The sequence below is a fragment of the Mytilus trossulus genome, chromosome 13 (genome assembly GCF_036588685.1).
Source record: "Mytilus trossulus isolate FHL-02 chromosome 13, PNRI_Mtr1.1.1.hap1, whole genome shotgun sequence".
NCBI classification, from domain to species: domain Eukaryota; kingdom Metazoa; phylum Mollusca; class Bivalvia; order Mytilida; family Mytilidae; genus Mytilus; species Mytilus trossulus.
Genome location: NC_086385.1, coordinates 62,568,348 through 62,712,526, shown reverse-complemented (window position 1 = coordinate 62,712,526; position 144,179 = coordinate 62,568,348). Strand labels below are relative to the sequence as shown.

General features: G+C 33.5%; 9 protein-coding genes across 11 annotated transcripts; 3 read left to right on the top strand and 6 right to left on the bottom strand.

Annotated features, from left to right (window-relative positions):
• Positions 1–21,646: 21,646 nt before the first annotated feature.
• Positions 21,647–37,750, bottom strand: LOC134694744 (innexin unc-9-like). Its single transcript, XM_063555790.1, has 2 exons — positions 37,458–37,750; positions 21,647–26,490 (listed from the first exon to the last, which is right to left on the bottom strand). Exons 1-2 carry the CDS (start codon positions 37,463–37,465, stop codon positions 25,257–25,259), a joined length of 1,242 nt encoding a protein of 413 aa, XP_063411860.1. The 5' UTR covers positions 37,466–37,750; the 3' UTR covers positions 21,647–25,256.
• An 11,729-nt stretch (positions 37,751–49,479) lies between these two features.
• LOC134694563 (uncharacterized) lies at positions 49,480–50,388 on the top strand. Its single transcript, XM_063555578.1, has one exon. It carries the CDS (start codon positions 49,480–49,482, stop codon positions 50,386–50,388), a length of 909 nt encoding a protein of 302 aa, XP_063411648.1.
• A 648-nt stretch (positions 50,389–51,036) lies between these two features.
• Positions 51,037–51,606, top strand: LOC134694562 (uncharacterized). The gene has a single exon (XM_063555577.1). It carries the CDS (start codon positions 51,037–51,039, stop codon positions 51,604–51,606), a length of 570 nt encoding a protein of 189 aa, XP_063411647.1.
• A 4,437-nt stretch (positions 51,607–56,043) lies between these two features.
• Positions 56,044–57,735, bottom strand: LOC134694561 (uncharacterized). The gene has a single exon (XM_063555576.1). The coding sequence runs from the start codon at positions 57,733–57,735 to the stop codon at positions 56,044–56,046; it is 1,692 nt and encodes a 563-aa protein (XP_063411646.1).
• A 9,394-nt stretch (positions 57,736–67,129) lies between these two features.
• On the bottom strand, positions 67,130–68,359 carry LOC134694560 (tripartite motif-containing protein 5-like). Its single transcript, XM_063555575.1, has one exon. It carries the CDS (start codon positions 68,357–68,359, stop codon positions 67,130–67,132), a length of 1,230 nt encoding a protein of 409 aa, XP_063411645.1.
• Positions 68,360–81,162: 12,803 nt separating this feature from the next.
• Positions 81,163–82,818, bottom strand: LOC134694559 (uncharacterized). Its single transcript, XM_063555574.1, has one exon. It carries the CDS (start codon positions 82,816–82,818, stop codon positions 81,163–81,165), a length of 1,656 nt encoding a protein of 551 aa, XP_063411644.1.
• An 8,568-nt stretch (positions 82,819–91,386) lies between these two features.
• Positions 91,387–106,849, top strand: LOC134695505 (E3 ubiquitin-protein ligase TRIM71-like). Its single transcript, XM_063556779.1, has 2 exons — positions 91,387–91,412; positions 103,969–106,849. The coding sequence occupies exon 2, from the start codon at positions 103,975–103,977 to the stop codon at positions 105,643–105,645; it is 1,671 nt and encodes a 556-aa protein (XP_063412849.1). The 5' UTR covers positions 91,387–91,412; positions 103,969–103,974; the 3' UTR covers positions 105,646–106,849.
• Positions 106,850–107,341: 492 nt separating this feature from the next.
• LOC134695506 (innexin unc-9-like) lies at positions 107,342–122,892 on the bottom strand. 2 transcript variants are annotated; one of them, XM_063556781.1, is made up of 2 exons: positions 122,738–122,892; positions 107,342–109,496 (listed from the first exon to the last, which is right to left on the bottom strand). In XM_063556781.1, the coding sequence occupies exons 1-2, from the start codon at positions 122,752–122,754 to the stop codon at positions 108,200–108,202; spliced, it is 1,314 nt and encodes a 437-aa protein (XP_063412851.1). In that variant the 5' UTR covers positions 122,755–122,892; the 3' UTR covers positions 107,342–108,199. The 2 variants fall into 2 exon arrangements, with proteins under 2 accessions (XP_063412851.1, XP_063412852.1); XM_063556782.1 differs by lacking the exon at positions 122,738–122,892 and adding an exon at positions 111,350–111,480.
• A 3,170-nt stretch (positions 122,893–126,062) lies between these two features.
• LOC134694664 (innexin unc-9-like) lies at positions 126,063–142,042 on the bottom strand. 2 transcript variants are annotated; one of them, XM_063555707.1, is made up of 2 exons: positions 133,458–133,506; positions 126,063–129,316 (listed from the first exon to the last, which is right to left on the bottom strand). In XM_063555707.1, the coding sequence occupies exons 1-2, from the start codon at positions 133,472–133,474 to the stop codon at positions 127,726–127,728; spliced, it is 1,608 nt and encodes a 535-aa protein (XP_063411777.1). In that variant the 5' UTR covers positions 133,475–133,506; the 3' UTR covers positions 126,063–127,725. The 2 variants fall into 2 exon arrangements, with proteins under 2 accessions (XP_063411777.1, XP_063411779.1); XM_063555709.1 differs by lacking the exon at positions 133,458–133,506 and adding an exon at positions 141,953–142,042 and having other exon boundaries at positions 126,064–129,316.
• Positions 142,043–144,179: the final 2,137 nt, after the last annotated feature.

The following is a 144,179-nucleotide window of genomic DNA, read 5'->3' as shown; positions in this document are numbered from 1 at the left end:
GAATCTGGCAGATATATCAATAAATGATGCTGAATCATCAACGTGAGCATGTAAATATGGGGAAATTACAAAAGAGAGGAAAGTAACGAAGAAGATAGTAAATGTAAGTCAACTTTCGGAAACATCATGAAATAATTACGGACGAGTCAGTAAAATCAGCATTTAACTAACACACTTGCAATCAGCACTTAACTAACACACTTGTAATCAACACAACTAACACAATTGTAATCAGCACTTTACTTACACACTTGTCATCAGCACTTAACTAACAGACTTGTCATCAGCACTTACTCAATACACTTGTAATCATCACTGAACTAACACACTAACACACTGGTAATCGGCACATAACAAACATACACTTAACTAATAGATTTGTCATCAGCACTTAACTAACACACTTACAATCAGCACGTAACTAACACACTTGTAATCAACACTTAACTAACACAATTGTAATCAGCACTTTACTTACACCTTGTCATCAGCACTGAACTAACAGACTTGTCATCAGCATTTCATCAAAACACTTGTAATCAGCCCTGAACTAACACTAACACACTTGTAATCGGCACATAACAAACATGCACTAAACTAACAGACTTGTCATCAACACTTAATAAATACACTTGTAATCATCACTGAACTAACACACTAACACACTGGTAATCGGCACATAACTAACATACACTTAACTTATAGATTTGTCATCAGCACTTAACTAACACACTTGCAATCAGCACTTAACTAACACACTTGTAATCAACACTTAACTAACGCAATTGTAATCAGCACTTAACTAACACACTTGTAATCAGCACTTTACTTACACACTTGTCATCAGCACTTAACTAACACACTACCACACTTGTTATTGGCACATAACACACATACAATTAACTAACAAACTTGTCATCAGCACTTAATTAACAGACTTGTCATCAACACTGAACTAACACACTTGCAATCAGCCTCTTACTTACACACTAACACACTTGTAATCGGCACATAAAAAACATGCACTTAACTAACAAACTTGTCATCAACACTTAACTAACACAATTGTCATCAGCACCTTACTTACACACTTGTCATCAGCACCTAACTAACACACTAACACATTTGTAATCGGCATATAACAAACATGCACTAAACTAACAAATTTGTAATCAGCACTTAACTAACACACTTGTCATCAGCACTTTACTTACACACTTGTCATCAGCACTTACCTTACACACTTACACACTTACACACTTGTAATCTGCACATAACAAACATGCACTTAACTAAGAAACATGTCATCAGCACTTAAATAACAAACTTGTCATCAGCACTTAAATAACAAACTTGTCATCAGCACTTAACTTACATACTTGTAATCATCACTTAACTAGCACACTTGTAATCAGCACTTAACAAAAACACTTGTCATCAGCACTTAACTAACACACTTGTCATCAGCCGTTTATTTACACACTTGTCATCAGCACTTAACTTACACACTTGTCATCAGCACTTAACTAACACACTTGTAATCAGCACTGAAATAACACACTAACACACTTGTTATCGGCACATAACAAACATGCACTTAACTAACAAACTTGTCATCAGCACTTAAATAACAAACTTGTCATCAGCACTTAGCTTACCTACGTGTAATCATCACTCAACTAGCACACTTGTAATCAGCATTTAACAAAAACACTTGTCATCAGCACTTAACTAACACACTTGTCATCAGCCCTCTATTTACACACTTGTCATCAGCACTTGACTTACACACTTGTCTTCAGCACTTAACAAACACACTTGTAATCAGCACTGAAATAACACACTAACACACTTGTTATCGGCACATAACAAACATGCACTTAACTAACAAACTTGTCATCAGCACTTAACTAATACACTTGTCATCAGCACTTAACCAATACACTTGTAATCATCACTGAACTAACACACTAACACACTGGCAATTGACACATAACAAACATACCATTAACTAACAGATTTGTCATCAGCACTTAACTAACACACTTGTAATCAACACTTAATTAACACTTGTAATCAGCACTTAAGTTACACTCTTGTAATCATCACTTAACTTACACACTTGTCATCAGCACATAACTAACACACTAACACACTTGTAATTGGCACAAAACAAACATGTACTTAACTAACAAACTTGTCATCAGCACTTAACTAACAGACTTATCATCAGCACTGAACTAACACACTTGCAATCAGCACTTTCCTAACACACTTACACACTTGTAATCGGCACATAACAAACATACTTTTAATCAGCACGTAACTAACACCCTTGTAATCAGCACTTAACTAACACATTAAAACACTTGTAATCAGCACTTAACTAACACATTAAAACACTTGTAATCAGCACTTAACTAACACACTTGTCATCAGCACTTTACTTACACACTTGTCATCAGCACTTAACTAACACACTTACACATTTGTATATCGGCACACAACAAACATGTACTTAACTAACAAACTTGTAATCAGCAATTAACTATCAAACTTATCATCAGCACTTTACTAACAAACTTGTCATCAGCACTTAACTTACACACTTGTAATCATCACTGAACTAACACACTTGTAATCAGCACATAACAAACATACTTTTAATCAGCACGTAACTAACACCCTTGTAATCAGCACTTAACTAACACATTAAAACACTTGTAATCAACACTTAACTAACACATTAAAACACTTGTAATCAGCACTTAACTAACACACTTGTCATCAGCACTTTACTTACACACTTGTCATCAGCACTTAACTAACACACTTACACATTTGTATATCGGCACACAACAAACATGTACTTAACTAACAAACTTGTAATCAGCAATTAACTATCAAACTTATCATCAGCACTTTACTAACAAACTTGTCATCAGCACTTAACTTACACACTTGTAATCATCACTGAACTAACACACTTGTAATCAGCACTTAACTAACACACTTGTCATCAGCACTTCACTAACAAACTTGTCTTCAGCACTAAACCAACACACTTGTAATCAGCACTTGGCTAACAAACTTGTCATCATCCCTTTATTTACACACTTGTCATCAGCACTTAACTTACACACTAACACAATTGAAAACGGCACATAACAAACATACACTTAACTAACAGACTTGTCATCAGCACTTAACTAACACACTTGTAATCAGCACTTTACTTACACACTTGTCATCAGCACTTAACTAACACACTACCACACTTGTTATTGGCACATAACACACATACAATTAACTAACAAACTTGTCATCAGCACTTAATTAACAGACTTGTCATCAACACTGAACTAACACACTTGCAATCAGCCTCTTACTTACACACTAACACACTTGTAATCGGCACATAAAAAACATGCACTTAACTAACAAACTTGTCATCAACACTTAACTAACACAATTGTCATCAGCACCTTACTTACACACTTGTCATCAGCACCTAACTAACACACTAACACATTTGTAATCGGCATATAACAAACATGCACTAAACTAACAAATTTGTAATCAGCACTTAACTAACACACTTGTCATCAGCACTTTACTTACACACTTGTCATCAGCACTTACCTTACACACTTACACACTTACACACTTGTAATCTGCACATAACAAACATGCACTTAACTAAGAAACATTTCATCAGCACTTAAATAACAAACTTGTCATCAGCACTTAAATAACAAACTTGTCATCAGCACTTAACTTACATACTTGTAATCATCACTTAACTAGCACACTTGTAATCAGCACTTAACAAAAACACTTGTCATCAGCACTTAACTAACACACTTGTCATCAGCCGTTTATTTACACACTTGTCATCAGCACTTAACTTACACACTTGTCATCAGCACTTAACTAACACACTTGTAATCAGCACTGAAATAACACACTAACACACTTGTTATCGGCACATAACAAACATGCACTTAACTAACAAACTTGTCATCAGCACTTAAATAACAAACTTGTCATCAGCACTTAGCTTACCTACGTGTAATCATCACTCAACTAGCACACTTGTAATCAGCATTTAACAAAAACACTTGTCATCAGCACTTAACTAACACACTTGTCATCAGCCCTCTATTTACACACTTGTCATCAGCACTTGACTTACACACTTGTCTTCAGCACTTAACAAACACACTTGTAATCAGCACTGAAATAACACACTAACACACTTGTTATCGGCACATAACAAACATGCACTTAACTAACAAACTTGTCATCAGCACTTAACTAATACACTTGTCATCAGCACTTAACCAATACACTTGTAATCATCACTGAACTAACACACTAACACACTGGCAATTGACACATAACAAACATACCATTAACTAACAGATTTGTCATCAGCACTTAACTAACACACTTGTAATCAACACTTAATTAACACTTGTAATCAGCACTTAAGTTACACTCTTGTAATCATCACTTAACTTACACACTTGTCATCAGCACATAACTAACACACTAACACACTTGTAATTGGCACAAAACAAACATGTACTTAACTAACAAACTTGTCATCAGCACTTAACTAACAGACTTATCATCAGCACTGAACTAACACACTTGCAATCAGCACTTTCCTAACACACTTACACACTTGTAATCGGCACATAACAAACATACTTTTAATCAGCACGTAACTAACACCCTTGTAATCAGCACTTAACTAACACATTAAAACACTTGTAATCAGCACTTAACTAACACATTAAAACACTTGTAATCAGCACTTAACTAACACACTTGTCATCAGCACTTTACTTACACACTTGTCATCAGCACTTAACTAACACACTTACACATTTGTATATCGGCACACAACAAACATGTACTTAACTAACAAACTTGTAATCAGCAATTAACTATCAAACTTATCATCAGCACTTTACTAACAAACTTGTCATCAGCACTTAACTTACACACTTGTAATCATCACTGAACTAACACACTTGTAATCAGCACATAACAAACATACTTTTAATCAGCACGTAACTAACACCCTTGTAATCAGCACTTAACTAACACATTAAAACACTTGTAATCAACACTTAACTAACACATTAAAACACTTGTAATCAGCACTTAACTAACACACTTGTCATCAGCACTTTACTTACACACTTGTCATCAGCACTTAACTAACACACTTACACATTTGTATATCGGCACACAACAAACATGTACTTAACTAACAAACTTGTAATCAGCAATTAACTATCAAACTTATCATCAGCACTTTACTAACAAACTTGTCATCAGCACTTAACTTACACACTTGTAATCATCACTGAACTAACACACTTGTAATCAGCACTTAACTAACACACTTGTCATCAGCACTTCACTAACAAACTTGTCTTCAGCACTAAACCAACACACTTGTAATCAGCACTTGGCTAACAAACTTGTCATCATCCCTTTATTTACACACTTGTCATCAGCACTTAACTTACACACTAACACAATTGAAAACGGCACATAACAAACATACACTTAACTAACAGACTTGTCATCAGCACTGAACTAACAAACTTGTCATCAGCACTGAACTAACACACTTGCAATCAGCACTTTACTAACACACTAACATACTGGTAATCGGCACATAACAAACATGTACTTAACTAACAAACTTGTCATCAGCACTTAACTAACACACTTGTCATCAGCACTTTATTTACACACTTGTCATCAGCACTTAATTAACAGACTTGTCATCAGCACTTAACCAACACACTTGTTATCAGCTTTTGGCTAACAAACTTGTCATCAGCCCTTTATTTTCACACTTGTCATCAGCACTTAACTTACACACTAACACAATTGTAATCGGCACATAACAAACATGCACTTAACTAACAAACTTGTCATCAGCACTTTACTAACAGACTTGCAATCATCACTTAACTAACACACTTACACACTTGGAATCGGCACACAACAAACATGCTCATCACTAACAACATATACATTTTCATGGATCTACAATCTGTCGATACCTGTAACTTGGCATTGCAAAAGGTCATGTTTTTCTCTGGCTGTTTATGACGTCTTTACACTAAATCCGTTGTATGTTGGATGTGTACGGATTGATTGCTTAGTCTAATAGAGGCATGATTTTTTTATTAGTTGTTAATGACTTTGAACTAGCTGTCAGATAACTGCGTGTTCATTGTGATTTTTTGTGTCGGGATGTATAAGTACCCGGCCACGTCCACTTGTATTTTTTGTCTATCTGATGAGTTAAGCATTTTTCAACTGATTCTTATAGTTCGTTCTTATATTGTACTGTTATACCACTTTTCCAGGTTAGGAGCGGGTTGGGATCCCGCTAACATGTATAACCCCGCCACATTATTTATGTATGTGCCTGTCCCAAGTCAGGAGCCTGTAATTCAGTGGTTGTCGTATGTTTATGTGTTATATATTTGTTTTTCGTTCATTTTTTTACATAAATAAGGCCGTTTGTTTTCTCGTTTGAATTGTTTTACATTGTCTTATCAGGGTCTTTTATAGCTGACTATATGCGGTATGGGCTTTGCTCATTGTTGAAGGCCGTACGGTGACCTATAATTGTTAATGTTTGTGTCATTTTGATCTTTTGTGGATAGTTGTCTCATTGGAAATCATACCACATCTTCTTTTTTTTATTGTCATCAGCACTTAACTAACAAACGTGTCATCAGCACTTAACTAACACACTAACACACTTGTTGTCGGTACATAATAAACATGCGCTTAACTAACAAACTTGTCATCAGCACTTAACTAACAGACTTGTCATCAGCACTTAACTAACACACTTGTCATCAGCACTTAACTAACACACTAACACAGTTGTAATCGGCACATAACAAACATGCACTTTACTAACAAACTTGTCACCAGCACTTAACTAACACACTTGTCATCAACACTTAACTAACACACATGTGATCAGCACTTACCTTACACACTTGTAATCAGCACTTAACTTACACAGTAACACACTTTTTATCGGCATATAAAAAACAAGCACTTAACTAACAAATTTGTCATTAGCACTTACCTAACACACTTTCACACTTGTAATCGGCAATTAACTAACAAAATTGTCATCAGCACATAACATACACACTAACACTCTTGTAATCGGCACATAACTTACACGCACTTAACTAACACACTTGTCATCAGAACTTAACTAACACACTTGTAATCAGCACTTACCTAACACACTAACACACCTGTCATCGGCAGTAAACTAGCAAAATTGTCATCAGCAAATAGCATACACACTAACACTCTTGTAATCGGCACATAACTAACACGCACTCAACTAACACACTTGTCATCAGAACTTAACTAACACTTTTGTAATCAGCACTTAGCCTGTGCACTTGTTATAAGTACTCAACTAACACACTTGTTATCACATTTCAACTAACACACTTGTAATCACCACTCAACTAACACATTTTGATCAGCACTTATCTAACACACGTGTAATCGGTATTAAATAACACAATTGTAATCGGCACTTCAGTTACACACTTGTAATCAGTGCATAAAGAACACACTTGTTATCAGCACTTAACTACCACTCTTGTTATCGGGTCTTAACTAACACACTTGTAATCAGCACTTAACTTGCATACTTATATTCAGCACTTAAATAACACACTTCTTTTCAGCTCTTAACAAACACACTTGTTATCAACACTTAACATTTTTACTTGTAATCGGCACTCAACTATCACACTTGTTATCAGCACTTAACTAATACACTTGCAATCAGCACTTAACTAACACACTTGTAATAAGCACTTAACTAACATACTTGTTATCGGCACTCAACTGTCACACTTGTAATCAGCACTTAACTAACACAATTGTAGACGGCACTCAACTGTCACACTTGTTATCAGCACTTAACTAACACATTTGTAATCGGCACTCAACTATCACACTTGTAATCAGCACTTAACTAACACAATTGTAATCAGCACATTACTTACACCCTTGTAGTCAGCAGTCAACTAACACAATTGTCATTGAGTTCATGTTGAACGTCTGTGATATGAAGGTTAAGCTACAAGTATCAAAGAACCTATCATTATCAATGTTCTATGTAAATGAGGTTACAGTACTAAGATGAACCATGAAGACAGACATACACAACTAACAATCATTCCATACACAAAATATAGTGATCCTATCATTAATATTACTTGCGAAACAGAATAAACTTCAAATATAAATATTGACCAGTGAACTATAGAAATAAGATCAGGGTCAAAGATCCCTGTCAGATAAATCTAGAAATGTGCAACTTTGTACCATATCATGCCATACACCGATTATGTGTACGTCATACTAACAAAATTGTGAAAACTTATCATTTACCAATGAAACCTGAAAAAATGTAAAGCCACAAAAATACTGAACTCCGAGGAAAATTCAATCGGAAAGTCCCTAATAACATGGCAATATCAAAGGACAAAACACATCAAACGGAGGTTAGATCAAAGAATCCTGCTAGACAGACATGTTCATCTTACAACATTCAATACACCAAATATATTTGACCTGTTGCTTTAAAGTAACTAAAATATTAACAAAATTATGACAACTTATTGTTGACCAATTAACCATGAGACTGAGTGAAAGGTCAATATACCAATTAACCATGAGAATGAGTGAAAGGTCAATATACCAATTAACCATGAGACTGAGTGAAAGGTCAATATACCAATTAACCTTGAGAATGAGTGAAAGGTCAATATACCAATTAACCATGAGAATGAGTGAAAGGTCAATATACCAATTAACCATGAGACTGAGTGAAAGGTCAATATACCAATTAACCTTGAGACTGAGTGAAAGGTCAATATACCAATTAACCATGAGAATGAGTGAAAGGTCAATATACCAATTAACCATGAGAATGAGTGAAAGGTCAATATACCAATTAACCATGAGAATGAGTGAAAGGTCAATATACCAATTAACCATGAGAATGAGTGAAAGGTCAATATACCAATTAACCATGAGACTGAGTGAAAGGTCAATATACCAATTAACCATGAGACTGAGTGAAAGGTCAATATACCAATTAACCTTGAGAATGAGTGAAAGGTCAATATACCAATTAACCATGAGAATGAGTGAAAGGTCAATATACCAATTAACCATGAGACTGAGTGAAAGGTCAATATACCAATTAACCTTGAGACTGAGTGAAAGGTCAATATACCAATTAACCATGAGAATGAGTGAAAGGTCAATATACCAATTAACCATGAGAATGAGTGAAAGGTCAATATACCAATTAACCATGAGAATGAGTGAAAGGTCAATATACCAATTAACCATGAGAATGAGTGAAAGGTCAATATACCAATTAACCATGAGAATGAGTGAAAGGTCAATATACCAATTAACCTTGAGAATGAGTGAAAGGTCAATATACCAATTAACCATGAGAATGAGTGAAAGGTCAATATACCAATTAACCATGAGAATGAGTGAAAGGTCAATATACCAATTAACCATGAGAATGAGTGAAAGGTCAATATACCAATTAACCATGAGAATGAGTGAAAGGTCAATATACCAATTAACCATGAGAATGAGTGAAAGGTCAATATACCAATTAACCATGAGACTGAGTGAAAGGTCAATATACCAATTAACCTTGAGAATGAGTGAAAGGTCAATATACCAATTAACCATGAGAATGAGTGAAAGGTCAATATACCAATTAACCATGAGAATGAGTGAAAGGTCAATATACCAATTAACCATGAGAATGAGTGAAAGGTCAATATACCAATTAACCATGAGAATGAGTGAAAGGTCAATATACCAATTAACCATGAGACTGAGTGAAAGGTCAATATACCAATTAACCATGAGAATGAGTGAAAGGTCAATATACCAATTAACCATGAGACTGAGTGAAAGGTCAATATACCAATTAACCATGAGACTGAGTGAAAGGTCAATATACCAATTAACCATGAGACTGAGTGAAAGGTCAATATACCAATTAACCATGAGACTGAGTGAAAGGTCAATATACCAATTAACCATGAGACTGAGTGAAAGGTCAATATACCAATTAACCATGAGACTGAGTGAAAGGTCAATATACCAATTAACCATGAGACTGAGTGAAAGGTCAATATACCAATTAACCATGAGACTGAGTGAAAGGTCAATATACCAATTAACCATGAGAATGAGTGAAAGGTCAATATACCAATTAACCATTAGAATGACTGAAAGGTCAATATACCAATTAACCATTAGAATGAGTGAAAGGTCAATATACCAATTAACCATTAGAATGAGTGAAAGGTCAATATACCAATTAACCATGAGAATGAGTGAAAGGTCAATATACCAATTAACCATGAGAATGAGTGAAAGGTCAATATACCAATTAACCATGAGAATGAGTGAAAGGTCAATATACCAATTAACCATGAGAATGAGTGAAAGGTCAATATACCAATTAACCATGAGAATGAGTGAAAGGTCAATATACCAATTAACCAATAGAATGAGTGAAAGGTCAATATACCAATTAACCATGAGAATGAGTGAAAGGTCAATATACCAATTAACCATGAGAATGAGTGAAAGGTCAATATACCAATTAACCATTAGAATGAGTGAAAGGTCAATATACAAATTAACCATTAGAATGAGTGAAAGGTCAATATACCAATTAACCATTAGAATGAGTGAAAGGTCAATACACCAATTAACCATTAGAATGAGTGAAAGGTCAATATACCAATTAAACATGAGAATGACTGAAAGGTCAATATACCAATTAACCATTAGAATGAGTGAAAGGTCAATATATGTATGCACGTTGGGGTTTTAACGCCCTATGTCTCAGGTTAGAGTTGTCAATACATTTGTTCCAACATTTTTTTTTTATCATAGACCAATCTTATGGGTTCAGTTTATGTTCACTTATTTTTGTTTAAATGTCTTTTTGATCGAGTCAGCCATTCCAAATTATATTTTAGAGGTTTTCCTTGTGTTATAATGTTCACTTCTGTCTTAAGTTAGGGTGAAGGCTGACGCTTGTTAAAACGTTACCTGTCATAAGTCAGGAGTATGCTGTACAGTCAATTTCGTTTGTTAGTGTAGTTCAACAATATTAAATGTTTCTCGTTCTTATATATGGATTGGACCGTGTTTTTTTTTTTTTGGTTTATACTTGTCATTTTGGGTCGCTTTAAAGCTTGTTGTTCGGTGATAACCAACGCTCCGTGTTGAAGGCCACACTTGGACTAATAATTGTTAACTTTATATTCACTATAACTTGGATGGAGAGTTTCCTCATTGGTAAACATACTGCATCCTCTAGTTTATATGTACACCTTATATTCATTGCATACACCAAATATAGCTGACCTATTGCTTATAATATCGGAGAAATAGACCAATTCACATAATCTTAAATGTGTCCAAAGAACCACGACAATGAGGTCAAGGTCAGAAGAAAACGGACATACGGACATGTACGCCATATTCAAGGATTCCATTTAACTTATATAGTTGTCAGTATCTGCGATAGAGCTGTTTCGGGGCTTTAACACTCCCTTTTTGTTAACAGACAATGCATTTAAATGGGAACATATGGTTAAAATCCCCTCCTCCTTTTTTTGTTGCTGGATCCGCCCCTGGAAGTCCCTTCGCGAAACTAACAACACTGCAACCAGATATTCGCTTCATAAGGTCTCATAAATGTCTATTTGAAATAAGAAAATAAGTAAGTCAGAAACATCTAAAATATTCATTCCTTCTATAGTCGTTCTCAGAAACAATGGGGACCCCAAACGTGAAATGTAAAACTGTAACCAGATCTTCGTGTCACTTTGGTTTCATCTAAACAGATAATTTCAAAAAGAAATGAAACAAATCCTTATACTGTTAATAAATCAAACTTGAAAACATTAGGAACCTTACTACGCTTAAATATACATGAACACCTTCGTATCTCTCGGGTCTCATTATAAATGAATAAATAAAACAAGAATTCTGAAACAGTAAAAATATTTATTTCTCCAAAGGTTTTTAGCTTCACTATGTATCATTCTCTTCATCAGTTTCTGGTAGAAATTTAAATATATGAATGCCCTGCATTAAAATTATATTCAATAATAAGTATAATATAAATATATATATACGTAATGAATGCCCTGCACTAAACACTAGGATTAAATAAGTTACGGAATTCTCGCACTAAAAAAATGATAACATGTTTGAAGCGCTTTGCACTACAAAAAATGAACAGACGAAACAGGTCTGTTGCATATAGTTTAAAAACACTACAGTCTTCTCAGAAAAAAACAGAAAAATTCAGCATGTCATGTTATAACCAAAATACCAAAAAATGTAGCTTTTGGGTCCTTTTATGACTGTAAAATGCAGAATCATCGGGATTTTGCTCATTAATGAAGGTAGTACTGTGATCTATTATAGTAACTCAAAGCCATGTCATTTTGGTCATTTGGACTCTTATATTATTGTCTTAAACAATATTTATGCAATCATACAAAATCTCCTTTTATTGTAAAACTGAACAGCGTGAGCGCTTACATTGAGAACTGCACTAGTGAAATATCCGGAATAGGTTTTTGTTTTTGCTTTAGGATTACCTTAAATAATGGTTGGTGAAATTAACCAAATTGTATGTTGTTATTTCCTAAGTGATTGGCTGTATATATACTGACCACAAAAATGTATAGAGAAGGACTAACAAATAGACATGTAAATATTTGGTTTTCGTTCATTTTTTTTTATATAAATAAGGCTGTTAGTTTTCTTGTTTGAATTGTTTAACATTGTCATATCGCGGCCTTTATATAGCTGACTATGCGGTACTATATATAAATATACGGTATAGAGTTTGCTCATTGTTAAAGCCGTACGGTAACCTATAGTTGTTAATGTCTGTGTCATGTTGGTCTCTTGTGGACAGTTATCTCATGGGCAATCGTACCACATCTTCTTTTTTTTTATATGTAGATTGAATACTTTAGTTACATTAGCGTCTCACAAATCCTACTGATGAAAGATAACATTTTATGTTATAATAATGATCTGGGTAGACAATAATGGACTAAGTATTACAAAAAAATAGACTAAACAGATAAATAATGGAGACAAATATTTTAAAAATTAAACTATAAAGAAAAACAGACCAAAAAAAAGAATAAAGAAAAATGTGGTGCTAAAAAATGAAATAGAACAATGGGGTGCTAAAATGTAAAGAATAGAAAATAACAGGGTGCTGACAAAAAACTATAAAAGATAGAGAACTTTTTAAAAGGAAAAATGACAGATATGAAAAAGGACCCCCCTTTGTCGAAAATATGATCACACGAAATAAAGGATTTCAATTGTTATTCCAATGACAATGCATAACATGACTTTCTCTTTCAAAAAAGTAAAAACAAAATGAGGCTGGTCTTAAAAAACAAAGCAAAATATTATTAGCACCTTTTAATTTTTTTAAAGAAAATATGTCATCAAGGCCAATCTATATAAAACAATTTGCTAACTAACTAATTATAAGATATATTTTGATGTATAACAATACATGTACATACAAACAGTAAAAAATGTTCATTTAGACCTTTCGGTAAAGCAATTATCTGCACGGGATGATTTGGACGGTGTAAAAAAATATAATTAGACCAGATCAAATATAAAATGCCAATGAAAGTTTTAGCCTTATAATTTCCAAAATGTCTGTATTGCAACCAAAATCTATATGGATATTTCCCGACCTCAGTGGCGGATCCAAAAAATGTTAAAAGAGGGGGGCCGCTCCAGTCATGATTCAGTGATTCCCTATTTTTCCCTCAAAAGAGTAGCCCGAGTGAGTCCCCTGTCACCCCCTAAATCTGCCTCTTGACCTATATAAGTGTGTGTCAACCAATAAAAAAAACTTCTAACAATATATACTGGCAAGCAACTGTGTCTTTTAAAAGCACCATAGAGACAATAAGTAAAATGTCTACTTAGTATACATTATAGTGCAACGTTGTTTATAACGTTCATTTTAATTGGACAACGTCACTAATTCTCATGGCATCAATTCACAATTGATGCCGAGTAAATAAATGTCTATCATACATTATAGATTATAGTTGTCGTTTGTTTATGTAATATATACGTGTTTCTCGTTTCTCGTTTTGTTTATATAGATTAGACCGTTGGTTTTCCCATTTGAATGGTTTTACACTAGTAAGTTTGGGTCCCTTTATAGCTTGTTGTTCGGTGTGAGCCAAGGCTCCGTGTTGAAGGCCGTACTTTAACCTATAATGGTTTAATTTTTAAATTGTTATTTGGATGGAGAGTTGTCTCATTGGCACTCATACCACATCTTCCTATATCTACTTAACTTACAAACTAGTCATCAGCACTTAACAAACACACTTTTAATCAGCACTTAACTAACACACTTGTAATCAGCACTTAACTAACACACTTGTCATAAGCACTTTACTTCCACACTTGTCATCAGCACTTAACTAACACACTTACACATTTGTAATCGGCAAACAACAAACATGTACTTAACTAACAAACTTGTTATCAGCAGTTAACTAGCAAACTTGTCATCGCACTTAACTAACAAACTTGTCATCAGCACTTAACTTACACACTTTTAATCATCACTTAACTAACACACTTGTAATCAGCAGTAAACTAACACACATGTCATCAGCACTTAACTTACACACTAATACACTTGTAATCTGCACATAACAAACATGCTCTTAACTAACAAACTTGTCATCAGCACTTCACTAACAAACTTGTCATCAGCACTAAACCAACACACACTTGTAATCAGCACTTGGCTAACAAACTTGTCATCAGCCCTTTATTTACACACTTGTCATCAGTACTTAACTAACACACTAACACACTTGTAATCGGCACATAACAAACATGCTCTTAACTAACAAACTTGTCATCAGCACTTAACTAACAGACTTGCAATCATCACTTAACTAACACACTAACACACTTGTAATCGGCACACAACAAACATGCTCATCACTAACAACATATACATTTTCATGGATCTACAAACTGTCGATACCTGTAACTTGGCATTGCAAAAGGTCATGTTTTTCTCTGGCTGTTTATGACGTCTTTACACTAAATCCGTTTTATGTTGGATGTGTACGGATTGATTGCTTAGTCTTAGAGGCATGATTTTTTTATTAGTTGTTAATGGCTTTGAACTAGCTGTCAGATAACTGCGAGTGCTCTCAGATCTGTTCATTGTGATTTTTTGTGTCGGGATGTATAAGTACCCGGCCACGTCACTTGTATTTTGTCTATCTGATGAGTTAAGCATTTTTCAACTGATTCTTATAGTTCGCTCTTATATTGTACTGTTATACCACTTCGCCAGGTAAGGGGCGGGTTAGGATCCCGCTAACATGTTTAACCCCGCCACATTATTTATGTATGTGCCTGTCCCAAGTCAGGAGCTTTGCTCATTGTCGAAGGCCGTACGGTGACCTATAATTGTTAATGTTTGTGTCATTTTGGTCTTTTGTGGATAGTTGTCTCATTGGCAATCATACCACATCTTCTTTTTTTATTGTCATCAGCACTTAACTAACAAACTTGTCATCAGCACTAAACCAACACACTTGTAATCAGCACTTGGCTAACAAACGTGTCATCAGTCCTTTATTTACACACTTGTCATCAGCACTTAACTAACAGACTTGTCATCAGCACTTAACTAACACACTTGTAATCAGCACTTTACTTACACACTTGTCATCAGCACTTAACTAACACACTAACACACTTGTAATCGGCACATAACAAACATGCACCTAACTAACAAACTTGTCATCAGCAATTAACTTACACACTTACACATTTGTAATCGACACACAACAAACATGTACTTAACAAGCAAACTTGTCATCAGCAATTAACTATCAAACTTGTCATCAGCACTTCACTAACAAATTTGTCATCAGCACTAAACCAACACACTTGTAATCAGCACTTGGCTAACAAAACTTGTCATCAGTCCTTTATTTACACACTTGTCATCAGCACTTAACTTACACACTAACACACTTGTAATCAGCACTTTACTTACACACTTGTCATCAGCATTTAACTAACACACTAACACACTTGTAATCGGCACATAATGCTAATGCCGCTACAAGGCAGCACTCGCACCCGCAAAGTGGAAAGGGATTTATATAAGTTGCAAAACTTGCTTCCCAATCCACTAAAAATAAATATGTTTAAACTAAACTTAGCCTGTGCACTTGTTATAAGTACTCAACTAACACACTTGTAATCACATTTCAACTAACACACTTGTAATCACAACTCAACTAACACATTTTGATCAGCACTTAACTAACACACTTGTAATCGGTACTCAAATAACACAATTGTAATCGGCACTTCAGTTACACACTTGTAATCAGTGCATAACGAACACACTTGTTATCAGCACTTAACTACCACTCTTGTTATCTGGTCTTAACTAACACACTTGTAATCAGCACTTAACTTGCACACTTATATTCAGCACTTAAATAACACACTTTTTTCAGCTCTTAACAAACACACTTGTTATCAACACTTAACATTTCTACTTGTAATCGGCACTCAACTATCACACTGGTTATCAGCACTGAACTAACACACTTGCAATCAGCACTTAAATAACACACTTTTTTCAGCTCTTAACAAACACACTTTTTCAACACTTAACATTTCTACTTGTAATCGGCACTCAACTATCACACTGGTTATCAGCACTGAACTAACACACTTGCAATCAGCACTTAACTAACACACTTGTAATTAGCTCTTAACTAACACACTTGTAATCAGCACTTAACTAACACACTTGTCATAAGCACTTTACTTCCACACTTGTCATCAGCACTTAACTAACACACTTACACATTTGTAATCGGCAAACAACAAACATGTACTTAACTAACAAACTTGTCATCAGCAGTTAACTATCAAACTTGTCATCGCACTTAACTAACAAACTTGTCATCAGCACTTAACTTACACACTTTTAATCATCACTTAACTAACACACTTGTAATCAGCAGTAAACTAACACACATGTCATCAGCACTTAACTTACACACTAATACACTTGTAATCTGCACATAACAAACATGCTCTTAACTAACAAACTTGTCATCAGCACTTCACTAACAAACTTGTCATCAGCACTAAACCAACACACACTTGTAATCAGCACTTGGCTAACAAACTTGTCATCAGCCCTTTATTTACACACTTGTCATCAGTACTTAACTAACACACTAACACACTTGTAATCGGCACATAACAAACATGCTCTTAACTAACAAACTTGTCATCAGCACTTAACTAACAGACTTGCAATCATCACTTAACTAACACACTAACACACTTGTAATCGGCACACAACAAACATGCTCATCACTAACAACATATACATTTTCATGGATCTACAAACTGTCGATACCTGTAACTTGGCATTGCAAAAGGTCATGTTTTTCTCTGGCTGTTTATGACGTCTTTACACTAAATCCGTTGTATGTTGGATGTGTACGGATTGATTGCTTAGTCTTAGAGGCATGATTTTTTTATTAGTTGTTAATGGCTTTGAACTAGCTGTCAGATAACTGCGAGTGCTCTCAGATCTGTTCATTGTGATTTTTTGTGTCGGGATGTATAAGTACCCGGCCACGTCACTTGTATTTTGTCTATCTGATGAGTTAAGCATTTTTCAACTGATTCTTATAGTTCGCTCTTATATTGTACTGTTATACCACTTCGCCAGGTTAGGGGCGGGTTAGGATCCCGCTAACATGTTTAACCCCGCCACATTATTTATATATGTGCCTGTCCCAAGTCAGGAGCTTTGCTCATTGTCGAAGGCCGTACGGTGACCTATAATTGTTAATGTTTGTGTCATTTTGGTCTTTTGTGGATAGTTGTCTCATTGGCAATCATACCACATCTTCTTTTTTTATTGTCATCAGCACTTAACTAACAAACTTGTCATCAGCACTAAACCAACACACTTGTAATCAGCACTTGGCTAACAAACGTGTCATCAGTCCTTTATTTACACACTTGTCATCAGCACTTAACTAACAGACTTGTCATCAGCACTTAACTAACACACTTGTAATCAGCACTTTACTTACACACTTGTCATCAGCACTTAACTAACACACTAACACACTTGTAATCGGCACATAACAAACATGCACCTAACTAACAAACTTGTCATCAGCAATTAACTTACACACTTACACATTTGTAATCGACACACAACAAACATGTACTTAACAAGCAAACTTGTCATCAGCAATTAACTATCAAACTTGTCATCAGCACTTCACTAACAAATTTGTCATCAGCACTAAACCAACACACTTGTAATCAGCACTTGGCTAACAAAACTTGTCATCAGTCCTTTATTTACACACTTGTCATCAGCACTTAACTTACACACTAACACACTTGTAATCAGCACTTTACTTACACACTTGTCATCAGCATTTAACTAACACACTAACACACTTGTAATCGGCACATAATGCTAATGCCGCTACAAGGCAGCACTCGCACCCGCAAAGTGGAAAGGGATTTATATAAGTTGCAAAACTTGCTTCCCAATCCACTAAAAATAAATATGTTTAAACTAAACTTAGCCTGTGCACTTGTTATAAGTACTCAACTAACACACTTGTAATCACATTTCAACTAACACACTTGTAATCACAACTCAACTAACACATTTTGATCAGCACTTAACTAACACACTTGTAATCGGTACTCAAATAACACAATTGTAATCGGCACTTCAGTTACACACTTGTAATCAGTGCATAACGAACACACTTGTTATCAGCACTTAACTACCACTCTTGTTATCTGGTCTTAACTAACACACTTGTAATCAGCACTTAACTTGCACACTTATATTCAGCACTTAAATAACACACTTTTTTCAGCTCTTAACAAACACACTTGTTATCAACACTTAACATTTCTACTTGTAATCGGCACTCAACTATCACACTGGTTATCAGCACTGAACTAACACACTTGTAATCAGCACTTAACTAACACACTTGTAATTAGCTCTTAACTAACACACTTGTAATCAGCACTTAACTAACATACTTGTTATCGGCACTCAAATGTCACACTTGTAATCAGCACTTAACTAACACAATTGTAGTCGGCACTCAACTGTCACACTTGTTATCAGCACTTGACTAACACAATTGTAATCGGCACTCAACTATCACACTTGTAATCAGCACTTAACTAACACAATTATAATCAGCACATTACTTACACCCTTGTAGTCAGCACTCAACTAACACAATTGTCATTGAGATCATGTTGAAAGTCTGCTTTATGAAGGAGACAAGTATCAAAGAAACCTTACATTATCAATGTTCTATGTAAATGAGGTTACACTACAGTACTTAGATGGACCATGAAGACAGACATACACAACTTACAATCATTCCATACATAAAATATAGTGATCCTATCATTAATATTGTTTGCGAAACAGAATAAACTTCAAATATAAATATTGACCAGTGAACTATAGAAATAAGATCAGGGTCAAAGATCCCTGTCAGATAAATCTAGAAATGTGCAACTTACAACCTTATCATGCCATACACCGATAACGTATCCGTCATACTAACAAAATTGTGAAAACTTATCATTTACCAATGAAACCTGAAAAAAAGTAAAGCCACAAAAATACTGAACTCCGAGGAAAATTCAATCGGAAAGCCCCTAATCACATGGCAATATCAAAGGACAAAACACACCAAACGGAGGTTAGGTCAAAGAACTCTGCTAGACAGACATGTTCATCTTACAACATTCAATACACCAAATATATTTGACCTGTTGCTTAAAAGTAACTTAAATATTAACAAAATTATGAAAACTTATTGTTGACCAATTAACCATGAATAAGAATAAGAATAAGAATAAGAATAAGAATAAGAATAAGAATAAGAATAGAATAAGAATAAGAATAAGAATAAGAATAAGAATAAGAATTTTATTAGTTTGAAATCCAAACAATAGGATTGTTACTAAAATACACAACAAAAAAACAAACAAACAGGCATATTAAAATTACAAAACGATAGTCAATAAACAGTTACACTACAAACATGTAGCATTGAAAGAAAAACAAAAACATAGATCAATAGTATAAATTATAATACTATTTTTGACCATGAGAATGAGTGAAAGGTCAATATATGTATGCATGTTGGGTTTTTAACGACCTATGTCTCAGGTTGGAGTTGTCAATACATTTGTTCCAACATTTTTTTTTATCATAGACCAAACTTATGGGTTCAGTGTATGTTCACTTATTTTTGTTTAAATGTCTTTTTGATCGAGTCAGCCATTCCAAATTGTATTTTAGAGGTTTTCCTTGTGTTATAATGTTCACTTCTGTCTTAAGTTGGGGTGAAGGCTGGCGCTTGTTAAAACGTTTAAATCCGCTGCAAATCTAAATACCTGTCATAAGTCAGGAGTATGTTGTACAGTCATTTTCGTTTGTTAGTGTAGTTCAACAATATTTAATGTTTCTCGTTCTTACATGTGTATATATGGATTGGACCGTGTTTTTTTTGTGTTGGTTAATACTAGTCATTTTGGGTCGCTTTAAAGCTTGTTGTTCGGTGAGAACCAACGCTCCGTGTTGAAGGCCACATTTGGACTAATAATTGTTAACTTTTTATTCACTCTAACTTGGATGCAGAGTTTTCTCATTGGTAAACATACTGCATCCTCTAGTTTATATGTACACCTTATATTCATTGCATACACCAAATATAGCTGACCTATTGCTTATAATATCGGAGAAATAGACCAACTCACATAATCTTTAAATGTGTCCAAGGAACCACGACAATGAGGTCAAGGTCAGAAGAGAGCTGACATACGGACATGTACACCATATTCAAGGATACCATTTAACTTATATAGTTGTCAGTATCTGCGATAGAGCTGTTTCGGGGCTTTAAAACCCCCTTTTTATTAACAGACAATGCATTTAAATGGGGATATATGGTTGAAATCCCCTCCTCCTTTTTTTGCTGCTGGATCCGCCCCTGGAAGTCCCTTCGCGAAACTAACAACACTGCAACCAGATATTCGCTTCATAAGGTCTCATAAATGTCTATTTGAAATAAGAAAATAAGTAAGTCAGAAACATCTAAAATATTCATTCCTGCTAAAGTCGTTCTCAGAAACAATGGGGACCCGAATCGTGAAATGTAAAACTGTAACCAGATCTTCGTGTCACTTTGGTTTCATCTAAACAGATAATTTCAAAAAGAAATAAAACAAATCCTTATACTGTTAATAAATCAAACTTGAAAACATTAGGAACCTTACTACGCTTAAATATACATGTACACCTTCGTATCTCTCGGGTCTCATTATAAATAAATAAATAAAACAAGAAGTCAGAAACAGTAAAAATATTTATTTCTCCAAAGGTTTTTAGATTCACTATGTAACATTCTATTCATCAGTTACTGGTAGAAATCTAAATATATGAATGCCCTGCATTAAAATTATATTCAATAATAAGTATAATATATATATACGTAATGAATGCCCTGCTGACTAAACACTAGGATTAAATAAGTTACGGAATTCTCGCACTAAACAAAATGATGACATGTTTGAAGCGCTTTGCACTACAAAAAATGAACAGACGAAACAGGTCTGTTGCATATAGTTTAAAAACACTACAGTCTTCTCAGAAAAAATAGAAAAATTCAGCATGTCATGTTATAACCAAAATACCAAAAAATGTAGCTTTTGGGTCCTTTTATGACTGTAAAAGGCAGAATCATCGGGATTTTGCTAATTAATGAAGGAAGTACTGTGATCTATAGTAACTCAAAGCCATGTCATTTTGGTCATTTGGACTCTTATATTATTGTCTTAAACAATATTTATGCAATCATACAAAATCTCCTTTTATTGTAAAACTGAACAGCGTGAGCGCTAACATTGAGAACTGCACTAGTGAAATATCCGGAATATGTTTTTGTTTTTGCTTTAGGATTACCTTTAATAATGGTTGGTGAAATTAACCAAAGTGTATGTTGTTATTTCCTAAGTGATTGGCTGTATATATACTGACCACAAAAATGTATAGAGAAGGACTAACAAATAGACATGTAAATATTTGGTTTTCGTTCATTTTTTTTTTATATATAAATAAGGCCGTTAGTTTTCTCGTTTGAATTGTTTAACATTGTCATATCGCGGCCTTTTTATAGCTGACTATGCGGTACTATATATATTTACGGTATAGACTTTGCTCATTGTTAAAGCCGTACGGTAACCTATAGTTGTTAATGTCTGTGTCATGTTGGTCTCTTGTGGACAGTTATCTCATGGGCAATCGTACCACATCTTCTTTTTTTATATGTAGATTGAATACTTTAGTTACATTAGCGTCTCACAAATCCTACTGGTGAAAGATAACATTTTATGTTATAATGATCTTGGTAGACAATAATGGACTAAGTATTACAAAAAAATAGACCAAACAGATAAATAATGGAGACAAATATTTCAAAAATTAAACTATAAAGAAAAACAGACCAAAAAAAGGAAGAAAGAAAAATGTGGTGCTAAAAAATGAAATAGAACAATGGGGTGCTAAAATAAAAAGAATAGAAAATAACAGGGTGCTGACAAAAAACTATAAAAGATAGAGAATTTTTTAAAAGGGAAAAATGACAGATATGAAAATGGACCCCCCTTTGTCGAAAATATGATCACACGAAATAAAGGATTTCAATTGTTATTCAAATGACAATGCATAACATGACTTTCTCTTTCAAAAAAGTGAAAACAAAATGAGGCTGGTCTTAAAAAACAAAGCAAAATATTATTAGCACCTTTTAATTTTTTTAAAGAAAAATATGTCATCAAGGCCAATCTATATAAAACAATTTGCTAACTAACAATTATAAGATATATTTTGATGTATAACAATACATGTACATACAAACAGTAAAAAAATGTTCATTTAGACCTTTCGGTAAAGCAATTATCTGCACGGGATGATTTGGACGGTGTAAAAAAATAATTAGACCAGATCAAATATAAAATGCCAATGAAAGTTTTAGCCTTATAATTTCCAAAATGTCTGTATTCCCATAACAAGGCAACCAAAATCTATATGGATCTTTCCCGACCTCAGTGGCGGATCCAAAAAATGTTAAAAGAGGGGCTCCAGTCATGATTCAGTGATTCCCTATTTTTCCCTCAAAAGAGTAGCCCGAGTGAGTCCCCTGTCACCCCCTAAATCTGCCTCTTGACCTATATAAGTGTGTGTCAACCAATAAAAAAACCTTCTAACAATATATACTGGTAAGCAACTGTGTCTTTTAAAAGCACCATAGACACAATAAGTAAAATGTCTACTTAGTATACATTATAATGCAACATTGTTTATAACGTTCATTTTAATTGGACAACGTCACTATAATTCTCATGGCATCAATTCACAATTGATGCCGAGTAAATAAATGTTTTTTATACATTATAGTTACGGGAATGTTTTAAAACAATAATAAAATGATCACTTGTGAAAATGATATAAATTAAAGCAATAAAACAATACTTGATACATGTTAAATATGCAGTAAAAGCAAAACAGCATCAGAAGCATATACGGGATTTCGAAACCAGGGGCCCCCAAACTAGACCACGTTAGGAGAAGAAAAGGTAAATATGTAGCTCCCTAATAAGGGGTAATTCATGCCACCTTTCCCCTTAATCCACCTCAGAACCTCACGACGATCGTAAAATTAAGTTAAAAAAAAATAAGTTTGGTGTGCTATGAATTTATTTGGTCTAAAGAGCGAACACAGAAAACATGGTTTCTCGATCCTGATGAAATGAAAATATTTGAATTTGAAAATAGACTATGTTAAAAGAAATAACAACTTATCCATAAACCATCTGAAATTTCATAAAAACAAAATGCCTAAAAAAAAAATATTCCGCCTTTTTTTCGTCAAAACCAAACAATTATAACAAGCTCTATACAGAACTAAGTGATCAAGTAGAACCCACAAATATCTTTAGATCTAATACACAGTAAGAATGAAGCTGTACAGAACTTAAATTCAAACACCTCCACATTTTATATCTGTAGTGGTTTAGCTAATAAAAATAAAAGAGTTTCGTAAAATAAATCTATCGTTCATTGACGACCTGCCGTCTTCTTCTTTTTCTTAATAAAATATTTAATTAAATTACACATGTTCTAACTACTAGTATCTATATATACAAAATACGTTGACATGGTATATGCATAGAACTTAACTACAAAGCATATGAAATAATACTGCACAAACAATGTGCAATGCATAAAAGTTTAAATAAAACTTAACTTGATACAAGTATTGACACTCCTACATATCACCAAGACTACCTTACAAAGATACCAACCATTTATCTTGTGTAGGTGGCATAGGTTTTTCTCGAGGCAAAATTTGTTTTCTCGAATTTATTCAAAACCTAGATAACGCCAGCTAAATTCTATTCTAAAATACTACAATTTAATTCTAAATTCCATTTTTTTTTTAAAGTAAATCCTGAAAAAAAACGTTGATGATGACGTGTTAAACCCAAGGTTAAATTATTTAATAAACACACAGGAACAAATTCTGCTGGTTTTGTTCAACTCAATGTCGGTAAATTTTGTTTTACCAAATTATCAAAGGATACTAACTATTTTTGTATAATTCTAACTTTTAAACATTTTCAAAAAAGGAAATTTAAAGTCATTAAACTCGTTGAACAACACCAACCCCTTACAAAAGTAAAAGGGTGGGTGCTATGGATTTGAGGCTTTGGAGACAGTGCCCCCTACAAAAGTTAAATGGTTGTTGTCTATGGATTTGAAGCTTTGGAAACAGTGCCCCCTACAAAAGTTAAATGGTCGGTGTCTATGGATTTGAGGCTATGGAAGTAGCGCCCCCTACAAAAGTTGAATGGTTGGTGTCTATGGATTGGAAGCAGCACCCTCTACAATAGTTCTATGGATTTCATGCATTTGAAGCAGCAGTAGGACTCAGATATTCGTCATCATCGGCGTGAAGCTTGGCCTCAACAAGTCCTTCCTTTGTATAACGCTGCCAAAGTTTGCTGACAATTTCTGATGCTATAACTTGATTTGTCTTGTTGCTAAGAAACCAAATAAGAAACACACCATCATGGCGAAGATATTCCCGCACAAACTCTTTCTTAACTTCTCCATAGCGTGGTGATTGTTTCTCATTAATTCGACCAGCGCGGACGCCTTCCATTTCCATGAACTTAGTGACGTAATTATCAGTCCGGTAAGGTAAAAATATGGAAATTAGATTGTACAAAAAATTTACTGAATTTATAATGACCATGGAGACTAACATCAACCAGTTACAAAAGAAAAGTTTCTCGTTAAAGAGATTGATTGGTAGGGAGCATTGTACTGTCCACGTCTGGACATTGGTCATCTGTCGAACATCTAAATCACAGAAAGTAACACGTGGAAAACGGCCGTAGTCTTCAAATTTCTGTCCCTTGAAAATCATCGATAAAAATTCAAATCCAAGATTTTTAAAATCGTTTCCAAGAAATATATCCACCACTATAATCTGGACTGCGGCCGTCATTATGTATAAGAATGACGTCACCATAAACAAAAATACCAGGTAGTTACCATAGTGAAGTCCAAGTCGCGACATTTTTTCTTTTGCAATTTCCATTTTATGATGTGGCGATGAAATGGTATTTCTGATCTTTATATACTTGTGAAGATAGGCCACAATGTCGTCCAATGCTTTGTCTCTTTCTTCTCCTGTCAGATATCCAGCACTGGCGGCCATATTTAACATCTTCTTAATATTCAATAACGTATAACCTCCAAATCTCTTCCAAAACATTCTTGGCAGATAGAATAAAAGCGCTTGGAAGACTAGGATTAAGGGTACCCACTGATAGTACTCAATCTCTTTATTAACTCGGATTTCTTTTTCAAGCGGAAGACTACTCTCAAAGTCTACGTAATACGTGTTTGACACCCAGCAATAGTTATTGGTGTATTTGACATGCGCACCCGTAAACATGGCTGGACACCAACATTGTATAGGATTTCCGACGTATTGTTTACTACTGACCAGCATGGCTAGAATGATGAGGAATACTACACAGTATAACCTATTCAATAAATGTATACTGGAGTCATCTGTGATACCAACTTTAAATATCCTGGTCCCCTGTTTCTTGAAGTTTTCTATCCTTAAAAAAAGGTAAATAAGGGGTTATAAATAAGCGTCTAAAAATTTCGACGGAGAAAATACAAACGAACAGAAAAAGTCAAGTTAATCACAGTCGCTTGAATTTTAGTGAAAAAAGAAAAAAACAAATTTCATATATATATATATATATATATATCGCTAAAATTCAAGGGAACGTGGTTAAATTCACATTTCACGTATGCATTATTAACAATAACTTTTTATACATAATGTGTTCTGTTTTGCACAAAGATTAAAGGAGGAGCTCTGTATTTGATGCTCTCTTCTTCACTATAGGATCTGTCAAAAAAAAAAAAGTAAAAACACAAAAATACTGAACTCCGAGGTAAATTCAAAAAGGAAAATCAAAAATCAAAAGGCAAAATCAAAAGTCCAACCTAGCTTCTTTGATCTTGGTGTTAAATGTTTTATCTCACTTTAAAGTTCATTACAGTTGTCCGTCTTTCAATTTAACGCCATTGTTTGTGTAAAGTACAGTCATCAAAGCACAGTAAGGGGCTGCGACACTTTATTTAGATACTTCTACATTTTGTAAGATATCAAAAGTATATCAAGGAAGAGACAATCGTAATGAAACAATGTTGTTCAAATTTAAGCAAAACAAATTTTATCTGCTTAGAAATTTTTCAAAAAAAAATGATAACTTTTGTGAAATATTGACCAAGCTTATGAAAAGACTTAATATAAAAAAAAGAAGGAGGCAATCAACACAGGTCAGACGGCAAATTTAAAGGCGGTAGGGAAAATTTTTTTTTTAATTTTTATTCAACAACAAATTGCACTTTCTGCTGTTAACAATGTACCTCACCAGTCCAGCATACCAGTGAAGAGTCCCTGTTTGTTAATACCAGAAATCCAGGGTTGTTTTCTGGTAAGCATCAATATATTAAATCAACATTAGTATTATAATCTAACAGCTAAGTTATAAAATAATCAGCAATGAAATAATAAACAAGTAAATATCAGCGAGATTTATTTGTTTACCTATACATATAAATAGGAAAAAATACTATTTGGATATCATCTAGCAATATAAATGATTTTTGAGTATAGTTTCCGGAAACTTTCCATATTTTCTCCGTTAACGTGTGCATTGTTTTTCTATCGAATAACTTCCTGGTTTGAAACAAAATTGTCACACCGGTTTATGCGGCTTTAAAAATAGAACAAACAGATGTGATATAGCATTATAACAGGTATGTCTAAATCAAAATTTATCAATAGTGTAAAGAAGATCAAGAGTAAGACTGGTTTCTTTTTCAAATCTTCTTTTTGTAACGGTAAATTGATATAAATAGCCTCGATATTAATCTTAACATGTGGCGGTGAACAGTAAAATTTATATTACTTCATCAGTTCCTGATGCGTAATTTTAAAAATTTATATCTTTAATTAAGTTCTTTCATTTATTTTTGCTAGATCATATATTTCTCAAACAAACAAAAAATTATTTCAACAATTTGAAAGCTTTTTCTAGGAAACAATTACAATGTGTAGTCTTACATTTTGCCTGTAATTTGTAACTATACATAAATTCTGCTTTAAATACAGCATAAACATTTATAGCTTCTGTTTTCTGTTCAGACATGTAGTAAGCTTTATATATACAAAACATTATTAATGTAATCAAATAATTTATTTCATAATATTGTTCATCATTAATTTTATAACCAAATACTAGATTTTTCAATGTTAGAATATTATTATCAATATTCAGTTTTCCAAAAAGATTTTTAATTTTACTAAAGAAGTCATCAAGAAAATGACATTTCAGAAACATGTGATCATAATCTTCAGTGGTATTGCAAAAATTACAATTTGAAGTATTGCAGATATTCCACTGTTTTAATAAAGTTTTACAAGGTAGAATAAAGTGTAACAATTTCCAACGAAACACTTTATACTTATTTTCTTTCAAATAATGGTGAACAAATTTCAATATATTACAGACTGAACTCTTAATATACTCAATATTTAACACTGTTTTCCATCGGTTAAAACCAACAGGAATTTGAATCTCATTCTGAATGAATGTGTTATAAATTTTTTTTGTTTCTAACTTGTCTAATGTTTCTGTATAATTACAATTTCTCTTAATAAATAAAACATAATCTGTTTTTACTTGAGTTTTCTTTGAATTTTCTTGTCTTAAAATGTTTATCCATTCTTTTGGTAAAGCTTTCTTCAATTGAGAAAATTCTGACAACCAATTACATTTTATATTGAGTTTTTGTAAAATATATTTCTCTGATATGTTACCATTTTCATCTATAATGTCATTTACATATATGATTTTGCTATTTATCCAGTTTTGAAATATAAGGCTTTTTTTTTTAATCTTGATGAATTGATTTCCCCAGATTACTTGTTGTCGAATAGTTTTAAAGTTTTCTGGTTGCTCTATTTTTTTGTTTTTTACCCATGCTTTTAATATATTCAAATAAAATTCTGGCAGCTTATTTAAACCAGGAATTGAGTTAATACCATCAATGTTCATATGAAAAATAAGGAAATTCTTGCCAAATTTATTAAAATAAAATAATGGTATTACTTTCCAGTTGGCAAAATCTCCATATATTAATCTTTTAATCCACCCAATTTTTAGAGATTCTATGTATTTATCTATGTCAATCATTTTTAAACCACCATCTAGCAATTCATAGCTTAATACATTACGTTTAACTTTTTCTGTTTTGCTTTTCCATAAGAATTGAAATACAATTTTTTTAAATTTATCAATATATTCTTTTTCTATGTGAGAAACAGATGCTAAAAAAGTAATATTGGGTAGAATCAGTGATTTAATAACTGTTATTTTTCCCAATAAGGTTAGATTTCTTTTCTCCCAGTTTTTAATTATCTTCTCAGATTTTTCTAATTGTTTTTCAGCATTGAGCTTTTGACAATCATTTTTATTACAACCAAAAAAAACTCCTAAACATTTTACTGGTTTGTTTGTAAAGTTAATGTTTTCATATTTTTCTTTACAATGTTTGTGTTTTCCTAACCATATGCCTTCTGTTTTTGATCTGTTTAATTTAAGTCCTGATAATGTGCCAAAGATTTCAATCATATTTAAAACTTTTGAAATGTCTTTTTGTGATTTTAGAAAAAGTGTTGTATCGTCTGCAAGTTGGCTGACTTTTAATGAATGTGTTTTCCCATCTATCTTAATTTCAAAGCCTTTAATGTTATGGTCTTGCCTTATGTTACAGGCTAATATCTCTACTGCAATAACAAAAATTAATGCACTGCACGGACACCCTTGTCGTATACCGCGTTGAATGTTTATGGGTTCAGATATCCATCCATTATTTATTACTGAGCTTTTTATATCTGTATATAAAGTTTTAATCCATTTAAGCATAGAGTTTTGGAATCCAAATTTTTTTAAAGCTGAAAACATAAAATCCCATTCTAGAGAGTCAAATGCTTTAGAGAAATCTAAAAAAAGTAGTGCCCCCTCTATGTTAAATCTTTCTGCATAATCAATTATATCTTGGATTTGTCTAATATTATAACCTATATATCTATTTTTAACATAACCATTTTGATCCTTATGTATAATATTTGGAAGTATATTTTTAATGCGTTGAGCCAATGAATATGCAATTAATTTTGTATCAATATTTAATAAAGTTATGGGTCTATAATTATTTAAGCAAAGTGGATCATTCTTTTTATGTATTAGAGAAATAACTCCTAGTTTTTGAGAACTTGTTAACTCCCCTTTTTTATATGAATAATTAAATGTAGATACAGCAAATTCTTTTAAATCATTCCAAAAAGTCCTATAGAACTCAACACTAAGTCCATCAATTCCAGGTGATTTATTAAGTTTCATCTTGAATAACGAACTAGTACATTCTTCAATGGTTAACGTACCTTCCATTATCTCACTCTCTTGTTTATTTAATTTATGATCAATATTTATATCATTAATATATTTATCTATGGATTTTACATTTGGACATGTGCTATTATAAATATTTTGATAGAATTCTTTTTCTATTTGTAAAATTTTAGAAGACTCTGTATGTATATCTCCTTTTTCATCTTTTAAAGCAGTTATAGTCTTTCTGGTCTGTCTAGCTTTTTCTAGTCCCAAAAAAAATTTAGTATTTTTCTCTCCTTCTTCTACCCATTTAATCCTTGACCTTATTTGAGCTCCTTTACTTTTTATTTCATAAATTTTTCTTAGTTTACATTCATTATAAGTTAATTCTTCTTGATAATGTTTAATAACATCATCTTTACAGTTTCTGTTTATATTTTCATTTAATTTTTTTATCTTATTTTCCAATATATGTATTTCACTTTTATTTTTATTTGCATTTCTTTTACAGTATGCAACAGTATATTCTCGAACTTCAATTTTGAACAGATCCCATTGATGGCCTATTTTATCAGTAAGTTTTGTTTTATTTTTATATTTCATGATAAGACCTTTTATTATATTTTTATACTCTGTATTATCTAAGATACTGTTATTAATTTTAAAATAACCTTTCCCTTTTGATTGTGATCTCCCTTTTACCTTTAAAGATATAGCTTGGTGATCTGTATGTGAAATAAGTGCAGGTCTTATATCTGTTGAATAAATATGTGACCTTATTTCTGGACAAACAAGAAAGTAGTCTATGCGTGAAGCTTCGTTTATCTTATTTTTCCGTCTCCATGTAAATTGTATATTATTTCTATGTATGTCTCTCCAAATATCTATCAGTTTGTGTGTTTTGATTAACCCCTTTAAACTGTTGACTGGTTTTTGTTTTCTTTTATTATTTCTGTTGTTTTTTTTGTTGTCAATATTAGATAATGTATCATTCATATCTCCCCCTACTATGACCATACCTAAACTGTTTTTCTGTATCATGTCATTTACTTTTTTGAAGAAAACATTCCTATTTTTAGGTAGATTTGGTGCATAAATATTAACTAGAGTATATATACTTTCTGAAATTTCTATGTTAATCAAAATTATGCGCCCCTCCTCATCTTGAAATTTATCAATTAATTGATAATCAGTGTGATCACTTATAAAAATAGATACCCCTCTTGATTGAGAATTTCCATAACTGTGGTATGTATCACCTTTGAATTCATTTTTAAATTTTTCCTCTAAAGTAGAGGTAAAATGACTCTCTTGTACAAATAAAATATTACAATTCTGATACTTCATCCACATATGAAGCCTTTGTCTTTTATCTTTTGAACCAAGACCTTGGCAGTTTAATGAACATATATGTATTTTTTCACTCATTGTTTACCATAGATTTCTAGTTAAAAAAAGTAAAGTTTCTTATATATAATATAACCATAATTTGTTTACAACATGGTATATACAGCTAGTATTAATATTAATATACACATTGTACATAACATTGCCAATAGTGCTTACAATAATATTGCAAATAATCATTTTAACATTTCTAGTATGATAACTACATTGTTTACTTTTATTTCATTGTCTATTTTCAGACCGCATATGGCCTTGACATTACTCAGACACTGACCCAGATTCTGATTAGCAAATTGAAGTGGTATGTCTGAACACCAGATGTTATTAAAAGAAAAGTTAAACAATTTCAGTGATGGTTTTGTGATATACCATATTCCAAATATTAGCCAGAATAGAAATGTATCATTATTGGATTTACCTGTGAATGTTAAAAAAACGTGGATGGCTATACATTTAGTGTCATGTTCTAAAAATAGATTTGGATTTTCCTTTTCTATACATTGAAAACAAGTGTGAAGAATATTACCACTCTGGATTATAAACGTGGCATAAATGACTGATGGATTTTTTTTCACATGGAGAAAAAAAAGTTGGATATAGATATGTGTATTTCTTGCAATTTCAATATCAATGATGTGGTTTTTACCAAAGATACATTCAAATTCTAATGTTCTATTTATAGCGTACCATACTAACAGGTGATTGTTTGAAACATAAACGTTTTTTATGATAAACATATATTTGACATTCAAATAGTCATAATCTTTTGAAAGTATGCAATCTTGCATTGCATCACAATCATTTTTTTGTTTTTTTTTAATTAATAAAATAAAAATAATAAATTCTATGAACATATATTTATATTTGAGCATTGTAGTGTTTTAATTATTTAACAATTGCATTGTAATGGATTTACATATTGTACTTTATATATATATATATCTTTATTCTCACAAACCAAATTACAAAGGTATAGAGATAATTATACATATTTCAAAATTACATAAATAAATAATGTACGAAAGTAGATAGAGGCATTCACAATTGTTCACCCAGAAAAATTCAATTTGTTATTGATCTCCTTAATAAGTTTACATAGTTCGTTCAGTTCTGAACATTTTTTTGAATTCATTAAGTCATAAAACTTCAATGTATTTGGACTATTTCTATAGTAAAATGCAATACATTGTTTTCTACAGTTATCAAAAGCTGAACAATTAAAAATGTAATGGTATTCATCACCAATGGCATCTGAATTACATAATACACATTTTCTGTTTTCTCTTTCTATTTTTTGCCATCTTCCAGTTTCTATTGGAAATTTCATGTTCAAAGTTCGAAATTTAAAAAATAAGGATATTTGCCTATCATCCAAAATATTAAAATATTTTTCAAACTCCAAAGTATCTTTAAATAAGCGATAATTTAATGCTTTTGGTGATTCCTGTAGGCTTGCTAGCCATTTTTGTTTGAATTGATCTATTAAATTCTGTTTGATGGTTACATGTAGCCATGTTTTATTGGCCCTACGGTTTAAATGTCTTTTGTGCAGGACCTGTACGTTCTTGATACTCTTCTGTTGGGGTTGTTGCGTTTCTCTTATCGGTTTTATTTCTTGGAGTTTGGTTCGTTCCTTGGAAATATTGGCTTATATCTCCTAGTGTTTTCTTTTGATTATTAGTCAGTTTTTTTTTCTTCTTTTTTTTGTGCGAACCATCTATTGGAGTGTTGGTGTTTATAGCTTCCAATCCTGAGTCATGATTGTTCATGTATGTATTGTCGTTGTCTGCACTTTTGTTGGTAGAAGTGTCTGTTTGATCATTACTGAGTGGAGCTATAGCTGATACTGTTTGACTGTCATTGGGGATTGGTTGCAGTATTGATTGTGATGTCTGCACCAAGTCTTCTGTTTCTGACTTATCCTCATCTGAATTGTCGTCTTCTGTGTCGTCACTTTCACTTAGATGCGAATTACACTCTGCTTGTCTGTGTCCTTGTTTCTTACAATGAAGACAAACCCAGTCATTTGGACACTGCGAAAATTTGTGACCTTTCTTTAGGCATTTATTGCATGAGATTTCAGCTTGATTGTGATTTTCTTGTCCTTGGTGAATAACTGTTGCTCTGTATTTACCAATAAGGACAGATCTCGGTAGAGCTTTACTTAAAGGAGCTACCATTGCGATTCTGTCTCCAGTTTGGCAATTTGATAACAGGCCATCTACTCGCAATCGTTCTCTGTACATTTTAATAACCTCGCATCCGTGGTATTCTAAGCTTCGTTCAATCTGTCCGTCCTCAGCGGAACAGGGCACATTTTTTACACGTACTTTCAGGTAAGTTGGTCTTTCATTAACAATTATCCTTGGGTTTCTACTGTAAACCTGGATATATTTATTCCGAATTGTTATGCCAGACGTAATGAGGGATTCTCTATCGATATCAGAATCAAAATAGATTCTCCACAAACCTCGAACACGCTGCAACCCTTTGAGATGACTGGCTGGGCATATTGTAGCGTCAATGGTTTTGTACAGTTCTATGTGTGTTAGAAACTGGTCTCTGCTTGGTTTAGTGTTGCCAAACAAGTCAGTTTCTAATATGAAAACTGGTTTTACATCCTCAACATCATAATTGTTTTTTGTGTTTTGTTTTTGCAATATAGAAGAGTAAGTCTCGATGGTGTCCGCCATATTGTTTTTGTCATTGGTTTGGTTTACCTCTGAATTTTCAACTGTAGTATTTGTATTATTTGCTGAATTTGACATCTTACGACTGTAAAAGTTTCCAACTTCTATTACAACTTCGTCTGATCAAAAATTAGTTATCAAACCACATCTGATACACATTAAATCATACTTTTTGTGGGAGCCGTGACATAAAACCGCCTTAGCAATCAAGCCCCGGATGTCCCGGTAGGGAAAATTAACACAGTGGAGCTTAAGGAAAGGTAGACAAATTTAAAGAGGGTATGGCTAATTAACACAGAGCTTATAGAAAGGTCTTAACAAAAAACAAAGGTTGACTATATTAAAGGTGTTATATGACGAATTTACACAAAAATAATGGACAGGTCGACAAAACCAAAAGAGATTTGTATGACATTTACCTTTTAAACACAGAGATAATGGGAAGGTCGACAGAGAGGTTGGACGAATTTATAATAAAATGAACATTAGATATGTCGAAAAATACTAATATGACTGTACTAAATTGCACAAATATGTTTAATTTGTGGTTCGACCTATCAGGCGTTTATATAATTTGCTGATCTGTTAAGAAATAAGCCATACTATTGTTACAATATTGCACACACTTGGATATGATACTATGAATTTTGGTGATTGAATGGAACGCTTTTTAAAAATGCCTAATTTTTTTTTACATAAATAAGGCCGCTAGTTTTCTTGTTTGAATTGTTTTACAGTGCCTTTTACAGCTGACTATGCGGTATGGGCTTTGCTCATTGTTGAAGACCGTACGGTGACCTATAGTTGTTAATTTCAGTGTCATTTTTGTCTTGTGTGCATAGTTGTCTCATTGGCAATCATACCACATCTTCTTTTTTATATTAGATAGGAATTATTTCAGGGGAAATTGGCCTTACCTCTTGGAAGGTATAATTTGATTACTGATTGTTCTTATTGTACAGTTTTGTACATTTAACATGTTTAAGAGATACATACAGTGTACTGTGAATTTGGCAAAATATGTCAAAGTTGCAGTTAAGGGTACTAATTTGCTGGTGTGTTTAGAAATAAATCACAATATTATTAGAACCTTCAAGTCATTGGACTGTGATGCTTTGAATTTAAGTACCGATTGAAGGCTTTTTGAAATAGTATTAAAGAAAGGAATAGGCCAATAAAGACTCCTTTGAGGCCTAAATTGCATTTTTGATTAAATTTTGCATATATTTATTAATAAGCTTGAATTTGAGCGTTTTTAATGACTAAATCAATTCAAATGAAATCCTACACATACAATAATTGAATCGACTGATGTAGACACTTAAGTGTTTAAAAAGTGTCTAAAATCTTTCATCTGACAGATGAACCTGAAGTTGGAGGTCAAAATCGGCCATTACCGAACCTACTCCTTTACTTGTTTAATAGAAACAATAAAATGAGCCAGTATTTGCATAAAAACAATATAAGTTCTGACATGCATTATCCATTGAAATTCTCTGTGTAATCTCCTTTGTTGACAGGTACTCTGTTTTTGAATTATTTTATCTCTAAATATTTATCACGAATCAAGGGTCTGTTTTAAAGAGTTTTTACCTGGCCGGAGTCTTTATTTAATGGATTCAATATTTTTCATGACTTTTGATCTTGGGTGGGGGCTTTAATTCTCTTATAATAAATTTCTATATATTTAAAAACCCAGTCATTCTCAGGATTTCTTTAGTTTTAGCCCTTTCGTCAAATTTTTTTAGGGCCATTATTCTCTTTTCTTACAACCCTTCTCAGACCCCATTTAATATTCTAATAGGTTAAACTGAACGTGAACGCCCCTTCCCACACACATTTTACCAAAATTGTATAAATCCCATGGTTTGGTTACAAATATGTCATATATGATAAGGTTACGTAACAAATGACTGTCATATTGCTTTAGGTTAAATACATGTATAATGTTGTTTTAACATTCCATGATTTGTTATTTCGATTTATTTAGAGTTAAAATGAGAACATTCAACTCTACTGAAGTACAAATAGGTTATGTCACGTTAAATACATGTACGTGAGTGTTCAGTCTAGTCTGACATTTATTAAATTAAATACATTATAAATAATGTTAGATACTCTGTTATGGGTGTGTTTTACGTGCAACAAAACATTAATAAAATAAGAAATATTTTTCAGTTCTCTTTATTTCAAAGACTCAAGAATGTATAATATTATGTAAACTTAAAAATCAAATTAAACTAAAGGAGGTGTCACAAATGGAGGACACATATATCTTATCAGTTTCAAAATTCAAGTCCTCACCGTCACCAATCTGATTTTTTTCGTGTTTTTTTTTTTTAAAGTTTTCAATCTTAATATGTTATCTTATACTTTGAAAAAGTCTGCCAGTAACAATAAATTTAGCATTGAAAGTAAAAAAATCATCATTTGAGTGAACAATGATTAAGACAGTATTTGAACTCAGACCTATAATGGTTTACTTTTTTTTAAATTGTTTAATATTTGGATGGAGAGTTATCTCATTGGCAATCACACCACATCTTCCTATATCTAAATCTAAGTAATTCACAGTCTTATTTTGCAAGTTTTTTTTGTTGTGTTGTGTTGTGGTTTTTTTTTTGTGTTTGTGTTTTGTGTTTTGTTTGTTTGTTGGTTTTTTTTTTGGTTGTTTTTTTTTGGGGGGGGGGGGGGGTATTATGTGTGATCCATCGAGGATAAAGAAAACAAATGAGCATTGTACTGAAACATGCATTTACCGTCTATAATTTGTGTACCACCGTGCTAGATCCCCTAGATGTTTCCATGATAATATTTCATCAAACAAAAGACAGTCAGTCAGTCATGTAACACGTAATATGTAAACATAAACAGTAAATATTTATGGTCAACAAGCACATCAAGTATCAAATTCTCACCCATTTAAAAACAATTCCCTTGTAATATTATAAATTCATCATTTTGCCATTTTTTACTTTTTCATATAAAATTATTGATAAACAACTAAGTACTTACTCTCCCATGGCTATCGACTTTTCTTCTTCACTTTTTTATCCTTTTTTAATGAATTAAACTTTCTTTTCTAAAGTTTTACACTTTTCAAAGCTCCTCCATCTTTTTTTTCGAATGTTCATCAACAAGTGAGGTATGACAAATGTGTACAGGTAGAAAATATACGAACATAAAATCAATGACGGCCGTAGGTGGTTGCCTTTCCCTTTGACAACTTTATCATAAGGTGACAATGTTTTATCGAGGGTGACAGTATGTTATCGTGATGACGGTGTCGTAGATTAGTGAGATTGTCTTCATATTATCTAGGTATAACAGTTTTACTTATCTATAAAGTATAACAGTTTTACTTATCTATAAAGTATAACAGTTTTACTTACGGATCATTGGGGCATTGTTTAGACCATTGTCTAAAATACTTATCAATATACCCTAAATTAACAAAGATTATGTAATTACAATTTACTGGAGATTAACATTTATTCTAAATACGGATTACTGGTACATATTGTTTTAGGCCATTGTCTAAATAAATATTTATTCTATACACCTTAATTTTACGAAGATTGTGTAAAAACTATGAAATTACAAATCATAAGAACAATAGGTTGAGATCAAATATTTATTTTTCAGACGGATTATTGGTATATTTAATGTTTGAGTACATGAGTACCCATTGACTGACCCCTCTTTTTTAATGACATTCGATTTGAAACTGTATGCAGAATATTTTTATCCACTTTTTATGAAGACATCTCTTATGATTTTCATTTGAACTACAAAAATATAAATTAAAAGTGACGGGTTTTTTTGTAAAATCATGGAAATTAACGATTTTTTACACAAATTAATTGCATGTATTCCAAATCTTTTAAAATAATCCGCATGCGGTTATCTTTTGATACAAAAAAGATGAACGTCTTGTCAAAAACTAGAAATGTCCGTGTAACAATAAATGTTAAAAGTGTTTCGATCCCACAAAAATATGAAGCTTAATATTTTATTACACATTTGAATTAGCCAGTTGATAATTGCTAGCATGTACAATTTTATAAAATCAACCACCGTGGGATCAATACTGTAGCGTATGCCCCGACATTGATTAAGTGTTATTTACCTTTGTCCGTCCGTCTGTACGTATGTCTTAAAATTGGTTTCCTTTCTCTATAACTTTAGTTTCACTCAACCAAATGTTACTAAACGTACACATAATGCTTATTACCAAAAATCACAGACCAAAGTTAGAATGTTATTAAACGTACACATCATGCTGATTACCACAAATCACAGACCAAGTTAAAATATGTAGTCACTTTGGGCGCATTTCATTTGCGCCGATTTTTGAAAATTATAATCTTTCATTTGCGCCACAAGGTAATATTTTATTTGCGCCAAAAAATAAAAACTTCATTTGCACCATTTTACAGGTAATTCAGGTAAGCAATAGTGGATAAATATGCATTGCTCTAAAATGTTTGTCTCTACAGTATTTCTCTGGATAATGGGGTGAGTTCAATGCCACAATCATTTCTGAAGCCGAGAGTCACTAAGTTTATAATTGGGGTGAGTTCAATGCCACACTCATTTCAGAAGCTGAGAGTCACTAAGGTTTATAAATATATAAAGTGTTCACATGTTCGAGGTGTCAATATGGACATTTTCGATTTAGACATACAACAGGAGAATAATTTAAAAGTGTGTAATATTAAATATATATGTTTTATCCTATTTACCTGTAATATTGGCGCAAATAAAAGGTTTTATTTTGGCGCAAATGAAATATTGTTTGTGGCGCAAATGAAAGATTTTTTTGGCGCAAATGAAATACCAATTGGCGCAAAAGCAAAGCACCGGTCACTTTGACCGTTCTCGATTTATGCCTCTTGAGACACCATTTCTTTCCTAAAACAAAACTCTTTGTGAATTGAAATTGAAAACAAAAGCAACACATTTGATAAATAGTTTCTTTCGGTAAATAACATTAGTTGAAATATGCTTAACATGGTTTAATGATATATTAGATTAGTTTTTAAACATAAAAATATATATAAATATGAAGATTTGGTATGCATGTCATTGAGACAATTCTCAAATCAAGCAAAGTACAGCATTAAACACGAAGCCTTAGCTCCCAACGAATAGCAAGTTATAAAGGGCCCAAAAATTAATACTATTTGTGTAAAAGAATTTAAAAGGTTGAGTTCAATAATATATATGTAACAACTAGTCTATAGCTACACGTTCAATAGTCAAAATCTACGTAGCACTACGTAGCCGCTACGATATTGAACTCAACACAGGAAACCAAAATCTCTATTGAACGTGTATCTAGCCTAGCTTTTACATAGATATTGATAGCAGCAAGGCTAGCTACTCTTTCGATCGTCATAAATCTACGTAGTACTACATAGCCGCTACATCCCGATGTACACGGTAAAATACCAAGCCTCAAGTTAATCATCTGTACATTTTACAGAGTTACCCTCTTTGAATGGATAGGAATATATAACTTTAATTATCTTTTGGTAGAACCTGTCGCAATTTTTGGTCCTAAATGCTCTTCAAAATTATTCATATCTTATTCGTACTTTTTTTGGCCTGTTTATTATTTTTTGTACTTGAGCGTCATTGGTGAATCTCTCGAAAACGAACAGCTTTTCTGGCGTACCCACATTGTACAGAATCCTGGCCTATATGTAATGAGTTTATTTGATCAATTTTCTAATCCAATGTCTCCTGCCGTGATTTTATTTTGCGCATAGCAATATAATACATGTACAATACAAATAATTCCGTCGAAACAGTCTTCAAGATGATTTACGTCAAGATAAAGAAATTCAGATATATATATATTAATTTTAAATATCTTCTGTATTTGTTTCAAAGTTCAAGGTACGAGGTCGCCTCAATGGTTACGATCTCGCGTAAGCGGGTTCGGTTTGAGTGCGAGGGATTTTAATAAAATTAACTGTACCAATTTTCTGGCACCAGATGCGCATTTCGACAATACATGTCTCTTCAGTGATGCTCGTGGCCAAAATATTTGAAATCCAAAGCTTATATAAAAGATGAAGAGCTATAATCCAAAATGTTTCTAGTTCACGTGTCCCTATTGAAGGTAAATCTAGAAAAACGCTTCGACTTATACATTTTATATATAGTACTACTAAGAACAATTTGATAACAATTATTTTACAACAAAAGTACTCGAGAAATGGTGGAAATACAACACTATAAAATATTTGTATCTGAACTAACTTTTAATCCGGCACCAGGTGAATACACCAATGAAAATGTGGAGATTTAACACTATACAATATTTGTATCTGAACTAACTTGTAATCCTGCGCTATTTGAATACGCCAATGTAAATGTGGAGATACAACTCTAGAAAATATTTGTATCTGAACTAACTTGTAATCCGGCACCGGGTGAAAACACCAATGGAAATGTGGAGATACAACGCTATAAAACATTTGTATCTGAACTAACTTGTAATCCGGCACCGGTTGAATACGCCAATGGAAATGTGTAGATACACCACTATAAAATATTTGTATCTGAACTAACTTGTAATCCGGCACCGAGTGAATACACCGATGGAAATGTGTAGATACAACGCCATAAAATATTTGTATCCTAACTAACTTGTAATCCGGCACCGGTTGAATACACCAATGGAAATGTGGAGATACAACGCTATAAAATATTTGAATCTGAACTAACTTGTAATCCGGCACCGAGTGAATACACCAATGGAAATGTGTAGATACAACGCTATAGAATATTTGTATCTGAACTAACTTGTGATCCGGCACCGGGTGAATACACCAATGGAAATGTGCAGATACAACGATATAAAATATTTGTATATGAACTAACTTGTAATCCGGCACCGGGTGAATACTCCAATTTAAATGTGGAGATACGTATACACCACTATAAAATATGGGTATCTGAACTAACTTGTAATCCGGCACCAGTTGAATACGCCAAAGTAAATGTGTAGATTCAACACTATAAAATATTTGTATCTGAACTAACTTGTAATCCGGCACCAGTTGAATACGCCAATGTAAATGTGGAGATACACCACTATAAAATATGGGTATTTGAACTAACTTGTAATCCGGCACCAGTTGAATACGTCAATGGAAATGTGGAGATACACCACAATAACATATGGGTATCTGAACTAACTTGTAATCCGGCACTGGGTGAATACACCAATGGAAATGTGGGGATACAACACTATACAATATTTGTATCTGAACTAACTTGTAATCCGACACAAGTTGAATACGCCAATGGACATGTGGAGATACACCACTATAAAAAATGGGTATCTTAACTAACTTGTAATTCGGCACCAGATGAATACGCCAATGTAAATGTGGAGATACACCACTATGAAATATTTGTATCTGAACTAACTTGTAATCCGGCACCGAGTGAATAAACCAATGGAAATGTGAAGATACAACACTATAAAACATTGTAATCCGGCACCGAGTGGATACACCAATGGAATTGTGGAGATACAACACTATAAAACATTTGTAATTGAACGAACTTGTAATTCGGCACCAGATGAATACACCAATGGAAATGTGTAGATACAACGCTATAAAATATTTGTATCTGAACTAACTTGTAATCCGGCACCGAGTGAATACACCAATGGAAATGTGTAGATACACCACTATAAAATATTTGTATCTGAACTAACTTGTAATCCAGCACCAGTTGAATACGCCAATGTAAATGTGGAGATACACCACTATAAAATATTTGTATCTGAACTAACTTGTAATCCGGCACCGAGTGAATACGCCAATATAAATGTGGAGATACACCACTATTAAATATTTGTATCTGAACTAACTTGTAATCCAGCACCAGTTGAATACGCCAATGTAAAACCAGACAAAAGCTAGCGAACAATAGCTAGCGAACAATAAGCCAGCGAACAATAAGACGATATATCGAGAAACCAAAAAACAGAATAAGACAACAACGGCCGTTAAATAAAAAAATATTCCAAAAGGCAGAAAATCAGTTAAATTATAGCAATTTTAACTCAATTTTGAAATGGTTTTCATCCAATCTATTGATTTAACAAGTCGCATAACTTGTTAGGCTACTATTCAGTACCACAATAACTCTGCATCTATCAACGGATTATCTGTAGGTGTAGGGCCACCTATGCACCCTCTTCAATTTAGAACGTATGTAAAAGTAGTCCTACCCTGTAAAATATAGCACCTTTTATATCATTGTTTAATCTAGACCTCAAATTTTGAAAAAAATGTCAAAAAATTAGGGGGGTCGGCCTATTCCAGGGCTTCTAGAGAAAAATAATGAGGGGTGTCACGGGGTATGACTATATAGGTCCCTACCCCCATTTTTTGGACATTTTTTTTCAAATTTTGAGCTCTAGTTTCAGATTTTTGAACATAGCACCCTTCGATACCTAGCGCAAAAGAAGCGCCTGTTTCTCCTCTACAGGACCTATATAGTCATATCCCGTGACACCCCATATTATTTTTCTCTAGAACTCCTGGAATAGGCCGACCCTACCCCCATTTTTTAAACATTTTTTTCGAATTTTGAGCTCTAGTTTCAGATTCTCGAACATAGCGCCCTTCGATACCTAGCGCAAAAGAAGCGCCTGTTTCTTTTTTACAAGACCTTCATAGTCATACCCCGTGACACCCCTCATTATTTTTCCCTAGAACTCCTAGAATAGGCCGACCCTACCCCCATTTTTTGAACATTTTTTTCAAATTTTGAGCTCTAGTTTCAGATTTTTGAACATAGCGCCCTTCGATACCTAGTGCAAAAGAAGCGCCTGTTTCTCCTCTACAAGACCTATATAGTCATACCCCGTGACACCCCTCATTATTTTCCCCTAGAACTCCTGGAATAGGCCGACCCCCCTAATTTTTTGACATTTTTTTCAAATTTTGAGCTCTAGTTTCAGATTTTTGAACATAGCGCCCTTCGATACCTAGCGCAAAAGAAGCGCATGTTTCTCCTCTACAAGACCTTTATAGTCGTACCCCGTGACACCCCTCATTATTTTTCTCTAGAAGCCCTGGAATAGGCCGACCCCCCTAATTTTTGACATTTTTTTCAAATTTTGAGCTCTAGATTAAACAATGACATAAAAGGTGCTTTATTTTACAGGGTAAGACTACTTTTACATACGTTCTAAATTGAAGAGGGTGCATAGGAGGCCCTACACCTACAAATAATCCGTTGATAGATGCAGAGTTATTGTGGTACTGAATAGTAGCCTAACAAGTTATGCGACTTGTTAAATCAATAGATTGGATGAAAACCATTTCAAAATTGAGTTAAAATTGCTATATTTTAACTGATTTTCTGCCTTTTGGAATATTTTTTTATTTAACGGCCGTTGTTGTCTTATTCTGTTTTTTGGTTTCTCGATATATCGCCTTATTGTTCGCTGGCTTATTGTTCGCTAGCTATTGTTCGCTAGCTTTTGCCTGGTCAATGTAAATGTGGAGATACAACTCTATAAAATATTTGTATCTGAACTAACTTGTAATCCGGCACCAGTTGAATACACCAATGGAAATGTGTAGATACACCACTATAAAATATTTGTAATTGAACTAACTTGTAATCCAGCACCATTTGAATACGCCAATGGAAATGTGGAGATACAACACTATAAAATATTTCTAATTGAACTAACTTGTAATCCAGCACCATTTGAATACGCCAATGGAAATGTGGAGATACAACACTATAAAATATTTGTAATTGAAATAACTTGTAATCCGGCACCAGTTGAATACGCATATGTAATGAGTTTGACTGTCCCTTTGGTATCTTTCGTCCCTCTTCTCTTGAATTGATGAGGATATATTTTCAAACTGATTAAAATACAGACTCATTTACAGTTTAATTATAAAAAAGAAGATGTGGCATGATTACCAATGAGACAACTATTCACAAAAGATCCAAATGACAAACATTAACAACTAAAGGTCACCGTACGACCTTTAACAATGAGCAAAGCCTATACCGCATAGTCAGCTATAAAAGGCCCCGATAAGACAATGTAAAACAATTTTAACGAGAAAACTAACGGCCTTATTTATGAAAAAAAAATGAACGAAAAACAAATATGTAACACATAAACAAACGACAACCACTAAATTACAGGCTCCTGACTTGGGACAGGCTCATACATAAATAATGTGGCGCAAGCTTTGCTTACGAGGATCTGAAACACTGCGTTTTATTTTCTGTTCTGGTAATTATCACACCAGCCAATGCAATGTTAGCCTTCAAATTTTTACAGGTGTGTATTAATCCGACAAAACTAGAGGATACCGACAGGACTTTACAACAAACCGTAGAACGAAACGTATTTCACAGAGGATCTGTATTTAATCGGATTGATGTGTTTGACATCCGTATTGTCGATCTTTAGTTACAAAAAATGTAATAACAAAAACAATGCACAACTCAATTAATTATGTTTGCATATGTATACATGTACATATCAACTGCGGAAGATTTACAGGTTTCAAACTCATCATTCTGTCAAAATAATCGCAACTAGTTTACAAAATATATGTACTGTTACCAGTGTTGATTTTTTATTGTTTAACAGAAATTCTATCGACTTTTCATAAGTTTTCCCGGACTATTTTTTATTGCTAGATTTTTGTACTTTGAAGTTCGTTACTGTCCCCCTTACCTTTTTGTTTCCTAAATTGAAAGCATGAACGTGGTCACAGGCATTTAAAAGTATCGTAAACTACGCCAACTCACAATCTTTTTACCAACATCACAGCACACATATGTAGAACTTGTTATTTCATGGTTTTCGAAATAAATGATATACATTACTGTGGCTTATGGTTATACTAGTATGCACTGAGGCAGAATAGTAAAAAGATTGCAAAGACACAGTTCGATACAGAATAACATGCAGTAGTTCCTACAAACAATTTTATGAAATGGCTCAATCACAACCACTTCCGCCTGAAACAACAGTAACACATGAACATAAAATGACAGAGAAAGGTAAAGAACTTTATCATTCACATAAGATAAAATACCTTAAACAAATTTACGGTTCGTGGGAAACTAGAAAATTTACTCGAAGAATTCTCAGAGTGCTCGAAGGAGCTGAAACCTCTACGCAAACTAGAGAAAAACATTTTGAAGTCTTGTGAAAAATACTGTGAAAACTCAAATCAATATATTGAGTTTTTGACACGCAAGAATAATGAAGACAGTAATGAAGCATTACCCACCTTCAAGACTGAGTTTAAAAAGTGCACTGAAATCATTGACAATACATTACAACAAATTAAGACATTGAAATTAACCGCAGCTGAAACTATGTCAGTAGTTCCTGTAGAGTCTGTCCGTTCAAACAATAGTGGTAAAAGCGGCTCAATTTCGAGTTCAGCTATGGCTAGGAAGCGTGTAAATGCTGAAGTTCAACGAACAAAGTTACAATATGCGGAACAACAAACAAAATTAATGAAGCAAAAGGCAAGATTAAGTGAATTAGAAACACAGTCTAAAGCTTTAAAGGACCGTGAAAAAGCTGAAGTTGATGCAGATTTAGCACTGCTTAAACAACAGACAGAAGCCGCTGTCGCAGAGGTCGAGGTCAAAGTTTTAGAAGAAGCCGAGAGCGATAGAAGATCCTTGTCGTTACGAGAAGACAAAGAGTCTTTACAAAAAGTGAAAATGACACTAACATAAAAGTATGTAAATGAACAATTTAATGAAGTGGAACAACAAGACAAGAATAATAATGTTCCGCAAGATATTTCGAACAATCAAGACAAATTTAGTTCACATACTCCGGCACCTTGGAACCAGTTAAACATAATTCCTACGCCAAGGAATTTGCCAAAATTTCAAGTCGACGATTTGGATCGATCGACTGTTGAAGATATCAAACCAGAAATTCGGCAAAAACAAACATTAAATCCTTATGCAGCTGATTTTGAATTAACTCAACCACCACTGCCACCAAATCATGATCAGTCTGTAGTGTCTGACTTGACAAAGTTTTTGTTGAAGAAAGATTTATTACTTTCTAGATTTCAGAATTTCGATGACTGTCCCGAAACTTATGCTTCATGGAAAGCTACCTTTAAAAGTATTACTGAAGAACTCTCAGTTACGGCTTTCGAAGAAATGGACTTATTTGTTAAATGGCTCGGCCGTGAATCTTCAAAGTTTTCGCAAAATATTCGTGCGTCAAATGTGAACGATCCAAATGCTGGTCTTCGTCGTATATGGGAGCGTCTTGACGAACGCTATGGTAGACCTGAGATGGTAGAAGCTGCAATTAAAACAAAACTACAGAAGTTTCCAAAGTTAACAAACAAGGATCATAGTCGACTTTATGAGCTATTAGATATTCTCACACAAATAGAATCTTCGAAAGAGAATGAGACATTTTCAAATTTATTGTCATATTTCGACTCTTCTTCTGGTGTTTTACCAATTGTGGACAAGTTACCATATAATATACAAGAGAAGTGGACAACACGTGCATCGCAATACAAACTGAGGAACAACGTACCATTTCCACCTTTTTCGTACTTGGTGCAATTTATCAGAGAGGTTAGTGCTGTCAAAAATGATCCCGCGTTTATTTATAGTAATACTGAAACGTCGTATTCTAGGAAAAATGAAACACGGAAAGTTAACCATGGTGCAACGTCAGTGTTTAACCGAAAAACAGATGTTAATATTAAACAGAAGGAAGAGAAAGAGACAGTACGTTGTCCTATTCATAAAGCCAATCATCATTTGAATACTTGTCGAGCCTTTAAAGCAATGACTTATGAAGAACGCAGAAAGTATCTGAAGGACAATAATATTTGTTTCAAATGCTGCCATTCGACAACTCATATGTCACGAAATTGCACTGTAACTGTAAAATGCGATCATTGTGGAAGTAATTATCATATAACCGCTATGCATGTAACTGCAAAATCTAGTTGTCCTGACGGCGGAGAGAAATCATCTGATACAACGCAAAATGCTAATGATCAAACAGTGTCATCCAAGTGCACGTTTTTATGTGGATTTAGTGGTAAATCATGTGGAAAAACCGTTCAGGTCCGTGTGTACCCGAAGAACTTCCCAGATAAAGCCGTTAATGTGTACGCTATACTAGACGACCAAAGTAACAGAACTCTTGCTAAGACTGAGCTGTTTGATCAATTAGGTATAAATACATCGGCCATTCAGTATACTATGTCGTCTTGTGCTGGACGCACTATCATGAATGGTAGATGTGCAGAAAGTCTGATAGTTGAGTCATTGTCTGGTAATGGAGAACTTGAAATACATTCAGTAATAGAGTGCAGTGCAATCCCAGACAAAAAATCAGAAATTCCGACTCCGGATATTGCTAAATCCTATCCCCATTTACGGGAGATAGCTCATCAAATGTTAGATTTGAATCCAAATATAGACATTCAACTTTTGATTGGAAGAGATGTCCCAGAAGCGCACCACGTGTTTAGACAGTTGACAGGACCGAAGGGCACGCCATTTGCCCAGGAGCTCTTTTTCGGTTGGGTAATTATAGGCGTTGTTTGCTTAGGCAAAGTACACAAACCAAATTTTGTCAATGTCAATAACAATGACTAATGTAATGAACAATGGTAGAGGAACTATATTTGAACCTTGTACTAACACTTTGTATGTAAAGGAAAACACTGAATTGGCTCATATCAGAGATAATGTTAATTCACAAAGATGTAACAATGACCCATTGTTTATTAAAACCAAAGATGACGACAAGATTGGCACATCAGTCCAAGACCGCTTGTTCCTTAATCTCATGGATTCTAAATTTAAGAAAGATTCAAATGGGCACTGGACTGCACCCCTCCCTTTTAAACCAATAGACAACGATTGCCGAACAATAGGAGTCAAGCATGGAAAAGGGCTCAAATACTCGATAAATCTTTCCAACAAAATTTTACAAAAAAGACTCATGTTGTAGAATTTATGCAAAAAGTATTAGTTAGCGGAGCAGCGGAGGTAGCTCCCATAATCACAGATGAGGAGTGTTGGTATCTCCCCCTTTTTGTTGTTTACCACCAGAACAAGCCTAACCAGATAAGAGGCGTATTTGATTCCTCAGCATCTTTCGAAGGAGTATCTCTCAATAGCGTTATGATGTCAGGACCAGATCTCACTAACAACCTACTTGGTATTTTGTTGCGTTTTCGCAGTGACCAGTTTGCGGCCACTGCTGATATAGAACAAATGTTTTATCAATTCTACGTGAGAGAAGAAGATAGAAACTTTTTGAGGTTCTTTTGGTACAAGGACAATAACCCAGATAATCCGCTTATAGAACATCGGATGTGTGTCAATGTTTTTGGCAATAGCGCTTCTCCTGCAGTGGCAACGTACGGATTACGCAAGACAGTTGAAAACTCTAATGAAACGTTCGGCTCAGATGTTAAGACTTTCGTTAACAGGGATTTTTACGTAGACGATGGGCTCATTTCCTTGCCTGAATGTGAACAAGTAATTGATCTTATAACAAGAACACAGATGGCGCTAAAAACAGAAGGTAACATTAGGTTACACAAGATTACATCAAATAGTAGCGACGTAATGAAGGCTTTCCCTACCGATGATATTGGAAAGGATCTCAAGAATTTAAACTTGTGTGAAGACTATTTTCCGGTACAACACAGCCTTGGCCTCGCTTGGGACTTAAACACCGATAGCTTTATATTTACCCCATTACAAGATGATAAACCCTGCACCCGTAGAGGTATTCTTTCGTCATTGAATAGTATTTTTGATCCGATTGGATTCTTGTCACCACTCACAATTAGCGGAAAGAATTTGTTGCGAGATGCATCACCACCGGGTACTGATTGGGATGAATGTTTTATCACAAAGTTTTCAAGAGAAATGGAATGAATGGAGGATCTCTGTTTTGTCACTTCGAGAACTTAGTATACCGCGTATGTATATACCTATGTCAATCAGTGTTATGGACAACTTAGAAGTACATGTATTTTCAGACGCTTCAGAGAAGGCAGTTGCGGCTTCGGCATATTTAAGAGCTATCGACACATATGGGACCAGTACCGTCGGATTTATTATGGGAAAATCGAAACTAGCACCTCTTAGCGGAAACACGATACCAAGATTAGAGTTATGTGGGGCTGTCTTGGCAACCGAAATTGGAAAAACAATATCTGAAAATTTAGATGTTCCGTTGGACTCTATCAAGTATTATTCTGATAGCAAAATTGTGTTAGGATATATCACTAATCAGACCCGACGTTTTCACACCTACGTGTCAAACAGAATTGAACGCATTCTGAGTGTATCGTCGTCAAATCAGTGGCAGTTTGTCCCAACACATTTAAACCCATCAGATTGCGGTACACGTTACTCAATATCTGTTGATATGGAAAACAATCCATGGCTTCTTCGGCCGAAGTGGATGAAGAACTCTGACGAAGAAGCTCAATGTGATGTCAAAATATTATATCCGTTAGTTAGTCCAGATAATGATAAAGAGATTAGAAAAGAGATAAGTGCATCGAAAACGTCAATAGATGCGCTTGCGCCAATAGTGGGGCGTTTTGAAAAATTCTCTAGTTGGAGACGGCTTGTGAAAGCTATATCATTTTTGCAACATGTGGCTCAGTCATTCAGTTTAAAGGATAAGTCGTGCCAAGGTTGGCATTTTTGTCAAAATGTCATGTCAGTTGATAGTTACCAAAAAGCGGAATTATTTATCTTGAAGGAATGTCAGAAGGAAGTATATTCGCAAGAGATAGAATGTTTGGCTAGAGGCACAAACATTTCAAAACAATCATCTTTAATCTCTCTTTCGCCATTTTTGGATTCACAAGGTTTGATTCGTGTAGGATGACGTTTGGAAAAGGCAAAGTCTTGGCTTCCGACAGGAGAAATTAACCCAATTATCATTCCGAAAAATAGTTACATTAGTAAGCTTCTTATAGACCGCTATCACAATTCAGTGAAACATCAGGGTAGACATTTAACTGAAGGTGCGTTAAGGAGTGCAGGATACTGGCTAATTGGAGCTAAACGATTAATTTCTTCATTTATACAAAAGTGTGTAATATGCAGGAAACTTCGAGGAAAGTTCCAGGAACAAAAAATGGCGGACTTGCCTTCTGATAGACTAACACCAGGGCCTCCGTTCACATTTGTAGGTTTGGATACCTTCGGACCTTGGCAAGTATTAACTCGTAAGACACGTGGAGGTTCAGCAAAAAGTAAAAGGTGGGCTATTTTATTTACATGTATGACTACGAGAGCAGTTTATATAGAAGTGATAGAATCATTAAGCAGTTCCTGTTTTATAAATTCACTTCGTAGGTTCCAGTCATTACGCGGACAAGCCAAAGTGTATCGATCTGACCGTGGGACAAATTTCATAGGTGCCACAGATGATTCAAATATTGAAGCTATAAATGTTGAAGATTTGACAGTTAAAAACTTTCTATGTGAATCTGGTTCAGTATGAAAATTTAACCCTCCCCACTCTTCCCACATGGGAGGAGTGTGGGAAAGGATGATAGGTGTCACACGAAGAATATTAGACGCTGTTATCTTAACTTCTAGTAGTAAAAGTTTGACTCATGAAAGTTTAACAACATTCTTAGCTGAAGTGACCGCTATTATTAACGCAAGACCCATTGCACAGATATCATCAGATCCAGAAATGCCTTTGATTCTAAGCCCATCAATGCTCTTAACTGGAAAACAAGACTACTTACCTGTGATAACGGACACATACAATCTCAAGGATATGTATCGTGCACAATGGAAACATGTGCAAGTTCTATCAGATATATTCTGGAAGCATTGGAGGTCAGATTATTTACAATGTTTGCAACAGAGACGTAAATGGCACGTTGACAAAGACGATATCAAAGTTGGTGATATAATTCTTATGAGAGACAAATCTATTTACCGAGGAGAGTGGCCACTAGGCATTGTGGAGGAAGTTTTCAAAAGTGATGATGGAAAAGTACGCAAGGCTCGCCTCCGCATTTACAAGGAAGGAAAAGCTGTTACATATACTAGACCGATTAGTGAGATGGTTTTATTGGTAGACTGATCGTGAATATTGACAATATTGAACAATTTATAAATGGTTTCAGTGAACTGTTGTTTGTATTTTTAGTGTGTTTTTTATGCTGAAGGAATGTTCTTCGATAGCATTGATTTTTCGTAATAGTCAAAATTGTGACTTATTTTTACATTTGGTATATTTGCATAAATTTGTTGTAAAATATTATCATGGGAATGATAATAGACGGGGAGTGTACTGTTACCAGTGTTGATTTTTTATTGTTTAACAGAAATTCTATCGATTTTTCATAAGTTTTCCCGGACTATTTTTTATTGCTATATTTTTGTACTTTGAAGTTCGTTACTGTCCCCCTTACTTTTTTGTTTCCTAAATTGAAAGCATGAACGTGGTCACAGGCATTTAAAAGTATCGTAAACTACGCCAACTCACAATCTTTTTACCAACATCACAGCACACATATGTAGAACTTGTTATTTCATGGTTATCAAAGGTACCTGGATTATAATTTAGTACGCCAGAAGCGCGCTTCATCTACATACGACTCATCAGTGACGGTTGAAAAAACAAGGTATTTATAAAGCCAATCAAGTACAAAGATGAAAAGCATTGATGATCCAAAAATCCAAAAAGTTGTGCAAAATACGTCTAAGGTAATCTATACCTGGGATAAGAATATCCTTATTTTTTCGAAAGTTTTCCCGGACTATTTTTTATTGCTATATTTTTGTACTTTGAAGTTCGTTACTGTCCCCCTTACTTTTTTGTTTCCTAAATTGAAAGCATGAACGTGGTCACAGGCATTTAAAAGTATCGTTAACTACGCCAACTCACAATCTTTTTACCAACATCACAGCACACATATGTAGAACTTGTTATTTCATGGTTTTCGAAATAAATGATATACATTACTGTGGCTTATGGTTATACTAGTATGCACTGAGGCAGAATAATATAAAAAAAAATATAAAAATAGGGAGATGTGGTATGCCAATGAGATAACTATCCAGAAGAGACCAAATTAAACCGATATCATTTGTTTGTGCTTTTAATTTTATAAACGATTTTTTTATTTTCACTTTGAGTTTGGAATATTTTTGTTATTTTACTTTGTTCAGTTAGATTTCTGCCACACACACTTCATGTATGTACGAAAACAAAATGAACTGACAGGTACAACATCTATGAAGCTTGTTACTTACTATTAGATTTCTGCCACAAACACTTCATGTATGAATGTATGTACGAAAACAAAATGAGGTCTGGAAACAGGAAGTAGGAAACTTGAATAGTATACTGCTTTGATGAATAGTTGCTGATGCATTAGGTCAAACATTTGCGGATTGACGTCGGATTAGATACGGATACGATGCGGCGACATTCGTGGCAATCTGTAGTGGTCCGTGGATTTCCTCACCGTACCCTTAGGCATATTGCTATATGTATCATTATTCTGCATTGATTAGAGGTATAGGAGAGGGTTGAGATCTCACAAAACATGTTTAACCCCGCCGCATTTTTTGCGTTTGTCGCAAGTCAGGAGCCTCTTGCCTTTGTTAGTCTTGCGGGTTTTTTTTAAATTTGAGCTCAGTCATATGTTTTGGTATTTATAGTTATCAAAGGTACCTGGATAATAATTTAGTACGCCAGAAGCGCGCTTCATCTACATACGACTCATCAGTGACGGTTGAAAAAACAAGGTATTTATAAAGCCAATCAAGTACAAAGATGAAAAGCATTGATGATCCAGAAATCCAAAAAGTTGTGCAAAATACGTCTAAGGTAATCTATACCTGGGATAAGAATATCCTTATTTTTTCGAAAAATTCAAAGTTTTATAAACAGGAAATTTATAAAAAAAAAAAATACCACATTATTGATATTCATGTCAACACCGAGGTGTTGACTACTGGGCTGGTGATACCCCTTCAGACGGAACGTCCACCAGCAGTCTCATTGACCCAGTGGTGTAAATAGTTATCAAAGGTACCAGGATTATAACTTATACAAAAGAAAATGTGGTATGATTGCCAATGAGACAACTGTCCACAAGATACCAAAATGACACAGATATTAACAACTATAGGTCACTGTACGGCCTTCAACAATGAGCAAATTCCATACAGAATAGTCAGCTATAAAAGGTCCCGATAAGACAATGTTAAACAATTCAAACAAGAAAACTAACGGCCTTATTAATATACACATGGAAAAAAGAATTGCAACACCAAATTCAAATTCAAATTAAAAAAAAATAAAAAAAATTGTTAAATAATTTGTTGAAATAGAACTAGTTAAACATTATTTAAATATCACATGCGTTTAATCAATAAATATCGACTCTATCAGTTTTTATCTGCACATGCAGCTACTGTACTCGTAAACACTTAAACAGATGTTTTCATCCTCCTTGTTTTCAACACTTAAAATAACCAAGTTTATTAATTTATGTTATTGACACCTTGCAATTGGTCATCCACAACTCATAACTGCAGCAAGATGGCAGATATCCAGCATGAGGGAAGCAGGTATGACGCTGTGATAATTGCACGTATTTTTGGTCATCACCATTCCACTATTAGTCGTTTTGAGAATAAAAATCAGGCATGAAACGATGTTAAAGACCTTCCGAGGTCCAAAAGACCCCCTATAACTTTTCTAGGGAAAATAAAGCATGATGAAGGTTGGTCAGAAGGAAACCTATTGCAAACATAACAATCCTAAAAAGAGAATGATGACCATACAGGAGCCTTTAAACAAGAACTGTTCGAGATCGGCTCATCGCTACTGGTTATCGCGCGATAAAACCATTTTAGGGACCTTTGACTACGAACAGACACACAGATACCCGTATCCAATATAGTGCAGAGCTGGCCAAAGTTGTAAATTAGCGTCGTGGAGGAAGAACTAGTGTTCCAATGAAATTCGGTTCATCTTCCTTGGCCCAATCGTAGCCCGAATTTGAACCATATCGAGCATATTTCGGACGCTTTTGGGCATCAAGTGCATGAAAGGACACCCCAGTTCAAACAAATCATGAAATAAATAATAGCCTGCGTCAAGATCGGTTTCTCCTAGCTTAGCAACAAATTAGTCGACTTATGGCAGGAATCAGAAGACGTTAACATGCGGTTATAAGTTTTAAAGGAGACTGCGCACAAAGTACTAATTCTTTGGCGTATAACGATCAACCATGATGTGAACAATCATCTAAAGATTAATTTTGAAATGTCTGACATTATAAAGTTTGACTACAGTAAAAGTTTTAAAATGCATTTTCTTTGGACAAAAAACACATCATTTTGTTATAAAATATTTGGTTAGATAAAACTTTTTTTTTCATACATTTTTTGATCGTTATAAAGCCAATGTTATCATTAACTACGTTTTAATATTATTTTACACATATTTTATCATATTCCATCCAAAATAAGAGACTGATTTTTCAAGTATTAAAAAATCAAGGTGTTGCAATACTTTTTTCCATATGTATTTAAAAAAAATGAACGAAAAAAACATATATGTAACATGAACAAACGACAACCACTGAAAAACAGGCTCCTGACTTGGAACAGGCAAATACATAAATAATGTGGCGGTGTTAAACATGTTAGCGGGATCCCAACCCTCCCCATAACCTGAGACAGTGGTATAACAGTACAACATAAGAACGAACTATAAAAATCTGTTGAAAAAGGCTTACCTCATCAGATGGACAAAAATACAAGTGAACGTGGCCGGGTATTTATACATCCCGACACAAAAAGATACAACAAACAGATATAAGAGTACTCGCAGTTATCTGACAGCCAGTTCAAAGCCACTAACAACTAATAAAAGAATCATGCATCTAAGACTAAATTGTTAATCCGTACACATCACGTTTCGTCTACATAAGACAAATCAGTGACGCTTATATCAAATTATGTATAAAGCCAAACAAGTACAAAGTTGAAGAGCATTGAGGATACAAAAAATCCAAAAAGTTGTGCCAAATGAAATACGTCTAAGGCAATATATGCCTGGGATAAGAATATCCTTAGTTTTTCGAAAAATTCAACGTTTTGTAAACAGAAAATTTATAGAAATTACAACTTTATTGATATTCATATCAACACCGAGGTGTTGACTACTAGGCTGGTGATACCTTCGGAGACGTCCATTTTAATTGAATTCAAACACATTTTTTTAGGGGCCAGATGATCATGGGGACCACTTCCGTGTGCATTTGGTGACCTTTTGCTGTTGGCTGCTCTTTTGTCGGATTGTTGTCTCTTTGATATTTTCCCCATTTCAATTCTCAATCTTACATATAGAAGTAAAGTTTTATGACGGTTTCAAGAATAAAAAAAGCTTATATTCCACAACGGTTTGTGTTTTAAATCCACGACATTTCTAAACACAACAATGTTACAACCAACTCCCACAATTGTCTGCATCAGTTACGTTATTTCCATATTACATCTATACACTAAAGATTTTCAAACTGTTCCCTTCGTCAAATGTCACTGCTAGTTCTTTAGTCTTATCATTGAAATTGATATGTGTTGGGTTGGTGATCTCATCCTTATGGAACGTAGAACGTTGTTTGGTCGTGAGATCTATTCTAAAGATGGTGTTTCTTTCCTTCTCCATGAGGAATATCAAATTATCTCCTGCTGCAATTCTACAGCTTTTTCTCAGATCTAAGCTGGTGTAGCATGTTTGAGTAGAATTAGCAAACGTTGTGCATTTGATTTCGTGTAAGTTACTTAACGTACAGTATATCTTATTATCAAATACATCTAGATCATAAACATTCTCTTCAAATTCAACCCTTTTCACACTTTTTCCATTGTAATCCATCCAAGAAACCCAAGTATAATTACAAAATACCAGAATCTGACTTTCGATACAAGTTATCCAGTTGCAGGATACTGGCCATGGTGATGAACAACCAGTATACTTGATTACTTTAAGTGTACGATAAATATTCTCTAATTTCAGGTCAATAACGTGAACACTATCATCTTGAACAATTAATATGTTGTTTCGATCGAACCAGCAAATAGTATCTTTACATATATTATTGTATGTATGGTCAAGTTGGAAAGCGTGTGACTTGCAATCCTTCAGGTTAATGATTCGCAAGTATATAGTTACAGTAGTAAAAGGACTAGGATGCTCCTCACGAAGTGATTGTTCTTCGATTATTCCAACCTTGTTGTCTTCGCTGAAGCAGCATGCATAAAATTTCGAAGACTTTCCTGCATGATAAATTCCCGTTTTTTTAAGACTTTGTTGTTCATCTAAATCCACGCGTAATTGTGACTGCCTGGTCTTACTCCTACTATTTTGGATTTTTAACGACGTCGTTTGAGCATCATGATCAAACTCATTAAACATTGCATCTACTTTGCCAATGAAAGTCTCAGGAATAAACTGTAACGGTATATTGCTAATATCATTCTCTAAAAGCTGAAGATTTTCCTCATCTGACAGTTGACTGGTATCGAGATGTTTTACGATATGGAATAAGTTGACTTGGCTCTCTTCTATTTCTGCCTTTTCAATGTCTTGCAGGTTGGCTTGTGTTGTTTGTGCTAGAGACTTTAATTGTTCTGTGTTGCTTGATATTTTTTCAACGCCTTGGTTATAATGGGTATCTATATTTTTCTCCAATCGATTCAAATGGTCTCCAATGGCTGAATGTAATTGTTTTAGTCTTTCTTGTTGCTGCTCCTTGTCTTGGCCTATCTTGCTAGACAGCTCATGGTATTCCTCCTTCAACTTTTCTATGGTATCTTTCTGGTTGTGTATTCGTTGTTTCAGATCATGTATTGCTGAGCTGTCCTTAATTCCCTTGGCAGCTTTCTCTATATGGTTGATATCACACTCTTTATGTGATTCGGATATACAGACATGACAAACAATTTTATCGTGAATGATGCAAAAAAAGATTAATGTCTGTCCAGTATGTTCTCTGCAAATCTTGGTTATGGTTTTGCTAACGTTGGATATATCTTTTATATCAATGACGTCATGAGGTACAGCAAATCTCCTATGGGCTTTATCACAAGGTCGACAAACTGGTTCCCCACAATCATTACACCACGAGACAGCAATCTCTCTTTCATTAACTCTGAGACAACCGGCACAAATCTCGGTATCTGTCATTACTGAAAATGCAGTGCATAAAATTAGATTTATTTTCATGCAGTTTGTTTAATGTAAATTTTAACACTACTGGGTATATCATGTCTTTTGTGTTTTAGGTGTAGGAAGACGGAGTGGTCTGAGAGTACCCGGGACCTTTGAAATGAATCGCTTTTGGTTATAGAAATAAGATTAACCATAAAATACCAAGAAAGTATATTTACGGAAGCAGGAAAAGATCAGAAAGGAACTGTGATTTCACAAATTTATAGAGCCTTATTATCTTATAATATTAATTTAATAAATGATAACAACGTTACACTCATGTTGTGGGGGATATGTTGGAGTAATGGATGGAGATGTAGGGCGTTTCTGCTACTGTCAGATGATGACTGAGCCTTTTTTCTCCGTAGGTTTAGAACCCACGAATGAAAGTGTTTCATTAACCCCTGATAATGAAATTGAGAATTGAAATGGAGAATGTTTCAAAGAGACAACAACCCGACCATATAAAAAAAAAAACAACAGAAGGTCACCAACAGGTCTTCACTGTAGCGAGAAATTCCCACACCCGGAGGCGTCCTTCAGCTGGCCACTAAACAAATATAAACTAGTTCAGTGATAATGGACGCCATTCTAATTTCCAAATTGTACACAAGAAACTAAAATTAAAAAAAATACAAGACTAACAAGGCCAGAGGCTTCTGACTTGGGACAGGCGCAAAAATGCGGCGGGGTTAAACATGTTTATGAGATATCAACCCTCCCCCTATACCTCTAGCCAATGTAGAAAAGTAAATGCATACCAATATGCAATCATGGTTGGAAAAGGAATATTTGTGATTATATACGAGAAGGCTGTGGTATTAGCATGGAGGCATTTGTCGTGCATGTTAATCGACGGTTGTTTATGGAATATACATACTGAAAATTACACCCAACAGTTTTAGAATTAGATTTTTCTGCTGACAAAGTTTTGTCCATCCCTCAGGGGGATTTTGATCTCTTATCTTAATACACAACAGCATCAGTCGCATAGCCTCCTGACCAGCGCTCTATACCACTCGACCACATCCGCTTAATAAAAATATAATGTCTTTAGTCTTACTAGTGTTACCTTACGGGGGCTCGCGGGTCTAAATCAATTTTTTATTTAATATAAGATTTCGCTATATTTTTCTATAAATTGACTTTATCTGATACCTAATGGAAAAATTAAATAAAAAATGGGGGTCAGCGTTCATTTACGCTCACAATCTGCATTCGAAAAAAGCATACATTTTTGCTAATGTCCTTTTTTTCTGTTGAACTAATAGGAGAAAAAGCGGTAATATAGAAATTAAAAAAGAACTAAATTACAGAAATGGCTAAAATTTTACAACTATTTAGTTTATGTACAGCACTTTCGAAAATAACAATAAAAAATATAGGTCACCGATGAGTTAAAAAAGAAATTTAAATTTTAATGCCAAAAAATGGCATTTTTGTAAAGGGAAGATAATTTGAAGCTTTTTCAATGATATCTACATTTTAAAAGTCACCTGGGGCCAACACGTATTGATTTTTTGGAATAATTTTTGTACCATATGATAAAGTAACAACTTCTTAAGGTAATAAATAAAATTTGTAATAAAAAATAAACGTTTGATTTTTTTCTGAAAATTTTATACCCGCGAGCCTCCTTAAGACGGAAGGTGCATCTAGAGATAGACATAAGACATGTACATATTTAATTTGGTTAAGTAGAAAAGACAATATAAATGGTACTATTCAAGACAAAAAGTCAGTGTATGCACAGCAGAAAACATAAACAGCAAAGGAACAGCGCCGCTTAAAGTGTTGTGATCTTACATTCGAGCTTTTAATATTTATCATAAATATATTAAACAATCAATTTGCTTAGGTTTAAACATCTTACCTTGTTCATTAACCAACAATACAAATATCGATTAAAGAACCTCACTACAGGTAAGGTACATAACACGTCGATATGTGTATATGAATCATATGCAGATTTTATTGAAATGATTTTAAATGACTCCACAAAGTCAATCGTCAATGATTTGATTTCGTTTTAATTGAAAAGGTTTAATTTTCAGCGAATAAGATATGCAAGTGGCAAAACAAAACAGCGCAGCAAATGTTGTCATTTTTCTGAAATTGTGAAGAATGGAATTAACACCCCAGTTCTATTGTTTTACTTTATAGTTTCTATTTCTAAAACAACTGTAAATTGAATAAATCTATTGTTACGAAGACCAATGGATTTTGACCACTGGGTGTAACGCACGGGATTTCTGGAAACATCTTCATTTACATCCAGAAAACACAGTTCGTTGATATGTAAAAAATCCCTTCACAGGCTTGAGAGAAACATCAAACACAAAATAAAAGAATTAGGAAACATACAGTTATACATCTGGCTTGGATAATGCGACCTGGCCTAAATAAAATAAAGCCTATATCCTTAGCAAGCCAACATTCTACTGCAACTTATAATATATTCAAAGAACATTACACGCTTCACATACGTATCCAGCATTATCCAAATTCAATATTAACAAACGTCGAAATTCCACTCTATTCAATAACCAAATGAAGACCACGTCAATCAAGATAAAGATTTACATTAAAAATACAATAAATAATCAAACATTTTCAGGAAATCAAAGATATGAATGCATCCCTCAAAAGTATGATCACCACTGTTCAACCCTCACTTAAAGGCAAATAAAAAATAAAAAACGGTATCTTAAACTATCAATGTTAAATTTAAGAAATAGAAACATTTGTTATATTTAAGAACAACAGTAGTATACCACTTTTCAATAGTCAAAAATCGATTAAGCAAAAATAAATCTGGGTGATAAACCAACACCGCGGGATATACATCATTTATAGGAGGATAACAACAGAATGACAAAACAAATGAACTGATACAAAATCAATTGATAACAGGACTCACAACTGAGCTTTATAATTTCTGGAAATAAGTTCCAAAAGTAATGGTGTCGACCAATAAGTGGACTTACATTATATGGTTTGTTGAGGTATTTATGGTCATTTGTTTTTTGTTTACAGTTCTCTCTTTCTGTTATAGATTTAAGACCAATACGTTAATAAGGTAAATAATCGTCCTTTGTGGATATAACAACCGTAGGGAGTTAACCGATCATGTCTGTTAACTTATTTGTAGATCTTGGCACATTTAAGCATTTTTGCTTTTTTTTTTTAATTTGACTGCCCATAATTCATTTTAGTTTACAGTTTTCAAATGTTTATGATACAGTATTGGATACTACTACTAAACATCGTTGTTTAATGTCAATAACTCTTATAAGGAGTCGATTGACAATTTTGGCTCTATTGATCAATTTGCAATTAATATATACTGACCGGCTTTAGAAACGCAACACTAGATTATTCTTTGTAGTTCCCATTTTCAAATATTAAATTGTTTGTAAACAAACTTATGAACAGAAAGTTTTTTCATTACTTCAATGTTTAACAAAAATGCCAGGTCAACAATTGAATTAATTTTGTCATTTTTAACGTTCAAATATTGTGCTATACACTGAAACTATGGTTTTACCCTTACCAATGAACGTGCAACCGTCAGAAGCAATAACTGCCTGTGACAAACGCCAAAATGATTATCAGAGAGATCAACCAATAATGTTCGGCACGTTTTGGGTTCAGTTTTTCACTTTCTGATTTACCGTTGTTCCATCCATTACAATGGGTTTGGCAATTATGCGGTTGAAACTTTAAGGCTTTGAATGTTTTTTTCTGCAGTCGATCCTTTGGTAGTTCAGTTAATAGGAAACATTTAAGGCATAAATCTGTGCAAAATGGCATTCGGTAATTTGATTAGCAGTTGACGTCACGGCCGTAGGTCTGTCTCGCAAATGACGTTGCGTATTCAAATTCTATTGACGTTGCATTGTCACTACATGTTGATCTGGTCACTAATGGTCTTCATCAAATATCTTCTACCGGTATCATTGTCGAAAGTACAGTAAGATGAGTTTCTGACTTCAAATTTTCTGGTTGCAGCACGTTCACGTTTTCCGGTTTGCAGTATTCTAATGGGTTGATTCAGTTTTTTATTACTCAGTATTTGCAATATGGGGATGCAACATTTTTTTAACTGATTTCAGTGTGGCCAAGGATTGAAAGAACTGTTTCACAAAGAAAACAAAATGAAAAAAATCTGTTATTAGCTCGAAATTTTGCTTTCTGAAATTCGTGCGATCTCAATGATTCGGTATGTTTAATAACCAAAGGTAAGTCAGATGTTGATTTTTTCGAAAGAGAAAGAATTATGATAAGCATGTATAGTAGTTGTATTCGGATCAAACATGATTTGGTGAAAATAACATCTACAAAATGATTGTTGCGTTTCTAAAGTCAACCGGTATATGTTGTGTTTTTTGTTTCTGTTGATCTTTTTTTTAGCCATTACATTGTCAGTTTATTTTCGATTTAAAATGTCACTGTGGTATATGTCTCCTCTCTTGTAAATATTTATGGTCATTTTTGTTGTTTACATAGAATTCTAGGCTTTCTTTGTAAGGTTGTTTTTTTTGTAAATGAGCAAATGAGCAAATGAGTGGAACATTTTTCATAAAGTTCCTGTCTATTTGTTTGAGGATTGAGAAAACGCAAGGAGTTGATAACAATCATCTTATTTGAGTAAACAGTTCTATAATGAGTCGACTGACCATTTCGGTCATGATGAGTAATTTGTTGATCTTGCTATTATAGTAAAAATGAGAAGTAGTATGATTGTAAATGGGGTATCTTAATATTGACAACAGACAAAATAAAAGCTTACCTTGCTACTTGATCTAAGTTGCCATAGACAACCAGTACAAACATACTATTGTTTTATTTGACTTCAAATTAGGTAAAATATTTGATTAATAACATTTATATAATATAGATAACTATTTATGGGCATAATAGTGTAGTGATTTTAAAATTTAGCAATTAAAAGATATATTATAAACACAAACAAAGTCATAATATGAAATATGAATTGAATTTATTAAAGACGCACACATATAACCCATTCTGTTTAGTGTTTATTGACCATGCGCCAGAATATATATAAATCTACATCATAAACATGATATACATTGCAATCAATAACCCTTAGTAAGTACTTTAAGTTAAATGTAAAAAATGTTCACGCCTATATGTGACGTTTCATTTATCCTTTTTTCTTTTATCAATATTGGTATTTCAGAATAAAAATCAGAAAAATATCAGAAACAAAAATATATCTTTACATTAACCTCACTTTCAGGTCAAGAATCGATTTTTTTTTCTGAGACAAGTGCTTGTGAACATCCTCAAAAACTTGCAGTCATTCAATGTTCAGTACTTAAGTACTTTGATTTAATGGTTAAAACCCCATAATTCGGAAATGTAAAATTTAAAATTTGTAAAAATCGAAAGGGAGCTCATGTCAATAGATATAAGCAATTCCACAAAGTTTCTTGCAAATTGTTGGAAGCATTTTTAAGTTATTATCCGAAAACAAGAAAGTGAAAATGAATTAAACCCCATAACTTGGAAACGTAAAATAGAAAATTCATAACAAAAAACAACGAAAAGGACCTCACGTCAATAGATATAAACAGTTCATTATTGTTTTATGCAAATTGGTTAAAGCATTTTTGAGTTATTGTCCGACGGATGGACAACGGTATATCATAATACGTTCCGTAAACGGGAGTATACAAATAATTGATATATGCCAGAATGAGCATTAGAGGGGTTACGGAGGACCTAAATACCAACATACACGTGAACATTAAAACAAATTGTAAGAACAGTAGGTTGATCTTAACATTAAAAATTAACACAATGATGATTGGTACATGTAGTTTAAGGCTATTATCCATCATATATAGCTAGATACGAAAGTTATGTGAAAACTATGAAATTGCAAATTATAAAAACAATAGGTTGAGGTCATATAAGTTTTATGTGAACGGATTATTGGTACAATGTTTAAGTACATAGACCCCTCTTTTTTTTAAATGGCATACAACTTGATATATAGTCTTCGTTCCTAAACATAACATTCGTTAAGTTGAAATCAAAATGAAAATTGAGTTTAATTAATAATTACTTTCTCGGTAAATAGCATTAGTGGTAATATGCTTATAATGGCTTATATGATAAATTAGTTTGTTAATATGTAAGAAAGACTTGTATATAGATATAAGAAGAAATAGTTTGAGTTTCAATGAGACAACTCTCAATCCAAGTTACAATTCATAGAAGTAAACCATTATAGGTTAAAGTACGGTCTTCAACACGGAGTCTTTGCTCACACCAAACAGCAAGCTATAATGTATCCCAAAAAATACTTGTGTAAAACCATTCAAACGGGATAACCAGCGGTCTTATCTATATAAAAAAGAGAAACGAGAAACACGTAAGAACCACATAAAACAAACGATAAATACTGAACATCAGATTCCGGACTTAGGACAGGTGCAAACAACTGCAGCAAGTTTAAACGTTTAAATGCATGGTACCAAACTTTCACCATTATCTGAAACAATAGTGTAAGATCACAACATATATATTGTTATACCAAACACTATCAAAGCTGGTATATAGATATTGTATGTGTATAATGTACTGTATTTTTGTACCTACCCGAGGTCCCATCAGAAAGCCTATACAGATTTTTTCTCAACAAAATTTTACAGTCTGGTGAACTACTTTCTGGACAAATTATATCAAAGTGATAGAAAATCCATCAGTTATAACGCTAAATATAAATCATTTTGAGGTCGAAGGTGGTCTTTCCTTTGAAAGTGACATTTATTTATTTTTTTATCTTTTTAACAGGACCAAACCCTTACATTTCCCATACATTCATGACCTTTTTTTACTGTGCAATTTCATTTGCCTATTTACTATTGGAGGCACAAAACATAAAAAAATAAATCGGGATAGCGTATGAATAATACTTGTCTGTAATACACCGTCGTACCAGGGACTATATTGTTAAAGGGTGATAATGGTAATCAAAGGTACCAGGATTACAATTTAATACGCCAGACGCGCGTTTCGTCTAAATAAGACTCATCAGTTACCCTCAGATCTAAATAGTGATAAAGTCAAACAAGTACAAAGTTGAGGAGCATTGAGGACCCAAAATTCTAAAAGGTTGTGCGAAATACGGATAAGATAATCGTTTCCAGCGATACGAAAATCCTTTTGTAACAGGAAATTTATAAAAAAAAATAACCATATAATTGATATTCACGTCAACACCGAAGTGCTGACTACTAAGCTGGTGATACCATCGGGGACGATACGTCTACCAGCAGTGGCATCGACCCAGTGTTGTGGATAGTTATCAAAGGTACCAGGATTATAATTTATGCGCCAAACAGCGGTTCCGTCTACATAAGACTCATCAGTAACGCTCTGCACAAAAAGGTATAAAGCAAAACAAGGTTGAAGAGCATTAAGGACCTAAATTTCTAAAAATTTGTGCCAAATATGGATAAGGTAATCTATTCCTGGGATAAGAAAATCATTAGTTTTTTGAAAATTTTATAATAGGAAAGGAGAAGGTCCGGTAAGGATCGATTTTGGCCTCAAATTTCAGGTTCATCTGACGAAAGATTTAGACCACTTTTTAAACACTTAAGTGTCTATTTCATTTGATTCAATTAGTTTATGTGACAGATTTTAACTGAATTAGTCATTAAAAACGATCTGATTCAAGCTAAAATATGAAAAATCTACCACATATGCAGAAAAATGTCACTTTTCAGATGCTTTTTGTCAAAACTGAAAGTGGCCGCATCCCTGTTCATCCTCAACCTTTATATATGTTATGTATTATCATCAAATACAACTTACCTTTCAATATTAAGGATGAACACGAATGCGGCCAAAATTAAACTAAAATGCTAAAATTGTGAAGATTTCAGTAATTTAGCATAACTTAATGGTGCTAATACCTGATATATGTGCGTTGTATTGTCAAAAATAGCCCATATTTATGTAGCAGAAACATTCTTCTGTCCAATAATAACTAAAAGTTTACATTTTAACAATTTTGTAAAACTGTATATTTTGGAGCCAAAAAGGGGTCTTACTGGAACTACTCCTTCATAAAAATTACCACATAATTAATATTCATGACAACACCGAAGTGTTGACTACTGGGCTAGTGATACCCCTCGGGAACGAAACGTTGTTTAATCAAGCCACTTTGACAAGATTTACACAGACAAATACATGTAATTATATACAGAGTTACTCCTCTTTGAGTAGAATGGGAATAGAGGATACAAGAACGAGATTATTCGTAATGCATTTTCCTTAAAGTATCAGTGGTGTTCCGTATTTAATTTCTCGGAGACCTAACAAACTAGGTATAAAAGGGTAGCATTTCCTGTTACAAGAAATGCCAGTGTTGCAGTACAACCAAAACCTTATACATGGTTATGCGGCTAAAATTGACTTAAGAGATTTGTTAAGGGGGTATCAATATCTAATATCCCATTAATGTTTTTGTTCCAATATCTCATATCCCTATAATTTCTACATTTAATATCCCAATAGAATTTTTGTTTTAAATATTCCATATCACTAAAACTATTTTTAAATATCCCAAAAAATCATTAATTCATTTCCAAACCCCATTTTTGTAAACAGCATTCATAAATACATTTTATATGTGTTGTATTTGACCTTTCGTATTATCAATATTAATTCTTAATTGGTCCTCTTTCTGCCTGTCATCTTTTAAGCATATATAGACATTTATAATGCACATATAGTATTTAGTTAATGACGGATTCAAGAATTACACCAGTCTACATTCCACAACAATAATTGTAAAAAATCGCTAAAATAAAATTTCTAAAACCAACGGTGAAATTTTAAAATCAACTTCAACACTTTGTCTGCATCAGTTGTGTTATTTCCATATAACTTCATACACTAAAGATTTTGAAACTGCTCCCTTTATCAAATGTCACTGCTAGTTCTTTAGTCTTATTATTAAAATGTATATGTGTTGGGTTAGTGATCTCGTCTTTATGGAACGTAGAACGTTTTTTGGTCGTCAGATCTATTCTAAAGATGGGGTTTCTTTCCTTCTCCATGAGGAATATCAAATTATCTCCTGCTGCAATTCTACAGCTTTTTCTCAGATCTAAGCTAGTGTAGCATGTTTGAGTAGCATTAGTGAACGTTGTGTATTTGATTTCGTGTAAGTGCTTGAACGTGCAGTATATTTTATTATCAAATACATCTAGATCATTAACATACTCTTCAAATTCAACCGTTTTTACACTTTTCCCATTGCAATCTATCCAAGTAATCCATTTATCATCACAAAATACCAGAATCTGACTTTCGATACAAGTTATCCATTTGCAGGATACTGGCCATAGTGATACCTAATTACGTTAATTGTACGATAAATATCCTCTAATTCAAGGTCAATAATATGAACACTATCATTTTGAACAATCAGTATGTTGTTTCGATCGAACCAGCAAATAGTATCTTTACATATAGAATTATATTTACAGTCAAGTTGGAAAGCGTGTGACTTGCAATCCTTCAGGTTAATGATTCGCAAGTATATAGTTGTAGTAGTAAAAGGACTAGGATGCTCGTCACGAACGGATTGTTTTTCGATTATTCCAACCTTGTTGTCTTCGCTGAAGCAGCATGCATAAAATTTCGAGGACTTTCCTGCATGATAAATTCCTGTTTTTTCAAGACTTTGTTGTTCCTCTAAATCCACGCGTAACTGTGACTGCCTGGTCTTATTCACACTATGTTGGCTTTTTAACGACGTCGTTTGAGAATCCTTCCACAATTCTGTCAACATTGCGTCAATGTTTTCAATGAAATTCTCAGGAATAAACTGTAACGACATATTGCTAATATCATTCTCTAAAAGCTGAAGATTTTCCTCATTGGACAACTGACTGGTATCGAGCAGTTTCACGAGATGGAATAAGTTTTCTTCGCTCTCTTCTGTTTCTGCTTTTTCAATATCTTGCAGGTGAGTATTGGCTGTTTGTGCTAGGGACTTCAAATGTTCTGTGCTGCTTGATACTTTTTCACCGCCTTGGTTGTAATGGTCATCTATATTTTTCTCCAGTCGATTCAAACGGTCTTCAATGGCTAAACGTTCTTGTTGCTGCTCCTTATCCTGGTCTATCTTGCTGGACAACTCATGGTATTTCTCCTTCACCTTTTCTATGGTATATTTCTGGTTGTATATTCGTTGTTTCAGATCATGTATTGCTGAGCTATCCTTGATTCCCTTGGCAGCTTTCTCTATATGGTAAATATCACACTCTTTGTGTGATTCAGATATACAGACATGACAAACAATTTTATCGTGAATGACGCAAAAAAAGATTAATTTCTGCCCAGTATGTTCTCTGCAAACCTTGGTTATGGCTTTGCTAACGTTGGATATATCTTTTATACCAATGACGTCATGAGGTACAGCAAATCTCCTATGGGCTTTATCACAAGTTCGACAAACTGGTTCCCCACAATCATTACACCACGAGACAGCAATCTCTCTTTCATTAACTCTGAGACAACCGGCACAAATCTCGGTATCTGTCATTACTGAAAATGCAATGCATAAAATTAGATTTATTTTCATGCAGTTTGTTTAATGTAAATTTTAACACTACTGGGTATATCATGTCTTTTGTTTTTTAGGTGTAGGAAGACGGAGTGGTCTGAGAGTACCCGGGACCTTTGAAATGAATCGCTTTTGGTTATAGAAATAAGATTAACCATAAAATACCAAGAAAGTATATTTACGGAAGCAGGAAAAGATCAGAAAGGAACTGTGATTTCACAAATTTATAGAGCCTTATTATCTTATAATATTAATTTAATAAATGATAACAACGTTACACTCATGTTGTGGGGGATATGTTGGAGTAATGAATGGAGATGTAGGGCGTTTCTGCTACTGTCAGATGATGACAGAGCCTTTTTTCTCCGTAGGTTTAGAACCCACGAATGAAAGTGTTTCACCAACCCCTGATAATGAAATTGAGAATGGAAATGGGGAATGTTTCAAAGAGACAACAACCCGACCATATAAAAAAACAACAGCAGAAGGTCACCAACAGGTCTTCAATGTAGCGAGAAATTCCCACACCCGGAGGCGTCCTTCAGCTGGCCACTAAACAAATATAAACTAGTTCAGTGATAAAGGACGCCATACTAATTTCCAAATTGTACACAAGAAACTAAAATTTAAAAAAATACAAGACTAACAAGGCCAGAGGCTTCTGACTTGGGACAGGCGCAAAAATGCGGCGGGGTCAAACATGTTTATGAGATCTCAACCCTCCCCCTATACCTCTAGCCAATGTAGAAAAGTAAATGCATAACAATACGCAAGCATGGTTGGAAAAGGAATATTTGTGATTATATACGAGAAGGCTGTGGTATTAGCATGGAAGCATTTGTCGTGCATGTTAATCGACGGTTGTTTATGGAATATACATACTGAAAATTACACCCGACAGTTTTAGAATTAGATTTTTCTGCTTACAAAGTTTTGTCCATCCCTCAGGGGGATTTTGATCTCTTATCTTAAAACACAACAGCATCAGTCGCATAGCCTCCTGACCAGCGCTCTATACCACTCGACCACATCCGCTTAATAAAAATATAATGTCTTTAGTCGTGCTAGTATTACCTTAAGACGGAAGGTGCATCTAGAGATAGACATAAGACATGTACATATTTAATTTGGTTAAGTAGAAAAGACAGAATAAATGGTACTATTCAAGACAAAAAGAAACAGAAAACATAAAAAGCAAAGGAACAGCGCCGCTTAAATTGTTGTGTTCTTACATTCGAGCTTTTAATATTTATCATAACTATATATTAAACAATCAATTTGCTTAGGTTTAAACATCTTACCTTGTTCATTAACCAACAATACAAATATCGATTAAAGAACCTCACTACAGGTAAGGTACATAACACGTCGATATGTGTATATGAATCATATGCAGATTTTATTGAAATGATTTTAAATGACTCCACAAAGTCAATCGTCAATGATTTGATTGTTTTAATTGAAAAGGTTCAATTTTCAGCGAATAAGATATGCAAGTGGCAAATCAAAAACAGCGTTGCAAATGTTGTTATTTTCTGAAATTGTGAAGAATGGAATTTACAACCTAGTTCAATTGTTATTCTTTATAGTTTCTATTTCTTAAACAACTGTAAGTTGAATAAATCTATTGTTTTTACAAGAAGACCAACGGATTTTGACCTCTTGTTCTAACGAGCGGGGTTTCTGGAAACACCTCTATTTACAACCAGAAAACACAGTTTATTGTTTTTTAAAACAAATTCCTTCACTGACTTGAAAGAAACATCAAACACAAAACAAAATAATTAGGAAACATACATTTATACATAAGGCTTGGATAATGCAACCTGGCTTCAAAAAAATATAGATCATACTATATCCTTAGCAAGCCAACATTCCATTGCAACTATTAATATATTCGAAGAACATAAAACAATTCAAATACCTAATCAGCAATATCCAAATTCAATATTAACAAACGTCGAAATTCCACTCTATTCAATAACCAAATGGAATGCTGGAGCTACAAACCCGCATACTGAAGACCACGTCAATCAAAATAAAGATTTATATTTAATAAATACAATAAATAATCAAAACAATTTTAGGAAATCCAAGATATGAATGCCTCACTCAAAGTACGATCATCACTTTTCAACCCTCACTTAAAGGCAAATAAAAAATAAATATTTGCGATGCTTTACATAGACAACAAAGATAACACACGGTCAAAATACAAATATCTCTCCAACGGTAACCTACTAAATGAACATCGTGTGGATCTATATTTATTTGTCGGTAAGAACTACTCAAATCCCGTTTGAAACAAAGACAACCAGGACCCTTGCTTTTAATGATTTCAACCAAAGCATCAACGTTTGGATACTTTAAATGACCTTCTTCACCTAAATACCACCATTAACACACCCCACGGAATTCATTCGGTTTAACGAGAGAAATTATCGTGAAAGAATATCTAACGGCGGTAAAGTATTGAGAGACGATCGTGAAAGACATTTAATCGAGAAGACATATGAAAGGTCAATAAATATTCTAATCTAATTAAAATTACACAGACAAATTATCGACAAAATAAAACTGTCTGTCAAAATGGTTCAACATTATGATCAGTATGTGAGAATATCCAGTTTTAAAAGTATATAGTTATTACAAATTAACAAAAGGTAGATTGCTTCTCGAAATTTCAATGACATGAAAAATGTAAACAAACATGATTTTTTCACAAATTCGACTAGATAAACTACTTTTATCCGAATAAGGGCATTCTATTTGAATTAATCAAATTGTTATCATAGTTATTATAAGAACTACTTACACAAAAATAGATGTTTCGGATCGTGAAAGATCACGTTCCGCATATTTCAAGATCGTGAAAGGGATCGTGAAAGATCTGATTCTACGCAGATGTTCAAATTATTCTTCAATTATATCATAGTTAATATAAGAAATGTTTGACTTTATAAATATTTTGATGTGAGTCTTCTATAGACGAAACGCGCGTCTGGCATACTAAATTATAATCCTGGTACCTTTGACAACTAATATTGGTATTGCGAAAAGCTAGATATGTCAACATCCTCGATAGGTTTAAGTATTTCAAAGTATTAATATTTTCAGAAAATAAAATGAAAAATAGTTGGATGATTGTAGGATGAAGCTTTTTAATGTCATGTGAAGTACTCACTTATCACGAATATAGGATACCCACATTTTGTATATTGGATCCTATAAACTATATGGCCGTCGGACAGGATTCAATTGACCTCGAATTTGCCTCATTTCATGGATGAAGATTCATTTTGTGGTCAAGTCTGTATTGCGGATTCGTTAAGCTTTATGATAACTGGCTGTTGTTATGATTGTAAGTGGACATTTTCGACTTATGCAAGGTTTCAAATAACCTCGAACTCAGTATCATGCATCATTCTTCAGTGTTCGTTTGATGTTGTTTAGCCTTTTGGATTTATACCTGTCTGTTATAGCCCCAAGGTATTTCGTGTATGGTGTACATGTCTGTATGCATGTTTCATATATGACCATGTTACTTCAATTGTATTTGTTATATTGCATGATAGTAAGATGTCTATTTCTTGCTGTCGGTCAGGGTACATATACTTTTGACCTTATGTTCTGAATAATTTGGCTAAGCATAACTTTCACATTTGTCAGTTTCTAAGGCACTGTAAGAATCGAAAAACATGTATTTGGTGTATAGGATATTTGTAGAGATCTGTATGGCATTTTATTCTGACCTTGAACTCTTTTTATGAACCATGGACAATCTTAGGCGCATTTGACACTTCTAGTTAAACCCTTGATCTTATAGACATTTAACAAATATACTATCATAAGTAATGTAGACGAGACATTACAGCATTTGCGCTCTAGTATACTATAGTCTGTAGTATAAGGTTATATAAATGCACATCTGCGTTGTATACAAAGAATTTAAGAAAGTTCTGTTGCACAACATATTGGTTATCGTTCAATCTCAAATTACTCATGAAAGATGCTGTTTTGCTGAAATTTTTTGTTTGATGGATATCATTTTGGTTTGAACGTTGCATATCCATATTATTGGCTAAATAGTGTCGGTATGCCTAAATTGTACTTGACCGATTCTCAGACCTGAATCTTTCACACTTATTTAGCCACGTTTTAGTTGGTTTTTTTTTTACTTTCGAGGTAAAGTGTTGAATAGAAAAAAATAATAGTAATAGTAATAAAAAATGTCCATCCTTATCAAACTAGTTACAGGCTCCAACCAGTTGCAGGTTTAAAAAATGGTTAAAAAAAATACAGATGTCTGATTAGTAGTATAAAGTCTGGTCACGCATTATCTTTCACAATCAAAATAATACGTTGCCTGATCTTTCACGGTCAAGTTTGATAGAAATTTAACAAATTCAAGGTTTTTATATACAAATTATTGCCTTTAAGGGAAGAACATACTTTAATTTTACTGTGCAATCAGATACACCAAAGGTTAAATTTCAAATATATCATAAAAAACTGAAATATGACCATTACAGGTACATAAAGCGTGTTATTTGTAATTAATTTCATAGACATGCATTTCGCCTTTTGTGTTTTTTTCATAAAGTACTGCATATTTTCTTTATCTTATTTCACAGTTATGATGAGGAAATTTAACCATTTTGACAGACATGATTTTTTGTAAGGATTTGTTCCGCGTTTTGAAATTTAAGCGATTTTTTCAAAGATTCTGAACTAGAATTTACATGAAACGACTTTCACGATCCGTTACCAGAGCTTTCACGATCGTCTCTCAATACTTGACAGCCGTTATATATTCCTTCAAGATAATGTCTCTTGTTTAACCGAATGACATCCACCTCCATTAGTACTAAGATAAAAAAAAAACACGTCTTTCCATAGTATCTTTTTTAGGCCCGCTTTATTTAGATTATTCGTATGTGTATCCTTTGTATTGTTTTATATGAATATTTTGTTTGTAAATTATCTATAATACTAAAATAACGAGGTCCAATTTGTCAGCCGTCATCACGTAAAAGCGACGAATCAAAGAATTCAACTTTATATATAACTAATATAGTACAAAGGTGTAGATTTAAAATTACACCACTCTAGGTCCTTTTGTTTTGCACGTAATTGATATTGCCAATAATTAAGAAGTTCCGGGTCGAGTCCGATACCGATACCAATAGTATATTCACCTGTTACCTATTACCTTATCTGTACTTTCCGCATCTGACAGGCGCACCACCAAACGGTGTATTCAGGATTAATATGCTATGTACACGGGTTGGTCATATTCACAAGAAAAGCAAAATGAGTATGTTAAATTTGATGTATGCCTTTTTGTGATTCTTCGTTACATTTGTTGATTTTATAGTGATGCAAGTATGTTTGTTTTGTTCATACTTTTAACGACAAAATTATTTTTATGTCTACCTGTACGAATTTCAAACGCGCATTTTTACACCAGCAATGAAAACCTTCTTTCCTTGACGGGTAGACTTTATATACATAAATTAAGTGGTACAAGAAAAGCAAAATGAGTATGTTAAATTTGATGTATGCCTTTTTGTGATTCTTCGTTACATTTGTTGTTTTTATAGTGATATTAAGATGATAACACAATAATGTTTAACATACTCATTTTGCTTTTCTTGTACCAAGCAATACATTGTTTCGATCGAACGTGCATATTGTATATGTACATTAATCCCAACATTCATTGCGAAATTCATTGCTTATTTTTAAAGAATTGTATTTTCTACCATTCAGGTTAATCTTTTTCAAGGAAAGTGTTGTCTCATGAGGATACCAAGTGCTTATCTTTTTCATCCACTCGATAACTATAACCCCATTCTCGTCAATGAAGCAGCAGGCACACACTGTAGATGACTTTCATGCGTAAAATATTCGATTTTGACAAAGGGATTGTTTTTCATTTGTATGCAGATGTATCTGTGACTGTCAGGCTTAATTTCCACTGTGGTGACTTTTAAATGATGTGGTCTGAGCATCATAATCAAATTCATTAAACATTTCGTCAACCTTTTCAATGAAATTCTCGGGAATAAACTGCAACGACATAGTGTTGATATCATTCTCAAAAACTGAAAATTTTCCTCATCTTACAACTGACTGGTATCGAGATGTTTCACGAGATGTAATAAGTTTACTTCGCTCTTTTCTATTTCTGTCTTTTCAATATTTGCAGGTTGGCTTCCGTTATTTGTGCTAGAGACGTCAACTGTTCTGTGTTGCTTGATATTCTGTCAAAGCCTTGGTTGTAATGAGTATCTATATTTTTCTCTAGTCGATTCAAACGGTCGTCAATGGTTGAACGTAGTTTTATAAGTCGTTTATGTTGCTGTTTGTTATCCTGGTCTATCTTGCTGGACAGCTCAATATATTCTCCTTTCACTTTTTCTATGATACCTTTCTGGTTGTGTATTCGTTCTTTGAGATCGTGTAAAGCTGAGCTCTCCTTAATTCCATTTGAAGCTTTCTATATATGGTTGATATCACACTCTTTATGTGATTCGGATAAGCAAGCAGGACACACAATTTCATCGTGATTTACACAGAAAAAGATTAATTTATGTCCTGCATGGTCTTTGCAAGTCTTCGACAAGACTTTCTTTACGTTGGGAATATGTTTAATATCTACAATATCATGAGGTATGACAAATCTTCTATGAACTTTACTGCAAGGTCGACATACTGGTTCATCATAGTCATTACAACACGAGACAGTCATCTCTTCTTCGTTATCCCTGCGACAACCGACACAGACCTCGTTATCTGCCATGACTGCAAATACAATACATAAAATCAGATTATTTTTTCATGCATGACCCGTTTGTCAATAGTTATCAAAGGTACCAGGATTATAATTTAGTACTCCAGACATAAAACCCGTCAAATTGTATCAATATCCGTCATTGTTTTTGAATACTGGTATAGCAAAAACAAAGACATGAAATCTTAAAAAAGCATTTACACAAAATCATGCAAAAATTATTTATTATGTCTGTTTAGTACACGCATCATTGTAAATATAACGGAATTTGATGATATAAAAAAGAAGATGTGGTATGATTGCCAATGAGACAACTATCCACAAAAGACCAAAATGACACAAACATTAACAAATATAGGTCACCGTACGCCCTTCAACAATGAACAAAGCCCATTCGGCATAGTCAGCTATAAAAGGCCCCGATAAGAAAATGTAAAACAATTCAAACGAGATTAACGGCCTCATTTATGTAAAGAAAAAATGAACCAAAAACAAACATGTAACACATAAACAAATGACAACCACTGAATTACAGGCTTGATGAGACTGTCGTACAAAGTAAGAGGTTTAATGCTATAAAACCAGGTTTAAGCCATCATTTTCTACATTTGAAAATGCATGAACCAAGTCAGGAATATGACAGTTCTTGTCTCTTCGTTTTTGATGTGTTTTGTTATTTGATTTTGCCATTTGATTATGGACTTTCCGATTTGATTTTCCTCCGGGTTTAGTATTTTTGTGATTTTACTGTTTGTCATAAGTGTTGATACGATAAAGTATTATTGATTTGATAGATTTGACGGAATAATGGAATTACTGTCAAGCTATCAACAATAGATGGCGTTGATGGCCGTTTGTGTCTCTGTAATTTGATTACAACAATCAACACATTTGATCATACCGCCAAGATTGTAAAACGCATTAAAACCTTACCCTTCGCCTTAAATGTTTCAATGCAGCTGAGTTAGCACTCACATGAAGATCTCAAGTAGTCGAACTCTTGGTCGATATAGTAAAATGAATATTTCCGGATATCACTGCTTATTTTTCGACAATCTATTTGTCCTGCTGTTATTCGGGTGCCTATTACTTATCATAAATATAGGACAGTTAATTAGTATGCTTGGCTTTAAGTATCTTACCTTGTTCTCTGACTTCGTTACCCAGCATACAAATATCAATAAAAAAAAAACTCACTCCAGGTAAAATACTTGATGCATATAACGTCAATATGTGTATATCATATGAATGATGCATGCATTTGGAAGCTTATATCGAAAATGCGTCAATAGTAATTTGGACGTTATCTTCTGCTTTTTTTGTGAGAATTAAAGATGATAATATTGGGATGTTATGTAACGATTGATTCACTATTGATTATAATATTGCTTTATTTTCTTTAGGTGTTTCTTTATAATATTAAAAACAATTTAATTAAACTGTCGATATGATAATAATTGTAAACTTGTTTATTTTATGAGAAGTAATGCTTTATAAAATGATGGTATTGGACTATTATGAAACTACTATATCAGTATTAATCGTACTAAAGGGCGAAAGGTCTGGGGGCTGCCTAGGCCCCTAGTTGGTCACGACCAAGCACTGATAGGTGACCAGGGGCGAGTCCCCTACCCCCCCCCCCCCCCCCACACACACACACACATATATAACGTTTTAAGACGATTCAAACCGATTCGGAAAACAGGAAGTAGGAAACTTGAGTAACATGTTTAATCCCGCCACATTGTGTATGTATGTGCCTGTCCCAAGTCAGGAGCCTGTAATTCAGTGGTTGTCGTTTGTTTATGTGTTACATATTTGTTTTATGTTCCTTTTTTTTACATAAATAAGGCCGTTAGTTTTCTGGTTTGAAATGGGCTTTGCTCATTGTTGAAGGCCGTACGGTGACCTATAGTTGTTAATGTCTGTGTCATTTTGGTCTTTTGTGGATAGTTGTCTCATTGGCAATCATACCACATCTTCTTTTGTATATAGTATACTGCTTTGATAAATAGTTGCTGATGCCTTAGGTCAAACATTTAAGGATTTGACGTCGGATTAGCTACGGATACGATACGGCGACATTCGTGGCAATCTGTCTTGGTCCGTGGATTTCCGCATCGTAGCCTTAGTCATGCGTAGTATTATTTGTATTTACGTGACAAGTTTTGAACATGGGCAAAATTTTACCACGGAGCACACAGCGTAGTTAATCCTTACGAAACAGTACTAGAACGTACTGATCCGATTGAGTCCCTATTAAAACCGTATTAATCCGTTTTTATTCGTAGTCCCAAAGTATTTCTACGGTACTTCCGGATAACTACGCCGTACTAGTACGGTAACACCACTTATTATGTTAAGTGTAGCATTCGGTTTATTACGAATGTTTAACGGAACAGCAAGCTATAAAGGTAAAAAGTAAACCATAAAATGTCGAAGTACGGCATTCAACACAGAGCCTTCGCTCACAGCAATATGGTCCCAAACAATGACTAAAAAATTAAATCATCCAATCAGGACACACCCACGGTCTAATCTATATAAAAACGAGAATCACATATGAACCACAAAAAACAAACGAGAACGAATGAACAACTGGCTTCTGTATGCATATGCTATATTGGTTATCGTACCTATAGTTTGTACTTTTTCAACTCCAACTGCTTTTCCATAAAATGTATTACACATTTGTTTTACTGTGCAATTCTATCATTTGATACATAAAGCGCGAAGAAATAAATTTGGGGAGGCGTATGAATGATTATTGCATAGATTATTATACACCGTAGTTATCAGGGACTACATTGTCAAAGGATGATAATATTATCTCTGTGAACCAGATTTACACAGTCAAGGTTGCAGTCTTGTAATTGACTGCTCCATAGGCTTACATGTTAAACAGCTGATCTTTGAAAATAAAAAAATAAAAAATGCTACATAGAAAAAAAAAATCATGTTCATATCATGCATGTACTAATGTGAAATTGTGATTTAATCGAAAAAAAAGAGGGTGTTGCCACGAAGAATAAAAAGTTACGCAATCCTGAAGTCAAAACAATTTATTTCTACTTTCTGTTTGCTATTTTTACTAGGCCGCACCACTTCCAGTAAACATGATATCCTTCCACTTTCCTGGATTGATATCCCCAAAAGATGCAAGATTTTTTTTAAAGTCTATATATATGTTTCAATTCAGCATAAACCTATAATCAAACAGAAAAAATTGAGTTCAGAAAAAAATTCAGAAAAAAATGCACTATTTTGTTTCCCTCCATGTTTTGACATGCACCGGAAATTGGAGTTGTAATACAAGACTGGTACCTATAACATTCATGAAATGTCTTAAAAAAATAATTCATTTACTTAGTTTCATTAAGTAGCCATATTTGAACATAAAAAGTGCCATTATTAGAACTGTTTGGCTATATTAATGAAAATAACCCTACTATTTAAGCAGTACCCCTTTCTGAAAACAGGCAAAATTTGGAAATCAGTCATGTCTTCTAAATGATCTGTAAATCTCATTTTAGTCTATCTTCATGAATGTTTTTCTATTATTTGGATACTGTGGAGCTAGAAAAGTATTCTAATCTATTATTTTTATTTTTTTCCTCCTGTTTAAATGAACCACATTCAATAGTTTACCCCTCCCCCTTTTTTCAATGAAATCTACCCAAGTGGGCCTCTTGTTTAAGTCAAAATTGAAAAACTACCCAAAACTTTTTCATATTGAAGAATTTGCTACAATACAACTATCTGGACACAAGAAAGACCATACCTTTCTCTTGTTTGACTATACTGGTCTTCATACATGCCTACTATATCATGGTTTTTAGACTGTACTTGACCCACCAATGCATATAAAATTTGAAATAAAATTCAAGAAAAAACTAAATGAATACTCATGTGAGTGTTTTTGGTTAGAATATTGATTACTTGTCACACCTAATCACAAAAATCCATGTCATGATGAATAGTTTTAGAAAAATTCTACTTTTTAAACAAATTTTTAACCCAAATATGGAAATTTCAATTAACCATGCAGTGCCGCAGACAGGAAAAGAAGTATAGACTCATGAAAAATGAACATTTTATGAAAATCTTTTCACCAAAAGTTCATTTTATACATATGCTACCTAAATGTCAACAATTGAGCCATGAAAATAATAACCCTAAAGAAAAAACAGTACTTTTGTATGTAGCTGTCTCTTCAACTTTGCTCTTATTTTGAATAAAACTGTGCTACCAAATATTGCATCATAAGAAGAAGATTTCATTGAGAAAAAAATCTTTCTATGCTCTTTTTAATTGAAAATCATGTATGTAATACCATCAAAATCTCAATTTGCCTCAAACTGTTGTGCTTTATATCTATTAATACTTTTGAATGGTGTCTAGTATGAAAATGCATAATTATTACATAATTTCAGTTTTTTCAGTGCAACTTGATACCCCATAATTTTTTTCTCTTAAAAAGTTCTTAAATCATAATGTCTTATCATTCTGGGCACACATAAGTCCACATGAACTACTTCCTTGCAGTGAACATATGAAAAAATTACCCTATGCAGGTTGCAGTCTTGTAAAATTTGACTGCTCCATAGGCTTACATGTTAAACAGCTGATCTTTGAAAATAAAAAAATAAAAAATGCTACATAGAAAAAAAAAATCATGTTCATATCATGCATGTACTAATGTGAAATTGTGATTTAATCGAAAAAAAAGAGGGTGTTGCCACGAAGAATAAAAAGTTACGCAATCCTGAAGTCAAAACAATTTATTTCTACTTTCTGTTTGCTATTTTTACTAGGCCGCACCACTTCCAGTAAACATGATATCCTTCCACTTTCCTGGATTGATATCCCCAAAAGATGCAAGATTTTTTTTAAAGTCTATATATATGTTTCAATTCAGCATAAACCTATAATCAAACAGAAAAAATTGAGTTCAGAAAAAAATTCAGAAAAAAATGCACTATTTTGTTTCCCTCCATGTTTTGACATGCACCGGAAATTGGAGTTGTAATACAAGACTGGTACCTATAATCAAATACAATGTAATCATCTGCAGACTATAAAGAGTTACTTTTCTTTGAATGGAATAGGAATTGATTACCTTAGCTATATTTGGTAGAACCAGTTGGAATGCTACTAGCTCTTCAAGTTCGTACTGTACTTGGCCTGTTTAATTTGTAATTCTGGCATCTATATGACGAGTATCATGACGTACCGAAAGGTAATACAAGTAGAACAGTTAACTATAATTACTCACTTTAATGATATACCCTTGCTGAATGTTTATACAGCGGGATCATAATACTTTTAATAATTCAGTTAACCAGTTCTGTGATTTCTATTGACATTTATAGATGTCCAATTTCAACTTACTGGTATATTACGTCTTTTTTTAATTGAGGTCTTGAGCTGGCATGTCAGTAAATGCTAGAAGTCCTTTGTTTATTTATGTATAATTGTCATTTTGCTTAGTTTCTTTTGTAATCTTTTCTAACATCGGACTCGGACTTCTTTTAAACTGAGTTAACTGTGCATATTGCTATCTGTATCTTTATTCTGCATTCGCTAGAGGTATAGGGTAGGGTTGAGATCTCACAAAATATTTTTAACCCCGCCGCATTTTTGCGCTAGTCTCAAGTCAGGACCCTCTTGCCTTTGTTAGTCTTGTTTATTTTTTAATTTTGTTCAGTCATATGATTTGGTGTTCAGTGTGACGTTCATTTTAAATGAATTTGTACATATTTTATTTAGGGGCCAGATGAGGACCACTTCCGTATGCATTTAGTGGCCTTCTGCTGGTGACATCTCTTTTGTCGGATTGTTGTCTCTTTGACATATTTCCCGTTTCCATTCTCAATTGCTTATATTCCACAACGGTTATTGTTTGTTGTTTCCTAACACAACTATTAAATGTTAATATCAACTTCCACATTGTTTCTGCATCAGTTGCGTTATTTCCATTTTACATCTATACACTAAATATTTTCAAACTGTTCCCTTCATCAAATGTCACTGCTAGTTCTTTAGTCTTATCATTGAAATTGATATGTGTTGGGTTAGTGATCTCATCCTTATGGAACGTAGACCGTTGTTTGGTCGTGAGATCTATTGTAAAGATGGTGTTTCGTTCCTTCTCCATGAGGAATATCACATTATCTCCAGCTGCAATTCTACAGCTTTTTCGCATGTCTAAGCTAGTGTAGCATGTTTGAGTATTATGCGTGAAAGTTGTGTATTTGATTTCGTGTAAGTTCTTGAACGTGCAGTATATTTTTTCATCATTTATATCTAGATCATAAACATCATCTTCAAATGTGACCTCCTTCGAACTTTTCCCATTATAGTTTATCCATGAAAGCCTTTTCGAATTATATAACACTAAAATCTTGCTTTCGATGCAAGTTATCCTTGTACAACTTAATATCCGGCCTTGTATTTCTATTGTACGATAAACATTCTCTAATTCAAGGTCAACAACACAAATAGACGTTCGTTCAATCAGCAAAACGGTGTTCCGGTCGAACGTGCAAATAGTATCTTTACTTAAGGAATCATTGTTTTTAAGTTCGAAAGCGCGAGTCTTGCCATCCTTAAGATTAATCACTCGCAAGTACATGTATGGGTGTATTTTCGAAGATTGCTCTAATTGCTCTTCGATAACAACAATTTTTTTATCTTCGATAAAGCAGCAGGCGTAAAATTTAGACATTTTGTCCGGGTAAAACGTTCGTGTTTGATTAAGATATTGCTCTTCCTCTGGAGTTACACGAAGCTGTGACTGCTGGAAATTAACCCCAAATTGCTGACTTTTTGACAATAACATATCAGTGGCTTGACCAAAGTTACTAAACATTGTTTCAATATTCTCGGTAAAATTTTCAGGAATAAACTGAACTGACACACAACTGATTTCATTCTCCAAACACTGAAGATTTTCCTCATTTGACAATAGACTGGTATCGAGATGTTTCACGAGATGGAATAAGTTGACTTCGCTCTCTTCTATTTCTGCCTTTTCGATATCTTGCAGGTTGGCTTCCGTTGTTTTTGCTAGAGACGCCAATTGTTCTGTGTTGCTTGCTATTTTTTCAACGCCTAGGTTATAATGAGTATCTATATTTTTCTCTAGTCGATTCAAATGGTCGTCAATGGTTGAACGTAGTTGTATAAGTCGTTTATGTTGCTGTTTGTTATCCTGACCTATCTTGCTGGACAGCTCAATATATTCCCCTTTCACTAATTCTATAACATCTTTCTGGTTCTGTATTCGTTCTTTGAGATCATATATTGCTGAGCTATCCTTGATTCCATTGGCAGCTTTCTCTATATGGTTTATATCACACTCCTTTTGTGATTCAGATAAACAAGCAGGACACAATATTTTATCATGATTAACACAAAAAAGGAGCAACTTCTGTCCGGCATGTTCTTTACATATTTTGGACATGGTTTTGCTAACGTTGGATATATCTTTAATTTCAATGACGTCATGAGGTACAGCAAATCTCCTATGAACTTTACCACAAGGTCGACACACGGGTTCCTCACAATCGTTACACCACATGACAGCAATCTCTTTTTCATTATCTCGGAGACACCCGGCACATAACTCGTTATCTTCCATGACTGCAAATAAAATAGATAGTCATTCAATGTAGGTTGATATTGATTGATTAAAAGAGGGACGAAAGATACAAAAGGAAAAGTCAAACTTATAGATAGAAAATAAACTGACAACGCTATGGCTAAAAATAAAAATAAAAACAGACAAATAATAGTACATTGGTGTTTAACGACACTTTCAGCACTACAGGCTATTTCATGACCGTCAGTTATTATAGATTGGAGAAGCCGAAGTGGTCGGAGAGAACCACCCACCTTCGGCATGTATCGCTTTTGGATATGGAAATGAAAAAACACATTAAATTATTAGAAATTAAATTTAAAGAAGCAAAAAAAGATTAAAAGACTGAAACTTTAATAACAGAAATTTATAGAACTTATTGTCAGTGACTTGATATTGGGAAACAATGTTACACCACCTTGGTAGAAGAAGGTAACTATGTTCGAGTAATGAACGGGGGTGTAGGGCGTTTATACTACTGTCAGCTGAAGACTCAGTTTTTGTCTCCAACGGTTTGAAACCCTCGAATGACAGTGCAGTTCCAACCCCTGATGGGCATGCTGGGAAAAGGAATGTGTGCAGAAAAGTCGCTGGTATTTGTATTGAAAAATAAGCCGTGCAAGGTTGTGTTTGGTATATTTGAATAGACAAGAAAGGATTAGGAGTATCAATCATGAAACAAAATCATTGTATACACATCGAAAAACACAAAAAGCGAAGGAAAAGCTCTTGGTGGTCATTTGTCCCGCTGTCTAACATTTAAGCTGCTAATATCTATCATAAATATAATAAAATGAACCTGCTGGCACCTTTTACTAACTTAGTTACCAACTTACAAATATCAATAAATGGAACCTCACTCCAGGTAAAATACTTAACACGTCGATATGTGTATATCATAATAATGCAGATAGTATTGAATGTATTTAAATTACTTAATAAAGTCGATCTTTAATTGGTTAATTATTTTGATTGATAATGTTATTTCTCTTTCATTCACCAGATAATAAAATAAAAAAAGTAGCAAAACCCCAACACAATAGATCGTTAAAAGCCTTACACTAAAAGGGAGCAAATACATTGATACTGATAATGCATTTATGTCTTCAGAATTGTTTTCAAGCCATATTTGCTTTTCAGAAATGAAGGATAAACAAAAGAAAAGAAAGATTGAAATCATTTTGACAGATTTAGAGCTGTTATTTAAAAATAAAGGTAAAGTGTAAGTTATTTGCTGCCCTATTGACACCTAGGGTTAGTGAAATCAATAAGGGGATGGTAAGGCCGAAGTCCGAATCTCCTATTGATTCTACTCACCTTCTATGGGCCGAAGGGGGTCAGTAGTGAACTTTTTGTTTATATAGATTAGACCGTTGGTTTTCCCGTTTGAATGGTTTTACACTAGTAATTTTGAGGCCCTTTATAGCTTGTTGTTCGGTGTGAGCCAAGGCTCCGTGTTGAAGGCCGTACTTTAACCTATAATGGTTTACTTTTTAAATTGATACTTGGATGGAGAGTTGTCTCATTGGCACTCACACCACATCTTCCTATATCCGTATAACGAATTAATCGCACTCCAGACTTTTCCTGTCACGCGCCCTTACAAACAAATGTCCTTACAAAGAACTGGGTCTTTTTCGTGCTCGTCAAAACCTCTTATACAAGTCATAACAAAAATTTGATCAGCAATCAAAGCTGGGCTTCAAAGTCATTGTGAAACTGCCTATTCTTAAGGTGGCGTGAATCAGATGTCAGGGATACTGAAAAATCCAAAAATTGTTAAGAATTCATACGATCTAAGACTTTTTCATCTTGCAATAGTATTTAAGCATTTGACTTTTCTACAAATTACACAAGAATTCCCCATTTCAAACTAAAAGACAAATTGAAAAGTTGGTTTTGCTTTGTTTCATAAAAAATAATGGCCAACGTAGATACATGTATCTTGTCTTTTGGAGGGATACATCCTACTTTGTTAAATCATCTCTTTGATTCCATTAATGTCCAGTGTCTAAAGTAGACAATGTCGACACAATATTGTACAACGTAGTCGATATCGTTTTATACTCTTGCCTGCGTCGTTGACATTGACGATATCGCGAAGTAGACAATGTTGACACGATATTGTACCACGTTACGTTGTCGATATCGTTTCATACTTCTGTCTGCATCGTTGACATTAAACACGTCGCGAAGTAGACAATATCAACACAATATTGTAAAACGTTGTCGATATCGTTTCATACTCTTGTCTACATCGTTGACTTTGACGATATCACGAAGTAGACATTGTTGACACAATATTGTACCACGTTACGTTGTCGATATCGTTTTATACTTCTGTCTGCATCGTTGACATTGAACACATCGCGAAGTAGACAATATCAACACAATATTGTATAACGTTGTCGATATCGTTTCATACTCTTGTCTACATCGTTGACATTGACGATATCGCGAAGTAGACAATGTTGACACGATATTGTAACACGTTACGTTGTCGATATCGTTTCATACTTCTGTCTGCATCGTTGACATTTAACACGTCGCGAAGTAGACAATATCAACACAATATTGTACAACGTTGTCGATATCGTTTCATACTCTTGTCTACATCGTTGACTTTGACGATATCGCGAAGTAGACAATGTTGACACGATATTGTACCATGTTACGTTGTCGATATCGTTTCATACTTCTGTCTGCATAGTTGACATTTAACACATCGCGAAGTAGACAATATCAACACAATATTGTATAATGTTGTCGATATCGTTTCATACTCTTGTCTACATCGTTGACATTGACGATATCGCGAAGTAGACAATGTTGACACGATATTGTACAACGTTACCGATATCTTTTCAAACTCTTGTCTACATCGTTGACATTGACGATATAGCGAAGAAGACCATATAAATGCGGTGGAGTTTAACTGAGTTTTGTTAGATATCGGCAATGTCCACGATGTAGACAGCAAGAAAAACAATGTAGACGATGTCGTCACGTTGTGTCAACACCACGATGTCGACGATGTCAAAGATGTAGAAGAGTAAGGAGAACAATGTAGACGACATCGTCACGATATTGTCAACATCACAATGTCGGCGATGTCAACGATGTAGACAGAAAAGGGGACGATTTATATCGGCGATATCGTCACTACATCGTGCACTGGACATAAAATTGTCTAAAACTAATATTTTAAAGATACTGGATTTCTTGATTGACAACATATTTGTTTCGATTGGAGGATGTGTTTTCAACAGACTATCGGCATTCCAATGAGCACAAAATGTGTCCCTCTTCTTGACGATGTGTTACTGAATTTATGAGACTGACTTCATACAGGAATTTCTAATGCAGAAAGAAAAGAAGTTAGCAGTATCGTTTAACTGTCCTTTCCGCTATAGATATAGATGATGTTCTATTACTAAATAATTCAACATTTGATGAACGCATCTATCTAATTAGCTAGAGATAAAGGACACAACACATAAAATTAAGTCTGCCTCATGTCTTTGTTTACATATGAAAATTGGCAATATGAGTTAGTTGGAAACAACACTTAACGACTTTTGACTTAAGTCATGGAGAAGGCTTACATAGACGTTGTACATTGCCTAATCTCCTCCAAATGTATTTAAATAAAATACTGTTTAAACCTTCAACTTTACAACAAAAAATATGATTTCATCTTCCTAATTGTGGACTTTCCATTTCTACATGTATGTAGCAACATTCCAGTAGCGCCTACATACGGAGTATATATCTCACAATTGATACGATATTCCCGTGCTTGATGTTCTATCATGTTGTTCTTGAAAGAGGGTTGCTGCTCACAACGAATTTATTAAATCAAGAGTTCCAATTGGTGAAGTTGTTCTTCTACATAACCTACTGGGGTATATTTTCTTTTAAGAATGCATACATTTTGATTAAGTCCCTATAATTCGGTTGAGCATTCTCAGTGGATACGTATCAATCTAAATATGAAACTCAATTTGTTGTGAAAGAGGGTAAATTAAGGGAGTTCGCTTCTCAGTTTCAAAATAATTAACTTTTGAAAACACTAATTTATATTAATAGGGGATTAATAAAGGAATCCAAAGAGCAAAAAAAATATACAGGTCACCGTTCTTGTTTTCGAGATATTAGCCATTGAAATATTCGCGGGAAAATATTCTCTCTTGACTTTTCATAGCTTTATCATTGCAAAGTTTAAGTTCTAAACCAGATGCTCCGCAGGGCGCAGCTTTATACAATACAATACAATATTATTATTTTCCAAATTAAAGGGCCAACTAAGAGTCTAATATTTATTACAACATAAACATTACAGAGTGATTAAAGAAACATAAAATAATAATTCAAATGCATGAGGAAAGAATCAGTGGTCAAACCGACCGCAGAGGTCGAACCCTGAACAGTTGGGCCAAGTATGGACACAACATTAAAGCTTGATACAGCTCTGAATTTGGATTGTGATTAAATAGTTGACACAACATAGGTTTCTGACACAGAATGAATGTGGTCTAAGAACTTTAACTTAAAAATGTTAAATTGGACATTTACCTATTATGGTCCAATATCCAAAATCTAAATACATGGTTAAATTCAGCATATCAATTCATAGAACCGTCAACCCCAATAATTCAATTTTGATGTAATCAAATAATGTTCAATTTTAGACCCTTTAGACCTCAATGTGGACCAATTTGATAACCGGGTCCAAATATTATTAAAAATTTAAATACATGGTTAGATTCAGCATATCGAAGAACCCCATATATTAAATTTTTGTTGAAATCAAACAAAATTTAATTTTGGACCCCGATTTGGACCAACTTGAAAACTGGGCCTATAATCAAAAATCTAAGTACATGTTGAGATTCAGCATATCAAAGAAAACCAAAAATTCATTTTTTGTTAAAATCAAACTAAGTTTAATTTTGGACCCTTTGGACCTTAATGTAGACAAATTTGAAAACAGGACCAAAAATTAGGAATCTAAAAACTCGGTTAGATTTGGCATATCAAAGAACCCCAATAATTCATTTTTTTAAGAAATCAAACAAAAAAAGTTTAATTTTGGACCTTTTTGGTACCTAATTCATAAACTGTTGGGATCAAAACTCCCAAAATTAATCCCAACCTTCCCTTTGTGGTCATAAACTTTCTGTTAAAATTTCATAGATTTCTATTTACTAATACTAAAGTTATTGTGCAAAAGCCAAGAAAAATGTTTATTTGGGACCTTTTTTTTTTGGCCCCTAATTCCTAAACTGTTGGGACCAAAACTCCCAAAATCAATCCCAACCTTCCTTTTGTGGTCATAAACCTTATGTTTCAATTTCATAGATTTCTATTTACTTATACTAAAGTTATAGTGCGAAAACCAAGAAAAATGCTTATTTGGGTCCTTGTTGGCCCCTAATTCCTATACTGTTGGGACCAAAACTCCGAAAATTAATCCCAACCTTCCTTTTATGGTAATAAACCTTGCTTTTAAATTTCATAGATTTCTATTCACTTATACTAAAGTTATAGTGCGAAAACCAAATGTCTTAGGACGACGACGACGACGCCAACGTCATACCAATATACGACTAAAGAATTTTCAATTTTTGCGGTCGTATAAAAACTATCAAAAAATAATTAAAATTTGATAAGACTTTAACAGATGGCTTATCATTATACATGTAAAAGATTTACAAAAAGAAAAATAGGGGTCACCAGGAAAATTTGTTCAAGGCATTCAAATGGATAAAACCAGAGGATTCCAAAAATCTGACAAAAAATCCAAAACATGACAAGCCAGTTTCCATAATCTTGAGAAGTGGAAAGTTCACCGTTGGAAAATTGAAATCCTCATTCTAGATTAAAGTCGTCGATCTGTTTTAAGAAGCAAATTAACCTTTCGGTTCTTGCTCAAGTTCATTGAGGTACTAGTATGTAGTCTGCAAGCGCTGGTTGGAACGTGTACCAGTGACTGGATTTGGCGAAATACTATAAAACAAAATAATGTTTAATTGGCGGGAGACGGCGAAAAACTATTGAGCGGTAATTAGAAGTGACGTCAAGCAATTGATGTATTTCGGAAGTACCTCAAAGAATTCCTTATTTTAGTAAGTATTTCAATTTTTATTTTATACTGGTTATAGACTCGATGTGATGAAAAGTCGTTCATGTAATACCTAAAATTTCATTTATGATCATTTCATGCTTTTATATGTAAGATTTATTTATGAATACGATACTGTAAATCAAAAGAACTTAATTTGTATTTTATCATAAGTTATCTTACAAAATGATGATGATGGTGTCTTTATACTAACTACCCCCGCATCCCCCCCCCCCCCCCCCCCCACAAAAAACACACTTTCTTTACTGAACATATATTTTTTTACCTCTTTTCATGAATATTCTAAAAAATATTTGCCAATGGACGTTTGGAAAATTTATTTGCATCTATTCCTCTTAAAAAAAATAAAAGTTATATCTTTTGGAATTCAGCTATTTTTAATTACCTATATATAAACAGGGATACTTTCCCTATACTTCGTGACTTGGTTTATAAGTTTAATTTTTTATGCAATAATTCTTTCAAGCTATGGTAGGTATTCATAGAGTGCGATAACGTTTAATTCATTCATTTAACCTTCAACAATTGATTAAACAAATATAAAACGTGTTCTACGTCGATCTATAGTTGCTATATACATGTCTGGCTGATAAAATATTCAAAATGTTTCCAGTACAAAAAAATATGATCGAGGGTATGGAAGAGAAATTGTTGATAAATTTGAGAATGTATATGGGGAATGTGCCAAAGAGCTGAAAACAGCCGAAGGCCACCAATTGGCACTCAACACAGCGAGAAAATCCCGCACCGAAGGCGGGCTTCAACTGGCCCCTAGAAAATGTGTATACTAGTTCGTTGTAATTGGTCGATTAAATAGTTGACACAACATAGGTTTCTGACACAGAATGAATGTGGTCTAAGAACTTTAACTTAAAAATGTTAAATTGGACATTTACCTATTATGGTCCAATATCCAAAATCTAAATACATGGTTAAATTCAGCATATCAATTCATAGAACCGTCAACCCCAATAATTCAATTTTGATGTAATCAAATAATGTTCAATTTTAGACCCTTTAGACCTCAATGTGGACCAATTTGATAACCGGGTCCAAATATTATTAAAAATTTAAATACATGGTTAGATTCAGCATATCGAAGAACCCCATATATTAAATTTTTGTTGAAATCAAACAAAATTTAATTTTGGACCCCGATTTGGACCAACTTGAAAACTGGGCCTATAATCAAAAATCTAAGTACAAGTTGAGATTCAGCATATCAAAGAAAACCAAAAATTCATTTTTTGTTAAAATCAAACTAAGTTTAATTTTGGACCCTTTGGACCTTAATGTAGACAAATTTGAAAACAGGACCAAAAATTAGGAATCTAAAAACTCGGTTAGATTTGGCATATCAAAGAACCCCAATAATTCATTTTTTTAAGAAATCAAACAAAAAAAGTTTAATTTTGGACCTTTTTGGTACCTAATTCATAAACTGTTGGGATCAAAACTCCCAAAATTAATCCCAACCTTCCCTTTGTGGTCATAAACTTTCTGTTAAAATTTCATAGATTTCTATTTACTAATACTAAAGTTATTGTGCAAAAGCCAAGAAAAATGTTTATTTGGGACCTTTTTTTTTTGGCCCCTAATTCCTAAACTGTTGGGACCAAAACTCCCAAAATCAATCCCAACCTTCCTTTTGTGGTCATAAACCTTATGTTTCAATTTCATAGATTTCTATTTACTTATACTAAAGTTATAGTGCGAAAACCAAGAAAAATGCTTATTTGGGTCCTTGTTGGCCCCTAATTCCTATACTGTTGGGACCAAAACTCCGAAAATTAATCCCAACCTTCCTTTTATGGTAATAAACCTTGCTTTTAAATTTCATAGATTTCTATTCACTTATACTAAAGTTATAGTGCGAAAACCAAATGTCTTAGGACGACGACGACGACGCCAACGTCATACCAATATACGACTAAAGAATTTTCAATTTTTGCGGTCGTATAAAAACTATCAAAAAATAATTAAAATTTGATAAGACTTTAACAGATGGCTTATCATTATACATGTAAAAGATTTACAAAAAGAAAAATAGGGGTCACCAGGAAAATTTGTTCAAGGCATTCAAATGGATAAAACCAGAGGATTCCAAAAATCTGACAAAAAATCCAAAACATGACAAGCCAGTTTCCATAATCTTGAGAAGTGGAAAGTTCACCGTTGGAAAATTGAAATCCTCATTCTAGATTAAAGTCGTCGATCTGTTTTAAGAAGCAAATTAACCTTTCGGTTCTTGCTCAAGTTCATTGAGGTACTAGTATGTAGTCTGCAAGCGCTGGTTGGAACGTGTACCAGTGACTGGATTTGGCGAAATACTATAAAACAAAATAATGTTTAATTGGCGGGAGACGGCGAAAAACTATTGAGCGGTAATTAGAAGTGACGTCAAGCAATTGATGTATTTCGGAAGTACCTCAAAGAATTCCTTATTTTAGTAAGTATTTCAATTTTTATTTTATACTGGTTATAGACTCGATGTGATGAAAAGTCGTTCATGTAATACCTAAAATTTCATTTATGATCATTTCATGCTTTTATATGTAAGATTTATTTATGAATACGATACTGTAAATCAAAAGAACTTAATTTGTATTTTATCATAAGTTATCTTACAAAATGATGATGATGGTGTCTTTATACTAACTACCCCCGCATCCCCCCCCCCCCCCCCCCCCCACAAAAAACACACTTTCTTTACTGAACATATATTTTTTTACCTCTTTTCATGAATATTCTAAAAAATATTTGCCAATGGACGTTTGGAAAATTTATTTGCATCTATTCCTCTTAAAAAAAATAAAAGTTATATCTTTTGGAATTCAGCTATTTTTAATTACCTATATATAAACAGGGATACTTTCCCTATACTTCGTGACTTGGTTTATAAGTTTAATTTTTTATGCAATAATTCTTTCAAGCTATGGTAGGTATTCATAGAGTGCGATAACGTTTAATTCATTCATTTAACCTTCAACAATTGATTAAACAAATATAAAACGTGTTCTACGTCGATCTATAGTTGCTATATACATGTCTGGCTGATAAAATATTCAAAATGTTTCCAGTACAAAAAAATATGATCGAGGGTATGGAAGAGAAATTGTTGATAAATTTGAGAATGTATATGGGGAATGTGCCAAAGAGCTGAAAACAGCCGAAGGCCACCAATTGGCACTCAACACAGCGAGAAAATCCCGCACCGAAGGCGGGCTTCAACTGGCCCCTAGAAAATGTGTATACTAGTTCGTTGTAATTGGTCGTCACACTTTACTCCGCAACATATCTTTTATATAAATTCGTACAGGCACATGCTGGTATAGGTTGATTTAACTGATTGATGGTATGACTATAAGTGAATGTTTATATGCGATTTAGTTCAATGAGACAGGAACCTAACGACACTGAAAAAAAACATAAGACATAACGTCCGTTGGCACATATAACATCAGTATTTATAACGAGAACAAATTGAACACTATATTAAATAAGTAAGTTTTCGTGGGTGAACGATTGAAGGGGACGTGAAGTGAATGTTTATATGCGATTTAGTTCAATGAGACAGGAACCTAACGACACTGAAAAAAAACATAAGACATAACGTCCGTTGGCACATATAATTAAGATTGACGTTGTATTAATGTATGTAAAATAATTGTTATATCAGGTTGCACTATAAATAAAATTATATATATATATAACATCAGTATTTATAACAAGAACAAATTGAACACTATATTAAATAAGTAAGTTTTCGTGGGTGAACGATTGAAGGGGACGAAGGGTAAGTCAAGACTGACATGAGAAAAAGAATAATGGGCCAGGTGAGTTTTTTTAATCACTTGGCGTCCGTTGTCCGTCGTCGTCGTCGTCTGTTTTTACTTTTACAAATATCTTCTCCTCTGAAACTACAAAAAAAAATGTGTTCGATTACCCGGACCGCTCACCAAAATGGCCGCCATGGCTAAAAAAAAACACATGGGGGTAAAATATATAGTTTGGATTTTATCTCAAAAACCAAAGCATTTAGAGAAAACCTGACAGTTGTAAAATTATTCATCTAGTCAAATCTATCTGCCCTGAAAGTTTCAGACGTAACATTCATCCTGTTGTTGGGTTGCTGCCCCTGAATTGGTAATTTAATGGAAATTTTGAAGTTTTTGGTTGGTATCTTGAAAATTAGTATAGAAAGAGATAAACAGTAGACATCAATAATGGTCTGCAAAGTTTAAGCTCTACAAATATGTCAAATGACCAAAATGAACAGAGCTATTTCGAACCATTTATACCCTTGCCTCCCACTTCTGAACCTTTATACCACTGCCTCCCACTTCGGAACCTTTTATAAAAGAAATATGATACGTATTTATTGATTTTGATATAAATTACCAGGAAAACAATATATATCAATTCTGACAGCTTTTCTTTATTTAAAGTGGCTATAAACAGGTGAAGAGGTATTGATTGTTTAGGACTGTACAGTACTGATGTTAGGCTGCATACTGCATGCTAAAAACTTGTAATCAAGATTCCCGGGGATAGGATTTACTGATTCATTTTTGAAAACTAGCATTCTCACCGAAGTAAGAAGGTATGTTATTAATTTTACTTAATACTGAGTGTATTCTTTATCAGGAGCTGGCCAGACAAAATAGACTTGATAATTTGAGAGAAATAAGTTACACGTTTAATCTGTATAACGATCACTGTTACTTCCTAAAATTGGATCCGAAATAATTAAGAAGAAAAGAAGCCGGTGTTATATAGTCATTCTTCCCCCATGCCAGTTTTTCCCCCGGGGGAAAGACTGGCATGAGCCAATCTTTCCCCCGGGGAAATTTTGGATCATTGTGATTCTTCCCCTGCGGAAAGTTGACAATACGTATACATATAGTAATTTCCCCCCCATGCCAATCTTTCCCCCATCATAGATTTCACTATGTATATATAGAGTCTGGAAATTAAACCGAACAGTGTTAGAATTAGATTTATTTATAAATATACAAATTTGTTGTTCATTTACATTAACACAAATCTGTCTACAGGTTTATCAGTCTGTCTATGAGTGAACAATTCTGTCTTTCTGTTAAACAGTCTTTCTATGTGCTCCCTAGTCTTTTTTACATTTTTAACTCACTGTCTATATGTCCGCATGCAAGGAAAAAACTACTGACTGACCAGAAGTGGTTAAAGTAATTGTATTTATTTGGTCAATGATACCAAGTGTCCACGAAAGAGAATGGATGTGATCAGAATGTGCTTCGTGTGAAAAAATATACACATGGAAAAAAGTATTGCAACACCAAATTGAAATCGACTCATCGCTTCTGGTTATTGTGCGATAATACCATTTCGAAGACCTTTGTTTACGAACAGACACACAGTTTTCCGTTTCCAATGGAGTGCAGAGTTCGCCAAAGTTGAAAATAAGCATCGTGGAGGAAGATCCATTGTTCCAATGGAATTCGGTTCATCTTCCTTGGCCAGATCGTAGCCCGGATTTGAACCATATCGAGCATATATGGGACACTATTGAGCGGAAAGTGCGCGAAAGGACACCCCAGTTCAAACACATCAGGAAATAAACAATGCCCTTTATCAGAAATGGTTGCGGCTACCTTAGCAACAAATTAGTTGATTTATGGCAGGGATCAGAAGACGTCTAGATGCGGTTATCCGTTTGAATGGAGGCTGCGCACAAAGTACTAATTCTTAAGCGTATAACGATCAACCATGATGTGAACTGTCATCTAAAGATTAATTTTGAAATGTCTGACATTGTAAAGTTCGACTACAGTAAAAGTTGTAAATGCATTTTTTTGTACAAAAAACACCTCATTTTGATATTTAAACTGTGGTTATATAATTTTTTTTTTTCAATAATTTGTTGTTCGTTTCAATGCCAATGCTATCATAAACTATGTTTCAATAATATTATACAAATATTTTATTATATTTCATTAAAAAAAAAAGGTTTTCAAGTTTTAAAAAATCAAAGTGTTGCAATACTTTTTTCCATGTGTATATATAACATGTTATAGATATAGGAAGATGTGATATGAGTGACAATGAGACAACTCTCCATCCGAATAACAATTTATAAAAGTAAACCATAATAGGCCTTCAACACGGAGCCTTGGCTCACACCGCAATAAGCCATAAAGGGCCCCAAAATTACTAGTGTAAAACCATTCAAACGGGAAAACCAACTGTCTAAGTTTTATAAAAAAAAAAACGAGAAACGAGAAACACGTATACATTACATAAACAAACGACAACTACTGTACATAAGATTTCTGAATTAGGACAGGTGCAAACATTTGCAGCGGGGTTAAACGTTTTAATGGTACCAAACCTTCTCCCTTTTTCTGAAACAATAGTATAACATCACAACTTAGAAAAACACAAATAAATACATATAAAATGTATTTTCACACGATGAAGCTTTGGTAACTATAAACTGAGAAACAAGTTGCTATCATTTAAAAAATCTTATCGCGACGTCGCCGACGTCATATTACAAGGCGGAAAATTTAGCTTATCATGCTACTCACGGGGGAAAAATTGGCCTGATCCTAGTTTTCCCCTTATAACGCTGAGGGGGAAAAGTGGGATCATGCCAATTTTTCCGGGCGGAAATATTGGATCGATCCAGTATTTCCCCCCGGAAATTTTGGCATGGGGGAAGAATGGCTATAGGACACCGGTTTTGTAAGCGCACATCTTTATGACATCTATAACTAGGTTTTTATCAGCAATGTATGGAACACGTTCGAAAATCCGTTCAAACAACTATTTTTGAATGAGTGCCCTTGAAATATAAAGTATATGGATAATTGTATTGTAAGTGTCTCAAGGTTGCATTTTCTTATAAGAGTGTCATAAAATTTGAACGGTGGTTTATATCTGCAATCCCTAGTACTAGTTATAAATCAGCGCTGACCGATTATTTGTTACAGGAGTCGTGTCCCTCTTTAGAAATTTAAGTTCTATAGAAAATTCATTAAAGCGGTCTAAAGTGTACTATTCTGGCAGATATTTACGAAATTTGTATCAACGGTCTATACTAGCAATATTCATGTCGGAAGAATTCAAAAATCAGTTGATCTTTTACTATTAAAGGAGATTTGTTTCTTTGAATGCAAACGCTACATAAAATTTCAATGTATAAAGCCATATGATGGCATTAATATTGCACTGTCTCACACCTACAATTTTGAAGGATAGTAAAAAGTAAAATCACAAAAATACCGAACTCATAGGAAAAACTAATCGGAAAGTCCATTATCAAATGGCGAAAATCAAATCAAATGACAAAACACACAAAAAACGAATGGACAAGAACTGTCATATTCCTGACTCGGTACAGGTATTTTCAAATGTAGAAAATAAGGTTCTGCTACATACACCTGTTTAACATGATTAGTTACATTTGTCGCGGGGAAACTGTCTCATTAACTTATAACCTTCATTTTCTAATCTTCAGATCAAAATTAAATGACTTTTTGTATAAGTTATATATTTTTCATACTCGTCACAGATCATGCTGCCCTCCCCCTTTAAAAATTCATTTAGATATTGGTTTCCTAATCGAATTATTTTCTTCGATAAATTAAACGTAAACACGAACTGAAATAACCCCAAGGTCGATTTCCTAAACCTTGACAATATATACACGACATTTAAATGTTAGACGTAAAAAGCCGAACAGGTCAATACAGGTATAGTTCTATATCAGTATGTTATCATTGTTACTTTTTAAATTCATATACTTTTTGTTTTGTAAAAGACATTAGTGGAAACTTTAAAATGTATGTATATACATATATGCTGATATGCTCAATGCGATGCTTTCAGATATTCAACGTTACAGCTAAACATAAAACACAAAGGAGGTTCTAAATGGATGTGTTGTGTAGAAATTCATTTAGGAATAACAGAAATAATGAATTATTCAATAAGTTGAACACGTGAACCTCTTTCATACAAGACCAACTGTAAAATCTCGCTTAATATATCAGTTATAGTCTAAAGTAAAGTTTTACAAAGACAAACACATATTTTTATTTTATCAAAATAGTTGTAACTATATATGAAACGTTCGGTATATATCATAAACTCCTCCTAAATATTCATGATATATGTGCGAAAGGCGTCAGGCAATCAACAGTCAATAAACGAATCCGTTTTCTGTTAAAAAAAAAAGGAAAATGTGATAAGATTTCATACCGTAAGACAACCTTGTGATATGATTGCTATTGAGATATCTCATGCCGTGTGATAATCTCTTACAAATACGATGTGGTATGATTGCTATTGAGATATCTCATGTCGTGTGACAATCTCTTACAAATACGATGTGGTATGATTGCTATTGAGATATCTCATGTCGTGTGATAATCTCTTACAAATACGGTGTGGTATGATTGCTATTGAGATATCTCATGTCGTGTGATAATCTCTAACAAATAAGATGTGGTATGATTGCTATTGAGATATCTCATGTCGTGTGATAATCTCTTACAAATACGATGTGGTATGATTGCTATTGAGATATCTCATGTCGTGTGATAATCTCTTACAAATACGATGTGGTATGATTGCTATTGAGATATCTCATGTCGTGTGATAATCTCTTACAAATACGGTGTGGTATGATTGCTATTGAGATATCTCATGTCGTGTGATAATCTCTTACAAATACGGTGTGGTATGATTGCTATTGAGATATCTCATGTCGTGTGACAATCTCTAACAAATACGATGTGTTATGATTGCTATTGAGATATCTCATACCGTATGCCAATATCTTACAAATACGATGTGGTATGATTGCTATTGAGATATCTCATACCGTATGCCAATATCTTACAAATACGATGTGGTATGATTACTATTGAGATATCTCATACCGTATGCCAATATCTTACAAATACGATGTGGTATGATTGCTATTGAGATATCTCATGTCGTGTGATAATCTCTTACAAATACGATGTGGTATGATTGCTATTGAGATATCTCATGGCGTGTGATAATCTCTCACAAATACGATGTGGTATGATTGCTATTGAGATATCTCATGTCGTGTGATAATCTCTTACACATACGATGTGGTATGATTGCTATTGAGATATCTCATGTCGTGTGACAATCTCTTACAAATAAGATGTGGTATGATTGCTATTGAGATATCTCATGTCGTGTGATAATCTCTTACAAATAAGATGTGGTATGATTGCTATTGAGATATCTCATGTGTTGTGACAATATCTTACAAATACGATGTGGTATGATTGCTATTGAGATATCTCATGTCGTGTGACAATCTCTAACAAATACGATGTGGTATGATTGCTATTGAGATATCTCATACCGTATGCCAATATCTTACAAATACGATGTGGTATGATTACTATTGAGATATCTCATACCGTATGCCAATATCTTACAAATACGATGTGGTATGATTGCTATTGAGATATCTCATGTCGTGTGACAATCTCTAACAAATACGATGTGGTATGATTGCTATTGAGATATCTCATGTCGTGTGATAATCTCTTACACATACGATGTGGTATGATTGCTATTGAGATATTTCATGTCGTGTGACAATCTCTTACAAATACGATGTGGTTCGATTGCTATTGAGATATCTCATGTCGTGTGACAATCTCTAACAAATACGATGTGGTATGATTGCTATTGAGATATCTCATGTCGTGTGACAATCTCTAACAAATACGATGTGGTATGATTGCTATTGAGATATTTCATGTCGTGTGACAATCTCTTACAAATACGATGTGGTTCGATTGCTATTGAGATATCTCATGTCGTGTGACAATCTCTAACAAATACGATGTGGTATGATTGCCATTGAGATATCTCATGTCGTGTGACAATCTCTAACAAATACGATGTGTTATGATTGCCATTGAGATATCTCATACCGTAAGACAATGTCTTACACAATAAGAAGATGTGGTACGATTGTTTTTGAGATATCTCATACTGTATGACAATCTCTTGCACAATAAGGAGATGTGGTACTATTGCTAATGGGATATCTCATATCGTACGATAATCTCTTACACAATAAGGAGATGTGATACTTTTACTATTGAGTATCCCATATCGTATGACAATCTCTTACACAATAAAAAAAATATGATATTATTGCTATTGGGATATCTTATATCGTAGGACAATCTCTTATACAATAAGGAGATGTGATATTATTGCTATTGAGATATCTCATACTGTATCACAATCTCTTATAAAAAACAAGAGTGATATGATTGCTATTGAGACATCTCATACCGTGTGACAATCTCTTACAAATACGATGTGGTATGATTGCTATTGATATATCTCATGTCGTGTGACAATCTCTAACAAATACGATGTGGTATGATTGCTATTGAGATATCTCATGTCGTGTGACAATCTCTAACAAATACGATGTGGTTCGATTGCTATTGAGATATCTCATGTCGTGTGACAATCTCTAACAAATACGATGTGGTATGATTGCTATTGAGATATCTCATACCGTATGCCAATATCTTACAAATACGATGTGGTATGATTACTATTGAGATATCTCATACCGTATGCCAATATCTTACAAATACGATGTGGTATGATTACTATTGAGATATCTCATATCGTATGCCAATATCTTACAAATACGATGTGGTATGATTGCTATTGAGATATCTCATGTCGTGTGATAATCTCTTACAAATAAGATGTGGTATGATTGCTATTGAGATATCTCATGTCGTGTGACAATCTCTAACAAATACGATGTGGTATGATTGCTATTGAGATATCTCATACCGTATGCCAATATCTTACAAATACGATGTGGTATGATTACTATTGAGATATCTCATACCGTATGCCAATATCTTACAAATACGATGTGGTATGATTGCTATTGAGATATCTCATGTCGTGTGACAATCTCTTACAAATACGATGTGGTTCGATTGCTATTGAGATATCTCATGTCGTGTGACAATCTCTAACAAATACGATGTGGTATGATTGCCATTGAGATATCTCATGTCGTGTGACAATCTCTAACAAATACGATGTGTTATGATTGCCATTGAGATATCTCATACCGTAAGACAATGTCTTACACAATAAGAAGATGTGGTACGATTGTTTTTGAGATATCTCATACTTTATGACAATCTCTTGCACAATAAGGAGATGTGGTACTATTGCTATTGGGATATCTCATATCGTACGATAATCTCTTACACAATAAGGAGATGTGATACTTTTACTATTGAGTATCCCATATCGTATGACAATCTCTTACACAATAAAAAAAATATGATATTATTGCTATTGGGATATCTTATATCGTAGGACAATCTCTTATACAATAAGGAGATGTGATATTATTGCTATTGAGATATCTCATACTGTATCACAATCTCTTATAAAAAACAAGAGTGATATGATTGCTATTGAGACATCTCATACCGTATGACAATCTCTAACAAAACAAGATGTGAAACGATTGCTTTTGAGATATCTCATATCGTATGATAATCTCTTACAAATACGATGTGGTATGATTGCTATTGAGATATCTCATGTCGTGTGACAATCTCTTACAAATACGATGTGGTATGATTGCTATTGAGATATCTCATGTCGTGTGATAATCTCTTACAAATAAGATGTGGTATGATTGCTATTGAGATATCTTATGTCGTATGACAATCTCTTACAAATATGATGTGGTATGATTGCTAATAAGATATCTGATGTCGTGTGATAATCTCTTACAAATACGATGTGGTATGATTGCTATTGAGATATCTCATGTCGTGTGATAATCTCTTACAAAAACGATGTGGTTCGATTGCTATTGAGATATCTCATGTCGTGTGATAATCTCTTACAAATACGATGTGGTTCGATTGCTATTGAGATATCTCATGTCGTGTGATAATTCTCTTACAAATACGATGTGGTATGATTGCTATTGAGATATTTCATGGCGTGTGATAATCTCTAACAAATACGATGTGGTATGATTGCTATTGAGATATCTCATGTCGTGTGACAATCTCTTACAAATACGATGTGGTATGATTGCTATTGAGATATCTCATGTGTTGTGACAATATCTTACAAATACGATGTGGTATGATTGCTATTGAGATATCTCATGTCGTGTAATAATCTCTAACAAATACGATGTGGTATGATTGCTATTGAGATATCTCATGTCGTGTGACAATCTCTAACAAATACGATGTGGTATGATTGCTATTGAGATATCTCATGTCGTGTGACAATCTCTAACAAATACGATGTGGTATGATTGCTATTGAGATATCTCATACCGTATGCCAATATCTTACAAATACGATGTGGTATGATTACTATTGAGATATCTCATACCGTATGCCAATATCTTACAAATACGATGTGGTATGATTGCTATTGAGATATCTCATGTCGTGTGATAATCTCTTACACATACGATGTGGTATGATTGCTATTGAGATATCTCATGTCGTGTGATAATCTCTTACAAATACGATGTGGTATGATTGCTATTGAGATATCTCATGTCGTGTGATAATCTCTTACACATACGATGTGGTATGATTGCTATTGAGATATCTCATGTCGTGTGACAATCTCTTACAAATACGATGTGGTTCGATTGCTATTGAGATATCTCATACCGTATCACAATCTTTTGCACAATAAGGATATGTGATACTATTGCTATTGAGATATCACATACCGTATGATAATCTATTACACACTAAGGAGATGTGATACTATTACTATTGAGATATCTCATACTGTATCACAATCTCTTACAAAACAAGAATGATACAATTGCTATTGAGAAATCTCATACCGTATGATAATCTCTTACACAATCAGGAGATGTGATAATATTGCTATTGGGATATCTCATATCGTAGGACAATCTCTTACATAATAAGAAGATGTGATACTATTACTTTTGTGATATCATACCCGTAGCCAGAAGGGTTCGAACCCCCGCCCCCCCTTGAAAACAAATAAGCACTGTTAAAGTCAATGTTCTGTTCGAATTGTGACTGTTAAAGTCGAGTTTGTGAGTCAAACGAACCCCTCCTTGGAAATTCCTGGCTACGGGCCTGGATATCTCATACCGTATCACAATCTCTTACACAATAAGGAGATGTGATACTATTACTATTGTAACATCTCATACCGCACGACAATCTCTTACACAATAAAAAGATATGATACTATTGCTATTGAGATATCTCTAACCGTATGATAATCTATTACACAATAAGGAGATATGATACTATTGCTATTGAGATATCTCATACCGTATGATAATATATTACACAATAAGGAGATATGATACTATTGCTATTGAGATATCTCCTACCGTATGACAATCTCTTTCACACTAAGGAGATGTGATACTATTGCTTTTGAGATATCTCATACCGTATGACAATGTCTAACACAATTAAAAGATATGATACTATTGCTATTGAGACAACTCATACCGTATGATAATCTATTACACACTAAGGAGATGTGATATGATTGCTATTGAGATATCTCATACCGTATGACAATGTCTAACACAATAAGGAGATGTGATATTATTGCTATTGAGATGTCTCATACCGTAGGACAATATCTAACACAATAAAGCGATGTGATATGATTGATATTGAAATATCTCATACCGTATGACAATATCTAACACAATAAGGAGATGTGATACTATTGCTTTTGAGATATCTCATACCGTATGACAATGTCTAACACAATTAAAAGATATGATACTATTGCTATTGAGACAACTCATACCGTATGATAATCTATTACACACTAAGGAGATGTGATATGATTGCTATTGAGATATCTCATACCGTATGACAATGTCTAACACAATAAGGAGATGTGATATTATTGCTATTGAGATATCTCATACCGTAGGACAATATCTAACACAATAAAGCGATGTGATATGATTGATATTGAAATATCTCATACCGTATGACAATATCTAACACAATAAGGAGATGTGATACAATTGCTATTAAGATATCTCATACCGTTCGGCCCGTATGACAATATCTTACACAATAAGGAGATGTGATACGATTGCTTATGAGATATCTCATACCGTAGGACAATAACACAATAAAGCGATGTGATATGATTGATATTGAGATATCTCATACCGTATGACAATCTCTTACACAATAAGGAGATGTGATACTATTGCTATTGGAATATCTCATACCGTACGACAATCTCTTACAATGAAGGAAGATGTGATACTATTGCTATTGAGACATATAATACCGTATTCATGATTAAGTCATTTTGAAAAGACCTAGACATATCTCTTACATCTTAGGAGATGTTTTAAGATTGCTATTGATACAACTAATCCAAAGACAACCACTAAATTACATAAGTCATTTATTAGACGATATGAGACTACCCGTACTGATGAATCAAATCAAATAAAATGATTACTGCTTTTAATAAATCAAATAAGTAAACAAATGTAATGCAAAATACAAAAGTACATCAAAGTAAAGTGAAATGAACAGATGAACTAACAGTAACAGATCAATATAAAAATAAAAAGATGTGCAAGTGTACAAATCTCTACCAAAGACCAAATGACATAGGAGTAATATACCTTTCGAGAACAATGATATACTGCAGTGGATTCACAATGTATTAACTCTCAAGATAACACACAATTATGGTTCCAGTTTATCCAATCTTTGTACTTTGTTTAACGCTAAACTTAGTAGTTTTGTCTTTTTTGATTCAAGGTTGCGCTGATCAGTTTGTATTATTTTGATTTATGTTTTAAGGATAAACATTATCTTTTTTTTTACTTATGACTGGATTTTAGAGATGCTGTATACATATATAGTACCTTCAAACATTTAATTTGTTTATTTCAGGTAGAAATGTCCTCCAAGTCATGTGAACCTTGTCATTTCCACGGATCATTGAAAAATGCTGACTTTTGGTGTACAAATTGTGAGGAAATGCTATGCAAGGACTGTCGTAAACATCACCAGTCATCTAAGGCCACTAGAGGGCACCACCTCTGCACTGTTCAGGAGTATGAATTTATGGAGTCGCATCCTTTCAAAGTGCCATCACGTTGCACCACACACAACAAGAAATACGATGCCTACTGCATCACTCACGAGCAGCCATGTTGTATAATCTGCGTCACTGTCTCTCATGGAGCATGCGCAGGCGTAGTGGCATTTGAAGACGCGCTAAAAGGTTTTCAATCTAAAACTGCTCTTTCTGATCTGGACGAACGACTTGACAATTTCAGCATCAATGTAGATAATTTCAAACGCAGTAGGGAAAGAGTATTGTCTGATTTAGAACAACAGAAGGAGAGACTCGAACATGTTATCACGGAAAAAAGACGAGGGATTAACGAATATCTGGATAAGATTGAAGAAAAACTCCGAGGCGAGTTAAAATCGAAATACAACAAGTGCATAGGTGATGTTAAGATCCAAGCTGACAGAATAAAACAAAAGCAAGGGAAAGTTGGGGAAATCAAGTCAAATTTTGAGCAGGTAAAAGAAAAGAAAACAGGCGTACAATTGTTCTTAGCTACGGGAGAAATAAATGCAATGATTTTGGAACAAGAGAATTTCGTAGAAAACATTTATGAGAGCCTTCATAAGTATGACATGTCTGTTACATTTGATGACACAGCAAACAACTTATTAATGGCTTTGCCAAACTTGGGCAATATTCATGTCACTGAGTCTCCTTGTCGAATCTCTATGATATTGGGACAACCAAAGGCACCACTTGTAGATGTACCTTGGATTTTTAAACCAGTGCAACTCAAGCAGAAGAAAAAGATTGCTGTGAAGAAGGGGGATAATGGCCTTTATATAAACAGTGGGGTTATAATTGGGGATGGACGAATAGTCTTAACGGACAAATATAATAACCGTTTGATAGTCTATACAGAATCTGGAGTATTCCAGCGCGATATCCCACTGTCTTGTTCGCCATGGGACGTAACGGAAGTGGAGAAAAGTCACGTTGCCGTCTCCCTACCTGACAGCAGTTTGGTTGAAATCGTTGATATCAACAAGGGGAAAATTGTAAATAAATTCAACATTTCCGGACAATGTTCTGGAATATCATTTACAGGAGCAAATATTTGTGTAGCCGTGGCTGGCGACGGGATACAAGTTTTAGACATGAAAGGGCACAAAGTGAAGACACTCCCGGTTGATGTAACCAGGGAAACGTTCATGGCGGGTGACATTGATAAACTCTACTACACACACTACACGACACACACTGTACATTGCACAACAATTGACCATGAACAAGTGTACAAATTCAACCATGACGAACTCAATTTCCCACAGGACCTCAGCGTTGACGGAGAAGGCCACGTTTTTGTAACCGGATTCATTTCTAATACTCTTCTCTGCGTTTCCCCTGACGGTCAGCATAGACAGGTACTTTTACGACAATCAGATGGGTTAAATTCACCGACGGCAGTTTTCTTTGACAAGAAAAGGAAATTATTACTAGTTTGTACGAATTCGGCTAGTACAGTGTCACTTTATGAAATTGTGCATTAAAGACAAACTTCCAAGTAAATTTAGGACACGTTATCTAGTCCCATATCATAGTCTTACTATTTACGATTATGAAAGAACGATTTAATCGATGATTCTTTAAGGACAATATCCATGATTCTGAAAGAACAATTTCATCAATGATCTGTAAGAGCGATATCATTGATTCTGAAAGAAGGATTTCATTGTTAATTCTGGAAGAAATATTTTGCCAATGATTCTGTTAGAAAGATGAATCGGTAATTCTGTACAAACTATTTTGCGGATGATTCTGTAAGAACAATTTCATCGATGAAACTGTAAGAACGATTTCATCGATTTGACAGATATATAGTTATATTGTTATTTTAGAGTTACTTCTCTTGTTTCATAATAGTATTGAAGTTAACGTTGTATTGTAGTTTGAACTCTTTGTTTGTGTGTCACGAATTTACTAGGTTACATATTTATGTGTTATTTAAAATCATAAAGGAGATGGGGCAATAAGGCCCTTATTTGGCCCAAAATTACTGCAAATTTAAAAGTTTTCATGCAAAACTAGGGCCATAATGCCCCTACTCCTTTCATTTACCCTGACTGTCCTGTTTGTATTTGACAAAAACTGTTTCAAATATTCCCATTTGACACAAACATATCAATTGTTTATGTGTTACATTTTTGTTTTCGCTCGATTTTTCGTTCATTTTTTGTACATAGATTATGACGTTAGTTTTCTCGTTTGAATTATTTTACATTGTAATTTCTAAATGTTTAATCCAAAACCAGATTTTTTTATATATTATATTTATTAACGTTTAATCCAAAGCGAGACTTTCTAAACGTTAAATCCTAATCTTCATTTTGGCAAACACTTCACCGAAAGCAGTTGATTGGCTTATTACTAGGTTTTGTATACATGTACATTGTATATTTGTTCATATTTTTAAAACACACATGGCAATTACTTGAGACTTTGATTTAAGAAAATATCGGAAATGCTTGTTATGAAAAAAAAAATCAATAATGCGGAGGGATGTTACCGGTGTGGAAAAATCGTAATTGAAACACTGATTTTATTGCAATTTTAATACTTTACTATCGTCTGCATATAGCTATTAGAGATTAATGTGTTATATGCCCCTCTAATCATTATTGGCACGTTGTTGTTTCTTAATGAGCAAATATTTTTGTTCGTAAAGTGTTTGTCTTAAATAAAAATGAAATATTCTTCTGAACTGGTTTATATGTTAAGTGACAGCTGCGTTTCGTTAAGAAATAATTAGTACAACAACTGTAAAACTCTACCGGAAGTAAAATAGAATTGTGTAACAATAGAACAACAACTGTAAAACTCTACCGGAAGTAACTCTACCGGAAGTAACATAGAATTATGTAACAATAGAACAACAACTGTAAAACTCTACCGGAAGTAGCATAGAATTGTGTAACAATAGAACAACAACTGTAAAACTCTACCGGAAGTAACATAACTCTACCGGAAGTAGCATAGAATTGTGTAACAATAGAACAACAACTGTAAAACTCTACCGGAAGTAACATAACTCTACCGGAAGTAACATAGAATTGTGTAACAATAGAACAACAACTGTAAAACTCTACCGGAAGTAACATAACTCTACCGGAAGTAACATAGAATTGTGTAACAATAGAACAATAATATCTGATGTAGCAATTGAAGGAACAATTCGGAGAGATGTCAAAGATTTTCCAAAATGTTTATTAAACAAATAAACAAATCTTCATCTACAAAGCAATATCTTTTTCAGAAAAACAAAATATAAAAGTGATTATAAATTAATACATAAAAATATAATTCAAAAAATAAATGATAAATGCACAAACATATGAAATGCAAAATAAAGTAATAAAAAACAAAAACAAAAAATATAAAATGTGTGGTGTAAAAAATAATAGTAAAAAAAAATGTAATGGATGGAGTGAAAAATAATTTATGAGTATATATTACATACGTTTTTTAACGACTTTGACTGGCTGTAAAGCCCTCGCACGGTCGGTGAGTATATATATATGTTCAGATGTAAACAAGTCTTTTGATTTCAGTTCCTATGGTTACCGACTTTTTGTAAAAGTCTTCTGATTTCCGTTCCTCTGCTGTTAGACTGTATACATGTACAATCGTAGATGAAATGAGATATGTGTTCCATTTTCAACACAACGTCTTCCTTAAGCTTCCATCTAATTAAAAATTCTAGCAAGCACACTAACGTATTGCTATTTGGTGAAATGTAGAAAATATTGAAATGATGATACAAAAAACTTACAATAAAATAACTGAGTGACAGGTTTTTTTTACAAGTGTAGATCTCATTCAAATCATGATTTATCACATTAGTTTTCGCACCAAAAAAATGCCAGGTGCAATGTTTTTTTTAATTAACACAACCAAAATGTTAAAGACAATAATAGTAGCTCTATAACAATTTAAGTATCACAAACTATACGATCAGTTTTCACACATTTATAAGTTAGACTCAGTGTGTTTTACTCTTTAAAAAAATACTTTCATCTCTAAACATGCTAAATGTACTTGTTTCTGTTATACAAAACTTTCATTTGCTAGCGTCTTTTTAAAGTCTTTCGATAATGTCCCATTACTACTTCTATAAGACACGTAAGAGTTTTTATCGGCAGGTTTAGGGACTGTCCCGTTATTAATCTGAAACTGCCTATCACGATATAGGTCCCAGAGATGCTTTATAACATCTTCCATTACGGCACTGCCAACATTATTTGACATGAGCTGTAGTAGAAATATTCCGTCATGTTTTAAATGCAAATCTACAAATTTTTGTAGTAATTTTTTAGTTAATGCGTCTCGTTCTCTCTTCTCGTAAAGTTCGTTGAGTCGTAAATACTTTTTAATGAAGTTTTTCCTCGGCTTCTTCATTAGAGCGACGATAAGTGTATAAATGACGTTCAGAAAGGACATCACTGATATCAAAGTCATCCAAAACCATAGGATTATAAATAGTTTTTCGTTGTAAAGGTTAACCGGAAGTACGCACTGCATCGTGTACCTCTGAATGTTTGACAACTGACGAAGGTCAAAGTCACATAGCGTGACTCTTGGAAATCTCACGTGATTTAACGACCAATCTTGGCCAGCCAAGAATTTATTTATGACGTCATATCCGTAAACATATATATCATTTTGAAGAAATTCGTTAAGAAAGAAGAGAAGTCCGAATGAAACAGCAAAATACATAATTCTGACCATTATACGAATGCTTATCAGGTAGTTTCCATGGTGACGTCCACAGCCAATGTCACACAGACTTGCAGCCTGTTCACGAGTTGGAGCAAAAATTCCTGAACGATAAGCACGAACATTGACACACCATTTATCGATGTATTGAGCAACAAATTTTAATTTTTGTTCCCGGTCTTCTTTTGAATTGAGGTGCGTCTGTTTGGCCAATTCAACTAATTTCTTAATTCCTACTCCGCACCTATTAGACATATATTTCCATACCAACCGAGGAAATTTACATATAACCGCCATTATCAGTAGTATCAGTGGAACCCATTGGTAATAAAATATTGTGTTACTGTATCGGAACTCATATTCATAAGGAACAGGTTTAAATGGCGGGATATAGTAAGTGTTCTGAACCCAGCACACAAAGTTCACATACTTTACTTCCTCCGGACTGAGTTCAGCAGGGCACCAACACTCGATAGGATTCCCGACATATTCGGCTGTTCCCACGAGAATTGTGCCGAAAAATAGTCCAATAATCGTGTAATAATGGCATAATCGATCAATAAAGTTATCGTCAAATACAGTTCGATGGCCTTCGTAAACACCGATAGGTCCAAGAACTTTATCCAAGCTGCAAAGATAAAAAAATAATTAGTTGATTAATTCATTCATTCATTGGTTAAATGAGACGGTAATTTCTGTACTATTGGCTATTTCGTTGCAATCGTTTTGATTGGCGGAGGAAGTCAAAATGTCCGTTGCTGAGCCAAATAGTTCTTATTACAATAAGCAATATTCTAAAACCACAAATTTCTGACGAGCGTTATTTGATAGCCATCCCATTAACCCTAGGAATTTGGGCCAACTAGGCTATATATAAAAAACAGCCTTGGTTAGTCTTTTCACATAGGATTTATCTAGGTTTATAACCAAGTACATGATGCTTAATAGCAAGTGCGATATGACAGCATAGATCTGTTATGTTTTGTCTGATTATAAAAATAAGAAGTTGTAGTATGATTGCCAATAATACAACTCCCCACAAGAAGCCAATTGGGAGAAATTAACTATAGGTCACATTCCGGTCTTCAACAATGAGAAAAGCCCATACCGCATAGTAAGCTATAAAAGGTCCCAAAATGTAAAACAATTCAAACGAGAAAACTAACGGACTTATACATGTATTCACTAAAAAACGAAAATCAAATATGGCACATTGTAACAAACGACAACCATGGAAGGGCCAGTCACATTTTCAATATGGCTTGACTTGTATGTTTAGACGTGTATATCAAAATATATTCCTGATGTCGCGGCATGGGTTAATAACATCATATCATCCTTTACGACAGACCGACAGATTAAACATAGTGATGCAGTAGAATGTGTCCCCGTGCCTGTAGTGTACATTGTATGTCCATATTATTTTACAGTTCAAGGTTTTGCACGGTTGCTTGTGAGAGAACTGTCTTCATCTCTTTTGCAGAGTTGTCTCAATGGCAATCATACCACATCTACTTTTTATAATCAGTAACACAAGCTTAGAACGAATAGAACCTTTAATTTCAACAAACAATCTATGCTAAGTTAGAATATGGAGATATGGTGACTGCAACCTGCATAAAGGGGTAATTCTAAAGTGTGGTCGGTTGAATTATCATAAAATGATGGTTAGTTTCACAGTCACGTTGTAGTTCTAGGAGAAACTGAGATTTTTTCTATTGAATGTGAAATATGTGAAATCTTGAAGTTGATACATAAATAGTTTAATATTTAAAACAAAAATAATTTTGTCACGCCTATTTTTCATGAGACAATAGGTATAATTCATAAAATTGAGAATGGAAATGGGGAATGCAACCCGACCATAGAAAAAACAACAGCAGAAAGTCACCAACAGGTCTTCAATGTAACGATGCAATGCAATGGCGAATATACCCTTTTCTTTAACGATCAATGCATTTGACATATATTTGGACCCCCTTTTTTACTTCTGTGTTAAAACCTCGTTTTAAAAATGACTGCTTTGTCACTGGTCCCTGCATTGCAAATCTATTGTATTAGAGACATTCGATTGGGCGATTTAGTGTACAGAATGAGGATGAAGTTTGTCAATTCGGCAAAAATGTTGTATTTCTAGAAGTTTGTATACTTGTGTAACCTTTAAGAGGTCAATGAATTAGTTACCAACTGTGTTATACCAGAGTGCACTTAAGTTAGAATACTGTATATTATTTTAAACTTGGCAGCGAAACACTCAATCTTCAAAACATTATTTGTCTTGAGATTACTCAGGAAGGAGTTTCTAACTGTGACAGAATAAGACAACCGTGTGTAAATTATCATCATCTTGAAGAACGCCGCTTAAAATAGCAACACGTCTGCTAGTATTTAGTATATTTATATTTACAACTCGCAGACGATCGGTTGCACATGACCGTAATTCTTGTGAAAAGAAATGGAATTTGATACTTGTGTACTTACATTTTGACTAAAACCATTGTTTATGTACAATATCCCAATATTATTAATAGATCATATTGTTTGTATGTAAATAATATGGCAGTGTTGATATCATCATGCCAAAAATCTTTCGTCAAAAGTCGGTAAAAGTCGTAAGAAAATGGTGTATTCATGGTATTGCTCATAATGAATTAACCGCTAAAAAGAACTACCGATGCATGTATAAAAAGTAAATACACAGTTGAACCATTAAATACCCGCTTATTATAAAGTGATAAAGTGATTTATAAATCTGTCTAGTACCTTTTAAAAGTGCAGACGATTTACATAATATACCTGTGCTTTTAAATTTCAGATTTTCTCGTTCCTGGTTAAAAATAGACAGAAAAAAGCACACAGACATTTGGCTCATTTTGAAGTTTGAGCAGATTTGGACAAAGTTTGAACCCATTTAAGAACAATTGAATGTTCAACAAAATGTCTATGAAGTAATTTGTTTGAATAGAGGTAAAGTTCTCTCTTAGAATAAACAGCGGATGTCATCTTCTCTTAGCGTCGTGATCAGTCTAAAAAGAGCTGACAATACCAAGAAGAAAAAAACAAAAAAGGACATACAAATATATACAAAACACACCATAAAAAACTTAAGTCTGAGCAAAGTGAACCCTTTCAAAAAAACGGAAAGGATCCCAGGAGCTTCGGGAGGTTAAGCAAATCCTGTTTCAATTAATTAAAAGTATTTGAAAGTACGCAAATGAAGCTGTGATGTGGTGCATCAGTCATACATGTGATTCTTCCGGCGGGAGTTAAAATCTCCCGCTTTTCAGACCCTCTTCCGTCCCTCCCATTAAAATTTGAAATCTTCCGCTTTTGAAAATGTCAATCTCGAAAAAATTTCAGTAGACATTTCTTTTTACAAAATAGATACAGGCAGGGAAGAAGTCCGAGAAACTCTATTTTGATATGTGAAAAGTGCCATCTAAAAGTAGGCACTCGCAGCTGAATACCATGCATTAGAAAGTAAACACTTGTAGTTGTGATACTGTGTATTTAAAAGGTATGGATATTTTGCTCTGATCGAAGCTCTGAAGGCGGTCATTAAAAGCAATTATCAGACACAGTAATGTCGTTATTTCGAAGAAGATACACGAGGCTATGTTAACGTGATTTCAAGATGAAAATCAGCTTGTCAAACCCTAAATCAAGTTTAGAAAAAAATAAACGCTTTTATCAATTTTCTTATTTTGAACTAAAATCAATTGAAATTGGCCTTTAAATATATCTTTGTTGGACTTGTTGGTACAATATAAAAGTGTCATAATAAGATATCTATATATTAAATGCTTTATATTAAAAACTTTTCTTTTGTGTAATCAAGAGGGTTCAAAAATATTTCTATTTAAATAAATCACATATTAAAAATGATACATTTTAAAATATTATGCTTGAGTTTTCAAACTTAAATTCCAAATAAAGTGCGATAACTCTGAATTATTTTACTCTACTTTTTTGGCAAGTCAGTATTTAATTGTACAATATATATGTTGTCGACGTTGTTAAATATTTTTAAAAAGTTTATTGTGACGAATGCCATTGAAAAAGAGGGACGAAACATACCAAAAGGACAGTCAAACTCATAAATCTAAATCATGAAAAAGACAACCAAACAAATATTAGTACACATGACTAAACATAGAAAACTAAAGAATAAACAACACGAACCCCACCATAAACTAGGGGTGATCTCAGGTGCTCCGGAAGGGTAAGCAGATCCTGCTCCACATGTGGCACCCGTCGTGTTGCTTATGTGATAACAAATCCGGTGAATAGTCTAATTCGATAGGTCACATTAAAGGTTAGCACTTAATGGCCATTTCTATTCCATATCTGCCCACATCAGCAGGATTGAATTTGGTATTTACGCCAAACGCGCGTTGTGTCTACAAAAGACTCATCAGTGACGCTCGAATCACAAATAAATAAAATCCTAAATAAAATACGAACTTGAAGAGCATTAAGGACCAAAATTCCTAAAAGTTTTGCCAAATACAGCTAATGTAAGCTTTTCCTGTGATAAAAAGAGCCTTTGTAATTCAAAAATTCACAGTTTTGTAAACAATTAAATCATAATCATGACCATATCAGCAATTCCACTCAAAACGTGCCAATTACTGACATTACTACCTTCAACGCGACGCATTGGCTCAAATTGAACAGCAAGATATAAAGGGTCCCCAAAATGACTGCTGTAAAACAATTCAAACAGGAAAAACATAGGTCTTCTATATAAACAACAAATGACAACCACTAAACAATAGGTTTCTGACTTAGGACAGGTGCAAACAAAAAAAGCAACGGGTTTAAACGTTTTAATCGGCACCAACCTTCATCCTCGCCTGAAATAGTGTTGGAACATCACATATCAATTAAAGTACATTTTGTGGAAAGATATTGTCAGAAAAGAAAAAACACTAAAACACATTATATCAGCAAATAAATAGTTAACAAAAATATTGAGAAATCAAAATAAACCAGGGATTTACATTTGTCAAACTTCTATTAATGATAATCCATTTCCGGTAAAACGTTGATTACATTTTTAACTTCATTATTTTTCCATCAGCTACAAATACTAAATATGTAAATGGATCTTAGTCGGATGTTGTATTATTCCTCATCGATGATATCAAACGTGTAAATTGAAACCATTAAAACACAACACAGATCGTTTATACAATTGAGGTATTTTGTAAATGACATCTAATTGAGTAGTGTTATGTAAATGAAACTTGCTGTTGGACAAATAGTTATCAAATGTATTTGTACGCTGGAACGTTTCGTCTAAATAGGACACATCAGTGACGCTCATATCAACTAGTTATAAAAGTCAAACAAGTTAAAAGTTGAGGAGCACTGAGGATTTAAAATTTCAAAAAACTGTGCCAAATACGGCTAAGAAAATCTTCAAAGTGTGATGTTCTTTGAATGATTATATTTATATACGTATGACAGATTCCAAACTTATTGAAAATTTCTCAATTTCCTCCCAACTTTATGATTCCTTAAAATGGATGAAGTTTAATGTGATGGACCCAAAACTCAACCCAGATTTACTCGCGTCAGATTCTTAAATTTACATCAAATTACTTCTAAAAAAATAATCTCGATGGTCTTGGAAGTATAGATTATGGGTACTGACAATGTTTACAATGTTAATAACGTGTTATAGAATTCTTTTTTTTTTCTCCTTATGAATATAATATTTTCTCTGTTTTGGTGATATCCAATTGACGTGGCTATGTACTTATACATCCCGTCATTGTGTTACTATGGTAAATGACCATCTTAATAACCATGATAACGCGTTAAAGTTTTCATTTAATTTTCTTTATTAATATCACTTGTACTGTTTAGTCTATTTTTGTTGATATTCATTTGACGTGAATCTGTCCTTATACAGCCCGTCATTGTGTTGTTGTGTTAGGGTAAATTCTTGTGTATTCTTGTCTTTCATTTTGCTAATGATTATGTGCTTTGTTTATATGCCGTGTTTGTGTTTCTTTGCTTGTTTTTATAGTGATTAAGATTACAAAACAATTTTGACTGCTGTACCCCTATTTTGACATTTTACCTATAATAAATAACGAAATATAAAAAAGAAGATGTTCACCTCTTACAATGAATGTTATATCAAAACAAAACGAGTTATCTTCCTTATATTAACGACCAGTCTCCATAATGGCAGTTATGTTTAAAGTATTCCCTCTATGTTCCCCATCTGAAGAACTGAATACTGCTAACCTTTTATACTGAATGTTTAATCTAAACAATACAAGTTAAACATAAAATTCAATATTTTATCTTTGTATAAAATTATACTTCATTCAATTTAGCTATTAAATATCTTTAAACGAGAAATAAATATTTATATAAAGAAGACGTTTGGCTAATCATTAAATATGTCTATAGGTCGTCTGATAGGCTTTGTTAAATTACTGATTTTTATATTGTAGATTGAACAATAATGTTAAGGATCATAGAATGATATTATCTTTTGTAATTGTATGAAAGATTCCATTACGATAGATTTACTTTGAATTTAGTATTTAAAAGTTACAGCGTCTACCAAGGTAAAAATTGATCGACTTCAACTCACGACAAAATAAACTCATCATATGACTTTAACTCACGACAAAATAAACTCATCATATATACCAGGATTGATTTTGGTATTTATACCAGACGCGCATTTCGTCTACAAAAGACACATCAGTGACGCTCGGATCAAAAGAAGTTGAAAGCCTAAATAAGGTACGAAGTTGAATAGCATTGAGGACCAAAAATTCCTAAAAGTTTTGCAAAATACAGCTAAGGTAATATATTCCTGAGGTAAAAAAAGCCTCATATTTCAAAAATTCACAGTTTTGTAAACAGTAGAATCATAATGGCATTCTCGTATTTTTAAATTAAAACTTGATGTTTGAAATACATATTAGAGCCATTGAGACAACCTTCCACCAGGAACCAAATGAAGCAAAAGTATCCTTCCTTGTCTGTTCAATATGAAAGCACTTTGAATAAATTTAGGACCATACATATTAACTAAGTTGGGTTTTCTTGTTTGAATTGTTTTACATTGTCTTATCGGGGCCTTTTATAGCTGACTATGCGGTGTGGGCTTTGCTTATTGTTGAAGGTCGTACGGTGACCTATAGTTGTTAATGTTTTTGGTCTTTTGTGGATAGTTGTCTCATTGGCAGTCATGCCACATCTTCTTTTTTATATTGTTAAAGTTAAATACAACATTCGAAGTAAAGTTTTACACTTAAAACATAAGAGTTACAAAGAAACTATCATCAAAGATAGTAGGAATATGTTATTGAAGATAGTCGCGCATTTCGTCGACAAAAGATTCACCAGTGGCACTCGAATCAATAAAGGGCTGAGCTTTAGCGCATGATACGCCCGTTTTCTTTTAACTTGTCTTTTATGCTTTAAATGAAATTATATGATCAACTAGAAATAGTGTGAGCCCTGTCAAATAACCCCCCCCCCCCCCCCAAATAATAAATAAAAATGCACAAACAAATTGGCACTATTAAGGTCAATATATATAAACAATTTATCCAAGTTGCATAAAATTTTGTGAAAGTGTTAGTTATTGTTATTTAAATCCCCCCTTTTTTAAGCATACAATTTTTATAACACGGAAATGTAAAATCTGAAATTTATAAAAATTTAAAGGGAGCTTACATCAATAGATATAAACAATTCACATTAGTTTCATGGACATTGGTGAAAGCCTTTTTGAGTTATTGTCCGAAGTGTTAAAATTCCCCCTTTTTTATGAATAAAGCCCAATAAATCCAAAACTTAAAATCTGAAATTTAAAAAAAAATTGAAAGGGAGCTTACATCAATAGATATAAACAATTCACTAAAGTTTCATGGACATTCGTGAAAGCCTTTTTGAGTTATTGTCCGAAGTGTGGACGACGGACCACCTTTTTTTATGAATAAAGCCCCATAAATCCAAAACTTAAAATCTGAAATTAAAAAAAAACGAAAGGGAGCTTACGTCAATAGATATAAACAATTCACTTAAGTTTCAAGGAAATTGGTGAAAGCATTTTTGAGTTATTGTCCGAAGTGTGGACGACGGACCACCTTTTTTTATGAATAAAGCCCCATAAATCCAAAACTTAAAATCTGAAATTAAAAAAAAACGAAAGGGAGCTTACGTCAATAGATATAAACAATTCACTTAAGTTTCATGGAAATTGGTCTAAAAGACGGGCGTATAAAAAAGTTAAAAACGTACAAAGTTTAAGAGCATTGAGGATCCAGAATTTCAAAAGATATATTTGTGCTTTACCAAAGAGACAATTCGTCGTGTTTTTTTAATTTTTAGACAATATGTTGGAGCTTTACCATTACCAAATAGATTACTTTATATGTTCACCCTTCCAGATCACATGTTATCAATGAGTACTTGCCTACATCTTTTAGTTTAATTATATTGGTGTGGTCTACCTTTCGTTAAACCGTGTTTTCCATACCCGCTAACTTTCATCATTTTTTTCCTATACCTTTTCAGATAAGGTGATATCAATATACGCATGCTTACATCTTGTACTGGCATGAACATACGGATTTTTTGTGTTATTAAAATTTGCTGTTACAAAATGTTAGAAATTATTATAAATTAAGGAATGTATCTCCCTCATGCAAAGCTCTCATTCCTTTCATGGATCATTGGCTATAATTTTTGGACCTTTTGGATTATAGCTCTTCATCTTTTATATAAGCTTTGGATTTCAACTATTTTGGCCACGAGCATCACTGAAGAGACATGTATTGTCGAAATGCGCATCTGTTGCAGGCAACTTTGTACCGTTAATGTTATTAAATTAATTCTATTGTATCAGGTCACGTGATCATATCAATACCTACATGCTCACTTCTATCGTTATTTTCTACCTTCAAGATCACGTGATATCAATACTTACATATGTTATATTTATCTTTTGTCGATTCTATTGATGGTTTATACCCTTCCAGATCACATGATATGATGCCTGCTATTTTTTGTTTTTTACGCATTGTTGTCAATATACTGGAATTTGATGCGACTGTGATACAAGTGAGAGGTTTAGCTTGCTATAAAACCAGGCTCTATCTACAATTTTCTACATAAGAAAATGCCTGTACCAAGTAAGGAATATGACAGTTATCCATTTGTTTGATTTTTTTTTAGCTTTTAATTTTTCCATTTTATTAGGGACTTTCCGTTCAAAATTTTCCTCGAAGTTCAGTATTTTTTTATTTTGCTTTTTCAAATCATGATAACGTGAAATCAATGCCTGCGTTCTTAAACCCTTACACTATAAGTTATATGGTTCGCTACTGACCCCATACGGATCCATATAGGGTTAGTAATTTTATTCACCCTCTATGGATCCGTAGGGGGTCAGTAGTTAACCGTATAACGAATTTATCGGACGCTGGACTTTTTCTGCGTCGTTTTGTTGACAAATAAATAATGAAACGCAACAACATCAATAGATGACGTCGCCATTAACGCGTCATGAACCCCCCTATGAAACCTACTAACCCCCTACGGTCTCATAGGGGGTCACCACGTGACGGCGTATAACCAATCACAACGTGATAATTCATCTATGGTCCGATAATTTTAAATAGTTTGATTGTTTTCTAAGCTTCCACCGACCACCTGGTATTAATTCCAACAGTCCTACATTTTTTTAATTTTACTTCTATTGTTGTTTTCTACCTGTTATTTATTATTGTTATGTGTAAGTCAAAGGTATTATTCCGTTTGGATTCGTGCGATTCAATTTTTTAAATTTCATTCCCATTTTTAACCTTGGATTTATTTATATATTATAGAATATGATCTTATATTTGTACTGTACTTTCATATTCAATATTTCACTGGATGTAATTACTTTACTGTAAGCGTACTTTTTCTGTATTAACTTTTTCTAAAACAGACAAATGAACTCATTTATTTTAAGTACAAAAACCAAACTTCTTTTATCTTTTGATTATAAATTCATCTGTTTCAATGTCTTAATTCGCAAACATCTCAATGTTCTTCAAATGTTAAAACAATTTCTATTTTACATAGGAGCCAGAACAGCTATAAAGATATACAAGTTTGTTCGGTTCTTTACATTAAGAATGTGCCAAGTAAAATAGTTTCCATGTGTTTATAATACCAACATAACTAATTTTATTCATTTTTAACATTTAATTCTTTATCTCTGTAAACGTTAAGACAGGAACATAAGGAATGCCAAGAAAACCAAAATTACATCGAAATGTTATGATCATGTATCTTTGAGGTTTTACTGATTAAATTAAGGACAACAGTATCATAATTGATGTTTGGATTGGGGAGGGTGTACTTTGTTTCTTTATTCTTTAATTCTTTCTGAAATTTCGTTTCTTTATTCTTTGTATTTAGGCACCCAAATGTTTCTATTCTACATATTTATCACCCCATTTTTTTTCTGTTCTTTATATCTAGCAACTCAATTTCTCTATGATTTATATCTTTACACCTCATTATCCTCTATTCTTTATTTTTCACCACCCAATTATTGTCTATTCTATTTTTAAGGCCTACTTTTCTCTATTTTATGTTTAGCACTTTATTCCTCCCATTTTGTTCATTATTCTCTATTCTTCATTTGTTTGGCCTACCTATTTCTATTCTTTAATTTAAAACCATTCCTATCTTGTCCATTATTCTCTACTCATGTAATAAAAGCAGCAGTGGTATACCGTTCAATAGTCATAAATTGATTTAGCGAAAACAAACTCCCGGTCAAATTAAAACTGAGGGAAACACAATAACTATAAGAAAACAAAAGAACAACAATTTGAGTACCGAATAATTTACCATCGCAGATATTAACTTTTTTGTTTTAATATATGCTACAGATAATTCAACAATTTACCCAACGTCCTCACAAACATATTTTTTCCCTTTAAGATCCTTTAACGTTATGAAGACAGAGATATAATGTAGAAACTTCTCAAATCTAGATTCCTATTCAAAATATGAATATTCAAAACGGAAAGTCCGTTATCAAATGACAAAAGCTCAAACACTCCAAACGAATAGAAAACAACAGTCAGGTTACTGACTTGGTACAGGCATTTTCTAATGTTGAAAATGGTGCAATGTACCTGGTTTTATAGCGCTAAACCTCTTACTTGTACGACAGTCGCATCAAATTCAATTATATTGACAACGATGCGTGAACAAAACAAAGATAAGTATTGGGTAAAATGTCCCACAGTCAACATTGTGTAATAATTTTCATCACAATAAAAAAAACCAAGTATGTAAGATTTTAGATAAATCGCCAAAATGAGCTGTTTATTTATGAGGTAATCGAGATATAACATTGTTATTTTTGCCTCTTGACTTCTGCTCGTTATTTTGTAATTAATCACAAGAGAAAACATAAACAAAGTAAGACGAGTTTTGATCTAAATATATTTTTTTATAGTTTCCAGAGCTAACATATGAATAAAGTTACTCTAGTACAGTTATAACATTAACGTATTTGCATTGTAGGTTTTGATGATTGAGTGTTGGTGTTTAAGACTTTTAAGACTTTATACTGTTTCAAAGATGGAAGAAGACGGTGTAAATTTGTCCATAAGAGTTCATCAGTCTTTATCAATCTTTTTTTCTATTCGTTTGTCAAATGTTATTTTGGTTTGGTTTGGTTTTTTACCTCCTTAAACTCATCTCCTAATGAATATTCTGAACAAAACCCATCAAGAAAAATATTATGATATTCTTACCATCAAAAACTTTTAAAAAAAATATACCGATCTCCGAAAATTTAAAACAGACAAACACATCAAACGATGGATAAAAGACTGTCATATTCCTGACTTAGTACAGGCATTTTTTTAGTGTATTCATGTATTTGGTTTTGATGTTATATTTGTTATTCACGTGGGATTTTGTCTGATGCTCGGTCCGTTTCTGTGTGTGTTATATTTTAGTGTTATGTCGTTGTTCTCCTCTTGTATTTAATGCGTTTCCCTCGGTTTTAGTTTGTTACCCCGATTTTGTTTTTTGTCCATGGATTTATGAGTTTTGAACAGCCGTATGCTACTGTTGCCTTTATTTAACCTTTTGGAACTTTAAGATTATAGCTCTTCATCTTTTATATAAGCTTTGGATTTCAAATATGTTGGCCATGAGAATCACTGAACAGACATGTATTGTCGAAATGCGCATCGGGTGTAGAAAAATTGGTACCGTTAGTGTTATTAATATGTACAAAACGGGTCATTAAACCTGGTTGTATAGCTAGCTTATTATGTCAAAAGTTGATAATTTTCTTTGGTTTACCATTGTCACTGTAATCAATTAATAATTCTTCAAAATATTTGATTAACTTTTTTGTTAGAACAAAACTTTGATAGAAACAAAAGATCTAATATATACCTGTGTATCTTGTATAAAAATGTGGGATATAGTTTTCAAAGACATATAAATTGATATACCATTTTGTATACCTGATATATGACGTAATTAACTGTGGGAAAATGAGGACAATCGATGTCCATTTGTGTAATGAAAAATTAGTAATTTTCAGCAAGACTATCAATTATAAGCATACTTTATCAAGAGCATTACACTAAAAGGGCGCAAAAAACGGTTAGAACCGGTACAATATACTTTGATTGAAGGAGTTGTAAGAACACAAACTAAATGTGTCCCTGAAAGTAAAACCGCCTTTAGAAGGATAAACTTACAAATTATACACACATCTTTTGAAAATACAATAATATTAAGTTTATTCATAAGGTAGACGATTGTAATGATTATTGCTTCCGTTGTAAAATTTAACTAGCTAATACACTCTCAAGTATAATACTTTACAGATGCCATTTCTTATCAATTCTAATTACAATAAGCATCAGTAGTTTACTATAGACAAAAAAGCAAATACTCTAATATTTTCGGATCTCGTTTTATAGTTAACAAACTATTTACAATATATTTGATTCAAAATTTAATTATATTACACATTATAAGGTATTCGTCATTTATTAATGCAACGATTTTGGTTTTGTGAACTTTGACCAGTGACGAGACTGCGATCCTTTCCCTGTCTAAAATAAGTTTAATGGGTTTTCTGAATTAACAGGGGAAATCTAGATATCAAGGCGACAATACTTTCCCGATGTTAAAATATCGACCATTTGTAAATTCCAAAATTTTAAACGAAATGTTGACTAATAGAATGGTACTGATAATGAAGCTTTATTATTTTCACCACTCTGAATATTCGAAAACACATATACGTGAAGATATTTCGTCTTATCAAGTAACGATGTATGCGCAAATCGAATTAAAAAATGAATTAAACCAATGAAAGTTTGAAGAAATCATTATTAATATCGCTTTATAACAGTTTTTAATAAATACATAAAATTTACGGATGTCTCTGTGCTTAGTTTTTAATCTTTAATATATATGATAGTAACAATCTTAAGGAAACACCATTGAACCAATTTACCTTTGAATGTAACGTAAATGTACATTGGGGCCCTTTATAGCTTGTTGTTCGGTGTGAGCCAAGGCTCCGTGTTGAAGGCCGTACTTTAACCTATAATGGTTTAATTTTTTAATTGTTATTTGGATGGAGAGTTGTCTCATTGGCACTCACACCACATCTTCCTATATCTATTATAAAATAATCTAAAATTCCAATTTTGACAATGAATTCCAAAAAACAAAAAACAGGTGGTATTTCTACATTTAACATCTTAGCAAGCAACAAAAGAAACCGCATCTGCCAATTCCATGAATTCAGAGAGAAGAAAACAGATAATAAAATGTTCTACTTACAATGTAGCGTAAGGCATGTTCTACATTCCTCCAAATCAATGTATTTTGACTTATAACAATAATGTACAATATGTTTAAAGTCAATAGTAAGAACGTGAAGTGGTAAAATGATTACTGGTCGAACAATTAGTATGATATTGGTTATGGATCATTTCCCCCGTTACAGAGTTTGATAAATGATAATAGAGGAACCAATTGGGGAATTTAAGATAATTCATTTAAGTTTCACATACTACTTTATTCTATGCTATGAATAAATAAATATTTGTTTGTTGGGGGGGAAAGTGCGTCCAAGATATATGATTGTTCTCTTATTGAAGAAAAGTATATGTAGTTTTCTCATTATTCACATTTCGTTTTATGCAATCCAGAAGAATTATTTAGTTTGTTGTTATTATTTTTCAAGCGTCAAGAATTATAAAGGAGATTATTAGGGATTAATTTGTTTATTATTGGGTTTGTTTTGAAAAAACTTCATATCAGTTGTCACATTTATTTTTGGAAAGAAAAAAGAAATGATTTCCTCAGAGTAAAATTTCAAAGATTTAATACATTAATTTTTCAGCATAGAAGAACATATAACCGTTCCTTGTTATATATAACTGAAATTGTTTGAATTCACATGCTGTATCAGATTGTATTTATTAGTTCAGCCTATTCATAATTGATGTCAGTCGTAATAAAAGCATGGAACTAAAGATAAGAGCATGTACAGGCAAAAAGTAGAGTAAACAGTATGCTTACGTTATTTTTAGTTTAAAAGTGCATTGCCATAAAGAGAGCAACTTTCTGGTAAATCAACTGTGATATATAAAAATTATTGAGTGAAGGAGACGTATAAAGACCAGTGGTTGGGGTAGATGCAAACACCATTGATTTAAACAGTTACTGGGTCAGACGTATTTATACCTTGCTTAATGCAGATATATTATATAAACACCATATGCTTACGCAAAGGGAATGCCGCAGGTAAGAATTGGAAGCTGAAGATAGACACATTAAAACGTTAGTTGTGCATCATTGATATCGATATTGATACCTTTGAAATATCCTTAATATTAAGTTGACCATAATATCAATAATGTTGTACTGATATACAAAATTGAGTATTGAGTAATATTATTAATTCGTATATTTTAACAAATTTGATTCGTTTAGGGATAGTCACATGTTAAACTATATTTTCGAAGGTAGAGAGAAAACGGCGGATAGTAAAAAGCATATTGACCGGCAAAAGGCATATTGCACGGTTATTTTTAGAATATCTAAAAACCGATATACTTTGTGACGTCATGTAATGAATTTCAGGATATTGTTTAACGTTTTGAAACAAATGATATATCTGTGATCGATCATTTGACGAAAAAAAATCTTCAAATACATAAGATGTCCAAAAAAAAAGTAAATGAAATAACAACTAATATGTTTTTATTGTCAAGGAGACAATGTAATATCTATAAAGTTCCAACAAACCTTAATGACGATTTTGATACAAACATGGTTGGAAATTAATAATATAACAAATATAGCCTTTGTATGAGGTCAATACAGGATATATCGACCCAAAGAAGTATATCGACCTCGGACTTCGTCCTCAGTCAATATACTTCTTTCAGGTCAATATATCCCTGTATCAACCTCATACAAAGGCTATATTTGTATAATATTATACTGGAATGAAATATCTTGGTTATCATGCAAATAAGCTGGTTGCGCTGACGGAGTATATCAGTCCATATACAATTTGAACAAAATTTAAGATCAGGGAGGCATATAATGTTGAAATCAGACTATTCCTGTATAAAATAATTGTTATTTAGGTTTCACGTGGAATATGGTTTAATATTTTATTTGAAGATCCCGAATGATATATAATAGTACACTTATATGCATATCTTATAAGTACAATATAATCTATTTTTTATTCAACTTCAGGAATAGATGAACTAAGCTGTATTTAGTAAAATTTTAGGAAATTTTGATCCTCAATGCTCTTCAAGTTCGTTCTTTATTCGGCCTTATTGACTATATTTGATTCGAGTGTCATTGGTCTTTTGTAGACGAAACGCGCGTCTGGCACAAATACATAATTTGTATCCTGATGAGTTTATATATACAGGTTCAATAAAATGACGCCAGCAGGTGGCACATTTTGTCTCAATTAGAATAGTCCGGCTGGCATGTGATAGAAGAAACATTTGATTTTAAATGCTGATGAAAATGTACATTAAATAAAACGGAACTCCAATTTTCAGGTAAATGCAGAAAGAGGAAGTCCATAAAACTGACAAAATCAAGTTTTATCAATTAACGCAATAGGTTTTAGTACCGCCATTTGTCGAAGAAAATGGTGGGTCAAACATTTTCTTAAAGCTAGCTTAACCCCTCATTTGTAGTTTTGTTATATTGACAGATAAACAAAATTTGTAATGCCATTTACAATGCCCAACACGTGTGTCGTAATTTTTCCCTCTAAAGAGCCCCTCATCTAGATCATCTGCAGTCAGTATGAATTTCGACCATTGAACTGGTGATGTTTAACACATTTTCAGATGTTATAAAAAATATAAACTTTTGTATTTGTTGGCATCACTGATGTTTCACATTATTTGTCTATCTGTAGATCAGTAGGTATCCACTGATTGATTGACTGATAAACGGGGTTCAAACATTCAATAAAGATGGCGAAAAGTTCTTGTCGGGTAACTGTTATTTTGATTTCATGTGTTTTCGATCCACAGGACTGTTACAAAAATGGTGTGTTAGTCCTGAAAGCTTAAGACTTAAAACGCAAAATTCAAATATATGAATTGATTCCAGTGCATTATAAAATTATATTCAAACGTTTGATAAAAAATATTTGAAAATGGGATTCCAATAAATGGCACTTCATTGATGTGTTGGTCCAGTTCAGCATCATTGACAGGGAACCGACCTAGTGTAGGTATAACAAAAATGATAATGACATTATTGAAAGTAATAGATTCAAGGTTTGGCCACACAAAACAACAGAGACATGTCAACCAAAAAAACAAAGAAGGAAAAACTACAAGAGTGGTGATGTGAATGTGACAACGACAGAAGAATTGTAGAAGGGATATGCGCTCTAAACAAACGGAGGAAAATTGTAGAAGAATGGGAAAAGTTTCGACACGGTCACTTTTCGGACCACACACATTGATTTACAGTTTCCTAAAACAGTAACACTAACGTTTCCCTTGAACCTGTATGATCCTCTTTCAGGACATTTGTATAAGTCTTAAAATATTTCAATGTATTACAAATGGTAAAATCTTATAAACCCTCTTACTGTATTTAAAAGTTATAAAGCCTACAAAAGATCAGCCATTTGATCATAATCTTTTAGAATTATTATCCAATTTAAAACCAGTGCATTAAAAGCCACGGGTTTGTAATTAAAACATTGATAGTATCATATTTACTTTTTTAATTGTAGTCACGAATTATACCTACAAAAAACGACAAATAACGACAAACATATGTTTGCATTAGTATGTTAAAGGTTAAGGTATTGTGTCTATTGGAAAACTTTCTTATATTACCACTCAGTTGTCTCTCCAGTTAAAATGAAATAATTCATACGTTGATTTTTATATTTACATAAAAGCTTTATAAAGCATTAGCATATGTTCAAACTATTGGTAAAGCCAAACCAAAAATGTGACGGATTATGTAGCTTAACATAATGGTACCTGACTTTTGTTAAGGACGGTATTTTGTTTTAAAGGAAACAAACAGAAATACTTTATAGAACACATAGTTTTAATTTACATCTTTCAGTTCATGTTTTTTTACAACAGTTTGCAAAAAATGAAAAAAAAAATCAGTTAGCACTTATTTATCGTACCGGTAGCTGACAACCAAATGATCTTATAAACATATGACATTATGAACCTTATGCAATAAATATCCAAATGTGTGCACGCACTTTCACAATTTAAAACAAATCTTAGTTAGTAAACGATATCATTAGCTATTTAAAATGAGCTAAAAGAAAACAAAATGAACAATTGCTATCTAATGTAAAATCAATCTTATAAACATGCTATCCGTCTTAACCTGTAATCTGAAATCTGAAAATCGTCATTGCGTCATTGCGTCATATTGTGCTATGGTAGTTCTGTGTATTCTTGTCATTCATTTTTGCTTATGTGCTTTTATTTTTGTGTTTCTTTGCAACATATTTTTCTGTTTTATTGTGATTACTCTCACTACTGCACATGTTGTATACCTATTTTGATATTTGACCTATTTTGTTTGCTTTGTTCACACAACGTTGTCAATATATCAGTAATGAAATGTTATGTAACTATGATACAAGTGAGAAATAAGCTAGCTTTAAAACAAGGTTTAACCCACAATTTTCTACATAAGAACATGCCTGTACCAAGTCAGGAATATGACAGTTGTTATCCATTCGTTGGATGTGTTTGAGCTTCTGATTTTGCCATTTGATGAGGGACTTTCCGTTTTGAATTTTCTTCTGAGTTCAAGTAATTTTGTGGTTTTACTTTTTTTGGGAGAAAATATCACTGTCACAATTCGAAAATAAGTCTTGTTTTAAATAAATGTATATGCAGGTTTATTGTACTCTGTCATTTCTTGTAATCTGAGAGTCTGAGAATCTTTTTCGAAGAAAGAAAAAAAAATCACCTGTTGTCATTTCTTTTGTATCCCTCTCTGTCTTAAAGATCCTGGATATAGATACAATATTTGCCATCGGACGTTAAGAAAACATTCAATCATTTAAATCCAAATGTCGATTTATGCTTCCGTTTCATTGGATTTAAAATTTCTAATAAACTGTTGACAAATTTACTCGACGTCATACCCTCTTTGTTGTTTATAGAGCGTAAATATATCCTACATGTATTTCCTGTTTTGAGATATTTACGAACTTTATTGTCGCTTTTTCTAAATTATTGTTTAATTCACGCTACAAAATGTTTCATGATTCTCCATTTTAATTACACAAACGTTTCATTAGGCTTCATCACTTTCTTTTCCGTAGACACTTCCGCATGACTTCGTCCGCCTGAAACAAATGAGTCCCGGATATTATGTTTTTGTGTGCCATTTTGTTGAGAGTCTGCGAAAGTGTTTGATTGCAGATTCATCTGATATCTGTTTCCGGTTCGATGTGTTAATCCCGAACCGTTTACGGAAGACGATCTTGAGTTTCCGATGCTGTGTAATGACGCAGCCGATGATCGATATGAACTTGTTTCACTTCCGGTTCGCTGTATGCGAAACTGTTCGTTTATCTTGATGTTGAACTCTTCCCAGGTATAGCGAACGATATCTTGCGTGATTGCGCTTCCTGCATTATTGGACAACATTTGCAAAAGAAATATTCCATCGAATTTTAAATGGCCGTATATGAAAAGCTTAACCTTTTTATCAAGGTTACCAGTTTTTTCATCATGCACATCGATATCGTTCAATAATAAATATTTGATAATATAATTTTCCCTTGATCGTGAAGTTAATGCCATGATTAATGTGAATGCGAAGTTTAGAAAGGTTACAACCAAAATAAATGTCAACCAAAACCACAATGCGATGAAAACCTTTTCGTTGTATAGATTGATAGGAAGAACACATTGTAATGTGTAACGCTGAACATTTGTCAGCTGCCGCAAATCAAAATCGCACAGCGTCACCCTTGGAAATCGGTTATGATTTAAAGCCCAATCCTTTCCCGCCAAAAACTTTTCCATAACGTCATATCCGTAAATGTAGAAATCGTCTGCTAAGAACTCATTCAGAAGTATCAATTGTCCAGCGACATTAACCAAATACAAAAATCTAACAAATATCAAGAGCACCATTAGGAAATTCCCATGATGTCTTCCAATTCCGAAGTCGAACAGTTTGTTTAATCGTGTTCTACCTTCTTTCAGGTGGGCACCTTTATTTGCATCAGAACACCAAATGCTGATATATTTCCCTAGTGATTGTAAAACTTTTTGGCGTTCAATCTCCATATCATACCCTGGCGGGAAAAAATCCATTTGGTCCATTGGAGGTTGTCCTGCATTGGCTAAATTTATTTGATGCGTTCTTCGTGCAGCAAAAAACATTTCTGTCTGTGTGTCTTTTGCTGTCGTCATAAATTTCTTGATTCCAACGCCACATTTTGTAGACAAATATTTCCAAATCGCCCTTGGCATTTTAAACAAAAATGCCATAACTAAAAATATTAATGGCGTCCATTGATAATAATATATCTTGTTGGTTTGTCGAATCTCGTAACTCATGGGGACAGGTTTGCTCATAGGGATGTAATATGTATTAGAAATCCAACATATATAATTTACATATTTTACCCAGACATCGACGTCATTAAAATTAGCATTCTCCTCATAATCTTTGTTAAATTCGGTCGGGCACCAGCACTCAATGGGTGTGCCTACCAGTTCCGGTGTTCCTATGACAACGACAAACATAAACAACATCATACCGGTATAATAATGGTTGACTCGGTCAATCAAGTTGTCGTCGTAGACAACTCTGTCCTGGTAACTGGCACCAAATACTTCGAGGGTTTCGTCTAATCTGGAAAAAATAACAATGATGTTAATAAATGTGTCAGGATAGTCAACCAGTTGACGTTGGCCGCTTACTGAAAGAGGAAGAATAAATTGCCTTGATCATGAATACACGGGTTTTTCGCGAAGAGATAATTTTTTGCGTATCTGAGTATGTATTTCCAGTTCTTTATCTGTTTTGTTCTTGACCAGTAAATGAAGTTTGCGCTTAATCAAATTAACACTTGCGCTACTATTATAGTGTATGACCTAATCGGGTTATTGGGTTTTGTTTGGTTTTTTTTATTTACTCTCAAAGAACATTTGTCTACAAAACAATTGCGATGTATCAAGTACATTTTATATAAACATTCACAAATGTGATTCCGAAACAATCAACAAGTACTAAATAAATATAAATCTGTCTCCTATATTTGCCTTCATCAGCACTGCTCAACCCCAAACACTTGAAAGTCTAAGGTGTACAAATATGTATAAACAACCCGTCATTGGATCAAAAAAAAAAGGCAAATAAATTTCTGTCCGACTTTCTGGACAACCAATATAAAAAGTAAAATAACAAAAATACTGAACTCCGAGGAAAATTCAATTGCAAAGTCCCTAATCACATGGCAAATTCAAATGACAAAACACATCAAACGAATGGACATGAACTGTCGTATTCCTGACTCGGTACAGGCATTTTCAAATGTAAAAAATGGTGGATAATAAAATTGAGAATGGGAATGGGGAATGTGTCAAAGAGACAACAACCCTACCAAATAAAAAAACAACAGCAGAAGGTCACCAACAGGTCTTCAATGTAGCGAGAAATTCCCGCACCCGGAGGCGTCCTTCAGCTGGCCCCTAAACAAATATATACTAGTTCAGTGATAATGAACGCCATACTAATTTCCAACTTATACACAAGAAACTATTTAAAATTAAAATAATACAAGACTAACAAAGGCCAGAGGCTCCTGACTTGGGACAGGCGCAAAAATGCGGCGGGGTTGAACATGTTTGTGAGATCTCAACCCTCCCCCTATACCTCTAACCAATGCAGAAAAGTAAACGCATAACAATACGCACATTAAAATTCAGTTCAAGAGAAGTCCGAGTCTGATGTCAGAAGATGTAACCAAAGAAAATAAACAAAATGACAATAATACATAAATAACAACAGACTACTAGCAGTTAACTGACATGCCAGCTCCAGACTTCAATTAAACTGACTGCAAGATTATGATAACATCATATGAACATCAAACACAATCCTTCCCGTTAGGGGTTTAGTATCATACCATCATAACATATATGAGCAGAACATAACCCGTGTCATGCCAACAACTGTTTTTAGAATAAATGTGTTTAGTTCCGACGCAAAGACCTTATCAGTGACTCAATATTAACGCCAAAATATGCAATCTTTAATGACTTGACAACAGTATCGTAATTATATCCCTTCTTAATAAGTCTATTCGAAGGTTTTGTAAGTTTCTGAGGTGAATACTGACACCTTTGTGCTTTATAAAGAATATTTCCATAAAAAATTGGATGTAAAATATCTGAACGTATAAGAAGTCTGCATGTTGAGCTATATTTACGAATGATGTCTTTATACCGATGATAACATTTAGTAAATGTTTTGACTAGTTTGTGATATCGAAAACCCTGGTGTAATAATTTTTCAGTAATACATAAATTTCTCTCGTTAAAATCTAAAACATTGTTACATACACGAGCGAATCGTACAAGTTGAGATATATAAACGCCGTAAGATGGTGACAAGGGAACGTCACCATCTAAAAGGATAATTAACGATAGGAAATGAAAAATCATCCCTGTTATCATAAATTTTAGTATTCAACTTTCCGTTAGTGATATAGATATCAAGATCGAGGAAAGGGCAGTGGTCATTGTTAGTATTAGCCTTATTTAAAATAAGTTTAGCAGGATAAATTTCATTAATATACATAATGAAGTCGTCATTATTGAGAGCCGAAATATAATCCAAATATCTAAAAGTATTATTGAATTTGTTTATCAGATGTTGTGTTGATGGGTCTTTGCTTATTTTTGTCATAAATTGTAACTCATAACAATGCAAAAAGATGTCCGCAATAAGTGGTGCACAGTTAGTCCCCGTTTGAATTCCGATAATCTGACGATATACGGAATCCCCAAAGCGAACAAAAATGTTATCTAGTAAAAACTCAAGGGCATATATAGTATCAAAGCATGTCCAATTAACATGGTTGAATAACCTGGTAATGAATTCAATATAGGAATGCAGTCTCCGTATTTAATTCGATGACTGGGACAAATATGAGTTCTGTGATGGGATTGCTTCCCTTAGTCTATGAAGTAGATACTTAGGCAACTCGATGACTGGGACAAATATGAGTTCTGTAATGGGATTGCTTCCCTTAGTCTATGAAGTAGATACTTAGGCAACTCGATGACTGGGACAAATATGAGTTCTGTAATGGGATTGCTTCCCTTAGTCTATGAAGTAGATACTTAGGCAACTCGATGACTGGGACAAATATAAGTTCTGTAATGAGATTGCTTCCCTTAGTCTATGAAGTAGATACTTAGGCAACTCGATGACTGGGACAAATATGAGTTCTGTAATGGGATTGCTTCCCTTAGTCTATGAAGTAGATACTTAGGCAACTCGATGACTGGGACAAATATGAGTTCTGTAATGGGATTGCTTCCCTTAGTCTATGAAGTAGATACTAAGGCAACTAGATGACTGGGCCAAATATGAGTTCTGTGATGGGATTGCTTCCCTTAGTCTATGAAGTAGATACTTAGGCAACTCGATGACTGGGACAAATATGAGTTCTGTAATGAGATTTCTTCCCTTAGTCTATGAAGTAGATACTTAGGCAACTCGATGACTGGGACAAATAAGAGTTCTGTGATGGGATTGCTTCCCTTAGTCTATGAAGTAGATACTTAGGCAACTCGATTACTGGGCCAAATATGAGTTCTGTGATGGGATTGCTTCCCTTAGTATATGAAGTAGATACTTAGGCAACTCGATGACTGGGACAAATATGAGTTCTGTAATGGGATTGCTTCTCTTAGTTTATGAAGTAGATACTTAGGCAACTCGATGACTGGGACAAATATAAGTTCTGTAATGAGATTGCTTCCCTTAGTCTATGAAGTAGATACTTAGGCAACTCGATGACTGGGACAAATATGAGTTCTGTAATGGGATTGCTTCCCTTAGTCTATGAAGTAGATACTTAGGCAACTCGATGACTGGGACAAATATAAGTTCTGTAATGAGATTGCTTCCCTTAGTCTATGAAGTAGATACTTAGGCAACTCGATGACTGGGACAAATATGAGTTCTGTAATGGGATTGCTTCCCTTAGTCTATGAAGTAGATACTTAGGCAACTCGATGACTGGGACAAATATGAGTTCTGTAATGGGATTGCTTCCCTTAGTCTATGAAGTAGATACTTAGGCAACTATAGGGAAGTACCTCTTTAGCTCATTCGATTAGAGTGCTGCCTTGTAACAAGATTTCAGGTTCGAGTACCGGCGGAGACAATGTGATTTCCTTGTAACAATCATGAATGATCTTTGGTTTCAGTTGATTACAAAATATTTTATAACCATCCAAGGGTGGATCCATGCAGCCATTTTAATAAGGGGGTCCCAATCCAGGACAAAGAGGATGTTCCAACTATATGTCCCCATTCAAATGCATTGATCGGTAAAAAAGGGGGGTTCCAATCCCCGGAACCATCCCCTGGATCCGCAACTGCCATCTTAGTGGTAGTATATAAAATAAAGTCCAGATCAGTAAATAACTATGTTAAATGCCGAATTCTGAGTCAGTGATCGTCTGTAACTAGATACATTTGTAATGGAGAAACGACTCGTTTACTTTTACTATTTAAAATGTCTCCTGGAATTTAAACTAGTGAAATGTCTTCTGATAAATTAACAAGTGAAATGTCCCTTGATACTTTTAGATTGAAGTAAAATGTATCAGTATATAAAACTAGTGAAATCTCACCTCAAATATGACTAGTGAAGGGTCCTTGATAACTATTAAACATGGTGGAGATTTGATACCCTTTTCGCGATAGATAAAAGATACGTGCTAGTAAATTTATTTAGTAAAAGAATGTTACTTACAACGTAAAATAAGGCATCCTGATCAAAAGTTAGTTAAAAAATGAAGGAAATATAAACTACAGTAAAACTTTACTACCCCTAACAATGAAAGTACGATCAGGTCTGTTGAATCTTTTGTTTATAAATAAAATGATTTATTGAATTGGAAGACTAACTGTTTGTCCTCTAGCTCATATCTTTGATTCAATATTCTATGTACATAAAACTTTTATCATTATGTACAAAGAAATATTTGAACGTTTGTATTCCTGACAAAGTTTCACTTTTGACAGACCCGATTCTTTTACAGAAATAAAAAAAATCGTCTATTATTCAAATCTATATATACGTCAAAAAAAATATCATTATATTCAAAGAATTTTTTTTAACGTTTGTATTCTTGACATAGTTTCCGAATCGACTTAAATATACCTACTTCTTTCACATCACATCTTTTAGATGTCTTTAATTCAATATTATAAATGCATAAAACTTTTATCATTATATACAAAGAAATATATAAACGTTTGTATTCTTGACATAGTTTCAACATAAACAGACCTCCTTGGGGGTTCTTTCCCATGAATTAAAGTGTTTAGATATGAATGTGATTAAAATCTATCTACTTTTAAAATGGGAACAAGAAAAATATAGTTTGTTATTTGAGTATCATTCAAATAAATGCATGCATAGGTTGAGAGAATTTTTTTTACAAAAGTTAAGTATCATAGTATGTTTATTTTGAGTCAATATGAAATATAGGTCACTGAACAAACAAATGTTCTCCATCATTATTACACCATGCTAGTGAATGCAATCATTCCGTTATATTTAAATAAAGGCAACAGGAGTATACCGCTGTTCAAAACTCATAAATCCATGGACAAAAACAAAATCGGGGTAACAAACTAAAACCGAGGGAAACGCATTAAATATATGAGGAAAACAACAACACAACACTAAAATGAAATACACACAGAAACGGCCTAAGCATTAGACAAAATCCTATGAGAATAACAAATATAACATCAAAACCAATTACATGAATTTGGGATAGATAAGTACCGTGACACGTCTTATAGTAATGTGAATTGACACTTAAAAATAAGAGAAAACAAACGACACAACGGAAACACAACGTTCAAATGTAACACACACAGATTTACGTCGAGACAAACATCCAGTACCCTTATTTATAGAATAAGTCAACTAGAATTTCAAAAGAAGAATAACATTCGCGAGGCATTCCAAAATTCTATTCAAATTCACATTCACCACGGCACAGATGGATGAGTTTGCTTGTTTGATTATTTGTTCATTTTTTATACGGTCTAGGCCTTTAAGTAAACAATAACAAAAACTGAAATCTATTGAATTTATAAATTTTGTTACTATTTGAAAATAACTAAACGTTAATTTAAGATTATACACCGGTTTAAGGGAGACAATTCTGACAACGCTTAAATTGGCTTTTTCAAATTGGAACATAGTACAAAGGAATATCACAGCCTGGATACTAAATGCTATTTTTTTATTTTTTGCTCTTCTCAAGGTACCTATTTTCATTGAATATTTTGGGGTTGTAGCACTCAATTATACAGATGTGTGTCCAATAAGCTCAGTTTGCAACAATTAATTTCACAGTCGGTATGTAGTACATGGACTGCAGTAAATCAAACTTAAGCATAAATGTTCATAACTAATCATAACTACCAATGTTCATAACTACCAATGTTTATAACTACCAATGTTCATAACTACCAATGTTTATAACTACCAATGTTCATAACTATACCGATAAATGAGACACTGTAAACTTTTGTTTACTCCGAAAACTTATTCTAAACTAGAAATGTACATGCTTCTACCTGAAACACATTCTACAATATCAAATGAATAAATGTTACTTGTTGTTTTTGAATACATTTTGATAATATTGCCGATCGGCTAAATGCATATATTTTAACATGGCTTTCAAGTCTTTCACTTTATCTGCTGTTAAAATGTTTGATTTCGACAAAACAGACACTTTTGGCATAACAACAGGCTTATCTTTTTTCCTAGTTTTAGGAACAATTGACACATCATTGAAGTCATCATTAACAAAAGACTCTTTAAAGGATACTTGCAAAGGATCTTGAACATCTAGTCTAATGTATTTCACCTTAGTAAAGGGAACTTCAGAGAATTTGAAAGACTGACTAGTCGCTTGAAAATTAAGAAAATCACCAGGCTGCAACTCGATTATTTTCATGGATTTTTTCCTAACTTTTGTTAGCACTCTAAGAAGGCTGACTGGGCTATATATCTCACTAACACTAAGAGCTTTTTCAATCTGGCTATGCACACTGACAGAGTCCACTTCTTGGATGGAAGAGTGACCCGGCTCACAAAACTTCTGTTCAATGGTCTTAAGGGCGTAAAGGTTGTTTTGCAAAAAATAATTCAATGCAGTAACCATTATAGAGTTCCGGTTTTGCGGAACGCAAGAGTCAGACCATAGTGTTATATTCTCTAACAAAGGAAAATCCTGTACAACTTTCTCAAGGATTTTTAGTAAAGCACTTGAAATTTCGTTTGCTCCTCGACCTGCTTGATGTTCGGACCACACTGCATTGTAAGCAGTTTTATTTAACGACATATGAGCAGTAAGGTTATATACATTGAATTTCCTTTTATAGAAAAAATTTGATATGTTAGCCCTTGGGCAAGTAAGCACATTCTCCATATCAAAACAAAGGACTGGTTTCTCTGATTTCCTGTCATTGTCCCTTTCAACTTTTGTTTGTGTTTTACCTAAGACATGAGATTCGTATTTCTGCTTCAGCTCTTTGCTAACCTGGTTTATAAAATCATTTGCTTTGTATTCCTCGCACATATCACATCTGTCTTTTTTTGGAAAATGAAATCCCAGATTGAAGTCAAAATTAAAAATGTTTTTATAGGTGTGATATTTTTCTGGACTGATGCCTTTAGAATTACACTGAAATTCATAAAGCTCATAAATTTTGGAAATTGTAAGACATGGGTCCAGATATTGCCTTTTTACTGACGACCGACAGTAATGAGACTCGACACGAGGAAAGGAGTTTATATGATCCTTTATAATGACTTTAGCTTCATCGGACACTTTTCTCTTGACATGTTTACCCCTTTTATCTTCAAAGGAAGGAAATTTTTTCTCAAAAAACCACTGAATTCTACGAGGACTTATGTCTAATGTAGCAAGGAAAAATTCCTTGCAAACACGAACTTTCCCGCAGGATTTAGGGAAATGATATACATATGAAAATTTCCGCCTTGAACTTTTGCTATCTGTTCGAGTTCTACCCTTTTGGATTTTGTCAATGCTGCTGCTATAGAATGCATTTTTTTCGCTATCGTTATACGACCAAAAACTATGAAATATATCCTTTCGTTCAGCATCAGAAAATGTTCTACATTTAAATTTGCAGGTTCCATTACAACCATTTCTTTTTATTTCCCTTTTACATCGTTTTTTTCCCGTCGTGGCGACGTATTCAAGGCCTGCCTGTCTTTTCCTTTTCCTTATAGTTTGTTTCCACATGTCGGGATTTCTTTTCCTTTTTCTGCTTCTACTGTTAGTGCTATCCTCATTTGATTGGCCTTCTGTTTCTTGTATAGTTTCGACTTGTTCGATGGCATCAAAATCATTAGCAGTTTTCTGTTTGGTTTCATTGTGCAGAGGGACAGCAGTATATAATGCATCAGGTTGATCAACTACTGTAGGCACTTTTTGATCCTGATCAGCACTAATATTTGGTAAATTTGTAATTTGTACATCTGCATAAACATGACCTTGGTTCGACTCGACAACATCATGTTCAAAAGGATTGTCTCCGTTAACAATAATTATGGTACAGTTTTCATCTGAGTTTTCAATAATAGATGCCAACTGCTGGTCACTGTAAACATGAATTAATTCAGGTACTTCGTCCGAATTTTGTGTAGTCATGACTGTGTTGGCTTATAAACGGTGTATGCAAGGTCAGTATAATTAAAGTGCATAAATCTGGCAAAATCGTTTTCGTGAACAGTGGAATCAAGACTAAGATAAAATGTCATCAGTGACTTATAACAGTTATCAAGAATATTGATCACATGAATGTATTTTAGATGTATCCCACAAACGTCTAGCACTTGTATGTTTGGTATGTATGTCACAATATCTCTTATCGTCTTTGGAGATATTTCATTGAACGAAATATATAAACTGTCTAGTTTAGTGCACAAAGATACAGCATGAAAGTCACAGTCTTTCAAATTTAAACATGTAGAAAGATCTAGAATCTCCAGATTAGGCATAAACTGTAAAAAACACGTAGTTGAAATGGAAGTCTGGCATAAGTTTAACCAAGTAAGATTTCTGGCACAACTCAGTTTTGAAACACTGCTAAAATCAAAAGCCGGAAGTCCACCAGTATATTTTGAGTAACCAATATTAAAAACTCTGAAGCTCCTACAGTGCTGAAAAATGTATGGTAAATCCTCCTCTCTAATCACTAAAGGCCCATAAAACTCAAAAATACTCCATAGTGTAGGTGTAAATTTTATCAGGTTATAAAATCTTCTACAAACTCGGTTTACATTCAGTAAAAGATCCTCTAAGTCAATGAAAAAGAAGATTCGAATTAGAGGGACATCAGGTAGGTCTTCTATTGGAAACCATCTATAGCCATCACTGAAATACATGAAATGGGTATTGTCAGTGTCTTAGAATAGAATTAAAGCAAAACTGAACTATTAATATATGAACAGAAAATGTTCTTGAAGTAAAATTTTATGGACTTGAAAATTATGAAAAGTGCTCTTGTTTTTTAATTATTCTTTTTGTAAAAGTATGACTGTGATAAAGTGTTCAATTTCCCATTAAAATGTTTGGAATGAACACTAAAATTAAACTGGTGTATCTACATTGAAAATGTTAAATGAGAGTATTATACTGTTTTATCTCCTTTTACACCCAATTTTTCAGTGCAGGTTCAAATTAGTACCGCATGAATTAAGAAATTATGTAGTTAGAGGCTTCCTCCAGGGGGTATTTGCAACAAGGTATGATAATTCTATCGGAATATACATAAAAAGGGCTGAAAAATTACTTACATTTCTGTCATGGCTTCATACTATCTCCATTAGTAAACTTTTGTCATGTGACCCAGAATCCGTCAATTTCATTGGTTTGTACTTAGATCACTATAATTCTGAATACAACATTGTACTTGTAGATATATCATTTTAATACTACTGTTTAGGCAAATTTGAAGATAATTAAGCCTGGTTAAATATATAGGGAGATAGAACATTGCAGCACGAAACTATTGACACCCATAACTCATTTCCATTGTAAAATGGACTTATAACATTATAATATTCACACGACGCGTTGTAATAAAGTAAAACTGCGAGCTACTGCTCACTGATGATACCCCCGCCGCAAGTGGATAATACTAATAGTGTAAAAATATGCAAGTGTTCGGTAAACAGGAAGTTGTCGAGTGATGAATCTGAAAACGCATCACACGGTATAGCTGACTTAAATAAATCCTGAAACCAAATTTCAGAAATCCTTGTATTGAAGTTTCTGAGAAAAAATGTGACGAACATTTTCAACTTGGCTATCATGTGTAAAATCATACAAGTGTTCGGTAAACAGGAAGTTGTCAAGTGATCAATCTGAAAACGCATCACACGGTATATCTGACTTAGATAAACCCTGAAACCAAATTTCAGAAATCCTTGTATTGTAGTTCCTGAGAAAAATGCGACGAAAAATATTAATGGGACGGACGGACTGACTGACGGAAGGACAGACAGAGGTAAAACTATGTACCCCCTTTTTTAAAGCGGGGGTATAATAAGTATCTTTAATCCACTACAGTTTCTGTCCTTTCGGAAGATGTTATATCCAGTAGGAAATATTTGTCTGTCCGTGATCCTGTTTCTGAGTCAAATATTACACCTGGGTTCATGCTTTCAGTATGTACTTTGCCTTGTTTACTTTTCATAGATTGAAAGTTTTAAACGTTTAGTAATTTTAGATGTGTTTTAGTTTTCTGTGAAGTTCTTCTATTCTTGTTTTAATCGGGAGTCGTTGTATGTACAGGTCTTATCTAATTTGAAGACATTGGACTGGCAAGAGAAGTGGAAGACAAAATGCTGAAATGATTTGATGTGCTAAGAATAGTTTTTAATAATTAGAAAAACCACACATGATACAGTTCAAAGCAATTGCACTGTAATTTGCAAATTCATGGTATAATTCAGTGGTCATAGACTGGCATGAGACATGGTATCATTGATTGCATATTTATTTCTTTGTCGTTCCATGTAATAGACCCCTTTCGAGTTCACCCGTCACCGGAAAAAACTCGTCAATTAGACGCGCGTGACGTCATTTACCAAATAGAGGGAATCGCCTGTATCCCTGAATTATTTACGTTCATCAAGCGTCTTAGTGATCGTCATTGTGGAGGATAAACTAGAAATAATTTTTGTTTTGTTAGTACTTTATCACAGTTCCCTATTGACAGTAGTGCCGATTGTCAATTATGAGATGCCCTAAACGCACGAATGATGTTCACTAAAACAAGAGTATTTTGACGGAAATCGGCATCGAAATCGAAAGTTGTCTATTGGGTATTCACAAACTCTAAAACAGAACTCTACAACCACCACTTCATTCCAGAAACTTCCAACAAATTCTTTAGTGAGAAATTATGATTAAACCTATATAAAGCATTTGAACTTTTATGAAAAATACTATTGAAGAAAATTATCTCCCCATCATGATGAAATGTTAGGAAAATTAACCAGTCAGAGTCAGTGATATTGTTGGCTTTTCCAAAACTACCTCTACCCTTTTTTATTGGGAAAATATGTGTCATTTTCATCAAATTGGGATATTTAAAAGAATCAATGAATTTGACTGAAACTTCAAATTTACAGACCCATTTTTAAGAGTCAAACCCTGCTTTAAAATTAGACCCCATTTTGTCAGTGATGATACATAAATATACCCTCAAATATGCACATACATGTATATATAGTCATTTTAGGCATGAACTACTGATACCGCACTGTTTGGGAATATGCTTTATAATGCTTTCTTTAAGTTGTATTTCTTGTTTTGTAGATATTAGTATGTTTGTATGTTGTATGTTTTAAATAATAGTCCTTCGACCTCTCTTCGTCTGATTATATGAATTATTAGAAAAACTGAAATTTCAATGGTTTATCAAATTTGGTAGATTTTTAATTTGATATTTTTTTTAGAAAAGGGCGAAAGCAATTATGCAAAGTGACATTCAAACTCATAAATAAAAAATCAACTGACAACGCCATTGCTGAAAAAAAAGGCAAACAGACAAATAATATTAAACAAAACACAAGATAGAAAAATATATACAAGACAAAACAACATAAACCGTACCAATAACTGGGAGTTATCTCGGGTGCTTCTGAAGGGTATGCAAATTCTGCTCCACATGTGGCCCCCGTCGTGTTACTCATATCAGTTCAAATCTAGTAACAAGTATAATTCATGTCACGTGTGTGAAAAGGGGACGGGAAATGCATTCTCTAGTGAGTCTGTAGCTAGCAGGTTGCCATCATTACAATTCTTGAAAATGGCATGTGTAGATAATTACTTTCTTATGATTTCATTCTTATTACATTAACAATCATACTTCGTATGTTTATCTTCTTATTAAACGTATAAATATACTTGTACTTACATTTTCGTGCTCATTTTTATATCTCATTAAAATATCGGTAAGTGATAAAACTTATATTTAACATTTAATAATTGCATATCTCATATAAATAATTTAAAATCGTTGTGTGATAATACTTATGTTTAACATTTTAAAGTTTAGCTTCGATAGTTTTTTAAATATTTGTATAATTTTTCCTCCGTAAAATACCTTTCTATATACAAACATTATCTGTTTTAAAAACAACTTTTAATGTGTATACTTAATACAAAAAAGAGGTTAACTCACGCACACAAATAAGTCACGCGCAATATCGAGGACAAGTCACGCGCATAAATATGGACAAGTCTCGCACTGAAATACATTGGGTTGTATCTAAAAATAAAAGAAAACGTCGATAAGACAGCAGCCCAACATAATGGAGAGATGAATAGAATTGATGGATTTACAACTGTGGTTTCGATTACGGGCTCTAAGAAAAAGTCGACATCTGTCTGATTAGTTTCAGAAACCTTGTCATATATATTTCATCTCAATTTCTGCCTTATCATGCATGGCCATCTTGAAATAATGAACTACTTCAGTAGCTTATCCAAGTACATCATTACAAAGCAAGAACCATTGAATTGCAGGCTCACTACTTCGGACAGGCACATACCGAATTTGGTAGAGTTTAACATGTTAGTGAGCGCACAAATATCCCCTAACCTGTTAGTTCTCTCTTCAAACGTTTGTATTTAAGTGATATATAGATACTACAACTACTTCAACACACATACGTACACTTTTAGAGTCATATTTTCACGTTCTTCTTCCTCATGTGTAAATGGTGGATAATCTATCTATATATGTATATGTGTGACTTTAATTTTGGTATTTTAACACTGAAATAATTATGTGTTAAAGTTTTTTTCCGTCAAATATTTCTTTTATGGTTTTTAATCGAGTATATAATAGTATTTTAATCTGTTGTCGAAGGTCTTTGTGTAGATTTAAATAAACTAAACAAACAACCCCCTGTTTATTGTAACGTAGTCGCAAGATATCTTAGCAGGTTTTGAATAATAAATTGGTAATATTAAATTGCACGCTGACTGTATGTTTTTCTCGGAACAAATCCAGTTCCATGAATTAAACCGCTGGCAATTAATTTGTGTACATAAATATAGCCACTGAAAAATTAATTCATAGTTTTTCGAATTCGTTCGCTCAAAAATGTCGGAAACCTTAAAAACAAAAATGTTTACCGCCATTCCTTTTAAAAATACTTAACTATCGTTCCATTTAAATGAAATCAACAATTATATTTGCAAACTGCCATTGCTCGCCCCTGAGTTAGCCTGGCATCCTGACCAAATCTAATATTTTGTCGAGCAGTGAGCCAGGATACAATATATACTAGCAGGATACAAGACTAGATCTTGGATTTACAGTGGAATTAAAATTGGTGTTAAAAAATATTTGCAACCTCTGAAATCAGCAGTAAAATTTAAAATCAATGTCTTCTCACCAAATTTCTAGAATCGCGTGTTATATTTATTTTTGGGGAAACAAATTAGTCGCTCGCTCCATTATTTGTCACGAAAAGTTGTTTTTTTAGTGCATGGCCTTTAATAACAGGTAAACATGTAGTATACTATTAGTTTTGAACGTATTTTAAATGTGAAACAAGATAACAATAAAAAAATTCTATAAGATAACTGATACACCTTTGAATGTAGTTTTATTATGCATTGTAAATTATACCATTAGTTTGCGCCAAATTTCCCGGAAAATCTCACAAAATGCCGCGATGTCAACCATGAATATAACAAATAATCATGCATTCTGCCCCTATGCAAATTGGTAAAAAAATAAGCAGATGACAAAATAATTATTCTGAATCCAGGTTTTTCCCCACATCTTATGGTGTTAAATTTTGAAGGAGAACAAATTTCTGACTCAGAAAAGAAAACCTTAACCCCCACCTCCTTGAATTAAATGGTTGCTCCCCAACTGAACTGTTAAAATATACACTAGCATTTTGACAGTACTATGAGAGAAAAAACATTTCGACAGGAATATCAGAGAAAACATTTCGACAGGAATATCAGAGAAAACATATCAACAGGAATATTAGAGAAAACATTCTGACAGGAATATTAGAGAAAAAATAACGACAGGAATATCAGAGAAAACATTTCGAAAGGAATTTCAGAGAAAACATTTCGACAGGATTATCAGAGAACACGTTCTGACAGGAATATCAGAGAAAAAATATCGACAGGAATTTCAGAGAAAACATATCGACAGGATTATCAGAGAACACGTTCTGACAGGAATATTAGAGGAAACATTCCGACAGGAATGTCAGAGAACACATTCTGCCAGGAATATCAAAGAACACATTCTGCCAGGAATATCAGAGAACACATTCTGAAAGGAATATTAGATAACACATTCTGACAGGAATCTCAGAGAACACATTCTGACAGGAATATCAGAGAACACATTCTGACAGGAATATCAATAAAAACATTCCGACAGGAATATCAAAGAAAACATTCAGACAGGAATATCAGAGAAAACATTCAGACAGGAATATCAATTTAAACATTTCGACAGGAATATCAAAGAACACATTCTGACAGAAATATCAATGAAAACATTTCGATAGGAATATCAGAGAAAACATTCAGACAGGAATATCCGAGAAAAAAATTCAAACAGGAATATCAATGAAAACATTCAGACAGGAATATCAATGAAAACATTTCGACAGGAATGTCAGAGAACACATTCTGACAGAAATATCAATGAAAACATTTCGATAGGAATATCAGAGAAAACATTCAGACAGGAATATCAGAGAAAACATTCAGACAGGAATATCAATGAAAACATTTCGACAGGAATATCAAAGAACACATTCTGACAGAAATATCAATGAAAACATTTCGATAGGAATATCAGAGAAAACATTCAGACAGGAATATCCGAGAAAAAAATTCAGACAGGAATATCAATGAAA

Bases quoted from the DNA above. Each gene is read 5' to 3' on its own strand.
- LOC134694563 (XM_063555578.1), top strand. From the start codon at position 49,480: ATGTCAATCAGTGTTATGGACAACTTAGAAGTACATGTATTTTCAGAC.
- LOC134694562 (XM_063555577.1), top strand. From the start codon at position 51,037: ATGGGAGGAGTGTGGGAAAGGATGATAGGTGTCACACGAAGAATATTA.
- LOC134694561 (XM_063555576.1), bottom strand. From the start codon at position 57,735: ATGACAGATACCGAGATTTGTGCCGGTTGTCTCAGAGTTAATGAAAGA.
- LOC134694560 (XM_063555575.1), bottom strand. From the start codon at position 68,359: ATGACAGATACCGAGATTTGTGCCGGTTGTCTCAGAGTTAATGAAAGA.
- LOC134694559 (XM_063555574.1), bottom strand. From the start codon at position 82,818: ATGGAAGATAACGAGTTATGTGCCGGGTGTCTCCGAGATAATGAAAAA.
- LOC134695505 (XM_063556779.1), top strand. From the start codon at position 103,975: ATGTCCTCCAAGTCATGTGAACCTTGTCATTTCCACGGATCATTGAAA.